Source organism: Bos grunniens, chromosome 14 (genome assembly GCF_055505025.1).
Source record: "Bos grunniens cultivar Pamir isolate PY7600 chromosome 14, Bosgru_T2T1.0, whole genome shotgun sequence".
In the NCBI taxonomy this organism is placed as follows: domain Eukaryota; kingdom Metazoa; phylum Chordata; class Mammalia; order Artiodactyla; family Bovidae; genus Bos; species Bos grunniens.
This window is the reverse complement of record NC_141178.1, coordinates 68,067,147-68,211,325: the sequence shown is the minus strand read 5'-3', so window position 1 is coordinate 68,211,325 and position 144,179 is coordinate 68,067,147. Positions and strand designations below refer to the sequence as shown.

Here is a 144,179-nt window from a genome sequence, read left to right as displayed (position 1 = left end):
GCAGTTATTAAATGTCAGTTAACACTGATATTCTTGGCTCATTTCCATGATAACTTAACCTAGATCACATTTTTTTTCCTGTTATCTTGCATTGCTTACTGAACTGAGTTGGAAACCTTATTTACAAATCCCTTGCTGCCATCAATAAGTTGAATTGCTCTTAACTTTTTAAAAATTCTCCATGCTTCTTGAATCTCTGATTTTCATCTACACATCTGAGTTTTAGAAATTACCAAACGTGTTTCCACCTCAGAACCCCTGTGCCTGTGGATTTCACTACCAGGCATTCAAATGATTCTCTTTTATTCATGCTCCCCCCGCCACAGTCAGGTGTAGCCACATAATCTACTTAAACACTGCCCTTCGAAAGAGACTTCCCAAACTGATCAATGCGTCTAAAGATGTCTCTCTCCAACTGAGATAACTCTCTAGATTCTGCTCTTCTTAATTATGCTTCATAGCACTTTTCCTTACAAAAATTATATATGTTTCCTTGTTTATTGCTTGTTCCCAGCAAGATATAAATGAAAACAAGGTCTTCTATTAGCTTGTACATTGCTACATGTCCAGCACCTAGAATCATGCCTGGCACATAGTATGCATATATACACACATACAGGCACATGCTCATAAGTGAAGGGATGATGGATGGATGGATGGATGGTGATGGATGGGTAGATGAATAAATGAAAAAAATGAATAAATAAAAAGTGAATGGTCATAGGTTTGTTCCAGTTTTAATATGCAACTTTAACCACTATAAATAGTGCTACAATGATCAGTTTTATAAAATGTCACCTCTAACACATATATAGACATTTTTTTTCTAGAGAAAACACTTAGGAATGAATTTGCTAGATCACAGGGCACATATGTTTTCAACTCTATTATATATTGTAAAATTGTTCTACGGAGTAGTCAAATCTATTTATACTTCTACTGGAAGTGTATAACAGTTCTTAAGGATTATCATTCTTGTCAATATTTTGTATTATCAAATTCAAAAATTTGCCAATCTAATCATATAAAATGATATATCATTATTATTTTTAAATATGTGCCTCTATGACTACTACTGAAGCTAAGAAAACATCCCAATAAATCCTCAGGCCTGCTGTGCAATCATTCCATCGCCACAGTGGTATCTGAGGGACTATAAGTTTTTCTTTCTCTATTCAGAGCAAAGATTTTCAATGAAATGCTTACTCCTCATTTTCAGTTGACTTTCCATTTGCAACCTCTGTCCCATGTTCAAGTTATTATGAGAAAAGCAGAACAAACACTGGTTACTTTCGTATTCTGGGTCTAGCAGTCTTGGGTTTGGGCAAGGTACTTAGGATTTCTGAAAGTGAAATTAACCAGCACTTCTGCCCTTCCTCCTTTGTAGGATTGGTATGAGAATCAACTGGGACAATTGAATTAATGTCTGAAGAGCTACATGAATTTTAGGTATTAATACACCTTTTTTGCTGACCATCATGAGGCTCTCCAGGAAAAGGCTTCCTCCTTGCAGCTAGAAGACACCCAGACAGAGTAAATGCATCCCTCTGTTAGGGCTCAGTGTGAGACTGAAGCTATACTCTTCCCCTGTGATTTTTTTTTTTTTTACTTAGAGAGTGAAGGGTTCAACTACACATAAACTATTAGGTCAGTGGAAGTCCTATTCAATAAGGAATTTACTCTTTCAATAATGAGCACTCCTTTAGCACCTTTGAGGCTGCCCCTCCCATGTTAAAAGAATGTGCACAGTATTTGGTTTCTATGTGGCAGTGCCTGCCTCCCAGGATTTACCAAGGAGCTGGAACAAAAGGCCCCCCATTAGGTCTCTAGGCTCAGTGAAGAGCCAACTTTAAGTAAGATTTTCAAGTCATGCAAGTCTGTCTTTATGTTTGGGATAATTTCTTCCCTTTTTCCTATGCATGGACACCACTTTTTTTCTATTGCGTACACACACACACCCCCCACATCAATAGTGTTAAAGTAAACTTCTCTGTGCTCCTTCATCCTGCCAGAGTTCCTGGGGATTTTCATTTTTGCAGAGATCAAAGCTTTAATCTCTAAGGATTAAGTCTTAGGAATTGCAAGTCTCACTTTGTGTATGGAGGATGTCACTGGGGCACAAGAGGACCTAGTGGAGACCCAGATTAGGAGGTCAGATATGGCAGGTGAGGATCTGACTCAGTGAAAGGCAGCCCTAGTCAATGTACAGTCTCAGAAAGGAGGAAATTAGAGACCAGGATATAGAATGTTCTGGAAGGCTGGAGTTGCTATGGCAATCAGGGATTTACGGTCACACATTTTGAAGTGGAAAGCAATTTGAATGAAGGAGGCATTTTTCATCTTCAAAGAGAGGTTTGAAGAAAAAAATAATATGTTATTTAACCCACTTTATGAAAAGAGACCACAATAACTTTGCAATGTAATGTAAGCTATGCATTTAAGGTCATTTCCTGGTGTGTTCACACTGCCTTTCTCTACCAAAAGAGCCTTGTGAAACAAAGCAAGAAAATACCTCACAGCAGTATTTCCTTTCTGAAACAATTTCTTAAAAGTGGAGTATAAAAGTACTGTGTTCACATAGCCTGCAGTGCCCATCACCACATAAACTAACCAAGTGCCCTACAGTGTACTGAGTGCTGAATACACTTTACCCCGTTTAGTCATATAACTCTGTGAAGAAAGCGTGACTATGCCCATCACACGAAGGAAAGAACTGAGGTTCAAAAAAATTAAATGACTGATCCAAGTCCTGACACCTTCAGAAAAACTAGTGTGATGTTTGATTTTATGTGCCAACTTGGCTGGGCCAGCGTCAAGATATTTCGTCAAACATTACTCTGGCTGTTTTTGTGATGGTGCTTTCGGATGACATTAACATCTTAACTGGTGGACTTTAAGGCAGGTTACCCTCCATAATGTGGGTGGGCCTCATCTACTCAGCTAAAGACTTCAGTAGAAGAAAAGACTAACCTCTTCTGGGGAACTTCCCTGGTAGCTTAGATGGTAAAGAGTCTGCCTGCAGCATGGGAGACATAAGTTCAATCCCTGGGTCAGGAAGATCCCCTGGAGAAGGAAATGGCAACCCACCCCGGTATTCTTGTCTGACAAATCCCATGGACAGAGGAGCCTCACAGGCTACAGTCCATGGGGTTGCAAAGAGTCAGAGATGACAGAAAAACTTCACTTTCACTTTCAACCTCTTCTGAGCCAGAGAGAATTCCACCAGGAGAAGGCCTTTGAACTCAAAATGCAATATTGGTTCTTCCTTGGGTCTTCAGTCTGTAGGCCCGCTCTGCAGATTTTAAGCTTAACAGCTTCCATAATTGCATGAGCTAGTTCCTTAAAATAAACCTCTCTCTCTCCATACACACACACACACCCCTTGGTAATTCTCTTTCTCTGTAAAGAATCCAGATGAACACAATTAGTCTAGGATGACAACACAGCTCTCTCTCCGTGTCTCTTTCCTCAAACCTCTGTAGCCTCCCAAGACCACTGATAGGCAGCAACTGTAATGTAGTCCTAGATTAATCACCATGGAGAAAGATAACCTCAGAATGGAGCTTATTGCACAATCAAGAAATCAGTGAATGAAGTGATGTGGAAAGCATATGGACACTGAGAGTTTAGCCTAAACCCAACATTTAGTTGCTCTGTGAGCATAAGAAAGTGACTTACCACTTCTGAGCCCTCAGTTTCTTCATTTGAAAAGTGGAGATCGTGCTTATTTCCAGAAGGCTGATGAGTATTTTGGTTATCTGTCACCAGAAAACAAACCACTCCAAAACTTTGTGGCTTAAAATGACAAAAAGAATCATTTGTTTGCTCACAGTTTTGTAATGTGGGCAGTGATTGGTGTGGATAGCTGTTTTTCTGCTCTACATTGTACATCTTGGGCTGAAAAATCCAAGATGGTGTCTTCATTCCTGCATCCGTTGGCTCGGCTGGGATGGTTGATGAGGCATCTCCATCTTTCTTCGCTTAATCTTTCCAAGTGCCTAGCTTGGTTTCCTTCACATCATGAAAGTATCTTGCATTTTGTCTAGCTTAAAGTGAAAGCAGAAGCTTGCAGGCCCTGAAACCTAGATCAAGACTTGGCATAGCATCCCTTCCGTCTTATTGCACTGGTCAGCATCTGCCACACAAATTAGCTCAGAACCAGTGCGAGGGAATGATACAAGGGCTTAAATAGCACGATACATATCTCCTTTGGAACTACAAAAGTGACGCTTTATTACAAAGGAAACCAAATAAAAGGGCTCATTACAGGGTGCAGCTCAGAAACACGCGTTAAAGAAGGCAGAATTAATTCAGAGAAAAACAATTCTTATTTACATGGTTCTCTTCCTTCTGCAAAACATGTGCATAGAGATTTGTCTGAGCCTCAGATTGCCTCTGAGGTCCAAGAAGAGAAGAATAGGAATTGTTTTTCTTTTTTTAAAGTGAGAACGCAGTAACTTGCACGATGTCATACAGTTGTGGTAAAACAGGTAAGTGGTCTGTGTCAGATTCTATGTGCTGGCAAACTGATTCACCAAAAAAAGAGTCAGTTTGTAGTATTTGACAATTTCTGTGGTGTAAATATTCCCAGCATAGCTGATTCCAAGTCAAGCTGGGGAAAGATGAGTGTGAACAGCTCTCATCAGCCCATACATGTAGCTCCAGTACAACATGAGCTGGGGGATGACAGAGGCTGATCGCCAAGAAAGTCAAGGTTCTGAAGTCGAAACATATGAGTAAATACATATTTATGAACTTTGAATGATCAGTCCTAAACCAAATAACCCTGAGACTCCTGGGGCTTCCCTGATGGTGCAGCAGTAAAGCAGGAGTTGATGGCTTGCAGCAGTGCAGGAGCCGCAAGAGACATGGGTTTGATCCCTGGGTTGGGAAGATGTCCTGGAGGAGGGCATAACAACCCACTCCAGTATTCTTGCCTGGAGAATCCCATGGACAGAGGAGCCTAGTGGCCTACAGTCCACAGATGGCACAGAGTCGGACACAACTGAAGCTACTTAGCAGGCACACACACATAGCATGTATGGAGGCAAATGAGAAGATCATGACTCATCATATGGCCTAATTGAAGCAGGATATTTCCTCATAGAAAATAAAATAATAAGCAAACAAAGAAATGATGTGAAATAAGCAATCTGTCTTTGCTACCCTCCCATCTTCTTCTGGGGTCCTCATCAAGAAGTGTGCTCCTGAAATACTTCCTTTTCCAGCTCTGGTAGCCTGCCAGAGCCCATGGGGTTCAGGTTTTTCCTCTCCTTTCCAAAATGAAATACTCATAAAAGAGTTTAATCACTGGTAATGGCTTCAACTATTAAGATTCCAGAGTATTAGGCAGACCCATGTTTATTGATGAATCTCTCCAAAATGCATTTGTAAGTCAGTTGTTTGGAACCTAGTACACATTACCCCACATAAATTACAATACATAATAAACAGTCCTTACACAAAAGTCTACTTTGCTGAGATCAATGAACCCTGACGGATTCTTCCTAAAAGGCAGAAAATGATAACTATTATGAAAATCAATAAATTGAATAGTCAACCAGATTGAATGAAATATTTTGAAATGATTTTTTAAAAATTTATACAGGTAAATTAGGTTTAATTAGGAGTGTCGCTGAATGTTTTTGGGAAGATAGGAGGTTTCTTGACACTAATAGTTTTGTGGTTAGACGATGGTTCTAGTATTACATCTCACCATTTTCAATTAGGCGTATTTTTAGCACTAACTAGGCTTCATGTATCCTAATCATTACCAGTGTTGTGTTTGGGAACATCACAAGTGAAATAAAGAATTTTGAGATAAGGAAATGAAAAGAATGAAAGAGGAGATATTATCTTGATGAACTATTTCTTAGGTATCTTCTCTGCTACACTGGTCCCACAAACTGTTACATAATCGGCTAAATTTCAGAAACTGAATACTAGATCCCTTATTTGGAAAATCATGCTGCATGTTAACATACATGTCATTTAAGAATAAAAGAGGACCTTATTTATTTATAATAAATAAGCTTAACTAATCTGTAATCTCTTAGCTTGCTAGACACAGATTCCTTTGCTTAACTAATATTTGTCAACAGTCAACAAAATTGGTCAGTTGTGGAGCAGTGTTTCTCCAGCTGCAGGTCCTGACCCAGAAGTGAATCATGAAGTCATTTGAGCAGGCTATATAGACATTAAAGAACAGAATAGAGTAAAACATTTCAGATTCCATTGCAAAGGATATATCATTTAATACAAAAACTTAAAATACATTTTATTTTAGGAATGTGTGCATATATGTATAATAGGTCACAATGAAAACTGTGTTTCCTTTAAAAATTTTTTTTTTGTTGAGACAAAGATAAATATTTTCAGTGATAAAAGGTACAATTCACAAAGAAGATAAACATCATAAACCATTAGACACCTAACAATAAAGAAATGACAGTACATAAAGCAAAAACCAGAAGAAATATAAGGGAAGTGAAAAAAATATATAATCATAGTGAGACATATTAACATTTCTCTGAGAATATGAAAAATGTGTTTCTTACAGTGATTTGTCCATTTAGCACATACGTTGGGAAACCTTTCATAATGAAATTGAATAATTAAAAGGAAGGATGTCAGTTTATTCATTATTATTTTTACTGGGATATTAGATCAATAGAACACAATATACTTATCATATATGTTGTTATAAAGCATAACAATAAAATAAACACCAAGATTCTAGCATACAGTTTAAAACTTTACTGGTATTATTGTATCTATCTACATGCAACTCTGGCTCTTTTATTTCATTCTTGGCCTCTGAGTAAGAGGTAATCACTATCTTGAAATTAGCTTTGAATACCTTTGTCTTTTTCCCCAATAATTTTTATCAAATGTGTAAATATTCTTTAATTTAATTTTGTTTATTTCGTTCATTAAAGAGTATCACACTAAATAGAGTCTTCTGAGATATATATATATTTTTAATTTTATTTTATTTTTAAACTTTACGTAATTGTATTAGTTTTGCCAAATATCAAAATGAGATATATTTTTTTAACTCGACATCTGTTTCTCCAGTTCATGTATGGTGGTCATGTAGCTATGGTGCATTTATTTACTATGATATTTTCCTTATTGCAAGCAGTTCTGAAAATATCTCCTGGTAAACATGTTAAAGAGTTTCTTGAGGGATGTCTCTGGCAGTTCAGTGGTTAAGACTCTGTGCTTCCAATGCAGGAGGCACAGGCTCAGTCCTTGGTTGAGGAACTGAGATCCTACATGCTGTGTAGTGTGCAAAAAGAATAAAAAAGAGAGTTGCTCTGAGCTATGTATCAGGAATTCCTGTATGATCTATTACTAGAATTGGAATTTTGGAATCATCAGTTCAGTTCAGTTCAGTTACTCAGTCGTGTCCGACTCTTTGTGACCTCATGAATCGCAGCATGCCAGGCCTCCCTGTCCATCACCAACTCCCGGAGTTCACTCAGAGTCACATCCATCGAGTCAGTGATGCCATCCAGCCATCTCATCCTCTGTCGTCCCCTTCTCCTCCTGCCCCCAATCCCTCCCAGCATCAGAGTCTTTTCCAATGAGTCAACTCTTCACATGAGGTGGCCAAAGTACTGGAGTTTCAGCTTTAGCATCATTCCTTCCAAAGAACACCCAGGGCTGATCTCCTTCAGAATGGACTGGTTGGATCTCCTTGCAGTCCAAGGGACTCTCAAGAGTCTTCTCCAACACCACAGTTCAAAAGCATCAATTCTTCGGCACTCAGCTTTCTTCACAGTCCAACTCTCACATCCATACATGACCACTGGAAAAACCATGGCCTTGACTAGATAGACCTTTTGTTGGCAAAGTAATGTCTCTGCTTTTCAATATGCTATCTAGGTTGGTCATAACTTTCCTTCCAAGGAGTAAGCGTCTTTTAATTTCATGGCTGCAGTCACCATCTGTAGTGATTTTGGAGCCCCCCAAAATAAAGCCTGACACTGTTTCCACTGTTTCCCCATCTATTTCCCATGAAGTGATGGGACCAGATGCCATGATCTTCGTTTTCTGAATGTAGAGTTTTAAGCCAACTTTTTCACTCTCCCCTTTCACCCTCATCAAGAGGCTTTTTAGTTCCTCTTCACTTTCTGCCATAAGGGTGGTGTCATCTGCATATCTGAGGTTATTGATATTTCTCCCAGCAATCTTGATTCCAGCTTGTGCTTCTTCCGGTCCAGCGTTTCTCATGATGTACTCTGCATGTAAGTTAAATAAGCAGGGTGACAATATAGAGCCTTGATGAACTCCTTTTCCTATTTGGAACCAGTCTGTTGTTCCATGTCCAGTTCTAACTGTTGCTTCCTGACTTGCATACAGATTTCTCAAGAGGCAGGTCAGGTGGTCTGGTATTCCCATCTCTTTCAGAATTTTCCACAGTTTATTGTGATCCACACAGTCAAAGGCTTTGGCATAGTCAATAAAGCAGAAATAGATGTTTTTCTGGAACTCTCTTGCTTTTTCGATGATCCAGCGGATGTTGCCAATTTAGAGCATTATAATTTTCAACTTTGCAAGATAATGTGAAATTATTTTTAGAAAGATTTTTTATCAGTATACACTCCCATCAATATTTAAATTGCTTCATATCATCAACATTTAATATTGTTAGACTTGTTGATTTTTGCCAATCTATTGGGTATAAATGACATTGTGTGTGCATGCTCAGTTGAGTCTCACTCTTTGCGACCACACGGACTACAGCCCACCAGGCTCATCTGTCCATGGGATTCTCCAGGCAAGAATACCAGAGTGGGTTGCCATTTTCTCCTCCAAGGAATCTTCTTGACCCAGTGATCAAACCTGTATCTCTTGCCTTGGCAGGTGGATTCTTTACTACTGCACCACCTGGGAATCTCAAAATAACTTTATTGTTAACTATTATTTTTAATGGCCATATCTATCAACACTTCAAATAGTAGAATAGGCATCTACTCACATATTTATTTTCTATGAACTTCTGTTTTCTGAGTTGCCTTTTAAAGTCTTCGTTTTTCTACTTTATTTTTCTTGTTAATTTGAGAATTCTTTCCATCATGGTTGCTAATCTTTTTGTTGAATGTATGTGATTTAATATTTTATCTTTGTCCTTTCACTTTCTTTGTAGTGTCTTTTGTTAAACAGAAATTCTTAATTTTATTATAGTTGATTTTATCTTATTTTCTTCTTACCCTGTTTTGTGTCTTTTCCAAAGACACTGACACCTATCCTGAAGACATAAAATATTCTCATATTTTTTTCTAAAAGTTTTAAAATTCAATCAGTCTTGGATAAAGTTTTGTTTACAGTGTGTGGTAGTTCTCCAATTTTAGTTTATTTGCCTAAGAATAATTTTTTCTTAGCGCAATTTTTAATTCATTCCTCCTGTTCCTGATGATTTGTGACCACATGGACTGTAGCCATGTTCCTAATGATTTGCAGTAAAACTTCAATCATACATATAACTTCCATATATGTATGGGCCTGCATATCAGTCCAGATTAGTGTCACCAGATAAGTCATGCTGTATTTTGGATATACTCATGCTCAAAATTATCTGTTGCTTGTTTTAAATTAAAATTCAACTTGGTACCCTATATTTTTATTTACTAAATATGGCAGCGCTAGTTAGGAAACTGAAAACCACATCAACATTTTCCAGCAGCTTTAAAGAGGAAGCTTTCAGACAGGGGTATACATATTTACTATGTGAGGAAATTTTTTTTTTACAGACATCAAAGGCTCTCTACCTCAGATCTACTGAAACAAAATCTCTCAAGAGATGTCCTGGTCATCATAGGTCTTTCTTTTAGGGAAACTCTTAAAGCTGAATCTCACATGTCCTTGTTAAGAACCACCATCCCAGGGGCATTTCAAGAAATCCTTCAGAATAAATTTTACTTTCCTTAATTCAAGCTAACTAGTTTTGTGTCAGAAATAAAATGACCCCGGTGTCAAAAGATTGAGGTAGGGTTTAAGTTAATGAAACAATAAGTGAAAAGTGGTCAATTCACATTCTAGTTTTGGATTCTATAGTGCAAGTTCTTAAAAGAAAAAAACAAACCATAGTGTGCTTGGATTGGCTAGAAAAGACTTTCTTGAGATACATGGTTTGAGCTGGCCCTTGAAAGACATCTAACGCTGAAGCTTTTACCTTTCTAATTAAATTAGAAAAAGAGTCGAAATCAGGCCAAAAAGATTCCCTATCACAGTAATTTTCAACTCTTAGCCTAACAAAAGGTCACAGAGGTACTAGGAGATCTAGAAAGAAAGTTTAAGATTGGCTACCTAACCCTAGAATTTTGGGGCTTAGAATTACAGATTCAAACCCAGGAATATGGATAAGGACTAGGATAAAGGTGGAAGGTGGGGTTAAATAGCATAAGGGATGAATAGATTAGTATTAATAAAATCAATTAATTTATTTGATCATTATTTTATCAGCTATTAAGAATGAATGAATACTTTTCCTGTTCTACTAGGCAGAAGACAATAGGATGCAAGGCAGATACTGCATTCCCAAAATACAAGAGATTCTTAGTCTTAGGTACCTGTGGCATCTTTTATCTTATAGCTTCAGCATGAACATTACAAGAATGGATATCTTGTTTGGAATGTCCTTGTACCCTAAAGCCATGGGTTTGGGTTTTATCTTTGTCCCAGTCATTTTGACCTCTCTATTCTTAATATTCCTTAATAATAATCGGTTGGACTTCACTGGACAAATACTTCTAAGCCCTTAAGCATAGTTTATGAAGCCATAGTACAGTCCCTCAACCTAAACTAACAAGAGTATAGCCTCTCTGTCTTCCCCAGACTGCAGCCCTTGTTATCTCTTCCCACCTTTCCTCTACCCCAGTTGTGATATTTGATTAAAATGGTAGAAGACAATTTTAGCATGACCTGTATATTGTGGTTCTTTGCATTTAAAAAAAAAAAAAGAATTTTAATTATATTTTTAAAAGCACAGAGCTTTTCAAAGAAGGACATGATATATAGGCAGAGAGAAGAGGGAGCTTAAAAATTAGGGTGCACCTGAATACATCTTTGCTACAATTATGATTAGTAAAAAGCTCCATGAATAGGAACTATGAGAGAAACATAATGAATTAATGTTTTAAGATTATTACAGGATAATAATTGCAATGTAGTTATCAAAGAGACCAAAGACTATCTCTGGAAAGGGAACATGAAATAAAAAAAAAAATGTTGCATGAAAAATCTCTATTTTCACATAAAATTGAAATGAATATTCCTCAGGGCTGGTTCCAAATTGCACTTGTTTAAACTGTAATTAGAGAGAGGGCTACACAATGTGTGGATAATACTAACAATACTGGTGAGATGATTAGCCATGGGCATCCAGCCAAAGATTGCTCTTCTGATAATTAGCTTCAGGATAGAGAGTCCAGTATTTGCCAAGACAAACAAATATATATTGACAAAGATTCCCTGATGGGCTGGCAGGTATGTGTTTGGGACGTGAAAGAAATCAGGAATTAAAGAACTAGGCTCTGAATTGGGACATCTGAATGTCATTTTAAAGTGTAATGTTCATTCTGATGGCCAGTTCTTGACATTTCCAGCATACTTGGGGCAGCCACAAAGGTCCCTGCTTGGATCTTCATGGAAGAAAGACTTCGCTATTCCATTACAAGGAATACAATTACTGGACAGACTGTAGCTGTTAGTGCCTTTAGAATCTGCCTCAGATTTCAAGTCAAAGACTGACTATTATCTTGAAAGTTCCTAGCCAAATACAGAGCATGGCAAGCACATTTGGTCCTGGCTATCTCTACTTAACACAGGATGTCTCCAATAGGCAATTGCTGCTCCAGAGCTCCTCACTGAGGTAGTAGAATTAGATTTGCAATTCAGCCTTTTGTTCTCACTGCCTTACTGTACCCTAATATTGTATTGTAATAAAAGCTCCTCACAAAACCCAAGGTAGTCTAGATTTTCTCCTGTTTTCTAGAAGTTTTATATTTTTGCATTTTACATTTAGGTTTATGATCCATTTTGAGTTAATTTTTGTGAAAGATGTAAGATCAGAGTCGAGATTTTTTTTTTTTTTTTCCATTTTGCAGTGGATGTCCAGTCATTCCGGTACTGTTTGTTAAAAGGACTATTGTTTCTCCATTGAATTGCTTTTGCTCTTTTGTCAGAGATCAATTGACTATGAGTCAGTGAGTGAAAGTCGCTCAGTCGAGTCCGATCCTATGAATAGGTCTATTTCAAGACTTTCTGTTCTTTCCGTAGATCTGTTTGTCTGTTCTTTCGTCAATACCACACAGTTTTGATTCCTGTAACTTTATGGAAAATCTGGAGTAGTGTCAGTCCTCCAGCATTATTTTTCTACTTCAGTATTGTGTCCTTGAGGGTCTTTTTCTTCACATACAAACTTTAGAATTATTTTGTCAACACCCCCAAATTAATTTGCTGTAATTTTGATTGGGATTGCATTGATTCAAGTTGGGAATAACTAAATCTTAGTGATAATGAGTCTTCCTATCCACAAACAGGATGTCTCTCTATTTATTTAAATATTCTTTGGTATTTTTCAATAGAATTTTTCAGTTTTTTTCACGTAGATCTTATACATACTTCGTCAGATTTTTACCTAGACACTTCATTTTGGGGTGCAAATGTAAATGCTGTTCCTTTAATCCCAAATTTCAATTGCTCTTTGCTAATAGTATATAGAAAAATAGCTGGCTCTTCTGAATTAACCTTGTAACCTGTAATCTTACTATAATAACTTATATGTTCCATCAGCTGTTTTGTCGGTTCTTTCAGATTTTCTACATAGATGATCATGCCATTTGCAACCAAAGACAGTTTCATTTCTTCCTTTTCAATCCATATACCTTTTACTTCCTTTCCTTTTCTAATTTCATTAGTAGGACCTTTAATACAATGTTAGGAGTAGTAAGAGGGGACATTTCTTACCTTATTTCTGATCTTACAAGGAAGACATCTAGTTTTTCACTGTTAAGTATCATGTTATCTGTAGACTTTTTGTAGATTTTTTTTTTTAAATCAAACTGAGGAAGTTCCCCTTATTCCTAGTTTTCTGAGATTTATTATTAGTAGTAATGGGTTTTAGATTTTGTCAAATGATTTTTATGCATCTATTCATATGATCACTTGGATTTTCTTCTACAGCCTGTAGATATGATGGATTACAACAGCTGATTTTCAAATGCTGAATCAGTCTTGAATACCTGAAATAAATCCCATGATGTATGATTCTTTTTATAAATGGTAAGATCTGACCATTTTGTTAGGATTTTTGCATTTGTATTCATGAAATGGGCCTTTCCCAGTGGCTCAGTGTTAAAGAATCTGCCTGCAATTCAGGAGCCACTGGTTCAGATGATCCCTTGGTCGGGAAGATCCCCTGGAGGAGGGAATGGCAATCTACTCCAATATTCTCACCCGGTGGCTTCCCAGGTGGAGCAGTGGCGAAGAATATGCCTGCCAATGCAGGAGATGCAAGACACAGGTTTGATGCCCAAGTCAGGAAGATACCCTGAAGGAGGAAATGGCAACCCACTCCAGTATTCCTGCCTGGAAAATTACATGGACAGAGGAGCCTGGTGGGCTACAGTCCATGGGTCGCAAAGAGTCGGACACGACTGAGGAAACACACACACACAGTCTTGCCTGGAGAATCCCATGGACAGAGGAGCCTGGCAAGCTATGGTCCATACGCTTGCAAAGAGTTGGACACGATTGAAACGTCTTAGCACGCATGCCTGCATTCAGGAAATATATTGTCTATAGTTTTTCTTGCTTTTTATTTCTTTATCTGACTTTAGTATTAGGATAATACAGACCTCATAGATGAGTTAGGAAATGCCCCTTTTTATTCTCCTGAAAAGAGCATTGTGAATTGGTACAATTTCTTCCTTAAAGATTTGATAGAATTTGCCAGTGAAAGTATGAACATGGTGCTTTCTGTTTTGGAATGTTATTAACTATTGATTCAATTTTTCTAATTGTTTAAAATGTTTTGTGGTCCAGAATGTGGTATGTTTTGATGAATGTCATGTTTGAGGCTGAGAGAAATATGTATTCTGCTGCTGAACCATCTCTAAAATGAAAACTATTCTAGATTGACTTTAGCAAAATCACCCTAGATTTCAAGGGGATCAAATTCATCTCCCAGTACTCAGCCAGCCAGAAGAACACCCAACAATCTATAGAGCAAGATAAGAAAATCAAAACATTAAAAATGTAAATTTACCCTTTTATAATGTTCTGTATTATGAATTTTCATAATTTATGGTTTGTTCTATTTTTTATGGAAACTTTGTTTTGAGTTTTGGTTTTGTTTTTTTAATGAACATGGTTACAATGGACACTATGTACGTGTTCATTGATGTACATGTTATACATGCTCATGTTCATCATATACATGCTCCCAGTATACATATATAATAGGAACTCTATATGTTTAGAAGTGAAATCACTTATTCTAAGAGTATGCACATATTTTACTTTTTGAGATAATATCAAATTGTTTTCCAAAGTGGTTTTGCCGATTATCCTTCCACCAAGAGTGTGTGTGTCTGTGTGTGTGTGCATGTGTGTGTGTACTTATGTTACTCCCCACTATCGTCAGCACTTGTTAGAGTAGGACATTTTTGCTTTTGCCAATTTAATGGGCCTTTTAAAAATTTTATTCTTTCACTAACCTCTTTTACATCCTATCCTTACTATCCTGTTTTGAAGTAATTTCTATATCTTTATCTTTTCTCTAAATTATTACATTTTAAGGGGAATGGGTCTTCAGTTCTGTTCAGTCGCTCAATCATGTCTGACTCTTTGTGACCCCATGGATTGCAGCACGCCAGGCCTCCCTGTCCATCACCAACTCCAGGAGCTTGCTCAAACTCATGTCCATTGAGTCAGTGATGCCATCCAACCACCTCATCCTCTGTCACCCCTTCCCCTCCTACCTTCAATCTTTCCCAGCATCAGGGTCTTTTCAAATGAGTCAGTTAAAAGGAATAGGTCTTAGGTTAGGCTTAGAAAATAATTGGTTATATTTATGGTTCCTTTTTGTTGAAATTTTACTCTTTGCCAAAAATTGTTCTAAGCTCCATGAGTATATTCATTACTTTATTTAATTATTACTATAACACACCCCTCTGAAATAGATATTGTTATTACTTTTACTATTATTATTTATATTTCATAGATTAAAAAACAATAGCTTAAAGATATAAAACATTTCCCTAAGGTCACACCAGTTCATTGGCACACAACATATGGCTTATAATCACAATGTCAGTGGCAAAACCTGATTGGAAGCCAGTGTTGATTCACTTCAAAACCTTGGCACTTTACACAAGCCTTCACTGACAGTCCAAAAATGTTTTTTTAAAAAACTAGTTGCCATTTATTAAATTCTCCAGTAATACAATTCTATTACTATATAGATTTCATTATTCTGGTAGTTGATTGGATCAAGAATTCTGACAACAACGTGCCCTCTACTCACTGAGATCCAAATGCTCAAATCACTTTTTAAAATGTGGGACATTAATAGTTTTCTACATTTGCACAAGGCTTTTTGACCATTTACAAAAAGTCCATATTCTAGATATGGTCTTATAACTACAGACACATATATTTTTATTCTCATGGTTGTAAATTCAGGCTTCTTTATTCCTCCCAAGCTCTAATATAAATAGCTCTGAAATTATATCTCCATGAGTAAGTTCCTAAAAATGAGACAGTGGAACATAAGCCAATTAAAATTCTCAGTTCAAATAACCTGTCATACAAAATCAGTGTAGATGTAGTGCACATTCATCATCTTTTTGTTTATAAAGTGTACAAACTTCTCCAATATGTTTTTGTGAAGTATGCTAGTTAGAATTCTCAAAGGGTGAAATACACTGGCTAAATGAAGGCTATTACTAGAATTCTCTTTGTTGTTTTGGAAAAGCTTATTTACATGCTGAAATTCAATATTCTACCTTCTCTTATCAGCTATTGGCATGGGATTTTAAATGTAAATTACTTTGGAATATAAATGTTTATATTTGTCAAGCTGAAAAGAATAAGTTGTTAAAACAGTATGCTAAGGTGCTTGTTCATAAATGACATCAGCTTTATTCACATGCAGCTATCAGCTTGAATTAATGCAGTTGCATTTAGGATCAGTGCAGGCAGATGAATTTTGCAACACACTTATGGTTTTGATGGAGAACAAAATAATCTTAACAAAAGGACTAGAATAAAAGTTCAGAATTTCATCTGCAGTTTTTAATAGACATAGTAAACAACACAATGTTGAAACACAATTGTATTCCCTTTCAATTTGTTTTAAAGCTGGAGCCACAAGTGTTGGCTATAACAGTCTTTTTCTCTGGTATACAAATAAGCAAAGGATGCTGTATGTTGTTTTGGGGCACAAAATTTTTCCCCAGTGATGACAATCTTCTCACTTGGATATCTCCATAAGGTCAGTACATAGTCTAGTAATAGGTTTATTCATAAAGACTGTGGGAATAGACTATCACTTCACAGTTTCATCATTACAATAATTTGGGAAGAATTTCTCCTAGCATTCAACTCTGCAAGGATTAGCTCACTATATCTTCTTGATAATTCTTCAACAATTAGATTTGAGATTACTGATCAGATAAAATACTGTTTTAGATGGCTACTTCTACATTGGCTTTATTGTTCATATATATATATATATATTAATTATATATGAACAATAAACATGCATATGTTCATACATACATTCAGTTCAGTTCAGTCACTCAGTCGTGTCTGACTCTTTGCGACCCCATGAATCCCAGCACACCAGGCCTCCCTGTCCATCACCAACTCCCGGAGTTCACTCAGACTCACGTCCATCGAGTCAGTGATGCCATCCAGCCATCTCATCCTCCGTCGTCCCCTTCTCCTCCTGCCCCCAATCCCTCCCAACATCAGAGTCTTTTCCAATGAGTCAACTCTTTGCATGAGGTGGCCAAAGTACTGGAGTTTCAGCTTTAGCATCATTCCTTCCAAAGAAATCCCAGGGCTGATCTCTTTCAGAATGGACTGGTTGGATCTCCTTGCAGTCCAAGGGACTCTCAAGAGTCTTCTCCAACACCACAGTTCAAAAGCATCAATTCTTCGGCACTCAGCTTTCTTCACAGTCCAACTCTCACATCCATACATGACCACAGGAAAAACCATAGCCTTGACTAGACGAACCTTTGTTGGCAAAGTAATGTCTCTGCTTTTGAATATGCTATCTAGGTTGGTCATAACTTTCCTTCCAAGGAGTAAGCATCTTTTAATTTCATGGCTGCAATCACCACCTGCAGTGATTTTGGAGGCCCAAAAAATAAAGTCTGACACTGTTTCCACTGTTTCCCCAGCTATTTCCCATGAAGTGATGGGACCAGATGCCATGATCTTCGTTTTCTGAATGTTGAGTTTTAAGCCAACTTTTTCACTCTCCACTTTCACTTTCATCAAGAGGCTTTTGAGTTCTTCTTCACTTTCTGCCATAAGGGTGGTGTCATCTGCATATCTGAGGTTATTGATATTTCTCCGGGCATATCCTGCATATCTGAGGTTATGTGATACTTCTTACATACATACATTAGTGTGTATATATATGAAAAGCCATGTACATACAGTTTAATATATATACACATTAATGTATGTATGAACATATACATGTTTATTGTTCATATATGAATTATATATATATATGAACAATAAAATCAATGCAGCTTCCCTGGCAGCTTAGCTGGTAAAGAATCCGCCTGCAATGCTGGAGACCTGGGTTTGATCCCTAGGTTGGGAAGATCCCCTGGAGAAGGAAATGGCTACCCACTCCAGTATTCTGGCCTGGAGAATTCCATGGACAGTATAGTCCATGGGGTCATAGAGTCGGACACGACTGAGCGACTTTCGCTTATATATAGAAATGGAAAGAAAGACTGATATTTTATTCAGTAGTTATCAGTTTACTTAGTATTAAATTAGTATGTAGTCAGTGCTAGATATTCCATTATAAAGTGTATCAAAGTCCATGAATCTCCCACAATGAATTCAGAGTTTTTGGAAAATAATGTTACAGTGTCTTCTACATTATCTGTGACAGTGATTTTCAAATTCTACCGTGAATTCTGATTGACTTGAATAACAGCCTCACTTCAGAAATTCTGACTCAGCATCTCTGAGGGAGAGGTGTGCATTTTAAAGAGCACATCTTCTGGACCACACTTTGAGACCTAATCCATGATTTTTGTTGACAAGACTATTAATGTATCCTTCCTAGTTCCCCATCTCTATCAAAATTCTTTTCGCCGCCTGGGAAAAGTGGCCACCACTCTTACAACTTAGAACCGTTTTTCTCCAAAGGTGGATAAGGGAATACCTGTACTAGGATCAAGTAAGGTCCTTACTAAAATATATATTCTGAGGTCCCTGCTGCTGCTGCTGCTAAGTCACCTCAGTCGTGTCCGACTCTGTGTGACCCCACAGATGGCAGCCCACCAGGCTCCTCTGTCTCTGGGATTCTCCAGGCAAGAACAATGGAGTGAGCTGCCATTTCCTTCTTCAATGCATGAAAGTGAAAAGCGAAAGGGAAGTCGCTCAGTCGTGTCTGACTCCGAGACCCCATACAGATCTATTAAATCAGATACATTTGGCTGCAGAGACTTAGAATCTTCATTTGAACCTCACTGTTCTTTTTTTTTTTTTTTGCCACCCACTGCTTTACTTCTAGGATCTTTCCTCACATGGAAATTTTAAAAGGATCATTTTGAGCATAGTTCTGCTTTGATCTTGTGTTTCAAGCATTGTTGCCTCAAACCAGGTTAATCCATTTCACACTTCAAGACAGCTATCCCAGGAAAATTCATCTTGAGAACTTAGATAAATTTGCTGAAATAATACCAAATTTTCCAGTTCCTATCCATGCCTATGCTCTTTATTTCCTGATTCATTTTACAATTTGATTATTTGACTTTTGGCCTCCTATTTCTCTCTGACTCTGTGAACAGTCCTCCATCTGGTGTGGAGAATGTGGAGTAGATGAGAATTTCCAAGGCAGAAAAAAAAAATATATCTTACTTTAGACATGTGGAGGCTAGAATACAATCTTATTAAATTGGGATTCTAACATCTATTGAAGTGTTAGTTGTTCTGCTGCTGCTGCTGCTGCTGCTAAGTCACTTCAGTCATGTCCGACTCTGTGCGACCCCATAGACGGCAGCCCACCAGGCTCTGCCATCCCTGGGATTCTCCAGGCAAGAACACTGGAGTGGGTTGCCATTTCCTTCTCCAATGCATGAAAGTGAAAAGTGAAAGTGAAGTCGCTCAGTCTTGTCCAACTCTTAGAGACCCCATGGACTGCAGCCTACCAGACTCCTCCGTCAATGGGATTTTCCAGGCAGGAGTACTGGAGTGGGTTGCCATTGGCTTCTTCAGTTAGTTGCTCAGTTGTATCCAATTCTTTGCCATCCCATGGACCACAGCCTTCCTGGCTCCTCTGTCCATGGGATTCTCCAGGAAAGAATACTGGAGAGGGTTGCCATTCCCTTCTCCAAGGAATTCTTCCAACCCAGAGATCAAACCCTGGTCTCCTGCATTGCAAGCAGATTTTTACCCTCTGAGCTAAAAGGGAAGGATATCTGTAGAGACCTACCAAGAAAGCAAAAAGCATTATCACTCAAATGGAAATGATATAGAGTGATTACTATATTGCCAGTATAGCTTTTTTAAAAATCACTGCAGGAAGTTGTTTCAAGCTGATAAATCAAAGACTATCAGAGTTGAAACAGAGATCAGAAGTTTTCTAGTCAAGGCATGCAAAATTGCTTTTAGGAAGCAAAATCACCTCCCTTTTGCCTCATTACCTATTGTCTCTTTGGCCTTAGATCTTAAGAAGATTTCTTATAGTGGGTATGGTAGCTTGGTGTCCACCATACTCTGGTGGACAGTCTCTCTGGTGTGTCCCTCTATATAATAGATGCCAGAAAGCCAAAACATGTATTTCCTAAATTCTTTTGGAGCTAGGTGTTTGGATGTGTTCTGTCTTCAGACCAACAGATGAATGTGTGAAAGACTTGGAAGGCAGAAGTGAAGTGGTGATACAACTGCTCCTTCCAAAATATATCTGCTAGCAACATGAACTTGGAGACTTTGGGACTGTCTGTAGACTATCCATGAGCATCATGTTCAGACATCAGCTCTGTGAGGGCATGTACTAGGTGGAGATCCTTTAGGCAAGATGAGGCTTTGGAGTTACCAGTTCTAATAGCATCATCAGTCCCTGTAAAGGTGAAGTATAGGTTCTAGAGCAGCAGTTAGAGTGTCTGCTTCTTCCAGATGACTCCTGGCTAAGAGCCAGTGATTAACACAAATGTGCCCGAGATCCTCCTCAGTTTCCTTAGTGGGCCAGTTGTCTGGTATTTTTCTGGAAATTGTTATTTTTTTCTATTAATGAATATAACATGAGTATGTAATTAAATGAAATTGAATCTGCATTGCAGGATTTAATCCTTACATCCTTAATAGTTTAAATGCATAAGCTATCCCTAAATAGCTGTTATGCATGTGATTCTCAAAGAAGGAAAGCTTATAGGTAGCTTTTCGAAAGGAATCTTCTGGGGTTTTGTCTTTCCTTTTAGTCCTTGTGCTACCTAGAGAGATCTAGGTCTAGGGAGTGATTGGAACATCTTATCTTCTCTCAACATGGTATGTTTTATATTCATTCATATTTATCTGTGGTGCCTTTGGTTTCATTGATATTTAATATTTTATGACATGAACATCTATTCACATATTCTGTTGTAGCTGAATATTTTTTCTACTAAGAATATTCTCGTGCATGTGTTCTGTTGCACATGTACACATATTCTGGGTTCTCTACTTTAGAATGGAGTTGTTGGATTGTAGAAAGAGCACATCATGATCATCTCTACTAGGAAATAGAAAGCTGTTTTCCAAAGTCATTTAACCAAATTAAATTCTCAACAGCAATGGATGAGAATTTCCATTTCTCCATCTCCTCATCAGTACTTGCTATTACCAGATATTTTTAGTTTTCCTTTTGGATAAGAGCCGCTTTACTGTTTATTTTCCAATTATTAATGTTGCACTGAGGAAAACAAAACATTCTTTCTTGCACTCAATACACATATGCTGAGTGAGAAACAGGGAAGACAGCTTTAAACAAGACAGAAAAGGATCCTGTTCTCATAGAGCTGACATTCTAGTGGAGATACACAGACAACAGCTAAACAAACAAAGAAGTTGTGATATGGGCTGTGATACAAATGAAATAAGGTGATATGATAGAGAAAGAGTGGGAGTCTGCTTTTATTGGGTGGGGAGGGAAGGCCTCTCTCAGAAAAAGATTTAATAACGTAGGTAGGAAGATGGAGCTGACATTACTCAGGGTAACTACAGGTTATGATTCAAACCAGGACAATAGGTGTAGACTGAGACTGTCCACGGCAAACAGTTTCGTATGGTTGTCCTAACTTTGATAATTTTTACTCATATCTAGTTTTCCTCCCTTCCTGGGCTCAGGGAAGACTTACTTCTCAGCTTCCCATGCAGTTTAATGGAACCAGGTGACTGGTTCCAGGCAATGAAAAATGAATCACTATGGGCTGGAGCTGTGGAGAGCTCATGCATGACCATCAGGGTTTTCTCATTCCCCAGTGCCCCCATCAACATGGCAACATGTTCCAGATGGGTGACTACAAGCTGCAAGATAGTGATGCCTTCAGCCTTCTGGGACCTTGAGTATCACACACACACACACAGAGGAAAGCCCCAGTGAAAAGCCTTTCTGGAAACATAAAATACATGAGAAATAAACATTTTGTTACTGTTGTTTTAAGACATTAAAAATTAAGAATTGTTTCTGCCACATAGCCTATCCTATTACATTCTAAGAGTAAAGAAACCTTTGAGCTTCTGTGGAAATTGTCATTAGCTACAATTCTCTGGTTTCTTAGGATTCAGTGCCTCAGTCATAAATCACTTATTAATGATTATTGAGTATTACATGGCACAATAATGGCAATCATAATGAAAGTTCACATTTTAAAACCCCTATCCTAGTTATATAGTATTTGATGGGTATTATCTCATTTTGTCTTCAAGACAACTCTATGAGGTAGTATTAGCATTACTTTAAGATTATAGACTGGGCTTCCCTGGTGGTATATAGTGGTAAAGAATCCACCTGCCAATGAAGGAGACACAGACACATTTTCAATCCCTGATCCAGGAAGATCCTTTGGGGTAGAAAATAGCAACCCAATCCAGTATTTCTTGTCTGGAAATCCTCATGGAGAGAGGCACCAGGCATGCCACAGTCGATGGGATCACAGAGTCAGACATGACTTAGCAACTGAACAAAAACAAGACTATAGATTAAGATATAATAAAAATTACAGAGGCTTAGAGAGGTGAAGAAAAGTCACTTGGACTCTATGGACTGTAGCCCACCAGACTCCTCCGTCCATGGAATTCTCCAGGCAAGAATACTGGAGTGGGTTGCCATGTGCTCTTCCAGGGGATCTTCCCACCTGAAGGATTGAATCCACATCTCCTGTGTCTCCCACATTGCAGGCAGATTCTTTACCCACTGAGTTACCTGCGAAACCCCCTATAAAGTTATAGTGAGTTTCAAATAGGGTAATTCAGTTACTTCTAAGTGTGGCTCATAGGAAACATACAGTAATATTTATGATTTTATTATAATCAATATCATGCTCACAACTACTCATATCACATCTGAAACTTTGTGTTCAGTTCTGGATAATGCATTTTAATATGGAAATGTACAAATTAGAGTACCTTTAGGATTTGGCCAGTGTTAAGATCTGAAATTGTATCATTTACTTGATGATCATGTGAAAGAGTTGAGAAGAGTTGATTTGGAGATAAAGTCTCCAGTTAGTTATCTTCTAGTATCTGAGACGCAGTCACAAGAAGAAATATTAGAGGTGTGATTTAACTCCAGAACAACAGTGATAGGAGTTTCAGGGAGAATTTTCCAGCATGCAAAGTTATTAGAAAATACAGTAGGCTGTGTTGTGAGGGTGTGAGCTTGTCCAGTGAGTGCTTGATGGCTCGAAATCGTGGTATCCTTTTGTAAAAGTGAAACTTGTATGGAGTTGGAGGTTAGGCTGAATGAATTCTACAAGTAAAACGAGTCTTCAAGAAAGAGCCTCTTCAGTGCACAAATGAAGCAGGCTCCAAGCAATTTGTATAGATAAGTAGTCATCTATTTGAAGAGAATTCCAAAGTATTACTGATTTGTATTCTTTTTATGTGCAAAAAAGAATTCAGGGCCATTTTTGACAAGTTTTCTAGGAGCAAGGATTCATGAGAGGCTGGGTCAATTCTAGCCCATGTGGGTTACAAATTACTTTATTTGTGTGATTTCTGTTTAATTTTCATTGTATCTCTCCCTAATGTGCTATAAGCTTCACTTGGGCAGGGATTGGACTTGTCTAGTTCACCTCTCCACTCGGTGTCTAGAAAATTACGTGGCTCATAGTATGCACAGAATAAATGTTTGCCAAGTGAATAAATTAATGAATGGTGGTAGAAGGAACAGAATTTGGTGACCATCCAATTGGGAGGAAGATAAGAGAAAGAAAAGCCAAGAATGACTCCCAGACTCTGAGTTCAGGTAACTGGTTACATGGTTACAGCAGTCACCTAAATAGAAAATGTGGGAGAAATAGATATTTTGGGTAGTTTGAAGATGATGAACTGAATTTTTAATGTGTCATATGTGTCCCTTGTGGGACATCCAGGAGGAGATAGTTTTATCAGGTCCTTGGCTTAGGGGCACATCTGTGTTGTGTTGCAGGTAGACCTATGATGGTAGATGCAATCTCACGAAGAAAACATAGAGATTGACATGGAAAGAAGGCTAAGGAGAGGACTCTAGGGGACCAACCATTTATGCTATTGACAGAGGGAGGTGGCTTCTTGAAAGAAATCCAGGAAAATGTAGCAGAGATATAAAGAAAGAAAGAAATCAGGAGTGAAATCAGATACACCACAGTAGGAGAGGCTTTACTGAACAAGGTTTATTAAGGGAAGCTTCCAGATATTCTGTTATTACAACATCAAACTCATTTAAGTGCCAAGAACTTAGAATTAAAATCCCTACCTTTAGAATGGGCGGAGGAGCCCGGTAGGCTGCAGTCCACGGAGTCACTAAGTCGGACACGACTGAGCGACTTCACTTTCACTTTTCACTTTCATGCATTGGAGAAGGAAATGGCAACCCACTCCAGTGTTCTTGCCTGGAGAATCCCAGGGACAGGGGAGCCTGGTGGGATGCCGTCTATGGGGTCTCACAGAGTTGGACACGACTGAAGTGACTTTTAGCAGTAGCGGTAGCACCTTTAGAATACCTAAAACCTGAGCTCATACTTTTGCTTAAATAATTTCAGTGATGAAGAGCTCACTATCATAAGGCATATTATATACGACCCTGATAAAATTTGCATACACAAAGTTAAATAAAAATTAACTTATTTTATTTCAGTGTTTATTTGAACATCTCTGTGTAAATTCTAAACAGTAGTATATTAAATGATGCCCCATCCAAGTAGAAGAAATATAGGAGATACATGCCTTATTCAAAGCAAATGTTCCACTAGGGAAAATTTCTAAACTGCAGGATTCTGACTTAATAAAGGGCTGAGATCAGACCATCAATAGTGAATTAAACCTACCCCAAGAGAATTAAAGGAATGAAAATGCATTTATATGGCAAAAGAAGCAATAGTCAGGGCTAAGGAGACAAATGCTAAATGAAATTAATGATAACTCCAAACTGGCATCTCTCCTGAATTTATTTGGCATATTTCTTGAACAAAAGAAAATAAAGAACTATCCAGATAATTGGAAAATAATAAAGATATATTTAAAAATCCGATAGCAATAATAACCCTATGTATACCTAAACATACACAACCTTGGAGTTTTGGGTCATGCAGCTGAGGAATAGGCAGCATGGATATGATTTCCAGTAGTTGAAGCGTGCTGGAAAGCTGTCCATTCAAATAAATATTTATCTCATGGACCTTTCATAATGTCTGAAATTGTATTTAAGACTGTGCTATCCTGTTCAGTAGCCCTAGCCAATGTAATCATTTAGATTTAAATTTTAAATAGTTAACTTCATAATTAAAGTAAAAATTCAGTTTCTCAATTGTATTAGCCACATGTCAATTTCTCAACATTCCCACGTAGTCAGTGGCTGTTCCACTGAACTGGGCAAATAGAGAATATTTCCATCGTAGTTGTAGAATGGTCTGTTGGAGAACTCTGGAGTTCTCTGTGTTGCGGCTTCCTAGAGATGTTCAGTTAAAATATTGATAGTGTTAAGTTATGTGAATAAAGTAACACTGGTACAGATCAGCATATGAAATAACTTTGAAGTAATAAAGATCAGGTGGTCTTCAGGGGTAAGTAAAATAAACCAGACATTTATTACATGATGAACTTGAACATCTATTACCTGATGAACATAGACTTCGGTTTATTCCTCAAAAACAGCACACAATAGAGCTGGATATCAAACTCTGGGCCACCTGACTCCAAAATCCACACTCGGTGCTGTCTTCCCAGACCTATGTGAGAAGAGTGTAGAAGAACCTTGAGTCAAAGAGACGAGTCTCATAACAAATGGCATAGTTTGGGATGCAATAAGAGAGGCTATGCTCTGTAAATTGCTGAAGTTTAAGTTTAATCAAGGAAAGAGAGATAAAATAATTAGATACACAAGTAGGTGATCAAAGGAAAGGCAGAAAAAAAGCCCAAAGATCCAAATAACTAGCCTCACAATTTTCTTTTGCCTAAGAGTTCATGAAATAATGTACCAGGCTGTTCTGGCAAGTGCTTAGGACTAAATTCAAACTCCAGCTTTACAAAAGCCATTTCTACTGGCTTTGAATCATGAACATGTATCATTCTTCCTTTTGAGTCATAGAGGTGGAACATCCGTGATGAATTGACATTATTGATCTAGTAGCAGCAAAGATAAAAACCTTGGGTACCTTAAGAGAGATTGTATGCAAAATGGGAAAAACATATAGAAGCAGTGTCTGGGTCTTGAGCAAGTTCAAAGTCCAAAGCAAGTATAAAATAACTAGGTGAGTCAAGGTGATTTCTTTTCTACCTTTTTATGAGGATATTACAAAGTTATAATTAACATGAAAGGAAAACAGTGTCATATTTACACATTTTTTCCAAGCATCGGTGTCTTTTATTGTACATTGGGGACTATTCTTTGTAAATACTTAGTATTCACCAAGAAAATACTCACTTTTCTATACAACACAATTCGTGGACAATGGGACAAAATCATTATGAGAACGACGCAGCTTATCCCTCTCCCCCCATTAAAGGAAATTTCTGGATGAGCTCATAAAGTATCTTAACTTCTCTTGCTTTCCAAGTTGCTAAGTGCTTGATAGCCTTACAATCTCATATTCTGGATTTCCAAGAATATGGAATTTCTGAGCTGGAATTCCAAGCCCAGAAAAATGGGAAGAGAAAGAACCAGGACAAAGATCTCTGGGCTGAGCAGAAGCCCAATCAGAGAAGGACTCAAATATGAGGTGTAGAATTGGCGGGATATGTGATAGAATTTGATGAAGACAAAAAGAAATATTAAGAAGTTTACATCTTGCTCACAAAATTTAGTATAACATTGACATTTTTTTAACATTAATTATATTCTTTTGACACTGACACTGTTCTAAGATGGTGAAAAGACAAGAAAAACTGTTTTTTAATCATCACTTTAGGCAGTGTCACCATAGCCTGTCACTTGCTCCCAGCCAAGAACCACTGCTTTCTTAGATGTTTCCATTTTCTCTTCATGTACCCACCAGCATTTTGCTTAAATTTCCTTTTTGCAAGGAAAAACAAAGCTATAATGGTTTGAGTATCTTAAATGGTTAGTCAAACTTACTGACTAGTTAAATGGCTTAAACATTACTTTTAAGATCATTACCTCAGCAAAATCACAAGTGACTTTGAGTTCTGTCTGAGTCACTGGTGCAATGATAAAATGCTTAGCTAAACCAATGACAGGTATATGTTGTATTAACAACCACATCATAGGGTCCTTATAAGATTTCAGTGAGCTAGAATAAGTGAAAATACAACGCAAGCTGTAAATTGCCTACACAAATGCAGGTTTTTATGTGGAAGAGAACATAATTGCAACTTTACTTTTATGAAAAAAAAAATCAGCAAATATATGTTGAATACGTAAAATCACATATTTGTCTTAAAAATAAATGATGTGTTAGCTGCTTAACTGTACACAGCTCTGTCCTTGTTGTTGAGCAAAGGTTCCTTCCAACTTACTCTTCCATACTAATCACAGACTTGCATAAAATAATTACTACATGAGAATAGTGGGTGTTGTGGAAATAATGTGCGCTTTAACTCCCTGCAGATGTTCACTCAGCCATGTATCCATTCATTTAACAATTTTTTTATTGAAACTCCAGAGCCTCTTTCATTGAACAAATGTTTTTGAGATCCCAGCTATGTTAAAAAAAAATGTAGCATGAAGACAGTATTGAGCTCAGATATGAAAAATAGGAATAATTAGAGGAATAAGAGGAGAATTTTTGTCCATGCAGAGAGAACACCATGTGCAGCAGGATCAAGGATGAACAAAAGTGAATGTGACTATCCCAAACAGAAGAGATGGGACTGTGGGCCTAAACCGGAGAGAAAGACAGAAGCACATCCATTCACTGTCTTGCAGACCACACCAACGATTAGGAACTCATTGAAACAGGGATGGCCTAGTCAGATTGACCAGATAGAGTGGACAGAAGTCCATCGGTTCAATGGCAGATCAGGTAGTCCCAGGAAGAGAAGAATGTAACCGGTTATAAAAAGGTAACAGTGAGAGTGATAGACATTGTTCCAATAAAATGTTCCTGGATATGAGCTGCATATTGATTCTCCACACCTAAGCAGAGTATCAAGGCAGCAGTCACTTTACATCTCCAAAGCTCAGCTTCCTCATTTGAAAACTGGAATTATTAACCTAAGGATTGGGGGGAATTAAGTAAATGAATGTACATAAAAACACATTGTCAGATCCAAAGTGGAAGATAACTTCAATCATGGAGCTCATTAGCCCTGTTTACTTTAGAATTTTCAAACTAGAATTGAAAGCAAATTGATAAAGATTGTCTGTGTTCTGTGAGGAATATAGCTGCTATGAATAGAAGCCAATGACCTTACAATGGCTTTGATGGCCCCTTAGGATCTGGTTCCTGTTGTTTGTCTTTCCTTATATTTTACAACTCATTCTTTTACTTCAGGTACCCCTTGAACAACACACCAAGCATCTCTTGAATATACAAGGCATCTCTCATCGCACAGTCTTTTCTATGTCAAGCGTAAAGTGCTAAAGTGCTTTTAGCACAAGCAACCCCAGCCAATTCCTTTACACATGGCTCAATTTTTTTTTCATGGCATTCATCATGTTTTATGCATACTTTACAATTTATATATGTCTTATGTTTATTGCCTGTTTCCCCTTGAAGAATGTAAGCTCCATGAGAGAAGGGAAATTTGAGTGTGTATTCACTAATGTATTAAGTGAAATAGTAGCTGACCCATAAAAGATATTCAATGGATTTTTTTTTTAAATAATCTGAGAGGAATACAAAGACCATATATCCTGGAGCTAATATGTGACAGATCCCATTTTCCTGCTTCTCAACAACATCCATCAAATTTGTAGATAGCCAAAAATATTACACCGAGATTTTATAAAGGAAGGAAGAACAGATATGAATGAGCAAAGAAAATTTTAATTCTCAATGTGTCTATGGAGAAAATAAGGTGAAAGTTAACACTAATCAAATCTCATTCAGATGTCAGTGGGTAATTTAATAAACTATGAAAGAAAAAGTCCAGAAACTCATGAAATAATTGGTAATGGATACTGCAGGACTATGAAGAGAAAATTATGCTCCGTGAATCTGAAAAATTATGTTCCATTAATTATACTCCTTAGAAGGACTTGTTAAGTGTGCTTATAAACAGGTTCAAAAATTGGTTGAGAAAGTTTTGGCATATTTTAACTGCACCGTCTTAATGTAACTTCTTTTCTCATAGTATGTGCATCTCAGATCATAGCTCCCATTCTATCCCCACATTGTCACCCCATCATTATCCACCTTAACTTTTCTTCACAGCACTTATTAAATCTTGAAACATATTATTTTATACCTGTTTACTCATTGTTTGTGTCTCCTTCAGGGCAGGATAAGCTTTATCAAGTCAAGAGCTTTGTCTTTCTTAATCTCTGTTATAGCCCTAGTACCTCAAAGGGGACTGGCATACAACAGACACTTGATGAATATAAGATAAAAAGTTTTTTTTAAATTTTTTGTGTGTGTGTGTGTGTGCGAGAGGAGGAAGAAAAGGAAGACCAGCAGGGCAGAGCCTCTCTATTGCAGAGCCTCTAATGCAGGAAATTAAGGTCTTTCATCATTTCATTCAACAACTCACTGATGTGTACACAAAAGTCGAAGATAATGAGATGTGGCTTCAGGATACAGGATGTCTATAATTTAGTGGGGAAGAAAGGCAAAGTTCTTAACAATCGGTCTAGACAGGCCAAACAAATGCTGAAGATTGAGCTATAGAACTGAGCCGAAGTAGGGCCAGTGCCTAGAGCAGAAGTGGCCAGGGAAGACTGCGTGGGGAAGGCGAAGGACTGAGGATCAGTCTTTCTTCCTTCCATTAACTTCTGCTGCCTCTCCCTCAGTTGTTCCCTATTCACTTGCTCTTCCATGAAAACATCTTTGCTCTCTGTCATTCTCAAAGCACTGGCCTTGGTGTGCCAACTAAGTTCAATTCTCCTTTATTAAAGTACATATACTGCCCACCTTACAAATCTAACATTCACTTCACATTGACCTTCCTCAGGAAGCCCACCTTAATGAATTCCTCCTTACTTTAACTGTATTTCTACAGTTAAAAGCTGTTCACTATACCTGGTACGTATAGGCTCTGTACATTGAATTGGCTAGGGAGACAGACATACAATTAATTATAACACAAGAAGCATTAAGCTTTATAACAAAAGCACTATGGGAACAAAGGAGTAGGAATGACCTGTTTTCCAAAGAAGCAACACTGAGGCTAAGATCTGAAGGATTAACAGGATTTCACCTGCCAAGAAGGGCGGTAAGGACAGAGAAAACAATAAGGAACTCAGATATGAAAATGTATTACGAAGCATGAGTCATTCAGAGAAGCTGATCTGTAGCATATGGAGTGCTGGGAGATTGGATTAGAGATATATTTTGCAGGTTGATTGGGAAAATCTTTGGATGTCTCACCAAGGAGTTTAAACTTTATACTATGTACCCATGGGAGCTATGTTTAAGAGAGAAGTGTGGTATAATCAATTCTGGTTTTGGACAAATAACTCTGCAGGAGAAAAGCAGGGTAGGGAGAGATTAGAAGCACATTCATCACCCTAGGGATGGTAACTTTTACAACATTTTTAAATGATTGTCCAAAATGCTGTGATGTAAAAATCAAAAAGCTATTTTAAGGAGTGGAATTTTAGATGACTGTAATCTTTAGGTTGGTTTTCTTATCTCTTTTAAGACCAGTATTATTTTACTTTTGCTATTGTTTTGAGGGATTGTTTTCAACACTTTTAAGTTTGTTAAAATGTTTGCCAGTTATGTCTAACATTGAATCTTATGCTTGCTGGGCTGTACATTCCTGGAATTATTACAGTAATAAGGATGCAATAATATAGAAGAAGGAAGGAAAGAACACAATACTATTTCAAAGTTTCCTATGCACCAAATGTTTTAAAAATACTTTTATTTTTTATGAAGACCCTGTGAAGAAGGCATTATTATTTCTATCTTACAGAAATTGAAACAAAGAGTTTAAGGAAATTGTCCAATATCTCACAGCTACAAAATGACAGGGATGGGATTCTAGATCACGCTTTGGCTCCCAAACCCATTTATTTCCATGTTACCATTTTCCATTAAATAAACATGAATCAAGAGTTTACTATGAAAAAAAAAAAAAGAGTTTACTATGTTTCCTTCGTGAGTACTGGACTTTAGGAACATACCGTAAGTTGGTTTTTCTTTATTTTCAACATCCCACCTCATCATGCTCTTCAAAAAAATGAAAAATGTTTTCTACTCTTGTCAGCCATACTCTGTGTTTGAGGAAGCTAAGCTTTACAGGTTGTATCACCCACATTCCTTTACTCTCTGGTTACCAATGGGGTCCTGCCACTGGGGGCCATAGGCAACAGTCTGACAACAGGAAAATTCATTTCCCACACCTATCCCTCTCTGTTTTGTAGTGGTTTTTCCATCTCTGACCTCCTCTTGCCTCTTCTACCCTAGAGGATGTATCAGCTCCCTAGCATTGTCAGCCCTAAGGTGCTTCTCTATTCCTTCCCTTTACCCTTGCTCATAACTCAATAAAATCATCATTAAACTTCTCCATCAACCCTTTGATGTTGCTATTGCTTCCATTCTGGGGCCCTAACTGATTCCATAATTTCACAGTAGACCATAAGCTGCATGAAAACAGGGACAGTGATTGTCTTGTTTATTGATTTATTTTCAAGGGTAAGTAGTTCTTAAAAGGACTGTGGTTGTATACAGCCTGACAACCTAATAAAATTAGATCCTATTGTTTAAATTTACATGCTGAAATATCAACTATTTGCCTACCTTGCTCCCATCCCCAGGGTTTTTCCAATATATTTTATCCAGCTGTGTTTTTGCCCAGATTTGTTCTTGCAACACCTTCTTTTCAAAGAACACTTAATATTCCAACATATAGAAAAATTCTACTTCCTTGGAATAGTTGGAAGATGAAACATTATGATTAAGTAAATGTAAAGAGCATGGTTGGGGCTAGTCCAATTTCTGTCATATTATCCCAGGTTCAAGTGGGGTGTGTCCTTCAAGCTTCCTGAGCCTCTACGTTTGTATAGCTGGAATAGTATAATACTAATATGTCTATTTCTGCTTTATTGACTATGCCAAAGCCTTCGACTCTGTGGATCACAATAAACTGTGGAAAATTCTGAAAGAGATGGGAATACCAGACCATCTGACCTGCCTCTTCAGAAACCTATATGCAGGTCAGGTAGCAACAGTTAGAACTGGACATGGAACAACAGACTGGTTCCAAATAAGAAAAGGAGTATGTCAAGGCTGTATATTGAACCCTGCTTATTTAACTTCTATGCAGAGTACATCATGAGAAACGCTGGGCTGGCAGAAGCACAAGCTGGAATCAAGATTGCTGGGAGAAATATCAATAACCTCAGATATGCAGATGACACCACCCTTATGGCAGAAAGTGAAGAGGAACTAAAGAGCCTCTTGAAGAAAGTGAAAGAGGAGAGTGAAAAAACTGGCTTAAAGCTCAACATTCAGAAAATGAAGATCATGGCATCTGGTGTCATCACTTCATGGGAAATGTATGGGGAAACAGTGGAAACAGTGTCAGACTTTATTTTTTGGGGCTCCAAAATCACTGCAGATGATGATTGCAGCCATGAAATTAAAAGACGCTTACTCCTTGGAAGGAAAGTTATGACCAACCTAGATGGCATATTCAAAAGCAGAGACATTACTTTGCCAACAAAGGTCCATCTAGTCAAGGCTATGGTTTTTCCTGTGGTCATGTATGGATGTGAGAGTTGGACTATGAAGAAAGCTGAGCACCGAAGAATTGATGCTTTTGAACTGTGGTGTTGGAGAAGACTCTTGAGAGTCCCTTGGACTGCAAGGAAATCCAACCAGTCCATCCTAAAGGAGATCAGTCCTGGGTGTTCATTGGAAGGACTGATGCTAAAGCTGAAACTCCAGTACTTTGGCCACCTCATATGAATAATTGACTCATTGGAAAAGATCCCGATGCTGGGAGGGATTGAGAGCAGGAGGAGAAGGGGACGATAGAGGATGAGATGGCTGGATGGCATCACCAACTTGATGGACATGAGTTTGAGTGAACTCTGGGAGTTGGTGATGGACAGGGAGGCCTGGCGTGCTGTGATTCATGGGGTCGCAAAGAGTCCGACACAACTGAACGACTGAACTGGAACTGGAAATGAAATATGTCATCATTTCCATTGACTCTTGTGAAAATGGGAAGGTTCTTCTTCTCTTACAAGGACTTCAGGTAATTTTCCCATGAGCCTCAGGATTGCAAATAGACCAAGTTTCTTTGAGCCAATATACATCCCACACCAGCTGTGTGTTCTCAAGTATTTGTCAGTCAACTCTCCAAGACAAGAAGTCCCAGCCATATGTTCTGAGCTGTTAGGTCTTGATTGAGCAATGCAGACAGATGGGCCCACTGGAAAGATGCCGAGATGTTGGCAGAACCAGCTCCTAAACTTGGGTGCTTTCTTTGAGAAATGAGAATTTTCTGGATGGTAGTAACAGTGATGGCAGTAGGGATAGTGTTGAGGGGAACCAGTCTTGTTAAAAGTTGGCTCTCACCCATGTAAAACTGTGCAAAAGGCTGCATCTTACAACACAGTCTTGAAACTTGAACCTTCATGGAAAGGAGTTGTGAGCATTTGAGATTATAAGCATTTGTGGCAGTAGAAGGAAGCTCTGCCAAGTCTAGTTTATTCATTTTTAAAATATTTTAAAGTAGGACTTGTTTATAAAAATATATCTATAGGGAAGCTCAATATAATGTAGTCTCTTTATTTTGACTCTGTTTATTGTTGTTATTGTTGTTTAGTCACTAAGATTTGTCTGACTCTTTTGTGACTGTATGGACTGTAGCTGGCCAGGCTCCTCTGTCCATGGGGTTTCCCAGGCAAGAATACTGGAGTGGGTTGCCATTTCCTTCTCCGAGGGATCTTCCCAACCCAGGGATCTAACCTGTGTCTCCTGCATTGCAGGAAGATTCTTTACTACTGAGCCACCCTGTAAACTTATATGTATATATATATATATATATATATATATATATATATAATAGTATAATTATAATTTTACAATTGGCTAATCATCAAACAAGAAAGTGTGGAAATACTTGGTGATCAGTTAATAATAATAATAAAAGATAATATTTGTGAATCATTTTCAATATGTCTAGTAATGTTCTAAGCTATGAGTCCCTAAACTACAGTTGCAAGCCAAATCCAGCTTTGCACCTGTTTTTGTAAAGAAAATTTTATTGTAACACAGCCACAAACATTTGTTTACCTATTGCCTGTGACTGCTTTCCCAACAATAAGAGTGGGGTTGAGTAACTGTGACAGAGTCAGTGTCCTGCAAAACCAAGAATAGTTACTATCTGGCCCTTTACAGAGAAAATTTGCTGACCTCTAAGTGCCATCTAAGCACCTCGCATATTTTATCTTCTTACGCCTTTCCTCACCTTAAGAAGTACAGTAGCACCCCGCACACCCCGCCTGCCTTAGCTGTATTTTCACTTGCCATGGTTCCACATACCTAAGATCAACCATGGTCCAAAAATATTAAATAAAAAATTTCATAAATAATTTGTAAGTTTCAAATCGCATGCCTTCCTGAGTAATGCGATGAAATCTCAAGCTGTCTCACTGTCCCACCTGGGATGTGAATTATCTCTTAGTCCAGCATATCCACACTGCATTCACTACCTGCCTGTTTGTCACTTAGCAGCTGTTTTGGTTATCAGACCAACTGTCTCAGCATCACAGTGCTTATGTTCAGGTAACCCTTATTTTGCTTAATAATGGCTTCCAAATGCAAGAGTAGTCATGCTGGCAATTTGGATATTCCATGACTGTGCCATATTTATAAATTAGTCTTTATCATAGGTATGTATAGGAAAAACATGGTGTATATATAGGATTTGGTACTATCTGAAGTTTCAGGCATATCCTGGGGATCTTGGAACATAACCACATGCATGGGGCGCTGCTAATGTATGTAGTATATTTATCCTCATCTTAGAGATGAGAAAACTGAGAAATGGGGAAGTTAATTGGCCTAAAATCTCACAAGAGATTCAGTCTCTGAGAGTCTGAATCTAGCACCCATGTGGTCTTGCCCTTTTTTCAGGCTTGTTTTGACTATTATAACCCACAGAGCCTAGGAATTAGTGAAGAATTGGAAATGATTCTCTATTCTGTTCTAGTAACACCCAGACTGCCAGCTCCTGAGAGCATCAAGAGCCTTTAGCTATAACTGGCATGACCCAAATTGAATCTTCTCTGAGTCCCTCCTCCCTTCAACTCATCCTTCCTCCTCAGCTATGCCCCTGACTCCTAAATTCCTTTCTCCATCTTCCCGTACTCCTAGGTGCTCTGCCACATTACTTATTCTTCTGGTCTCACAAATCTTCCCGTTTCATTAGGTTTTTTTTCCCACTTGACTATAGCTGAGAGGGTTTGAGTTATATGTAGGTAGAGAAGAAATATGAAGAGAATTCCTTTGCAGAGTCAAACATCCATAAGGCAAAAGAACACTTACAGGATTTCCTCCCCATGATATTTGGTATTAATATTATTAAGCTAAAAGAGTTTTCATTTCTCTTCTCTAGTTTGAATTGTAGTACAAAAGGCTTCCTTCCTTTTTTCTAATTTACTGTATGTGGGGCTTCCCAGGTGGCGCTAGTGGTAAAGAATCTGCCTACCAATGCAAGAGATGCAAGAGATGCGGGTTAGATCCTTGGGTCGGGAAGATCACCTGGAGTACAAAATCCAGGTAATGGCGTTGTATGGAGTAGTAATGGAGTAGGCAACCCAGTCCAGTATTCTTGCCTGGAAAATTCCATGGGCAGAGGAGCCTGGCAGGCTAATGTCCATGAGGCCCCAGTGAGTCAGTCATGATGGAGCGAATGAGCACATACACACTGGCTAACCAAAGAAGTGGGGTGGTTTTGGAAAACAGGTAGGTGAGACTAGAGAAACTTCTTATCTTGTGATAACATGAAATAAATGTGGAACTTTAAATTTGCAGGTTGGGGAGCAGGAATTGAGCCTGACATACTCAGACTCCCCTCTCATGACTGAAGCAATTGTCCAGAATGTTGGTACCAAAGAATATAGTTTTAAAAGCAACCACTGGGAATTCTTATGATAGAACGTACATAAAGCTACTAGTTTTGGTGACGTTGTTCAAGATTTTACAGTTACTAAAATGAGGATGATGGTAATAATAATGATTATCCTTGGAAGTCCCATGTCATGAAAGTTCCCATTACAGTTCCTCAGGGATGTGTTCTCTAGGAACAGGGGTTTCTAAAGGAGGTAAAAGCAATTGTTGCAATAAACTCTTAACTGGTTACCACAGAGGCTTTTCTCTGTGGATCTCCATGGGACACTGCAGAGGGAGTGATTGTTCTAACAGGTGACATGATCAAGACAGCTCCACCAGCCCCCATCTCATTAGTACCAGGGCAGAAAAGAATGGTTCTTCTGTTGCATGAACTGCAAAGCCCTTTTAATAATGCACATCATTTTCTCAACACTCATGTGAATTAAATATTTTAATGACGCTGATGAAACTGGAACACTTGACATTGACATTAAACACACACACACACACAATTAAACAAGGATCACTAAAGGCAGGGGGGAAATGGAGAAATTACTGAAAGATCTATGTTCTAAGGAGTTTTCTACTTTACTTCTCAGCCTTTTGGCTAAAATCAAGTGTAGTATCTGTTCTAAGTAGTTTTCTGCTCCATGGAGTATCCAAAGCTTGCCCATTCAAAGTTACCTATACCCTCTTTATTCTCAAAAGCATTTTAAGTTAAAAACTTTATTAAAATCCATTTCTATAAAAATCCATATATATTATAATAGAAAGCAGTACTGGAAGAATATATGTCCTGAATGTCAAAAAGATTGGCTAGTGTAGTGGGGAGTAGGGTATCACAGTTCAGTATTCTCTGTTTGCAAATGGATAGTATTTGTATGGCGAGAAGAAAACGGTCTTTGAAAAAGCTATGCCCTGGTTGAAAAAGGAAAAGAAGGGCTATATTGTTGATTTCCATTCGTTTTGTCCTGGTTTGCTTGAAATGTGTGATTATCCTTGAAAGTCTGAGTTTCTCTTCTGCATAGGGTAGTAGGGCCAATTCTAAGGTGTTCTGAGTATTAAAAAATGGCAGGCATTAAACTATCTCCCTCTACTTCCTCCATAGTATTTTTCGTATATTTTAGGTACTTTTGTCCCTTCAGGAGGAACAATGACTTGGCCATCTTACCAAATGTGCCTTTATTGCAGAAAAGCTTATATAATACCCTACACTTTATACATAAGGATATCCCCAGTGTTGGAGGAACATGGTTCTGTGTGAAATTATTCTTCATTATTGGGTGGGAACTCATGTTGTTTGGACTATCATTTCTCATATTTGGCTAAAATTTGCTTCTTTGTTCTTTTTACCTTCTTGATCCTTGTCCTGCCATTCACTACATGGAAAAACACTGGGTGTGCCCTCTTTTTTACTCCTTGTTTTATATTAACCAGCTGTAGACTCGAATATATGGATGAAGCTCACAGAGACTGGGAGAAGGCGATGCACCCCACTCCAGTACTCTTGCCTGGAAACTCCCATGGACGGAGGAGCCTAGTGGGCTGTGGTCCATGGGGTCGCTAACAGTCGGACATGACTGAGCAACTTCACTTTCACTTTTCACTTTCATGCATTGGAGAAGGAAATGGCAACCCACTCCAGTGTTCTTGCCTGGAGAATCCCAGGGACAGAGGAGCCTGGTGGGAGGCCGTCTATGGGGTCACACAGAGTCGGACACAACTGAAGCGACAGCAACAGCAGCAGCAGTACAAAGACTATGGGTTTTAACCCTAGCAATTCTAGCTTGACTATCACCTGAGCTAAAGGACTGTCCTTCCTCTGCCACCTTTGTCTAGCATGCCGTGATTGAGAATATTATATTAGAGAATTCAGAAAATTCTAACACAAAAACAAAAGAGAAATGTCATTTTCTTCAAATCCTATCACTGTCAATGAAAAAGATTCTCAAGGCTTTATATCTTGAATTCCTTTTGATATAATGTCATCACTTACCCCCATCCATACTTTATCTTTTTTCATGCATTTATTCATTCAATAAATATTTATCAGCCACATATGCCAGGTGCAAGACAGAGTGCTAGGTGCCTTGGGGTATGAAACAATAAATCAGACATGGGAGTCTAACACCTACATTAAAAAATCAAAAAATCAAACATCCACTTACTTGGTATATAGGGAACCAGTATCTAGACAATTGATTTTTGTTCTTGCTATTTGATTTGTTGTTTGTTGACTCCACCTAGCTCCTTGATGCTATGTAGACAGCTAGTAAAGGTATAATTCCTGGAAGCATTTTCTCTAGGACAGAACTCAAAGGGGATGGATGACACACTACTTATTTAAAGACACTTAAGAAGAAGATCTCTCTTGCTCCTGAAAGGTTTCTGGCTATTGTTCAGTAAGAATTAGTGATTCTTCCTCAGAACTGGTTTTAATTTTAATTTGTCCCTGATCTAAAATGAGCTTAGAGAATACAGGGGAAATAGTTTTTATAGAAGCTTCCAAGCCCAGTAAAAAAAAAAAAATATATATATATATATATAAGCACAGTCAGATGGGAAGAGGAGAGAAGAAAGGGGGGAAAGAAGATGAATGTTATTTTTTATATTAATTTTACAAGAAGTATCCCATGTTTTATCGCTCACATACCACAATGATAGATGGTCTTTAAAATCCATTGGTGGTGGGATTGATACTGGACTGATCATGAAAGATCCTCATGGAAACAACACATCTCTTTTTAAATTTTAGGAAATAGCCTCTATAATATCTAGTGGCAAACACTTTGAGGTCAATGTACCATATATAATATGAGATTTACCTCTAATCCACTTTAAATAGAGAAGATCACCTTTGAAGCATGGGCGAGGTGCTGAAGGAGAATTCTCATCATTGCCTTCTAAGAGCCACTTACTTTGCTTTCTTTTAAAGTTATGAGCCAGTTACATTTGCTCTTCTCTTTAACAAAAGATTGCATCCCCGGTCCTGGCTATATCTACACTTTATCCATTCCCACATAGACAATGCCAATCCCCCCAATTAAAGTCCTGGAATGGAATGGAAGAGTCAATAAAGAAAACATTGTATCTACTGCAAGAAAATCCACAATATTCATGAAATTTAGGTGAATTTATTCTTATGTATATAGAATAGTCATTCTTTTTAGATGTCTGATGGCATTAGCACACACATGGTGCTAAGATTAGGACTGGGCATTAGAGGAAAGAGGAGGGATGAAGTACAGTAGAGAGTTTTCCTTGTTTGGCCTCCAACCTCCTTTTCCTTAAGGACGTATGCCAGGTTCCAAGGGAAGAAGAGACTAAGAAGCAAAAATAAGTGTTTTCATAAGACACTACAGACCCCAAGGTGGGACTTCTTTGTACTGTATGCCTGTGGTCACCAGAAACTGATTTGAGAGAAACCTCTTCAGCACTTCTTGAATTTGTGGGTAGGTGATATACACAGGAGTAGAAAACTGAGCCTCTGAATTCACCCAGACTTGGGTCTGAATTAAAGCTCCTGGTTGTCACTTAATGGCTGTGTCATGAGTATATGTTACTCCTCCTCCATCTTTTCCTCATAAGAAGTGGGCTCATAGTCACAGGTCATAGATGGTTGTGAGGATTATATCTGTGGGGTAGAATGTTTTTCTTTCTTTTATTCTTATCTTCATATATGTGATGACAAAAATGATTTCACCTCAAGTGTTAGCTCTTTTTTTTTTTTAACAACTAGTTCTTCTGAAACTTTTAGCTTAGAACCAAAATGCAAACTGATGTGAAGGAAATTGGGTGATTTATAGTACACTGAGTCCCAGCATTATGAATGAATTTTATTCCAAAGGTTCATTTCTATGTAAGTCATCTACCACATTACAGGCACTGAACAGATGCTAATTGCTGGGTGCCTTCCAGTTCTAAATGGCATCTGGCATTTTAGCAGCTCCTCACACAGCTTTGTCCATTCTCCTGCTGCCCATGAAGACAGTGAGTAAAGCAAAGGCTTCAGATCAGATCAGATCAGTCACTCAGTCGTGTCTGACTCTTTGCGACCCCATGAATTGCAGCACGCCAGGCCTCCCTGTCCATCACCAACTCCCGGAGTTCACCCAGACTCATGTCCATCGAGTCAGTGATGCCATCCAGCCATCTCATCCTCTGTCATCCCCTTCTCCTCCTGCCCCACCTCTACTGAAATTAAAACTTGGTTTTTATAAGGATTCTTAATAATTTTGCACCTAGTGGAATATATTGCAAAAAAACTGGAAAAAAAAATGACCAACCCTTATACCTATTCTTTAGCAAATAGTTGTATTCATGTTCAAAGTATTGTTTCAAAGAAACTGGAAGAAAATTCTTCCATATCAGACTGTCCTCCTCATGAAGACACTTGGATCTCCATCAAATTAAAACCAGACAATTAATTCACAGGTACTGATTTTTTCCTTCAAATAATCATTTCTTCTCCTCCATCTATGTCTTCTATCAGTGAAGAATACAATAAGGCAGAAAATGTCAGTATTTGAGGGAGAGAACTTGTGAGCTATGATCCTCAATGGTAAGCAGTGAAAGCAAATACAAAAAAAAGATATATGTAGAAGCATTGCATTTTTGGAGATTAGACAGAATGTGTCATATATGCTATAGAGATAGAAAGGTTTCCAGCTCAATAAAATAGATTCCTTTTACCTGGGTATTTTATAGAAACTAGGGAAGGGGTTGTGAGCCTTGTCCTTCACTCCATTGAAGACTGCAAATGGGAGTCCAGCCTTAGACAAATAAGTAGCAGAGTTAAGAGAAATTCTCACATTATTGGCAAACACCAAGTCTGGAGACACCTTACTTCATCGAAAGCTGATTCAAGTGAATTAAGAAAATATTGTGCATATACAAACTACAGAAAAAGAAAAGAAACTATAAGAAGTACAAACATATGCTTTTTAAAATGACATATTGTAATTGAAAAGAAAATCTGAAAACTAAATAGTCAATAAAATACACTGAGAAAGAGAAAAAAGGAAAAAGTCACACAGGAAAAGTAGGCTGAAATAAAAGAATAGCAAAATGGGATGAAAATGAAGTTAGGTAAGCTATAAAAAAAGCAAAAATACCAAAATTATAGTAGCAGAATTACAGACCATATTGAAGGCAGATGGTGGCAGAAAAGATGAGAATGTGGAAAATCAAATTAAAATGGTGGAGGAAAACCTGAGAAAACAAAGACATGAAAATAGAGAGGGCAAGATGGCCACACAAGACTAGGAAAGAGAGAATCACCTGGATAATTGCTATACCTGAAAAGGAAATTGAAAAACACAACTAAATCAATGATGGCATATATAAAAGAAGAGACCGTCTCTGAGCCAATGACCTGAGGATGCAAATGGAAAGAGTTCAGTGTATGCTAAGCAAAATCAGAGAGTCATATGTGTAGACACATCCTGGCAGAAACATGAATTTCAAGTTTAAAGAAAAACATTCTACAAACATCTAGACAGACAGAAAAGTTTCTTCCCATAAGAACAGAGAGAGAACAGCTTCTTTTTAACAACACAATATTTCTCTTGTAATGGGACACTGATCTATAAAATATAAGCCATATGCTACCAAGAAAATTTGATCATGATTAAAAGTCCAGGTTCTAGAGAGTTAGTGAAATTAAATGCTGTACAAAAGGGGATTCATGAGTCAAATGCTTATTTCACCCTAAAGCGATATATATTCCTAAAGGAAATATGTATGTATTCCTGTTTTGATATTATGACACATGCAAATAATTTTAGAATACACCCTAGGGCCCCTCGTGCTGCTAAGCTGTACCATACTTAACTTTAATTAAAATCTCATTTTTCTTCCTCCCTCATCTGTGTTTCAAAAATGACTTTGTTATATCTTTTTATTGAGCCCAAATAATCTTGACCATCTTGCATAAACAGAAAGCAAAGGTCTCTCTTAAGAGTTCCCTAGGGACTCTTTCACTGAGTTTCAGTAAATGGTCTCAATAAATTTGGAGACCATGAATGTCTCCAAAATGTTTATTGTCTTACCTTATGTTCATGACCCTTAAAGAGAGTGTGTTGAATCCTGTCTACTTACTCTTCACAGTTCCTACTTTCCCCCAAATCAGGTGACTTTTTTTGGCTCATCACCAAACTATACTGGCTCAGTTTATGGTTGGCTTTCTCCATCTCCTAGTTTATTGGTGGGCAACACTTCAACTAAACTCCATTAACAGCCTCAATGAATAGCTTGCACTATACCAGGGTTAATGAGAGAGTCACTGTCTCTTTAGAGTCCTGGTTTTCAGTGTGGTTTCATCCAACTAGACTGTTTTCTTTGGGAGAGAATATGGTGTTCAGATTCCTTGCCCCGTATGACGTTGTGAGCTGAAGATGGCCTTCCCTTGGATTAATGCACTGCAGTAGGAGGAAAAAAATAATTAGCTGCACAGCATATGTCCTTAATGGTTTGACAAAGGGCCACAAGGGGCATCGTGAAGAAGATGAGTGTGGAAAGGATTCCTTTTTATTAAGCTTAGCAGGGGAAGAGGTTTAAGATACTCATTTCCATAGATAAACAAACAAGCCGAAGGAAAGGAACATCTGCTGGGAAGGGCTCCTCCAACATGTAGCAGATGTGTTTCAATAACAAAGCATATCCTGGAAGCATTTTAGGATTTAATTATTTAGCTATTTTATTGAACTGTGGAGCAAGAGGGTGGGCATGGATTGAGGAAGCATATTGTAAATTTACAGAGCCTGGAAATTCAATTCCAAATGTAGTTTAAGCCTCCACATGCTGAAGTTTCTTTCAGAACATATGCTAACTGCTTTTTGATACACAGACTCCAACTGCAGTCACCCATTCTACATGCATGGTGGCAATCACTCTGAATTCTCCTCTCTTCTTCATCACCCCCCATACTCTCATCTCTCCCCTGCATTTTTGCAACAACTTCCCATCTCCTTTCACTGCCTTCGGTTTTACCCTGTTCAAAACTATTGCCCACTCTTTCTAAAATGCAAATCTGATTATTGGATCTGTAAAACAAAAAGGGAGCGATGTGACATGCGAGCTTAGCAAGGATTAATCCAAAGCAAAAGAAAATTGATCAGGAGCAGGAGGAAGGAGGAGAATAAAATAACAGCAGTGGAAACTGTCTGCAAAGTACCAAAAGGTTCAGACAGAACAGTTCTGAATCCTGTACAATATGCACAGCCAGACTCCAGCTCTCCTGGGCAACACCTTCTCCTGGGAATGATACAGGTCTTATAGGGGAAGGTCAGTAAAGAAGATGCCAGTCTGCATACAGTTTTTTGAAAGGCTAGACAAGGGAAGGAAAAGCAGTCTTATCACAACTGCCCAACAGAGGTGAGAGCAACCTCATCCACCTGAATTCCCTCCTGCGGTCTTCCTTGCCCATAGTATAGAAGTCCAAGAATTTCAGTGTGATATACCAGAACCCTGTTTTCTCTCTAGACTCTTCTTCCAAACTCTTACTGTGTACTTTGCACTCTGGCAAGTATTTGCATTTCTCCAAATATCTATCCTCTCTATGATTTTACCTGTCTTCTCTCTTCTTAAGATTCCACATAATTTCTTGACTAGATAGTAAATTCCTACCAATCCTCTAAAAGTTCATGTGGATCTGTTTTCCTCTATGAAGCCTTTCCTGCTCACCTTCACACTAACTCTTTGTCAGGGATTGCCCTCACAATCAACTTTCATGAAGGCTGGCACTCCAGTCTATGTTTAGCAGTTGTCAGTTCATATGGAGTTCTCCAGGCAAGAATACTTGGAGTGGCTTGCCATGCCCTACTCCAGGGAATCTTCCTGACCCAGGGATTGAACCCAGCTCTCCTGCACTGCAGGCAGATTCTTTCCCATCTAAGCCACCAAAGAAGCCCACAAAAATGGAATATAAAGTTTTGAGGTATAATGTGCTAGTTTGTGTGCATTGAATGAATGAGTGGCCTGGTCAGGATTGCAAAGTCCAGTGTAAACTGAATTACATGTATGCGGTAGGATGGGGAGGTGAGGCAATGCAGAGACCTACCTTCCCCTCTAACTTAGAGAACAAGTGTGACCCAGAAACAATGTTGGCTGGGGACAAGGACAGTGGCACAAAGCAACTACTGCTTTTATTTTATTTTTGCAGTCAATACTTTAGTTATTATGCTTTTAATCATAAGTATCAGAAAATCCATCTTATCTAAATTAAGCAAAAATATCCAGAGTTACTCTAGTTTTAAAGAGCCCTTAATCATGGACTCATGGTAAAAGATTAGAATTCAGTTTCTCTCATCTCTTGTTTGTGTTTTCTTTCATGTTGGCTTTATGCCTAACCTCCCTGCAGAAGCCCAAGGCAATTCCAGGTACACAGAAACCTACTATTGGCCAGTCCAGGAGAGGAGACAGCCCTCTTCTCATCTGGAAGTGCCACATTAGGTTTATTGCTCTGACAACACCAGGATCCCCCTACCCATAGGTAAAGCAAGACACCATTGCCATATACATATATTACCAGGACTGATGCTTTTGAACTGTGGTGTTGGAGAAGACTCTTGAGAGTCCCTTGGACTGCAAGGAGACCCAACCAGTCCATTCTAAAGGAGATCAGCCCTGGGATTTCTTCAGAAGGAATGATGCTAAAGCTGAAACTCCAGTACTTTGGCCGCCTCATGTGAAGAGTTGACTCATTGGAAAAGACTCTGATACTGAGAGGGATTGGGGACAGGGGGAGAAGGGGATGACAGAGGATGAGATGGCTGGATGGCATCACCGACGCGATGGATGTAAGTTTGAGTGAACTCCGGGAGTTGATGATGGACAGGGAGGCCTGGCGTGCTGCGATTCATGGGGTCTCGAAGAGTCGGACATGATTGAGCGACTGAACTGACTAAGATTTTTATTTTACATAAGTTCACAGAAAGAACTCTGGACTGCTTTAATAAAACATGTCATTAGTTTTATCTTTTCTTCTAAGAAATCTCTTCACTTCTCACGTCTTCTGTCTCCTCATCTTTAGAACCTAGAAATCTTCAGCATCCCTTCCTACTCTACAGTTCTCTGGAATGACATTATGATTCTAGGGCAAAGGCAAGTCTAATCCCAAGTGAACTGAGAGACAGGTAACTCTTGAGATAGACTGAATCACACTCTTATGTTTTTGGCTCATTGTGGTTTTATATTTTATATTTTCAGAGCCCTAAGAACAAAATTAAAATAACAGCAACTGTGTATCAGAGCTTATCATGTGCCAGCCTCAGTACTGAGCTCTTCGTATGTTATTTCATTTGTCCTCACTCAACTCAATGAGAAAAGCATCATTACCCCCATTTTATAGACAAGGAAGCTTTCACTTATCAGTCACTCAGCTAACAATGAATGCTTACTACATGCCGGATCTTATTCTAGGTACTGAGAAAATAGGGATGAACAAGTCAGTTTAGGTCAGCCCTCACAGAATTTATATTCTCTGAAACTGAAGTTATTAGGAGTTTGCCCAGCTCTGGTTTATTCACCACTCAAGTCCAGCTTCTAGAGTGATGTAGAAGTCTGTGGAATGCTGCTAGCTCTTCATGCTCTACTTCTGTGAGTGTGCAGAACAGTATATGTACGGGGCTTGTGGTCAGTGCTGGCCAGAAGCCAGGAAGACCTGGACATGGGGTAAGGAAAATCGAGGACACATTGGAACCTGCCAGCACCTTCCATTTGTCCTGCAGCCCCTCTAACCAATGAAGACCTAAGGACAGTAAGTACTGCTTCACTCGCATCTATCAAATCTCATGCAAAATGTTCTGATGGCTCCATAAAGGAAGGGAATCCTGAGAGATCCAGCTCCAGCCTATCCAAACTGACAGCACAAAAGCACCACAGAGGGCATGGGGAGGTTTGGAAGGTGGTGAGTTAAGAGAGACAGACAATGAGTGGTTTTTAAAAGTTAAAATTAAAATGTCAGATGCCAACATGACGATTACATGGGGGATGCTGTGCTACAGAGTCACTGGTGGCTACTTTACCTGGGGGTCAGGAAACTTTTCAGAGTTGGTAAGTGGAAAAGCAGAGATGCCAACCCAAGCAATGTGGCTTTGGAACCAATTAATTTATCTTCTAGACAAATTCTATACAGACTTGAATGATAATAATAATTTCCTGGGGCTAGAGGTGGAGGAGGGTAGAAGATATGTCTTAAATTTTCAGAATCCTCTCCAGAACAACAAGATCAAAGTCTCAAGGTCCTGGAACTTGTGGCTTTAACAAGTACCTGGAGTGGCATTTAGCAGACCAGTTTAGAGAACACCGCAACAGTGAGTCCCAAGAGAGTAATAAATTCCTGAAATTGGACTGCTCACATCATCCTGAAAAGAAGACTGAGTTATCCCTGGCTGAGTTTGAACCACCAACCTTTCAGTTAGAAACCAAATGTGCTCATCAGGTGTACCACAGAGACAGCTGTGCAGCTCAGCTACATGTTCAGCCCTAACAGATGGTCTCCTCTGTGTCCCATTCTGTCTGGAATAACACACAAGGACTCAGTAATATATACACACACACCATCAACTTTTCTGATTCATCATAAAAACTGTGCTTGTGTGTGTATATGTGTTCAAAAAGAAGAACCTGCAAAGCTTTTCAACTCCTCAAAGATACTTTAAAAAGCACTGTGGTTAGACATCTCAGCAACTCCTTCATACACTGGGGAGAGACATGTGAAAGAAAACGTGCTTCATTTATATAGAAAGGCTCCCAGGCTTTAGAAACACAGCCTGAAAGGCGAAACTTCACCAACAGCAATAGCTATTTGTCAACGTTAATGGAAACGTTCACTTCCCCCAGTGCTGAGAACTTCCAGGGGGATTAATTGTTTAATATTCACAAAGGACTTTGAAGATAAAAAGACCCACATAAAGGCTGAAAATGAACACTCACTTTGTTTGCTTTTCTCATCCTGTAGTTGAATCTGCAAAGCCACCGTGTCTTTGAAGACGCTCCAAGATTATAATCATGAAGATCACCCTTGGAGTTGAGAGAGTGAGTTCAGTTCAGTTCAGTTTAGTCGCTCAGTCGTGTCCGACTCTTTGCGACCCCATGAATTGCAGCACGCCAGGCCTCCCTGTCCATCACCAACTCCCAGAGTTCACTCAGACTCATGTCCATCGAGTCAGTGATGCCATCCAGCCATCTCACCTTCTGTCGTCCCCTTCTCCTCCTGCCCCAATCCCTCCCAGCATCAGAGTCTTTTCCAATGAGTCAACTCTTCACATGAGGTGGCCAAAGTACTGGAGTTTCAGCTTTAGCATCATTCCTTCCAAAGAAATCCCAGGGCTGATCTCCTTCAGAATGGACTGGTTGGATCTCCTTGCAGTCCAAGGGACTCTCAAGAGTCTTCCCCAACACCACGGTTCAAAAGCATTAGTTCTTCGGCACTCAGCTTTCTTCACAGTCCAACTCTCACGGGAGGACTAATTTAGCCCAAGCTATAATTCCAGTAACTGTAAGAGCAAGGACTTCGGTATCAAACACAGTCCTGACGCTTTACCACCTGCCAGCACTAATCTTGGGTAAATTACTTATGCTCTCTGAGATTCTATTCCCTCAGCTGAATATTAACTAATTATACATACCTGGCTATTGTCAAGTTTTGGATCTTCCCTGGTGGCTCAGACAGTAAAGCATCTGCCTACAATGCGGGAGACCTGCGTTCAATCCCTGGGTCAGGAAGATCTCCTGGAGAAGAAAATGGCAACCCACTCCAGTATTCTTTCCTGGAAAATCCCATGGATGGAGGAACCTGGTTAGGCTACAGTCCATGGGATCGCAAAGAGTCGGACACGACTGAGCGACTTCACTCACTCACATACCTGGCTATTGTCAAGTTAGAGATATTTTAAAGGACTGGCACATTGCTGGTACTTGTACAGTTAGAACTGTTGCTGCCATTTCTAATATTTGAAGAATATTAATAAATGAGATTCCTAAGGCTTAATGCTACAAAAGCAAACATTGATCCTAATTAAATAAAAATTACAAAAGAGTAGGAATAAGCCAGGCTGACAGACAAGAAATCTTGTGAATCATTTGTAAGTGTGTGTGTGTGTGTGTGTGTCTAAGAGAGGACTATGCTATTATTTACTCAAGATTATATAGCTTTAAATGGTCCTTTCTTTCATAATGTTTTCTTTTTCTTCTAATATCCCAACTACTTTCTTTAATAAGTCTCTGCTGTCGACTCCCATTCACACACTCACTCCCATCTTTAATGTTTATTTCAGTGTTTGTCAAAGTTGAGAACCTAAGAACTTCTGTGAAGCATCTGAGCAACTCAGCCTTGAAGAGATTGAGTATAGTAACTCTGAGCTATAAAATGCTGCAGGAAGAGACACTTAGGCCCAAATCCATCCCCATTTCATTTAGATGTTGGGGATTATCTTGCCACTTTTTCCAAGTCAGGAGCACTCCAGGAAATGAGGTGGGAGTTGGCAAGAAAGGATAGGAGAAATATACTGTCTTCTCTGCTTTCAGTTCTACCTGATTTAACCCATGGCAGGGATTCACTAAGCACCACTGTCCAGCTTCTATTTGCTGTCCCTTCAACTTTGAGGCTCCTTCTTTAATAATCTCAGTGAAGTAATGACCCTGGCCTGGGATTCCTCTCCCAAGGCTGATCACAACAACTCTGAACACAATAGCTATTATCACATGAATATAAAACTATACTACTATGGAGAGAAAAAAGAAAATCAAGGATCCCCAATAGGTCCACTTTCTAAAATTTGGAAAACATTGTTCTGCAGTGTACTGGTTTACAGAATAAGGTGCCCTGCTTCTCTGATATGTACAAATTAAATAACTTCAAATCCTAAAAGTTATAGTGTCAGTATGTGATGCCTGAAAGCTTGAAGCAGTCAGTGCTGTGGTTCTTCATAAATCAGAAAAGAGTTAAGGAAAAGAAGAGAACCAAGTGTTTCTCTCTGATTTCCATCATAGATTGATTGCCATGATATAGAAAGGAGTGATATTAGACGGAGGCTTACTAAGGTAGCATACAATATCTTTAGGAAAATATCCTTTAAGTCAGGTTTAGAAAAATTTATAAAACCACATAATTGACTTGGTTGGGAACAATATTAATATTATTATTAAATATCATTAAGGAACAATATAATATTAAATATCATTTAGGAACAATATTAATAATAAATAGTTGGCAAAAGAACTACCTAAAAGAGTTGGTGACCCAGAAGAAAAGAATGTAAATCAGAATGCAGAAGACCTGCGTTTGAGTACTACCATTAACATTAATTAGTTCTGTGATATCGGGAAATTCTATTAAACTTTGCTGGCTTTGTTTTTTGCTTGTTTGCCTGCATTTTTAGTCACTTGAGAATTGAGACAGTGAAAGAATTTTAACTTGACCACTTACTAAATTTTGACAAGAATTTCTCTGCACACGAATATCTCCCTTTAAGAACAAGACCCATTGTCACTATTTCTCTTCTCAGTGTCCTTAGCTGGGGATTTCAAGGTACCCTGGATCATCAGCACACATTGGTAAGAGTGGATGTCAGGCAGAGTACCAGGGATGTAGATTTGGCTCAAAAGTCCAGAACACTGCAATAAACTCTGTCTCAGTTTGGTAAGAATTGATACCCATTAATATCCAAACAAGGGGTACATAAGTACATAACTTTCCTGAGAAGCCTGGATAAAGCTTACCTGTCTCCTGAGAATCCTGTATGCAGATCAAGAAGCAACAGTTAGAACTGGACATGAAAAAACAGACTGTTTCAAAATTGGGAAAGGAGTACGTCAAGGCTGTATACTATTACCCTCCTTATTTAACCTCTATGCAGAGTACATCATGCAAAATGCTGGGCTGGATGAATCACACAAGCTGGGAATCAAGATTTCTGGGAGAAATATCAACAACCTTGGATATGCAGATGATACCACTCTAATGGCAGAAAGTGAAGAGGACCTAAAGAGCCTCCTGGTGAGTGTGATAGAGGGGAATGAAAAGGCTGGCTTAAAACTCAACATTCAGAACTAAGATCATAAAAACAACAACAGCAAAAACTAAGATCATGATATCTGGTCCCATTATTTCATGGCAAATAGAAGGTGAAAAAGTGGAAGACTTTATTTACTTGGGCTCCAGAATCACTATGGACAGTGACTGCACTGATGATATTAAAAGATGCTTGCTCCTTGGAAGGAAAGCTACAACCAACTTAGACAGCATATTAAAAAGTACTTTGCTGACAAAGGCCCATGTAGTCAAAGCTATGATTTTTCCAGTAGTCATGTACAGATGTGAGAGTTGGACCCTAAAGAAGGCTGAGCACTGAAGAATTGATGCTTTTGAACTGTGCTGCTGGAGAAGACTCTTGAGAGTCCCTTGGACTGCAAGGAGATCAGTCAATCCTAAAGGAAATCAATCCTGAATATTCATTGGAAGGACTGATGCTGAAACTGTAGCTCCAATACTTTGGCCACCTCATGTGAACAACCAACTCATTGGAAAAGTTCCTGATGCTGGGAAAGATTGAGGGCAGGAGGAGAAGTGGGTGACAGAGGATGGTAGTTGTATAGCATCACCAACTCAATGAGTTGGGTATGAGTTTGAGCAAACTTAAGGAGATAGTGAAGAACAGGGAAGTCTGGTTCACTGAGGCATGGGGTCACAATGAGCCAAACACAACTTAACTACTGAATAACAAAAGCAAAGTACATAAGTATCTAGGAATACTTAATCCAGAAGTAATTAATGCATTACATAGAGAGTGCTGAGGTAACAGTAAAACAACTGAGCATCCAGTAATAACTCAATATGAATACTAATCACAGGCAACATGTATAAAGTGTGAGTCATCTGGCTAGAAAAAGTAGAAATCAGTCTCAGTGGCTTCAGAGGAGGGTTGTACTAGGAATGTAGAGGTGAAAAGAGGAAGACTAAGACAGAAATCCAGAAAAACAGGGCAAAATGGTGGCAGAGAGGGGAAAATGGTTAAGAAAGTTGACATCTCGCAGGAATTTAGTCAACACTTTGACACAGTGTTGACTAAGTCTTGAACCTTCTCTCTGATGAACCAATGTCTAAGCTGAAAATACCATGATAAATGAACCACCAGATTTTTGCTTCCAACCAAGATGGAGTGACATCCATCAGATTTACCCCTCTACCTAAAACAAATACAAAATTAGGCTAAAATAGGTAAAACAATGATTTCAAAACAGTGGAGATGGGAAATGAAGGGCTGAATCTCTAGAGTTTGGGAGACAAATGATCCAGTGAACACTACAATTGCCCTAGTAAGAGAATTTTCAGGCTGTGGTTACAAGGAGTAACCCTTGAGTTGAAGAAATGGAGTCTGGGAAGACCAAGGTGATTATATTGTCAAGTATTGGAAAAGAGAAAGCTGCAAAGAGAAAGCTTCACACACTTGAAGAGAATCTCCATTGAATATCCAGTGGAATACTGACCAGTGAATGCCTGTGGGGCTAAATACCGGAGGCCAGAGAAAGCTCCATCTAAAAGGATTAGAGAGAATAGCACTCCTGCAGTTATGAATATCCTGCGTATAAAGAAGAACCAATAAGCCAGCCAAAGAAGAGGAGAGATGTATTGAGATTGACCACTTAGAAGTAGAGCTTAGGGTACAGTGTGGAGAACTGATTAAAAGGAAAGAAATCCAAATCAAAATAAATGTACAAAAATGACAGGGATCATTAACTTTTTTAAAATATAGAAATATAGACACTTACTATGCTCTAGACACTGTGTTAGGTTAACTCCATGCATAATCTTATTTAATCCAATCACTAACTGAGGTCAGAGAAGACACATAAATTGCCCAGGTCACATAGCTAATAAGTAGATGAAATGGGATTCAAGTCCAAGTATGTGGTTCCAAAATCTGGTCGCTAAGCCGTACTGCTTCCTTTCCTGGAATTGGCTAATTCAGCCTTAAGACTACAAATCAAAGTCCTACATCTGTCCTGGAAGCAGAATATTGAGAGCACCATCCTTTACTTGACACCTGACGGTACATAAAAACATTAATATGACAATAATAACAACTGGTGTTTGTTTATTATTTAGTTTGCATCAAGTCTATGTGCTATACCTACATCCATTCATTTAGTGCTCCTAACAAGCAAGAAAGAAGTCTATTTATTTTTGCTTCTGAAGAGTCTGGCCGCCAGAGCAAGTATATTACCCACCCAGGCGTTTCACAGTTCACTGCCCTTGCATCAGCCAGACCCCCGGACTTCACCGCAGAAAAGACATCAGCACCATGCCAAAGATTAATGTGTAAGAAAAGGCAGCATTAAAGAAGAAGAATATCACAGCTAATAAACTAGCTTCTCTTAAACTATTTTAAGATCTTTATTTATGTAAAAATGCTGAGACCAGAGTGGTTGCTTAATATTATGGGACAGTTGGAGCCTTAACCAGGATAATGTGAACTTTGATTATTTTTTTTCTAATAACCACAGAATTTAAATATCATGCACCAGGATTGTTTTGCTGTTTTCTTAGTAAGCCCAATGTTTAGCAAAATATACAAAACTTATTCAGTGCTTCTCCCCAGGAATAAGCCTCTGGGTGTTCTTTGAATTCATGACTTCCTAGCATATCATTTTTTGTCCAAAGCCATACACTCGCCTCTCTTTTTTGCTGCTTAGAGTCAAAAACAGTAATGAGTAGGGCAAGTCAACTGTTATGAAACTACTATTTTCCAGTTAAAAGAAGCAACTGTGAACACTAAATTTTTCCATTAACTCAAAAAATAAGAGTTTCCAGGCAGTGCACCCAATGAGGGGCTGTTTTGACTGAAGAAATGATAGTTGCCTATTACAACTTTCATCTGATACTCTGTGTGTGTGTGTGTGTGTGTGTGTGTGTGTGTGTGTAAGTACACACACGCATGGTGAATAACACAGAAGCAGGAATGTAGAAGGACATATATGGACCATTACAGCATATTCTTATCATAAGATCATAAAACATGGTACTTACTTTTTTCAATCACCCAGGATATTATGTGAGCATGACTTCCATGTTCAAACTGAAGTCTGTGGAGCATAATGAAGATAGATAGGGCTCTGAGGTCAGACAGTTCTGTAGTAAAGTGGGGAGAAGAGGAATGGTTGACGTACAGAAGTCTCAAGTAAAAACTTCAAGTAGATGAGTAGATGCTTAGGATGATAGGTTTGGCAGAAAATAGTGGATATTGGTTAAAAAGATTCAGAGTTCAAGGACTAGATTTTCCTCTTAGGAATGATGAGGGAAGAGAAGGCAGACTGTAATTCCACTCCATTCAATTCAATATGTAATTCTTGCAACCATGAATGCTCCATCCCAGTGCTTGGCACTGGGAATACAAAGGTAAATGAGATCTTTTCCCTGTCTTTGTGAAGCTCATGTTCTGCAGGAAGAGAGATTAGAGAGAAACAGAGGAATATTTATGAACAATTAACTCCAATTCATTTTGAAAAGTGTTGCCAAAGAGAGATAAACAAGATGCATAAAATAGGAAACTCCAGCTTCTATGGAAGTTACGAAAGACTTTGGAGTGAGTATATTGGTTAGCAATGTGCTAGGTGCTATAATTAATTAATCCCAGCTGTATGATAGCTCAAAATAACTTTATTTGGGCTTGTGTAACAGTGGGTTAGTGGGTGGATGGGTCAGTAAATCAAGTCTCCACCATGGAGTATTTCAAAAAGCCAGATTGACAGAGGTTCTGCCATCTTCAATGCAAATCTCCCCAGATCATCATGCATTTCTCCTTGTCAGTAGGCAAAAGGGGAAAAAACACGGATACACCAATTCAAGAGGTGTTTTTAAGTCATGTCCAGGAATGGAAATATGACTATGTCTAGGTTCCATGACTAGATGTAAGACACAGGGCTACCCTACAACATAGGAGGTTGAGAAATGTAAAATAGCTGTGTAGACCATGAAGAAGAGGAGAACATGATTTTTTTGTGAACAGCTAGCAGTATCTGTCCCAGGCAGTAATATCCAAGCTGAATTTTGTAGGACAACAAAGAGTTCACTAGTCAGAAGGCCTGAGGGTGCACTCTGACTATACATAGAAACAGTCCAGGCAAAACTGAACATTCTACTCATCCTTTCTTTTCTATGACCTACCAGTCACCCTTCCCTGTCACCTCTGAAAAGTTTGTTTCACAATTGTCCCCAAATACATCGGAGAGAAAAGTAAAGAATCAATCATGTGCTCCTAGTGTTACATGCATTTATAGCAGGGACTGAGTGACTGAACTGAACTGAACTGAAATAATTGTGAGGCTATAGTCTTTCAATGCTATACTGTCTATTAAGGGCAATCAATCTTCTCTGAGGCTAGGCTAGAGAGTCAGAAAAATTTGAAAACATTTATGCCATCTTCCACGCGGAGACAAAATAATTTCACTGAGTGATTCAGTAAAGGGACATCCAGGAAAATAAAAGTTATGCCAAATAAATTAGAGAAACATAAATATAGGGAATTAGTAACAAAGATGCCAGAAGAAGGGATGTACCCGGTGGCTCAGGCAGTAAAGAACCTGCCAGCAATGCAGGAGACCCAAGGTCTATCCCTGCGCCAGGAAAATTCCCTGGAGAAGGGAATGGCAACCCACTCCAGTATTCTTGCCTGGGAAATCCTGTGGACAGAGGAGCCTGGCAGGTTACAGTCTAAGGGGTTTCAAAGAGTTGGACACCACTGAGCAACTAACACTTTAATGCTAGAAGAAATGAAAACATGGGAAAGGTTTAAAAAAAATGAAATTAAAAACTCTAGGAACCAAACCTTATCTTGAGGGTGGATGTACAATAGGTCAGGGTTGGATAACCAGATCAGGACAAAACATCAGAAGCTAGAATCTAGAATCACAGTGATTCTGGTCAACAGGGCCTAAGCCCAGGGAGGGAGGGATTGTGTTCTGGGAGGGAAGGTGCTGGAGCACAGAGAAAACATCCCTTCTAGAGGCTCTGCCCATGGCAAAGAGAGAGATAGACAAGCTCCCCAGCCCCCTCTTCTCTGTCTTTTTTTTTTTTTTTAATGTATTTTTTTCACTGTCTTTTCAGTCTGTCTCCAGGGATTCCTACCGGCTCCTCTAAAGCCTCTATTGTTTTCAGATATCTGCTCTCTCCTGATTCTGAAAGAGCAGGAAGTGGATCTGAGAGCAAGTAAGCAAATGATTGTTCACCTGACCTAATTGTATTCAAAACAGCTAGTTCTTCCACTTGAGGCAAGACTGAAGGGTAATTTTTATTCCCTGCACTTGAGGGTCACAAGAGCCCTGTCTTGTTTCCTTTTTGCTGTTGTTCTTTTCCTGAAGTGGTAGAATCTTTCACCAGCTCGGTTAATAGGAAAATCGAACATGGGATTTTTCCTTTAGAGTCTCTGCAGTTAGGTTAAGAAAAGGATACAAATTTAAACTTTGGAAATGAAAGAGCTATTTGATTTCCTCATCCTATATGTGAAGAATCTAGTTCACAAAATTAAAAATGTAAGTGATTAGATTGGTTTATATTTCCATAATCCTCTATGATAAAGGATTGAATAGTTCTAGACTTCTCAAAATATTTCACATTTTGCTGTCAGTCACTATCCCTTTGAAAAGTAGTAAGTCCAGAGAAATTATTCCCTTTGCATAGGACAAGAAAAAGTTCAGGAGTGAGTAAGTGCCTTGCACTTTGCCACTTGGTTGGAGTATAACTTCTTTCTCTCGGTTTTTCATATGAAAAACAGATCTCTTATTAGTTGTACTGCCTATATCACCAGTATGTTTACATCTTGAAAAGAGTTGAGTACACTACAAATCCTTTGTGATACAGAATTATAGGTTTTACTGCTTTTACAGAAAGCAGTCATCACTCGTTACATTCAAAGATAATAGAATTAGGATTACAAGTATCTAAGAGAGATGCTCCTGTTCAGGCTGTTTCAAACTCTGCAAAATATTGAAATAAAAATACATATTTTAGTGTAAATTTTGATGTGTCTGCCATAACTTGGGCTTCCCAGGTGGTGCTAGTAGTAAAGAACCTGCCTGCCACAGCAAGAGACATAAGAGACATGGGTTTGATCCCTGGGTCGGGCAGATCCCCAGGAGGAGGACATGGCAACCCACTCCAGTATTCTTGCCTGGAGAATTCCATGAATAGAGGAGCCTGGTGGGCACCGTCCATAGGGTTGCAAAGAGCTGGACCTGACACGCACACCATAACCTTATGGGGAGACACAATAAATAAAATAGATGAAAGCAAAGCTATTCTTGGTGGAGTGGTTGTGTGGGATAGAGTCATCATGACTTGTCTCCAGCCCCCTTATCTTTATAGGCAGCTTTCAAGGCAACTCTTCAAAAACTTTGGAGTACAACTTAGTGCATCTTGAATACCATAGGATAAAAAGACATTTTAGATATTATAGTTTCATCCATTGCTAAAATTTTGATTAAAATTTTTGATATTGCATTTTTGGGAATGAATAAATTCTCAGGTTCACATAAGTGTTCAACTGGCATTGGCCCTTAATAATAAAGAAACTATTTATGAACTCTAGTCCATTGATCGGGCTTCTCTTGTAGCTCAGTTGGTAAAGAATCTGCCTGCAGTGCAGGAGACCTGGATTTGATCCCTGGGATGGGAAGATCCCCTGGAGAAGGAAATGACAACCCACTTTAGTATCCTTGCCTGGAAAATCTCATGGACAGAGGAGCCTGGTGGGCTGCAGTCCATGGGGTCGCAAAGAGTCAGGCACGACTGAGCAACTAACGCTTACACTTTTACTTACAGCCCATTGATCAATGTCTACCTTGATGCCAAAATCACAGTTTTTGATGCAACTACAAATGTAAATGTTCACTTACTTTTATTTGGGGATTTTCTATTGTTTTTATATACATCTAAAACTGATTTCTGTATGTTGACCTTGTATCCTACACTTTGCTGAATTAATTTATTACAGCTAATAGAGTTTTGTGGGTTTTAAAGGATTTTATGGGAATAAATATAATTTTACCTCTTTCTTTCCAATTTGATTGCCTGTTCTTTTTGTCTTGCCTAGTTTCTCTAGCTAGAACCTTCATGTAGTGCTAAATAGGCATCACAAAGGCAGCCATACTTGTCTCGTTCCTGATTTTAAAGGGAAGGAAAGCTTTCAGTCTTTAACCATTGAGTACAGTGTTCCTTGTGGGTTTTTAATATAAACACCCTTTGTCATGTCGAGTGAGTTACATTCTATTTTTAGTTTGTTCTACGTTTTCATTATGAAAAGCTGCTGTATTTTGTCAAAAGCTTTTTCTTCATCATTAGAGAGAATTGTTTTTTTTCTTTCTTCTATTAATATGATGTATTATATTGAATTATTTCTTATTGCAACTCTTACATTTCTGAAATAAACCCCACTTAGTTATGTATAATTCTCATAATTTGGGACTCGATTTGTTTTGCTAGTATTTTGTTGAGGCTTTTAAGATCTTTCCCTTTTTAAAAGCCGTTTATCTATCTGGCTGTGCCAGGTCTTAGCTGAAGTTTGCAGGACCTTTGATCTTCACTGAGGCACATCTGATCTATAATTGCAGCAGGGGAACTCTTAGTTGCAGCATGTGGGATCTACTTCCCTGACCAGGGATGGAACCCAGGGCCCCTATATTGGAAGCATGGAGTCTTAGCCACTGGACCACCAATGGTCTAGTCCAGATATTTCCTTTTTAAATGGAATAAAGTTATAATTATATTGTGATGCAACACAATATAATTTTTGTGTTATTTTGCAACAAATATAATATTTGTAGAGTGACTTTGTATCAGCTAGAAAATCCTAATCTTAATTTTCAGGTAGGAAATTTGTTTCTATCTGAACTTTAAGGTCATTACCTCTATATTGCTTTGAAATATACTATAATTTAGATTATCTAGTCATCCACACTGAAATTTCTCCAAAATTAATCTGAGATCTATAGACTGCCTTGCCCAAATACAGATGATTTCAGAGAAAATGTACTATTTGCCTTTGATATCAAAATTACAGCCTTTCCAATGTAAATATCCTAGGGATTGTCAATTAAGAAATTTGAGATTTTTTGAAAGTCATCTTCATGAATTGTAGTGTTATAGACTTAGGTTCTAGAATCAGACAGGCCTAGATTTAAAATAAAACTCAATACTTGAGACTTCTTATATAAGTTATTTAACATCTCTATATACCTATTTCCTCATTACTATTCATATTACAACAATGGTATGTACTTAATAGTATTCCCACAAGCATTAAATGAGAAAATGCAAGTAAGTCATTTAGAATCATGATTGGTACACACTGAAGATTCAGTTAATGATGGCTTTTATGATAATTATCTTATTGGATTCCAGACAATCAACGTCTCTATTCTCACTTAGGTTTAAATCTGTTTAGAGAGAATTGGTTAGTTACTCAATTACATATGTTTATAAATTTCCTGTACATATTTCTAAGCAAATATTAAATAATAGAAGAAAAGGAGAAGTGAGCATGGGCAAAACAATGATATAGTAAATGCTTCCACTTTTCCCAGAAATATGTGATGTGACACTACAAAGTCAAAGTAGCTCAAAGTGTTCTTGACTGGAATTAAGAGGCATGAGGTTGTAGAGGGATAAGGGCACAGCCAAGCCAAGCAAAATGAGTGGGCTACCTTAACATTTCCATGAAAAATTTATTGTACATTAAGTTAATGTGTTAATTTTCATATTAATGTACCATTCTATAAGAGGTAATTTAAAGAGCTATTTAGGATCTGTGATAAATATTATTCTGTTAAAAATAATTATAAACCTTTCTTATGATATCTTCTCTCTGGGAGAATTTTACTTTCTATTTCACTGACATCAGGTTTGTCCATGTGTTTGACTTCAGCCAATGAAATGTGAATGGATGTGATATGAGACTTAGCAAAAATTTAAGAGCCAAGAGTAGTTGTAACATTTCTCTTCTTTCCTCTGTTGTAAGATTTGTACTGTCTCAAATACAGGCTGTTCCTTGAATTCAGGTCTGAAAATGGTCACAATATGGAACAGAACTTCAAACAACTTGCAGTAGACACGTTTCCTATAAAGAAATTAGCCTTTGTTATTATAAGTCATACAGACTTTGGGGTTAATTATTGCTATAATTTTGTCTAAGGGAAAAAATGTTCTTCCAAAACAGTTTAAGTGTTGTTCATGGTAAAAGGATATTTTAATAATGCAAATGCATAATTTTATAGGATTATTAAAAATGTGTATGCACTTTTATGTGCTATAAGAGGGAGGAGCTCAAGATGGTGGAGTGGGACTTATTCCAGGGACACAAAGATGGTTCAATATCCTCAAATCAACCAATGTATTATACTGCATTAACAAAAGGAAGGATAAAAATCACATGATTATCTCAATAGATGCAGAAAAAGCATTTCACAAAATTCAAAATCCATTCATGATAAAAACTCCCCAACAAAGTTGGTATAGAGAAAACATATCTCAACATAATGAAAGTCATTTATGGCAAATTCACAGCTAACACCACATTCAGTGGTGAAAAGGTAAAACCTCTCCTCTAACTTTAAGAATAAGACAAGGATGACCACTCTCACCACTTCTATTTAACAGAGTTTTGGAAGTCCGAGTCATGCAATCAGTTAAAAAAGAAATATAAAAGGCATTCAAATTGGAAGGGAAGAAGTAAACTGTTCACTATTTGCAGATGGCATGATACTTTATATACAAAACCCTAAAAGTCTCCCCCAGAAACTATTAGAATTAATAAATGAATTTAGTAAAGTTGCTGGGTAAAACATAAATATACAGAAATCTCTTGCTTTTCTGTACACTGGTAATGAACTATCAGATAAAGCAATAAACTGCATGAAAAATCATATCAGAAACAAAAAATACCTAGGAGTAAACTTAATCAAGGAGATGAAAGAACTAAATTTTGAAAAGTATAAAACAATGATGAATGAAATTGAAGATGGTACAAAGAAATGGAAAGATATTTTGTGTTTATAGATTGGAAGACTTAATATTGCTAAAGTGACCATATTATTCAAAGCTATCTACAGATTTATTTCAATCTCTATCAAATTACCCATGGCATTTTTCACAGATTTAGAACAAATTATGCTAAAATTCATATGAAACCATGAAAGACCCAAAATAGCCAGAGCATTTTTGAGAAAAAAAAGAACAAACCTGGAAGCATCATTCTCCCTGACTTCAGTCTATACTACAAACCTATAGTAATCAAAACAGCCTGATACTGGCACAAAACCAGATATATAAATCAGTGGAATATAATTGAGACCCTAGAAATAAACCCACACACTTAGGTTAGTTAATTTATAACAAAGGAGGAAAAAAGATACAAAGGAGAAAAAAAAGTCTCTTCAATCAGTGGTGCTGGGAAAACTAGACAGGTAGGTACATATAAAAGAATGAAATATAACATTTTCATTGTACAGAAATAAACTCAAGATTATTAAAGACCTAAATGTAAGACCTGATGCCATAAAAATCCTAGAAGAGAACACAGGCAAAACACTCTGACATAAATCCTAGCAATGTTTTTTTGGATCTGTCTCCTAAAGCAAAAGAAACAAAATACTTAACTATACTTAAAACTCTTGCACAGTAAAGAAAACCATGGACAAAACAAGAAGACTGAATGGGAGAAAATATTAGCAAATGATATGACTGATAAGAAGTTAATATCCAAAATACACAAACAGTTCATACAACTCAATATCAAAAAAAAAAAAAAAGAAAGAAAGAAAGAAAGAAAACCCAGATGAGCAGATATTTTTCCAAGGAAGATATACAGATGGTGAAGAGGCGCATGAAAAGATGCTCAACATCACTAACCATCAGAGAAATGCAAATCAAGCCCACAGTGAGATATCACTTCACACCTGTGCAAATGGCTATCATCAAAAAGTCTGTAAATAACAAATGGCTAGACTGTGCTTAGTGAAATAAGTCAGAAAAAGATACTGTATGTTATCACTTATATGTAGAATCTAAAAAATATATAAATGAATTTAACAAAACAGAAACAGACTCACAACTATAGAGAACGGGTGGTAGGAAGAAATATTTAGTTATGACTCTATCAGAACCACTATCTATGAGGTTATTTTTATCATGATATAAATTGTAACAAATTCTTTCTGGAATTTATATTCAGACTGGACTTACAGATGATCCAAATTCAGAGTAGACTTACAGATGATCCAAATAGAAAATCATGTGAGAAATCAGCCTGAAAGTACTAAAGGGAGGATGGATCAGAGGGGATGGGGAAGGAGAAAGACAAAGTAAAGAGAACCAGAGCGAGAAAGAGAAATAGAGAAAGAATGGGGACAAGGGGAGGTTTTAGGCATCTATTAGAAAAAGCAGAAGAAAAATTCCTGGAGAATCAATTCATTCTGCCCTTCTTAGAGCAAAAGACCAGAAATAGCATTCATCTATGGAAATAAAGGTCAAAGAGTGCATATAATCTGTACCAGTCAAGCAGCTAGAGGGAAACGGGGTTCTAATTCCCACATTCGATCCAGCGGAAGGGAGTACTTTTCTCCTCTGAAACTGCTTTAACTCCATGTTTGTTGAAGCCGCACCTGCCTTTGTCTGAGTTCTGGAGAGCCCCTCTCCCTCTGAGTTTGTTTACTGTCTCCTCCTCTGCCACCCACATGGCATTTTCCTTTACTTACAGGAGTCCTAAAGACCCGAAACAGCAGCAAGCAGATTAAAAATTAATAAAAGTCTCAGAGGGAGAGTACCAAGAGGCGGCTGGCTCTGTGATCGGCAATTTTTTGAGGTTCTTTAAATATCCAATTATTTTCAGGACCCCTACAGAACAGAAACTACAGGACATGGGAAATAGATTTTCAGGCCAGAGGGAATATATTTTTAAGCGAAAATTCTTTTAACTTGGAGAAGAGAAGAATTATGTTTTATAGTATTGCTCTTCATTGCCAACACCTCTCCCCCAAGTCTCTACCTATTTTTTTTCTCTCTTTTATAGTTTCTGGTGATGCACCCAGCAGGAGTGAGGAGAATTTATCTTCAGGATAAACTTCATTATTCTACAGTGTCTCTTCATTTGCCCAGGAGGTAAGGATGCTGTGTAGGGAAGAAAAAAAAAAAAAAGGCAAAATCAAACAAACAAAAAAAGGCAGTAAATGAATTAAAATCAGGCCTGAGAATATTTGATGATATATTACATCCCAGCTCAAACAGGAAGAAAATTTAAATCTGACATGTCAAGGAATTGAGCACACGTTTTTAGATTACTATGTTTCTTTGGATGAAAAACACTTTCTTAAAGAGCCTAATGAATGTACCAAGCCATAAAATGACCTCTAAATACTGTAAAAACAAATCTATAGGAAATATTTCTCTACCACTTTCATTTTGAATTTCCTAAAACCTATATTGTGGTTAGTAAAATATTTATGCATTGCACTCCAGAAACATATTATTTATGATGTGCAATCAGGAAAGATTGCATCTGATGACCACATTTTCATTTAGCCTTGGGAAGGAACAAATTGTCGTTGAATTACAAACACGGAAACCAATCAGGCAGGGTGCAAATAATTTGTTCAGCCTGAGACAGGGTTGTCAGGAAGCAGTGCTGTAATGTGATTCAGAGGAGAATCTGTGTTATCATTACCTTCCAACAGGTTGTCAGAAATCAGCAGACTGAAAGGGAGTTTTCAGCAAAGGCAGGAAAGATAAATCCAGGATAAAAAAAGATAATAATTTTTTTTTTAAGAAATGTAGCATTAATGGAATGCTGAATTATTAGCATTGCAGAAAGAAACAAATGTAAATTTTGGTACCTAGCAGAGTCAATTGACTATGACTTTTTTATACTGTGTGTGTTATTTTTCAATCAAATCTAATGTTCCTTTCCACCAGTAACTGTTAGCTTTAAAAAAGCAGAAACCTCAGGAGATCTGAATTATGTGTTCAGAATTGTCTATTAGGTCTTACTGTAAATCACTTAGCTGTATGAAACAAGACCTTTGTACGCCATTCTCCTGTCATAAGAAAAAATTATTATGTATACATTCTTGGATGCTACTATTGTAAATTGGATGGTGAAATTGCTTAGGGGAGCAAAACTAGAGAATAAGGAAACTTAACTACAAAATAATATCCCACTTAACATTATTGACCATGTATGGAGAACTTGAGTACGGAAAAAATTACTTGGAATTCTGATTGGTTATGACTTACATGACTCATGCTTCCTCTTTCTCTTGCTTTGGCTTTTGTTTTGTTGCTTTTGTTAATTGTATTCTTTTTTTTGGTTCACCACAGTATCCTTCTCACCAGACAAAAACAAACCACATTTATTAGTTGAAAAGTGATTACCCATAGGCGATAATATGTCAGTCTATTGCTCAAAAAGGCTTCCTTGATAGCTCTGTTGGTAAAGAATCCACCTGCAATGCAGGAGAACCAGGCTCAGTTCCAAGGTTGGAAAGATCTGCTGGAAAAGGGATAAGTTACCCACTCCAGTATTCTTGGGCTTCCCTTATGGCTCAGCTGGTAAAGAATCTGCCTGCAATGGGGGAGACCTGGGTTTGATCCCTCGGTTGGGAAGATCCCTAGAGAAGGGAAAGGCTACCCACTCCAGTATTCTGGCCTGGAGAATTCCATGGGCTGTATTGTCCATGGGGCTGCAAAGAGTCAGACACGACTGAGCCACTTTCACTTTTACTTCCATTGCTCAAAAAATGTCAGTGGCTCCCTGTTGCCTATAATACCAAAAAAATGTTTTCAGTGTAGCATCCAAGGACCTTCATAGTCTGTCCCCAAACTGCATGATAGAAAATATAAATAGTCTTGGAAGTCTGAATGTCAAGTCCTCACTACTGGGCAATTGGATCAGATTTGGCAATATACTTTGTCTGCATCTAGCGACCGGCAGAGTTTCTGTGAAGGATATGGCACAATCTACTCAGGTGTTTTCTGACTGTGACATTAGCACCAAAGCGATGGCCTGAACTTCAGCTTCTGTCATTCTTATGATTGATCCTTCTTCTCTTTGTGTGTTTCCAGTTATCAGGGAAGTCTGATTTTCTTTTCTCAGTGTTCCAAGCTTCTAGCTGCTTCCCAGTATACAACAAAAATTTCTGGACTCTTATTGCTAAATCTTGCCTCATTCTGTTCTAAGTTCACAAACTGTTTTTTCTTCTTGTATCATGTCTTTTCCAATATGCTAGAGTTAGACTAGTAATTTAAATCAGGAAGAAAGGCCACACTCATGGCATAGGGCCATTCCCAAATTGAGACCTAACTTCCATATTTAGACTTTGATACTGGCATTTTGAAATCAGTACGTGTCTAAGGTATGCCACTGAGGACTGTAAAAGTTTTTACCATAAAAAGCTTTTAGAAGAGTAAGTGTTCAATGGTGTTTAATAAGTGCTTTCTATTATCATTGATGTTGACTTATGAGCTCTAGACTCAGGCAGCACTTTTTCAAGGATAACCTTAAGATGATGGACAGAGAAGGAAAAGTCCAAAGCATCAATAATTACAATACCTGGAGAAGAAAAATCCTTGTTTGGGATAACTCACCTGACATCCTTACAAATATCGACTCTTTGAAAAACAGGGTCAGTGGAGACTGAGGAATGAATGCGTTTTCCTCCGTCCAGAAATATTTCATGTCACTTGTCTCCAGAGAACCAGAATACTAAGAGAGAGAGATTAGACAAAACATCAGAAACTTGTGACTTAAGACTCTAGGGGAGAAAACATTTCAGAATATCCAGAAATTAATGATGAAAGAACAGTACTGTGAATCTCCTCTGGGATGAAGAGGAAGCCTTCAGAAGATACTTCATGTGTTTCCCTTTATAAGAAAAAGGTAGAAGGGGAAAGAAGGTAACACTTTGATCAGCTGGAAAAAAAATAGTTTAGCAGTCATATCTTGCAAACACACCTAGCCTCTTCAATATAAGTGCATTACTAAGTGTCCATCAATGCTGATAAATTTAAATAAGACTAACCATGGTGATAAAAGGAGAGATGTGTAAGTATGGGGAAGTGTGTATTACCTATATTTAAGCAGCTTACCCAATATCTATAGATATTTCAACATAGAAAAATAATATTTTCAGGCTTCTTAGACATATTGATTGGTTATTTATTTTTTTAATTTTATTTTTTAAGGCATGAAAGTATAGTAACACATTTACAGGAGACTTGGAAAATACAGAACAAGATCACATATAGTTCCACTATATATTATTATTTTTTAAGTAGATAAATTAAGACTTTTTAATTGGAGTTTCAATATCAAACTCTCAAATATTAGTAGAATGAAAATACAGAGAAGTAGAAGGATATAGTAGACATGAAAATCACTGTGAACCAATTCAGCATAATCAAGATTTATATAATTTTCACACAGCAGTAGGATACAAATTCTATTCAAGTTTCCATAGACTGTAAACTAGGAGACACTGGAACATATCCAGAGACATAAAACAAAGGGCAAAAATATCATGGTCTAAAACTGTTGAAATCTTAGAATATAGAATCTGTTGATTGGTTATTTCAATCAAATTGTTATTGTCACAGGTTTTTCCCTAAAGAATTGCCTGAAATTCTATTTCCTTTCTTTCCGTATCTTTCTTTCTGTTCCCTCTGTCATTTTGTCATGCATTTAAGCAAACTCAAAGCATTTATCCTTATTTAAGGCAGCATTCTACATGTGTGAGGCATGCAGTTCTTCACCTGAGATACCACTTTAAGCAAGAGTCATGGCTGCCAAAGTTACAGGTAATTCAGTTCTTCAAGAACTGATTCATAATGATACTGGAAGGTCTCTTTAATCCCAGACTTTATGAAAACAACTAAAAGATTTCTTGGAAATGGCTGAAACCTTACACACTTATCCACTTTATACCAAATGTTTCCTATGTGCCCTGGAAGACAGTTAAACTCCAGCAATGTAGGAAGATGATAATGCATCTTTCCTGGCTTCTAAAGGGTCGCAGTTTGGTTGCACAGTTAGTGAAGTAAAGCTGAGACGTGAACCTAGGATTTCTGAGGATAAATTTAGGGCTGTTTATAATGAAAATAATTTCAATGAAATATTTGTCTTAGGGAAATTTGGGGGAACCACCAGAACATCCATTCTGAACTCATATCAACATCAGGTCATCATCAGAGGGTTTGGAATGATTCTTCTTAACCAGATAGCACAGATGGCATGCTTTGATAGATGAAAGAATTCAGGCAGCCTATGTAACCCAACTACTTCGTGGCTAGTGCTACACAGAGTCACATTAAAAAAAAAAAATTAGTCCAGCAACTAAGAATAATTCAAAAGCCATATTTAGTGAAGTATGTCTCAAAAAAGGCAGTAGAAGCAGAAGTTTTAAAGGGGTAAATACTTTGAAGGGATAAATTCTTTGAAGCTAACAAATCTTTAAAAATCCCCTTCTCCCACACCACTTCCTTTCAGTTTCTCTTTCACTCCATAATTGTCATAGATCTCTTGTTTCCCCCATGACACACACCTCAAAAACTTCCATGCTCCTCAGGCTTGCCTGTCTGGCTCAAGTCTTTTATCTCTTTCTTTTTTTTTTTTCTTTTCTTTTGTGTTATCCTTTGTCTTTCGTCCTGATTCGTACATAAGTAAAGGAGAAGCCAGAATTGACCTAACAAATAATACATTATTTGTTAATATGTCTCTGAAGAGGGAGAGAGAAGATGGCAAATGCTTATACTTTAATGTCATTCCTTTTATCCCCTTCACACTCAGACTTTAAAAAATGGAGTTAATATTGCATCCCACACCTTCAGAAAGGTGCTAAAAGGCCCTACTTTTTAACTCACATAACAAATTGCTGTTTTGAGTCACCTAGAACATAGCTGTTAAGCTTGGATGTACAATAGATTCACTGGGAGCTTACTAACATCTTCAGTAGCAGCTGGTTTTCACAGAAAATATGAGCAAATAAGATCTCCCAGTATGGACTTCAGTAGTGTACTGGGAGGTGAATGGCATATGAGAGAAAATTTTACTCACTTCCCTGTCTCTTAGGGACCCTTGAGCCACAAGTTAAATCTATTCTAAAGGGAAGGTGGATGGTGGACTTTTGTGATTAAAGCTTAAGAACAACCTGGACAGAATATAGATTGTTTTAATAATCATAATGCTTAAAGTGGCTGCTAACCAGTGGGGAAGGAAGATTCAACAGAACAGTTAACAGTAACTATGAGCAGAAGACATTGCATGTGTTTATACCTTGCAGAATTGAAGTTGCTCTGTCAGCAGGCAAAATATTCTTCCCGTATACCATGGTGTTTACTCTGTGTGTGTGTGTGTGTGTGTGAACATTTGACAAGATAAAACCTCTCCTACTTCTCTTCTTGAAAAGAAAAAGGCTATTTTCTTCTTTTCTTTCAGCTGAATTTTACAAGAACTTTTCAAGTTTCAAAACAAGATGTCAATTTTTGAGTGGAAATGCTGTAAATTCATCGATTATTAGGAAATTGGACATCTTTACGGTGACCACTTTCCAACCAGAAACACGTTAGTGCTCTCCTTTTATCAGACCCTCATTATATCTCTACACAATTGCTTTTTAGATACATTCTTCACATTTGAGAATTCATTTATTCATTCATTAAATAATGATTGAACATTTTCCACATGCTAAGCACTGTTTTAGAAACCGAAGATATGAAATTGAAGAGACTCGACATGATCCTTGCCCTGATGGAGCTTAAATCCTACTGAAAGGAGACAGAACATAAAAGGAAAGCAAAGAGAGAGTTGTTTTTGATGGTCATGCCTAGGACTTTTATATATCTTTGTACTGAAAATGTATATGTGTATTTTGAATTATTTCCTTAGGATAGAATTTCAGAGGTTAAATTCTTATATCTAAGATTATGAAAATGGATAAAGTTTAAACATACAGGAATTCTTTATAGAAGTAACCAGTTGTGACTGGATGGCACTACAGGTCACATTTCTTCAAGCCTCAAAGAGCCTGCAGGATTTTCAGGGCAGAAAATCGGAGAAGATGTAGAAGAAAGGAAGCCACATTTGAAGAAAGGTGTTGGTAATGACTGGAGGTGAGGGAATTTGATCAGAGATGGCACCCCACTCCAGTACTCTTGCCTGGAAAAATCCCATGGATGGAGGAGCCTGGTAGGCTGCAGTCCATGGGGTCGCACAGAGTCGGACACAACTGAAGTGACTTAGCAGTAGCAGTAGACTTAATGATGACATATCGTCCAAGTTACGGAATCCTGAGATGGTCCTGCTCTGCCCTTCACATACCACACCCCTAAGAAATTCAACAATGTACCATACGATTCCCTACTCAGAAGAGGTTCAGAAATATTCTCTTGCTGCCATAGCACCTGGAGGGGAACCCTGTGGCCACAGAAACTCAACTTCAAAGGAAACCCTCAGGGGGCCTGTAGAGACAAAAACAAATTGAGAGGAAGAAGCTTCTGAAACACTGAGCAAAAGGATAACACTGTGCCATTTGTTTAGTAGTAATTAAGATTTGTCCACGCTGTCCTGCACATTCAAGACCTCGGAGATTAAAGTAATGTTAATGGACGTGGTCACACAACCTGGATCTCTGTCAGGATCACTGACTTAGCCTCTGACAACAGCTAAATCACTCCTTGGAAATCAATAAATATTTCCATTCCGATGCTTATAAAAATGCTCCTGATATTTACTATGTTCTGATGTATTCACTTAATGCTACAGTAAGTATTTGACAGATCATTAGAACTTCCTTAGAAATATGGGGAGTGCCTGGAGTTGGCCACCACAACAAAGCCTGCTTTACCTATAATGCAATTCAGGTTTCCTGGGAAATCGACTCTGAAGCATTGATTTGTGTGCAGGAAATTCACTGGGTGGTGCTGTTAGGGTGAATACCTGTGGCCAAGTGAAGGCAAACAGACAAGTTGAAAGAGAAGTAGTTAGACCTTTAGCTGATTTCATAAGGAGGCAGTTGAGGGGTTCTGGAGCTGGGTGGCCCTACAGAATTGTCCCATCCTGAAGCAAGGAGGGTAGTCCTTTACACCTTTGCATTGACCTGTTGTTGAATGTCCACTGAGCTTGGATAAGTGGGCTCTCTTCAGCTGGTGGCAGTGCTCAGAGAGGGGTGAAAGGAGAGTTGTCAGCAGTCAACATTCCTGGCATCTGGGGGTTAATTTATTTTGGTCCTGAAGGGAAGGAGGTGGTGACATATTGCAGCATCCACTGCATATCTTAAAAAAGAGAAAGCTGCAAGTTTTCATTGCTTTACTCTTCCTTGGGTTTCACTCATGTCTATGAAGTTGACAATACTTGTTCTGTCTTCTGCAGCCTCTGCTCCCAGGACTAGCCCTGAACCTATAGAATTTAAGATTCTACTCTTTAATTAAAACAAAGAACTATCAAAGTCCATTGTAGATGTTGATGTGATGTGATTTATGCCCAAGACTTTTTCAGTCTCATTTTCTGGCACCCATGATTACTATTACTATTGTGGATGTTTGACCCCAAATGTTTTCCCCTGGGTTTTATAAATGCTGTCTCTGGTCCAAAATAATATAGTATAGAGAAAAGGTATAAGAACCTGACCAGGGCTTCAATCCCATCTTTGTCACTTATTAGCTCTGTAACATTGGCAATTCATTCACCCAATCATGGTTTTTTCAACTGTAAAATGCCATAATAACAATGATTTTAATAGTTAGCCCAGGATTTTATTTTATTTATTTATTTTTTTTAATTTCTCCCCCCCCGGGGGGCGCAGCGCCTCGGCGGAGCGGCGGCGGCGCTGCTGTTTCCTGCGCTCTCGCTCACTCCGGCTCGCCCCGGCCCCAGCCCAGGATTTTATAAGATGACATCTGTGACCCAGATGAAAGCTTTCTAACCCTTGAGAAGTAATGATAAAAATGAAAAAGAATCATTATAACAGGATCCAGTATTTCCAAATGCTTTCTGCATACTTTACGCAGTACCAAGAGCTTAGTATTGGCTGCCTATTTAATCTTCAAACAAAACCCATAGGATGTGGTTATTTTATGGCTAATACCAAATCATTTAACAAGTGGATAAAAAAGTATTTGAGAAGTGATAAGTTACAAATCAATCAGAATGAATACAATTGAAACAGTTATCAGGATAGGCTGTTATATTTTTATATACCCACTTTACAGATAGGGATATTGAGACATAGAAACTTTAGTTGGCCTAAGAACACATGGCCTGTAGGTGGCAGAGATGGGTTTACATAGACTGACTTCCCAAACTATAAAGTTAAAGGTTGTTTTTCGTTGTTGTTGTTTGTTTGATACTATCTCCAAATCGCAAGTTCTAGCTAGAGTTGCTTTAAACCTTTAATTTTATTACCCCAGGAAGCCTTAAGCCTTCCTGATCTCTCAATATAGCTCTGATCCAACAGATACATCCATCAAAGTTATTTTCTTTCTAAAAACAGCCAGACCTTTCACCAAATATAACTGCCAAGGTTTATTGGACTGAAGGCTAATGTTGTGAGTCACTCTGAGCCAAAGTGATTTTTGTAATTATATGAGATAATACTAACTATTAAGAGTGATTTTGCTAAAAGCAAGCTAAAAATTTAGTTTATTTTTAAAATAGTTCAATTAGGAGTGACATTTGAATCCAGATTTGGGAAGAAAGTGACTCTGAGGGTCTGCAAAAGAGTGAGGGTGACTTGAGCGACAAAGAAACCTTCAGTAATAAAATGACATGAGATACCATAACCTTGTCAGTTGCATCGCACACAGGCTCTCTGACAATGGTGGAACCAGAAATTAACACAGACGGCTGTTCCCTGAGGCAAAATAGATTGATTCAGTTTCAGAAAGCAAAACAGAGCATCATGATGGAGGCACTGGGTAAACAGAAAAGATGCACTTTTTTTTATTATTTTAACTGAAAGAAACATAAAAACTGGAATTCCTAGAGAAGCAGTCCCTGGAAACCACAGATGGCATCTCTACAGCCACTCTAAGATACTTGTGCCAATTATTCTGAAGTAGAATTGTGGGGGGGGCGGTGTAGTGTGTGGGATTTATATGGTGTACGGTATGTATGTACCTATGTGTATAGAAGTATGTAGTTTGGTGGTAGTGGTGATGGAAGATGTGAAAGTAAGTTAAATAAGTAAGTTAAACTTACTTGAACACATTCATATATACAAATACATATCATAAAGTCACACATGAAAGACTGAATCCTTGAATCCATACATGTTCATGACTCCTTCTGTGGCAAATTCCACTATATATGTAAACTTTCACCTTCACTTCCCTCTGTGTCTAAATCCAAGCACTACCTGCATTTTCTTTGACTGCTTTGACCTTGGCCACTTGTGCCTCTGACCTCCCTCGCTCAACACTTTATCTCCTGCTCATGCCTTTTCTGTCTCCTGAGAAACCTGAGTGCAAACCATAGGAATCCCACTGATGCTATCGATGCAGGCTGACTTCCATGATGCAGAGTTAAGACATACAGAGAGAGGATTGGGGGATAGTGTAAACAAAAAATATTCAGCAGATCTACCACGTGCCAGATCTGTGATATGTACTAAAAACACACAGATGTGTGAGGCATCCTTGTCTTCAGGGAGCTTACAGTCTAGTGAGAGAGAATTGTATCATCCCGTGGAATGTGTAATGAGAGCTGTAAGAAGTAGTTGTCATGGAAACACAGAGGCGCCCACCAGGCAGAATAGAGGTTAGGCATTGGCAATAATGAGTGGCCAAATGCAGTAAAAGGCTAGATCTGAGCCTTAGAGGAGCTCATCAAGCAAAGGGAGCTGGTGCAGCAGAGATGAAAGTGCAGTTTGCCCCGCTGAGAGAATGCTATAAGCCAAGGCCTCAAACAATCTGTTTGGTGTTTTATCAATAAAGTCACAAACCATGGGTCTTAGTCTTAAAGTGGTGAGATCTGACAAACATGAAATCCATGACATCAAAGCCAATTTTAAAATAATGTAAGTTATCTGCTTATATTTCTTGAACACCATGGGGAAGCCTCATGCTGGAACTCGATAGTTTCCAGAATATTTCACAATATGTATTTTTTTCTCTCACCTTTAAGACTCTCACCACAGGTGTTCCAAAACCCGTCCTAAACAAAAAAATTAAAGAAAGGAAAAATCATCCCATCTGTATTAAGTAGGATACTTTCCATTACAGATGGCCCAAACCAACTCCTTCTCCTTCAAATGAAGGGGAATTAATTAGCTCCTATTCCCTGGTGGCTCAGCTGGTTAAAGAATCTGCCCACAATGCAGGAAACCTGAGTTCGATCCCTGGGTTGGGAAGAGCCCCTGGAGAAGGGAATGGCTACCCACTCCAGTATTCCGACCTGGAGAATTCCATGGACTGAATAGTCCACGGGATTGCAAAGAGTCAGACTCGACTGAGCAATGTTCGCTTTCGTAGCTGACATACCGGGACCCAGATGAATTAAACAGGTTGAATGCTATCCTCCTGACCCTCTCTGTGCTGGTTCCATTCCCAGGTGGCCTCTCACCTTAGAATGGTGAGATGGAGTGGTGGTTCTAGGCTTCAGCCCCCCAGTTTGGATCCAAAAGACAGAGACCATTTTCCTTAAGCTGTTCAGAGAGCTGGGATTTCTCAACCATCTGACTCATGTCATGTGTTTATCTCTGAATCACTGTAGGTAAGCAGATAAGCTTACTTCCCAAGTAAGGATTTCAACCCTACCTGAACTACATAAAATGGGAACCAGGGATGATTCACCTGCAAAAAAGTTTGGACATATTTTTCTGAAGAAGTGGGAGGTATACTATCAATTTCACCACAATAGTCAAACTCTACAGCCAGTTGTTATTTATTTTCTCCTCACTTAATTCCCAACTAACTATTATTAAATCTAAGATTTGGCTTGGAAAACCTGACACGTCTGGTGGGAGGGATGCAGATGTGGACTAGTCCTGTGACAGCTTTGATCTTATCAAATACACTATTTCATTCCATTATTGCAGCCACACTCTGATCATAGCACTGTTTCCCAAGTTTTGTAGATGAGGCAAATAATTTTAAGAAATAAAGCAAGAGGCCTAATGTCTATGCCCAAACCACTAACGCTGAAGAAGCTGAAATTGAAGAAGACCTATGAAGAAGACCTACAAGACCTTCTGGAACTAACACCCAAAAGAGATATCCTTTTCATCATAGAAGACTGGAATGCAAAAGTCAGAAGTCAAGAAATACCTGGAGTAACAGGCAAATTTGGCCTTGGAGTACAGAATGAAGCAGGGCAAAGGCTAATAGAGTTTTGGCAAGAGAATGCACTGGTCATAGCAAACACCCTCTTCCAACAACATAAGAAAAGACTACACATGAACATCACCAGATGGTCAATAACAAAATCAGATCAATTATAGTCTTTGCAGCCAAAGATGGAAAAGCTCTATATAGTCAGCAAAAACAAGACTGGGAGCTGACTGTGGCTCAGATCATGAACTCCTTATTGCCAGATTAAGACTTAAATTGAAGAAAGTAAGAAAAACCACTAGACTATTCAGGTATGATCTAAATCAAATCCCTTATGATTATACAGTGGAAGTGAGAAATAGATTCAAGGGATAAAATCTGATAGACAGAGTGCCTGAAGAACTATGGATGGAGGTTCGTGACATTGTACAGAAGGCAGTGATCAAGACCATCCCCAAGCAAAAGAAATGCAAAAAGGCAAAATGTTTGTCTGAGGAGGCTTTACAAATAGTTGAGAAAAGAAGCTAAAGACAAAGGAGAAAAGGAAAGATATACCCATCTGAATGCAGGGTTCCAAAGAATAGTAAGGAGAGACAAGAAAGCCTTCCTCAGGGATCAGTGCAAAGAATAGAGGAAAACAGTAGAATGTGAAAGACCAGAGATATCATCAAGAAAATTAGAGATACCAAGGGAATATTTCAGGCGAAGATGGGCACAATAAAAGGACAGAAATTGCATGGACCTAACAGGAGAAGGCAATGGCACCCCACTCCAGTACTCTTTCCTGGAAAATCCCATGGATGGAGGAGCCTGGAAGGCTGCAGTCCCTGGGGTCGCTGAGGGTCAGACATGACTGAGCGACTTCACTTTCACTTTTCACTTTAATGCATTGGAGAAGGCAATGGCAACCCACTCCAGTGTTCTTGCCTGGAGAATCCCAGGGATGGGGGGACCTAGTGGGCTGCGGTCTATGGGGTCGCACAGAGTCCGACACAACTGAAGTGATTTAGCAGCAGCAGCAGCAACAGAAGCAGAAGATATTAAGAAGAAGTGGCAAGAATACACAGAAGAACTATACAAAAATGATCTTAATGACCTAGATAACCACGATGGTGTGATCACTCACCTAGAGCCAGACATCCTGGAATGCAAAGTCAAATGGGCTTTATGAAGTATCACTATGAACAAAGCTAGTGGAGGTGATGGAATTCCAATTGAGCTACTATAAATCCTAAAAGATTTGAAGTTAAAGTGCTGTTAAAGTGCTGCACTCGATATGCCAGCAAATCTGGAAAACTCAGCAGTGGCCACGGGACTGGAAAAGGTCAGTTTTCATTCCAGTCGCAAAGAAGGGCAATGCCAAAGAATGTTCAAACTACTGCATGATTGCACTCATCTCATACACTAGCATATTAATGCTCAAAATTCTCCAAGCCAGGCTTCAACAATACGTGAACCATGAACTTCCAAATGTTCAAGCTAGATTTAGAAAAGGCAGAGGAACCAGAGATCAAATTGCCAACATCTGTTGGATCATTGAAAAAGCAAGAGAGTTCCAGAAAAACATCTACTTCTGCTTTATTGATTATGCCAAAGCCTTTGATCGTGTGGATCACAACAAACTGTGGAAAATTCTTTAAGAGATGGGAATACCAGATCACCTGACCTGCCTCCTAAAAAATCTGTATGCAGGTCAAGAAGCAAGAGTTAGAACTAGACATATAACTATAGACTGGTTCCAAATTGGGAAAGGAGTACATTAAGGTTGTATAATGCCACCCTGCTTATTTAACTTATGTGCTGAGTACATCATGTGAAATGCCAGGCTGAATGAAGCACAAGCTATAGTCATGATTTCCAGGAGAAATATCAATAACCTCAGATATGCAGATGACACCACCCTTATGGCAGAAAGTGAAGAGGAACTCAAGAGCCTCTTGATGAAAGTGAAAGAGAAGAGTGAAAAAGTTGGCTTAAAACTCAACATTCAGAAAACTAAGATCATGACATCTGGTCCCATCACTTCATGCAAATAGATGGAGAATTAGTGTAAACAGTGAGAGACTTTATTTTCTTGGGCTCCAAAATCACCACAAATGGTGACTGCAGCCATGAAATAATAAGACACTTGCTCCTTGGAAGAAAAGCTATGACCAGCCTAGACAGCATATTAAAAAGCAGAGATAATATTTTGCCGACAAATGTCTGTCTAGCCAAAGCTCTGGTTTTTCCAGTCGTCATGTATGGATATCAGAGTTGGACTGTGAATAAAGCTGAGCACTGAAGAATTGAATTGAGCTTTTGAATTGTCGTGTTGGAGTGGACTCTTGAGAGTCCCTTGACTGCAAGAAGTTCAAACCAGTCAGTCCTGAAGGAAATCAGTCCTTAATATTCAATGGAAGGACTGATGCTGAAGCTGAAGCTCCAATACTTTGGCAACCCAATGTGAAGACCTGACTCATTGGAAAAGACCCTGATGCTGGGCAAGAATGAAGGCGGGAGGAGAAGGGTATGGCAGAGGATGAGATGGTTGGATAGCATCACCAGCTGGATAGACATGAGTTTGAGCAAGCTCCAGGAGTTGGTGATGGACACAGAAGCCTGGCATGCTGCAGTCCATGGGGTCACAAAAAGTCAGATATGACTGAGTGACTGAACTGAACTGAAATGTCTATGAGGTTACACAGAAGGAACTCCAAGGGTAGATTTCTATTTTCAGAAGCAATGCTTTTTCTACCATGTCAAGCTGATAGAAGATTTCCTTTCTCTTTCTACCTTCTCTTTGTCTCTACCTGCCTTCGTTTACAGTAAGCTAAGACCTAAATTTTTTGTCCTGTTCTTCAAATACAACAATCAAGTCTTGGCTCCATGCTAAATTTACATTTCTTGTTTTCGGAATAAAGGAACACCAACGAATAAAAGATAACATCATTTTAAAACACCACCTAGAAATACTACTAATAACTAACATTAAGTAGTATTCAATTTGGGCTTCCCTGGTGGCTCTGTGATAAAGAATCTGCCTGCCAATGCAGGAGATATGGATTTGATCCCTGGGTTGGAATGATCCCTTAGAGAAGGAAATGGCAACCCACGCCAGAATTCTTGCCTTAGGAAATTCTATGGATAGAGGAGCCTGGGGGGCTACAGTCCAGGGGGTCACAAAAGAGTCAGACACAACTTAGTGACTAAACAACAAATATTCAGTTTATCTCTACATACAGATATAGCAATGAGAATAAAGACTATTATTATTTTATATTCTTCATGCTTTTAAATACCGCCTTTATGGATTATTTTGCATACTATTTAAAATAAATTATTATTCTCACTTTTCTTTTAATTTAGCAAAAGGGAAGGAAACTGCTTTGACACTTAAAGATATTTCTCAGCTTCAGACAAAGTTCTATTTATTACCATATATATGTGAAAGTCAGTTGTGTCCAGCTCTTTGCGATCCATGTACTATAGCCTGCCAGACTCCTCTGTCCATCAGATTCTCCAGGCCAGAATACTGGAATGCTGGAGTGGGTAGCCTTTCCCTTCTCCAGGGGAATCTTCCCAACCCAGGGATCGAACCCAGGTCTCCTGTATTGCAGTTAGATTCTTTACCGTTTGAGGCTTACAAGTCTTTAAATGCCTTTTGGTTGACAAGATTTTATCAGTTGGTTTTACTCAGGAAGGCTCATGTTTGAGAATATTTGCCTTTGCTTTGCATTTGATGTATTATTTGGCTGTGTTTAATTTTCTTTTAGAATTGTATAGACTTAGCTCCATTGTCCTCTGACACTAATTGGTGACACAGAGAACTTTGGGGGTAAGTCTGATTTTCCTCCTTATTTGCAACTTTGTCATTATGCCTGGATGCCTAACAGGTCTATCTTGTGTAAGTCGTTATTTCTGGGAACAGGCAGTCTTATTTTGTTCTGAATATTCAGTTCCTCCTTTCTTTGAAGTTCTCTGTTTTACAAATTATCCTATGATTTAATGCCACCTAGTCTGAGTCTCTAAGAATTTCTCTCCTTTCATAAACAATCACCCTGATATCACATAGCTTTCTTTTGTCACAAATGTCAATTATCTAATACTTATCTGTTTCTTTTCATTTCTAATTTATCTATCAGTTCCATATTGATATTGTTTTATTGTCCATCTTTTTAATATAATTATCTTATTTAGGCATTTTCAATAAAATATTAAATATGTAAATATGTAGAATACATATTGAATATATATATTTGAAGACATATTCTTGTCTGGCATATTTTTATCAGACTGAATTCATCTGTCTTTTTCATGTCATGTTCATTCCTTGGGTGCATATTTGAACATGTGTTTAGCTTTTGTTTTAAAAGTCATGTCATATTGAGGATCAGTTTTCTCAAATCTGCCATGATCATCCTGGCTTTCCATTGAACTCCTAAGTTATTGGGAATCTATTTGTCTTCTTGTAGAAATATTCTGCAGTTAGATCATTCTAGTGGAAGGGAGGGGGCAATCTCTGTGAGGCTTTAGTTCCATATTTGTTGGAGTGTTGCTTTGTTTTCTGATATATTTTTAAATATATTTTAAAATTCCCTATATCATTCATATCCCATCAGTTCAGTTCAGTCACTCAGTCGTGTTTGACTCTTTGTGACCCCATGAATCGCAGCACGCCAGGCCTCCCTGTCCATCACCAACTCCCGGAGTTCACCCAGACTCACGTCCATCGAGTCAGTGATGCCATCCAGCCATCTCATCCTCTGTCGTCCCCTTCTCCTCCTGCCCCAATCCCTCCCAGCATCAGAGTCTTTTCCAATGAGTCAACTCTTCGCATGAGGTGGCCAAAGTATTGGAGTTTCAGCTTTAGCATCATTCCTTCCAAAGAACACCCAGGGCTGATCTCCTTCAGAATGGACTGGTTGGATCTCCTTGCAGTCCAAGGGTCTCTCAAGAGTCTTCTCCAACACCACAGTTCAAAGGCATCAATTCTTCGGTGCTCAGCCTTCTTCACAGTCCAACTCTCACATCCATACATGACCACAGGAAAAACCATAGCCTTGACTAGACGAACCTTTGTTGTCAAAGTAATGTCTAGGAACTATATATCTCATTTCCATGTATGGATATTCTGAAGTTTTGACCATTATCTCTGTTCCTAACGGATCTCTTATAAAAAACATATGTATATATACATAAACATATATCTACATATTTCTAATCCTACAGATTTGAAATGTATTTCCTTGGTGTGCCTATTAATAATTTCAGATTGAGGAGTATTGATGAGACATCTCAGAATTTTACTGACTTTTCCCATGTTCCCGTACCATACTTTTAAGCCCCAGGATTTAGAGCAGGAGCTGTCAAAAATACTTGGTGCCCTCTTTGGCAGTCACTTCTACTCTTTGTGAGCCTAATAATATATTTAGTTTTTAAGCTTACTTGCTGATGGTGGATTTTTTTTTTTTTTTTTTTTGCTGACACTTTTTATTTTGTTGCTGGTGGTTGTGTTAGGTAATTAGAACTAAAATGTGTGACCCAGATTTACTCTGCCATCTAACCTACAGGTTTTCAGAGCTAAATTTCATGCTTACTTGTAGTAATCATCTCAGTTCTGGTTCGTGGCAAAACTATGTCCCAGCTTCATCTATGCCATGTTGAATCATCACAGTCCTCATCACAATTCTCATTACCATCAAATTCCATATGTGTTTAAATCAAACTTGCCTCAAATAACTGTAGGAACATGGAACTGTAGAAGGTAAGAGGGAGAACAGATATTGTCTAGTTAGGTTCTTCCAGTTTGCAGTTGAAGAAGATGGACCCAGACAAATTAAGTGGAAGTGACAGTCACACAGCTGACTATTTTCCAAGGAAGTTGTAGATTATGAATGAGACCATATCAGTATAACAGAAAGAGGACAGCTTTGGATGCAGATAAACTTATGTTTGCATCTCACCTCTGCCACATACAAGTATGTGAACTGAAGTTATTTCATCTCCATTTATCTCATTCTTCTCATCTGTGAAAACCTTAGAGAGTTTTGAGAAAGATTTAAGGGAGTGATGATATAAAGTGTTTAGCGCTGTGTCTTATATAGTAAGCTCTTAATAAATGGTGATAAGCATTATTATTGAGCGAGTTTGTAGAGCTAATTACTGGCTGTACTAACAAAACATTACTGTGAAAGAAACAATCTCATAATTCAGTGGTTAAAATGACAGTAATTCCTCATTTGCCCTGAGTGTGTGGATTAGGTAGAAGGTGAGTGATCTAGACTGGGCTCAGTCAGTTCTCCTACCCTTGGCTGGGCTGCTCTACCTGTGTGTGGCCTACTGGGGTTTAGTTGATCTTGGCTGGCCTCAGCTAGCCTGTTCTTTTCTTGGATGGGTTCACTCACATGCATTTCGTTTTCTGGAGGCTGGATGATTATGACTAGGCCCAGCTCAGGGTGGTTCTGTTTTATGTGTCTCTCATTGTCTCCTGAGACCAAGGAGCTAGTCCAGGCACAAAGTTCTCATGGCTACAGCAGAGAAATAAGAGAGTAAGCAAAACTATGTGAGCTTCTTAGGGCCCAGGCTCAAAACCAGAACTCCTACGTAATGCTTTTGGCCAAAGTCAGTTTCACAGGTTAAGCCAAAGTCAAGACACTAGAGTATGAAACAGGATGAGACAAAGAATTGTTATACAAAACACAATCCATTGTTAAGACCAAATGAGGTCTAGAATGCTGCAGAGAGACAGACATAAAGCTTCAACTATGGAATCAAACTGACCAAGATTTAAGGCCTACATTACCTGGTTTACAAATGATCTCTGTGACTTTGGTCAAGTTATTTAATTCTTATTAAAATCATTTTCTTAATCTGGAAAATGGATAAAATCACTTGCCATGCAATATTGTGAGCTCAGAAAGAATTTATTGTATTATTTGGCACATAATATTTAATAGTTGCTATTGGTACTATTACTTCCTACTTTCAGTCTTGGGTTCTTCCCTTTATACAATATCAGGATATGTTATTATTTTAAAACTTAAAAAATACTTCTCTGTCCATGTTAACAAATGCTTATTTATTTTCATCTTAAGAGGAAAAATAGTTGCTAATGCTTCTTGTTGATGTTTTCCTCTACTAAATGCAAACAAGTAAATACTGACCCTAATGAAAGCATGTTTAATGGAAAATTCAGTTTGATTTATTTGCTAATTAGCACCAATTACACTTTGAAGGGACAGGTAAATGATGCTTTCATACAAATATTTGAATGTGATACAGCCCATCAGGTTTATAGAAAAGAGTTAGTGCCAGAAAGTCAGAAGTGGATGAAATGTGTCCTGTTTAAGAGAATTCACTGGGAACAGGAGGTAGCATGCGTGCTTGCATAATGTGGAGGTCAAGAGAACACTGTACAGGGGCAAACAGAAAGAGGAGATAAATGGTTGGAAAATACCATTAATCAGAAGAGAAAGTTGGCGTTCTGCATTATGAATCTATTAGCAGTTTAGCTAAGTCATCTCCAGGATTCTGTAATTAAGTGGGATTTACCCAGCACTTTGCTTTTGGAAGGCTTCCCTGGTAGCTCAGCTGGCAAAGAATTTGCCTGCTCTGGTTCAATTCCTGGGTCAGGAAGATCCCCTGGAAAAGGAATAGACTGCCCACTCCAGTATTCTTGGGCTTCCCTGGTGGCTCAGCTGGTAAAAAAAAAAAAAATCTGTCTGTAATGTGGGAGACCTGGGTTCAATCCCTGGGTTGGGAAGGTCCCCTGGAGAAGGGAAAGGCTACCCACTCCAGTATTCTGGCCTAGAGAATCCATGGATTCTACAGTCCATGAGGTCACAGAGAGTAGGATGCTACTTTCACTTCCAGACAAAACTAATGAAAACCTCTTTCTTGAAGAAGGAAATGGCAACCCACTCCAGTATTCTTGGCTGGAAAAACCCATGGACAGAGGAGCATGATAGGCTACAGTCCATGGGGTCACAAAGAGTCAGACACGACTGAGTGACTTCACTTCACTTTTGCTTTTAGAAGGAATTCAATGCAATTCAGTAAATGTTTCCTGAGTGTGTTCCCTATACCCACCACTGGAGATAAAAAGGAGGAGCCAGAGAGAATCTCTGTTCTCAAGTAACACATAATCTAGTGGAGGCATCAATCACATATACAAAGTAATAATAACCAAGAGCTGTGGATGCACAGAAAAAATATAAATGAATCTGAGTGCATTTAAATTGAGTGCTGATTAATGAAGATGATTTGACAGATTTGGAAAGGAGGGTAAAATTATAATTAATCAAATTAATATCAAACCAGTCCATCCTAAAGGAAATCAGTCCTGAATATTCACTGGAATATTCATTCATCCAGCTGAAGCTGAAACTCCAATACTTTGGCCACCTAACACGAACAACTGACTCATTGGAAAAGACCCTGATGCTGGGAAAGATTGAAAGCAGGAGGGGAAGGGGATGACAGAAGATGAGAAGGTTGGATGGCATCACTGACTTGATAGACATTAGTTTGAACTTACTCCGAGAGTTGGTGATGGACAGGGAAGCCTGGTGTGCTGCAGTCCATGGGGTCACAAAGAGTTGAACACAACTGAGCAACTGAATTGAACTGAACTGAACTGAAATTAATATGAGATTTCTGGCTCTTCCAAGGGATGAGAGGAGAGACAGGTTATAGAACATCCACAGCAGAAAGATGCATAGTTCAGGTTGTATTAAAACACTTTGCTTGGCATGTACTGAAACTGTTAAGCATTGCACTCAGAGACTTTGTCCTTATCTCTCTCGCACTTCTAGTGAGGCTGGTACAATGCAGGCTCTTGGGCACCAAAGAAACTGATGTTCTCTGATTTTTTGAGGCAGTGAACTCACCCATGATGAGCTGTGTTCTAAAAGGATAACTGATAACTGAATCGGGACTGAGAACTAGCCCCCTGATAATACGGTACTTGCTCTCACTGAGCTTGCATTCCAATGAGTGTAGCAGACACTAACTAAACAAACAGAAAAGATAAAAGCAGATGGCAATAAATGCACTGAAAGAAAAAGGGGCACTGGGGAGAACTCGGAAAGGGCTGTTCAAAGTGCTGAGATAAAAGGAATGTGAAAATCAAGGAGAAAGACATTCTGGGCAGAAGGGAGAGTAGATATAAGAATATAAGAATTCTGAGGTAAGAAATTGGCATGTTGAAGAACCGGAATGAAAACCAGTGAATATAATGGTTCAACTTGTGGAATGAGATGAAATTGAAGAGGTGGCAGGAGAAAGGTCAAGTGAGCTTTGTAGGTCATGGGGGCAAGTTTGGGTTTTATCATCAGAGGAAGCCATTGAACTATTTTGAGAATGGTTATAAAATATTCTGTTTTTAGAGTTTAAAGACAAATTTAGCTGCTGTGTAGCAAATAGTGGGACAGGCTATCTGTTGTCAACTGAGTGCCACCACCATGTCCTTCTAGGGCTCCTGATTCTGTTTCTCAGCATCACCTCCCATGTTTGATCCTGGGCTACATTTTGCCAAGGAATGCAAAATATGTGATATCTGTAAAGTGGAGGTGAATTAGAAGCTTTGTTCTCTCGAGGTGAAGGCAGCAGATGAATGTGCACATGTGGGCATCACAGAACTCCCAGCCAAGTCCTGAAAACTACCCATTTCATGGCTATTGATTAAGACTCTTGGGGAGCTTCTCAGACTTTCCCAGAATGATGATGACAACTTTCAGACAAGCTTAGAAAACCCACCAGATTTTGTCCTGCAGGCTGAGGTCTTCAGTGCTGTCTTCTCTGACCTTCAGTTTCCATTGCTCTGGCGTCTGCCCCCACTCCACAGCTCTTTCAACAACCCCATAAGCCCCTATACTATGTTACACTCTTTGTTTCTGGAATGGATAGCTTCTGTTTACCAACTGAGGGAAAAAAAATATATTGGAAAGTATTAGAGCTATGAGAGGGCACAATTAGCACACTACAGAGTACTGGAGAAAAATGATGGACTTGAGACATATATGGTAGAAGCACAGAAAACATTACATATGGATTGTTTGGGACAAAGAAGTAAAGAAGGAATGGAGGACGTCTTCTATATTATCAGCTTGATTAGGGTGCCACTTAATGAGATGAGGAAGTTTAGAATTGAATAGATTATACAGACATATATCTTTAAAAAACCTTGAAGAGGGAAATAGCTGGCCAGGACCAAGAACTTTCTAGAATGGCATTATGGCTCTAGGATCATTAAGGATGTAGGGAACTTTGGGGGCAAAGAGTCAGTCGGGGGAAGATGTATTTTTACTTTTTTATGTTCACTAAAGGAAAAGAATTGATAAGTTGGCTTGAGGAATCTCAGGAGCAAGTCCCTTGTAGCAGGAAGAGTATTTTTTTCTCGAGTTGAAGAGAACTAAGTTCAACCTTGACTAAAACTTGTTAGCTATGTGTAGCTTTGAGGGAGTTGTCTAACCTGTTTGAGCCTGCTTTATCTGTATATTCACCTGGCCAGGTGGCATAGTGGTAAAGAACCGCCTGCCAATGCAAGAGATGCAGGTTCAATCCCTGGGTCAAGAAGATTCCCTAGAGTAGGAAATGACGGCCCACTTCAGTATTCTTGCCTGGAAAATTCCATGGACAGAGAAGCCTTGGTAGGCTACAGTTCATGGGGTTGCAAAGAGTCAGACATGAGTAGCACTATATTTATATTAGAGATAATTTCAATGTCTACTATAAAATATCAAATTAAATTATGGATATCAAGTACCTGGTGATAAATAATATCCTTTATACCTGAATGCATATTTGTTGAGAAACTACTGAATACTAGACACTGTGCTGAGCAATTTGGATATAAATTCTCCTAAAAAGTTAAGGGTGCTACTAATCAGATTATGAAAAGCCCTGGCCCACACCGGAGTCTTAGGGAAAGTTTCCTGTGAAGTGATGTTTGAGCGAGACTCTGGAAGTTGAATAGGAATCACCTTGATATACACAATGGAAGTTTTTATCAGGTGGAGGATGGAAAAAAGATGAAGAACATTTCCAGTCACAAGTACAACATTGTAGAAAGCACTAAAACAGGATACAGAAAAGTACATTTGCTACTCAGAAGAGACAAGTGTGGCTGCGGCTAAAAACCTGTGGGCAAAGAGGATAGAAAGACTTCCAGGATTTTTCCTCCTAATCCAGGCCAGCTCTCAAGAATGAGATAAAGACAACGATTAACAGCAGACATTTCATTCAGCCAAAATCACAATCATTATTTGATGAGCACTTACCATTTGTCAAGCACTGCATTAAGCACCTAACTCTTGTTTCGAGAACTATTATGTCTCAGACACTGGCATATGATGATGAAAAAGACAAGCAGTTGCTCTATCTTAACTCAAATTTTACTTATTTAATTATCATAGTAATCAACTGAAGTTAGAGATGAAGCTTAGATAGATCAACAACTTGCCAAGCTCATACAGCTAAGAAATATAGTTATTTTTCCATCTATTTGCTTGCTCTGCACATATTTATTATGCACCTACTCTGTGCTGGGCACTGTTCTAGGTTTTTTGGACATCAGTTCAGTTCAGTTGCTCAGTCATGTCCAACTCTTTGCGACCCCAGGGACTGCAGCACACCAGGCCTCCATGTCCATCACCAACTCCCAGAGTTTACTCAAACTCATGTCCATTGAGTCAGTGATACCATCCAACCATCTCATCCTCTGTCATCCCCTTCTCCTCCTGCCTTCAATCTTTCCCAGCATCAGTGTCTTTTCAAAGGCTGGAAGCAAAGAAGATGTCTCAAAGAATACACATCCTAGTAGGTTCAGTTCAGTTCAATCGCTCAGTCGTGTCCGACTCTTTGCGACCCCATAAATCACAGCACGCAATTCATCACCAACTCCTGGAGTTCACTCAGACTCACGTCCATCAAGTCGGTGATGCCATCCAGCCATCTCATCCTCTGTCATCCCCTTTTCCTCCTGCCCCCAATCCCTCCCAGCATCAGAGTCTTTTCCAATGAGTCAACTCTTTGCATGACGTGGCCAAAGTACTGGAGTTTCAGCTTTAGCATCATTCCTTCCAAAGAACACCCAGGGCTGATCTCCTTTAGAATCGACTGGTTGGATCTCCTTGCAGTCCAAGGGACTCTCAAGAGTCTTTTCCAACACTACAGTTCAAAAGCATCAATTCTTCGGCGCTCAGCTTTCTTCACAGTCCAACTGTCGCATCCATACATGACCACTGGAAAAACCATAGCCTTGACTAGACAGACCTTTGTTGGCAAAGTAATGTCTGTGCTTTTCAATATGCTGTCTAGGTTGCTCATAACTTTCTTTCCAAGGAGTAAGCATCTTTTAATTTCATGGCTGCACTCACCATCTGCAGTGATTTTGGAGCCCACAAAAATAAAGTCTGACACTGTTTCCCCATCTATTTGCCATGAAGTGATGGGACCAGATGCCATGATCTTCATTTTCTGAATGTTGAGCTTTAAGCCAAATTTTTCACTCTCCACTTTCACTTTCATCAAGAGCCTTTTTAGTTCCTAGTAGGTTAGTCCAACAATAAACAGTAGACATAATATGTGAATTACATCATGGGTTAGAAAATGATACACTGTTTAAACAAGGAATGTTCAAACATAAGAGCAGAGTAAGAGAAACTGAAAATTCCAGCATCTCAATGTTGATAGAATATTGTGGTGGGATTCTTTGAAGAGATGGCATTTGAGAACTTGGTGAAGGTGTGGGGAAGTTAGACTTGTGTCAGTCTGATGCCTTAGTTTGTTCAGGCCACCATAACTAAATATCATAGTGTGGGTTGTTTAAACAACAGAAATTTCTTTCTCAGTTTTGGAGGCTGGGAAGTCCAAGATCAAGGTATCAGCTGATTCAGTTTCTGTGGAAGACTGTCTTCCTGGTTTGCATATGGCTGCCTGCTCATTGTACCCTCTCATAGCAGACAGAGAAAGAGAGGTTCTTCCTCTTCTTATAAGGCCATGCTGCTGCTGCTGCTGCTGCTAAGTCGCTTCAGTCGTGTCCGACTCTGTGCGATCCCATAGACGGCAGCCCACTAGGCTCCTCTGTCCCTGGGATTCTCCAGGCAAGAATACTGGAGTGGGTTGCCATTTCCTTCTCCAATGCATGAAAGTGAAAAGTGTTCTATCTCATTAGAGTCCTGCCTTTTCAACTTCATTTCATGTTAAATACCTCCTAAAGACCCTGTCTCCTAATACAGTCAAACTAAGGGTTAGGGTTTGGTTTCTTTTTTTTTTTTTTTAAGGGCTCTAACATAGGATTTTGGAGGGAATATCCTTCAGTCTGTAGCATCTGGGGAAGTGCCTTCAAGCAGAGGGAACAGCCATGGCAAAGGCGCAAAGGTAAGAGTCAGCCTGGTGAGTTAAGAGCCTGATGTGGCTGCAGGTAATGGAGGTGTGGGAGAACATGAAGTCAGAGAGGCAAAGGGGACTAGTGTATGAGGAACTAGCTGGCTGGGGGCTCTGAATTTTATTTGAGTAAAGCAGGGGCCAGTGCAGAGCTCTGAGCAGAGGAGTGACCCGATTTGGCTCATTTCAATGGTATCACTGTGACTGCAAAGGGAGTTGCCCCTAGAAGTGGGGACCAATTTGATACTACTGTTCATTACCTGAACAAGAGATGGTGCAGGCTCAGCCTAGGTGGTGACAGTAGAAAGAGTACAAAGCAAACATATTCTGGTTGTAACTTTTATGTAAACAGTACTTCCTGGAAGAAAATAAATTTGGGATGTGAAAAAAAAAAAGTCAAAGATAACATCAAGCTTTTTGACTTTCGTAACATAAACTTTGGTTTGTCATCAATTAAGATGGAGAAGGCAGAGGTGGAGATAGTTTGGGTTCAAGATAAGGTATCGTCCTCCCAGTAGAGCCCTTGTTTTCTCCAGGTCCATGCATGCAACTGTAATACTTGGGGGTGATGAGCAGAGGTTGGGTTACTAGTAAGGATGTTGCTTCTGCTCAGATTTACTGGAACAAAGGGTTTCCTGGATGAAAACTAGTCTGAAAAACCATTTACAAAGGTCAGCCACTCTATTTTACCAGAGAGAAGACTTAAGCCATGCATGCTTAACAGCTTAGCCCTGGTTATACCTCAAGGTTTGGGTAGGAGAGAACACAGAAAATCCACAGAAACAGAATATCTAGAAAAAGAGAAAGGAAGTCTCTGCCCAGTCTTGATGTTAGGCATTTTGAATAGGCAATCTCGCCAATACTGCCAACCAGATATACATAATGATAAGGAAAGGAATACCATCTACTGAGTTCCAGGTACCAATACTATATCATTTAATTCTACAGCAACCCAACATCACAGATAATAAAAATCAAGGTTGCACAAAATTAAATAAGTGGACCCTCAAATGTGATTTATGGACATAACTGGGAAGCACAGGGTCGGGGCTAGATCCCCAGCCTCGTTCCCAACCTCACATTCTCTGCACTACGCTAGAGTGAATGTAGCACCGTTATTTTATTTTAAGCACTCAAATACAGCCATGTCCATGCTGAAATACTGATCTGGAAATACAGACTGAAGACCTATGATGGGTACATTATTCACTGATAGATGATGTGAAGAACAAAGAATTGAGTAAGAATTCATGACATAAACTGCAAGTGCATCCCCAGCTGCTGAGTCTTTGTCAAACAACACTTCATCCACTGGACAGCTTGACGTCTACTAGGTGATGGCTGTGGCATGGGGGACCTCACAAGAAGGGAGGAGAAAAGAATGCGGGGTATAAATAATATGCACGAATTACTGGGAGCTCAATAGCTCATGAAGAATGAGCCTTTGTGATATATGGTGCCCCTCATCTGGGACCATAGGGCAGTCATAAATGCCAGAGTGACAAATGACTATAAAATCTCCAAGCCAAGCTGTCAAGAAGCCAACCTCCTGAGCTTCAGCAAGTGGTAGGTCAGGTAGCAGAATGACAGAGGGCAGCCCACGGCCCACTCTGTGAACCCATCACTGCCTCCTTCATCACACCTCACACTCCAGCATCCCCAGAGTAACTACTTTTTCACAGATGCCCATCATTTCTTTCTTTTTTTATGCTGTTCCCTTGCCCAGAATACTCTCTCCTGCTTGTCACTATGACCAGAGCTTTTTTGTGTGTTCACAGCCTGTCCCAGCATCACTTGCCCCATCTGGATTAGTTGTCCTCATCTTTCTTTTCCTGATTTTCTATGCCTATTTTCTCACTGTACTTACAGTACCCTAGTAAGTATGATTATGGTTCTCTTTGTATGCTTATCTCCTCTGTTAGACACTGAACTCCCAGATGTCAGGGAACCTATTTTTTTCCTTTTAAATCCTAGTGCGCAGCATACAGCCTATACACTAGTGGTTCATAAACCTTAGTGTCCATTTGAATCACTCAGAGGGCTTCCTGGGCCTCATTCTCAAAGATTCTGATTCAGCTGAGTCTGCGGTAAGGCCTGAAAACGTGCGTTTCTGACAAGTTCTCAGGTTTTGCTAATGATGCTGGTCTGAAGACAAATTTTGAGAACTATTATTGTATACCATAGTTAGTTTTTGCTAAATACATTTATGTTCTATTACATAAGTGATTATAAGCATCCACTAAGGAGTCACCCAGGACATGGGTTTAAATCATAGTTCTCCAAGCTAGAAGTCCTTAGAAAAGTGACTTAAGCTCTCTGAACCTCAGTTTCTTTATCTAAAAGTAAGCTCAATTAGATAATGCTAACATACTTACCCTGATGCTCCATAGCTCCTGCTGATACTGAGCTGAAGATAGAAGCACCAGGATGAAGGGAAATAAAAGAGAAGGAACAATGCAACAGTCCAGTAATCCCTGAATGAGGACCAGCCTCACACACAGAGCCCAGCCGTGAGTTTAATTAAATACTCCACACATTTACTTACTGAAGTATCCTATTTCCTGAACATAAACAGATAAGAGAGCAGTGGTGCATGGCAGCCTCTAGAGTGCTGGGAAGAATCTGTTTTGAATTTTTTTTACATCAATCAAATGATTCATATACACCTCCTCTTCAGTAGATGGCTTTCAGAATTGAGTCTGGTGGGTTTTCCACCAGGGCTCATCGCTAAAACCTTCTCATTAATAGATAATCAGCTTCTGCTGATCTGCTCCTAGGCTGCCTTCCAGAGCAGCTGTTCCCTCCTGTGTTGTGATTTAAGCTATGTTAACAGTGATGAAAACAGATTTGTGTTGCTTCTCTTCTCATTAACCTTATTACAGAGTTTTACTCCCAAGACACATACTTTCTATAAATATATCAAATTTTATAAAAGGATTAAAACTTTTTAACCTGCATTGGCTTGAAATTTCTCAACATCTGAGTGAAGGGTAAGTGATTTGGTAAATCTTCAAATTATGGGTTTGATTGGAGGTGATGGATGGTCTGTGGTCCAGCCTCTGTGCCTCCAATTTAGCTGACCCTCACATCTCTACTGCATTTCCTGGGGCTGCCCTCACTCTTCCCACACCACTGGCCTGCCTCACAGGGCTTATTACATTACGGCCAATTAGATCACCAGCCTTCCCTAGGGTGACCAACTCTCCCATTTGCTTGGAACTAGGAGCACTGTGAAAGCAGAGCTTTCCATTTTAAAACCAGAAAAGTTCAGGAAAAACCAGGATGAACTGGTCACTCTGCTGTCGATCCTGCAATTTACAAGTAGCCAAGCCTGCGGAGTCCTGAGGTCACGACTGTTTCCAAGTCACTTTTGCCGTCTCTGCAACATTTATCTCTGGCAATTTTGAGTTTGCAAATAGCTTTTAATCCTTAACGCTTACCCCATCTCTGCTTCCCATACCCATGGCACTACCAGGCAAACATATAATTAATTAATCACAAAAGTTGGGTGAAGATAATGATAAACAGTTGTAAATCCAGCCTGGGGCAATCAGCTGTCAGTAGGTTCAGAAAGATATGGACTAGTGTGGAGGTTGTAATAAATTTCCCCAAACACATTTCTAAATACCTGATTTTTCTTTCCTCTGCCTTGTCCTCTATTTTTTAGTGGGAAATAATGTATATGCCTCAGCATCATTTTTACCCTTGTTAGATTGTTTCAATGCCTACAGCTATTTGTACTTCAATGATTCCATCGCAGCTAGACTCTGTTTACATATTTCAATTTTGAGGTGAGTCAGCCTCCGGCAGGTTTCTTCTCTTACCTGATTTCCCAGCCCGACTTTCTGCTTCCATTTCTGGGGCTACCCGGAGTTTGACTCAGCGGTGGGCAAGAAAGCGCGCAGGTACAGAAACACGAAGGAGGAAAAACTCTCTGTACTTTGTAACAGCTTGAAGGTATTTTACTGAAATCTGAAATGTGCTCAGGTTAACAAATTTGAAAACATCATTCGAATTCCTACCCTCTTCAACTCCCAGGTATCGTCTCACTGGACTGCACCCTTTGAAGCAAACTGATTCCAGGCACATGTATCAGGGAGCAGCATGTGTGAAAATGGTTGTCGCTTTGGCCAGCACATGGAAAGCAGATGTTTTCCAAGAGATTTGATGGCATCCCAGGCTCATCACAATCTGTCCACAATCTGTCTTTCCAGACGTATCACCCCCCACCCCCGTACATGCTCAGCCACACGAAATGATCCTCCAAAACCCATTATGCCTTTTCATGCCTCCACTCATCTCTGCACTTGCTATTTTCATAACCCAGAATATCGTCTGGACTCCTGTTTCTCCTTCCTCGCCTGCTAAATCCTTACTGACTTTTTAGGATTTAGTCAAATGAAATCTTTAAAGCCTTTCTAAACTCCAGCAAACAGTTGTTTATTCACGGCTCTTTACTCTCTTAGCATGTGAAACATGCCTCCGTGTATCAGACCCCAACAGGACCGTAGGGTCTAGAACCTGTGTCAATTCGAGTATGTCTGGGAGCTGCTAGAGACATAGTATGGTAATAAAATGGAGTGTTAGCAAGAGGAGCCTGCTGTTCTGTTGGAAAGGGGAAGCATGGCTACTTTGAGACTAGTAGCTTACTCAATACCTAAGACTCCTCAAAAGTTGATAATTGTTTTTCCTCTTTAACCTTATTGTCAACTGTAGTAGCTTATATTTTTGTTGCTCCAGTACCCTTTTCCATGATTCTTCTTCCAATAACTGCTGCCAAGCGCTTCAGTCGTGTCCGACCCTGTGTGACCCCATAGACGGCAGCACACCAGGCTCCCCCGTCCCTGGGATTCTCCAGGCAAGAACACTGGAGTGGGTTGCCATTCCCTTCTCCAATGCATGAAAGTGAAAAAATAAAGTGAAGTCGCTCAGTCGTGTCCGACGCCTAGTGACCCCATGGATTGTAGCCCACTAGGCCCCTCCGTCCATGGGCTTTTCCAGGTAAGAGTACTGGAGTGGGGTGCCATCACCTTCTCCGCTTCCAATAACAGGCAAACCTTATTCCTGACTACAGTGGGAAATTTTTTATGATTCTCCCTGCAAAAAGTGATTGGCCCAAGGGATGGGCATATGACCCCCTCAGCCAATCAGAAGCCTTCCCTGGGACAGATATCTACACAATGGGAAGAATCACTAAGGAATCTAGTTCAGAGTGTGAAAAAAAAAGAAGGCCCACTAATGCTGCAGGAGTTGAGTACTGTTGCCATGGTAACAGTAAAGGGCAAGGCAAGCTGGGCAAGGAGGATCAAGTTCCTTGTCTCCAAACTTCTGCCTTTCCATCACTAGTGCCCCCTACTGTCAGAATCTTAAAGGAAGTCAGCTGGCAAAGGGAACACTGAGTTTGTAGTTTCAACTCAGCATCACAGAATAGACTCTGGAAAGGTGGTTCAGAGCTGAGATACAATCATTTGTACAGGCATTTGCCACTGGCCTGTATGATTTCTCAGATGGTTGTGGAAGTGTGTGGGTCCTCTAGGGCCCTCTGGACATACAGATACAAAAGAAATGGTCAGTAAAATGATCTGGGAACCAGCAAGTCATGAAAGACTGTGTAAAAAGACTAGAAATATGAAACCATCCCCATAGTCTATTCTCAATTCCTCTCCACCTTTCTTTTTTTTTAATAAACTTATTGTTGGGAGCAAATTATGGAGTAGCAGTATAGCAATTAGGATTATTTTGGCAGTATTTCTTGCTATCCTATTTATTTCCCATACTTGAGAAACAACTTATTCATCTGTTATAGGCCTTTCTCATATGGCATTGTGTTTTTATGTCAATTTCCCCCACCAAACTATGAACACTTTTATGGAGATCCTCTTATTCATCTTTGTACTAGTTAAATGCCCAGGATTCACTGAACATTCACTCATTTGTATTCATTTAGCAAACATTTATTTAGCATATTTTGTATGCCATATCCTGAACTAGAAGTCAAGCATATAATAAATCTTAGTTGCTACCCTCAAGATGCTCACAGTCTAACAGAGGAAAAGGATGATAAAGAGGCAATAATAATGCAGACTGTATACATGCCCTGGGCATAATGAGAACACAATACTGGGGCTCCTAATCCAGGCTGAGGCAGGGAGACCAGATAGAAGATTGTTGAATTAATCCACTTTAGAGATTAGAAGGGTTTCCACCAAAACTGGCCAGTAGGAATGAAGATTACTAGAAAGAACTAAGACCTCTTAGATGTCAAATTTGATAGCATGTGAGTCAGCTGGAAGCTTACAAACACCACCACCCCCTTCCCCAATGATCAAGCATTTTTTAAAACCAATTACAAAAGGGATGGAACCTAAATGGCAGTATTTTTTAAAATATTCAGGTGATTTCAATGTGCAGTTGTCTTTGTTGTTCAGTCACCAAGTTATGTCTGAGTCTTTGCGACCCCACAGACAGAAGCTTGATGACTAATGGTATATATAGTAAGGAAGTGGGGGATGTAAAGAGCGATTTTCTAGCTTCTGGTCTAGGCAACCACATGAGTGGTAGATGCTGAAAAAGTTGCCCTAGAATTATTGTGTATTGCTTTGTCTTTCAAAGGGTGCCCTGTAAATGTGGCATGTAAATAACAACTACTCAATAATTTTTTTTTTTTTTTGGATAAACAAGTACCTGGTATGTAATGTCTTCTCAGAGGAGAAGATTAAGAAGCAGAGTTTTGAATAGTATAGTTTCTACCAACAAGTACAGCTTCCACCAGCAGGTGCTTAATAAATGTTTGAAAGGAATCAGCACTGATGACTGTAAACAAATAATCTCCAGTGTGCAGGTAGTGGACTTAAGTAATAGGCTCATATACATGTGAAAATTCACACACATCCTTATCAGTAGTGCAATTTTTAACCAAAACTAGTGCTTAGAAAATATGGTATTTAAAATTGTTGATTTGTAATAATCATTGAAAAATAGATTACATTAGACTCTTGTAAGAATCTCATGGTGTTAATTACTACTTTTGTTGTTACTGTTCAATTGCTAAGTTGTGTCCGACTCTTTGCGACCCCATGGACTGCAGCATGCCAGGCTTCTCTGTCTTCCACTGTCTCTCAGAGTTTGCTCAAACTCATGTCCATTGAGTCAGTGATGCTGTCTAACCATCTCAACCTCTGCCACCCCCTTCTCCTATTGCCTTCAATCTTTCCCAGCATCAGGGTCTTTTCCAATGAATCGGTTCTTCCCATCAGGTGACCACTTTGGTTGGAGCTTCAACATTAGTCCTTCCAGTGAATATTCAGGGTTGATTTCCTTTAGGATTGACTGGCTTGATCTCCACATAGTCCAGGGGACTCTCAAGCGTCTTCTCCAGCACCATAATTTGAAGGCATCAGTTCCTCGGCACTCAGTCTTCTTTATGGTCCAACTCTCACATCCATACATGACTATTGGAAAAATCATAACTTTGACCATATGGACCTTTGTTCGTAAAGTGATGTCTCTGCTTTTTAATATGCTGTCTAGGTTTGTCATAGGTTCCTTCCAAGGAGCAAGCATCTTTTAATTTCATTTCTGCAGTCACTGTCCTCAGTGATTTTGGAGCTCAAGAAATACTGCTACTTACCAAATACTTCCAGATCCCCCTCTTCTCAGGCATAGAATGGAATTAGGCTTTCTGGTCCCCTTATGTTTTCAAAGGTGACATGACTAGTTCTGTCCAATGACTTGAAAGTGGAAGTGATCTGGACCACAGCAGTCAATGGCCAAGCATTTAATTAGTTTAATTAATTATAAGACTCTGGAGCTCTTTTACCACTTTGGCACAGTTGCCAACAAGATCAAAGGCAACAGTATCTACATCAGCCTGTTTTCCTAGGTAGCTATGCTGTGTCTGACCTGTGAGGGCCATGAGCTAAGACTAAACTTTGCTGCTTTAACTACTAGGTTTGTGAGTTGTTTGTTACTGCAGCATAAGACAGCTTTCCTAATTGATAAACACTTTAACCTAGGAAGATTTCTCCTTCTAAATTCCTGGTGCTTATTGTCTGTATTTATTCAAGTGTAGGTACTATATCGCCCTTTTTAATTCTTCTTTTATTTTGTACACCAATTTTGCTCTTCAGACACATATGACTCTTGTCTCCAATTAAAATATAAGCTCCTTCAGGGCAAGAACTGACATTGAATAAGATGTTTAAATTCTCTGAGACATAATTTCTAAATCTGTTAAATGGGAATATTAAAAACTTCCCAACATATTTTCAGGAAAATTAAGATACACACACATAAAATATCAACCACAGAGCCTAAGTGAAAATAGAAAATCATAAATTACAGTTTTCTTTTCTTCTATTCATCTTTATGACCCCCATAAAATTTAGCACATTCCTATCTGAAAAGGTATAGTCATGCACTGAATACCTACTATGTGCCAACCCTAACTGGATGCTATTTTAACTCTTATTCAGTTCAGTTCAGTCGTTCAGTCATGTCTGACTCTTTGTGACCCCATGAATCGCAGCACACCAGGCCTCCCTATCCATCACCAACTCCCAGAGTTCACTCAAACTCATGTCCGTCGAGTCAGTGATGCCATACAGCCATCTCATCCTCTGTTGTCCCCTTCTCCTCCTGCCCCCAATCCCTCCCAACATCAGAGTCTTTTCCAATGAGTCAACTCCTCACATGAGGTGGCCAAAGTATTGGAATTTCAGGTTTAGCATCAGTCCCTCCAGTGAACACCCAGGACTGATCTCCTTTAGAATGGACCGGTTGAATCTCCTTGCAGTCCAAGGGACTCTCAAGAGTCTTCTCCAACGCCACAGTTCAAAACATCAATTCTTCAGTGCTCAGCTTTCTTCACAGTCCAACTCTCAGATCCATACATGACCACTGGAAAAACCATAGCCTTAACTAGACGGACCTTTTATGTATTATTTTTCCACTTTATAGATGAGAATATTGAGACTCAGAGATTAAGCAACAGAGTACTTTTCCTGCTCAAATGGTAAGAAACAATATTCAAATCTAGCCTAATTCCAAAGTTTGTCCTTACTCTCCCCTAAAGCACACTGCTTCCTTTGTTGATTTAATTATGCACTTATGAATTAATTATGAATTTTATAGGAACAAATATAGTTTGAAGCAATAAGAAAAGTGATATCTTTATGTACATATTTATCTACCTATCTTTATAATAGTCCTCATTTCTGTGAAGCTATTAAATGAAAGATATACTATCAATTAATACAGTTTTTGAAAAGAAAATACTAACATTGAAAGTAAATATAGATTTTGTTTCACCTTGGTTTTAGAAATTCAAGATGAAATGGAAAAAGGAGATGGGTTAAAATTTATGAAATACCTTGATAAAAATAGAGACAATGACAGCCACAATACCATGAGGGCATTTTACTTGTATATTAATAACAAATCCCCAAAACAATCCTGAGAAAAAGTATCATTGTCTTCATTTAGAACTGAGAAAACAGAATAACTGACTGACTTTCCCAAGTCCCACAACTAGTGAGAGGCAACCCCACCTGACTTGTCAACGATGCCTTGTCTTGATGTGTTGGGCAGAGTTGGTGCCTATTTGCAGAGAGTGGTTTGAGATTTCAAAGCTGCTAGCCAGTCTCTTAAAAACACCTTCTCATTTCCTTGGATCCTCTAATTGAATGTACTGACTGCACAACTTGATAGTGAAAGGTCCCTCAGTTCAGTTCAGTTCAGTCACTCAGTCGTGTCCGATTCTTTGTGACCCACGGACTGCCGCACATCAGGCTTCCCTGTCCATCACCAACTAACTCCTGGAGCTTGCTCAAACTCATGTCCATCGAGTCAGTGATGCCATCCAACCATCTCATCCTCTGTCATCCCCTTCTCCTCTGGCCTTCTGTCTTGCCCAGCATCAGGGTCTTTTCCAATGAGTCAGTTTTTCACATCAGGTGGCCAAAGGATTGGAGCTTCAGCTTCAGCATCAGTCCTTCCAATGAATATTCAGGACTGATTTCCTTTAGGATGGACTGGTTGGCTCTCCTTGCAGTCCAAGGGACTCTCAAGAGTCTTCTCCAACACCACAGTTCAAAAGCATCAATTCTTCAGCACTCAGCCAACTATAGCCCAACTTTCACATCCATACATGACTACTGGGAAAACCATAGCTTTGACTAGATGGGCCTTTGTCACCAAAGTAACATCTCTGCTTTTTAATATGCTGTTTAGGTTTGTCAGCAAGTTTCCTAGGGACATGTTAGTGCAGAGCAAGGGAGGAGCACACATTCCTGCCTAACCCTTCCTCCCCATGCCTCCCACTGCTCTGCCAAAAAAAGGGTTATCACTGTGTGTGTCTAAAACCTTGTAAGATAAGATAGGTCACTCAGGGAGAGCCAGAGAGGGCAGTTTCCTTAGCTTCACAGATAAGAAACTCTGAGCTACATGAGGAAGAAAATTAAAGCTGCAGAGTGTTTGGCACCAGAAAACCAGAAGATCAAATTTCCAGGATGCTAAGAAGTTGATGCTGTCGAAGGGCTTGTGCTAATAAAATGGTCCAACACAGAACAGGGATCTTTGTAAGCTGGGAAGTGTGCCATTTGCCCCGTTACTACCAAGACCTCCTAATGCTGTCATCTGTGCTGTGAACACCTGGGCCCCTCTGAACAGGGGACAGCTCCGGGCTGACACCAGACAGATTTTCCTGCAAATGAGTTTTTAAAGCAAAGGTATTCCATTCCACTCTGCTCAGCCATTTTGTCTTCCTAGAAATTGACTAGTAAGGCTTATGTCAGCCCAGCCCTGAGCTCAGTTACTGACTAGGTATGTGGGTCTGTTTTCAGCTAGCTACACAGAATAAAACTGACTTTCAAATGTTTGTCAGCTATTGTAACATGGGATGCATTGCTGCCTGAGATTTATCCAGAGCTCTGAGGGATACAGCCTCAGAGCTTTATCTGACAAAGGATACAACCAAGAATAGCCTGATGGATATTCCATCCCCACCATTCCACTAAACAAGCTGAAATATACCCCCAGATTAGCTCAATCAATTTAAGCACAACCTGACTGTACCCAATCAGTTCCTGCGGGCACTGTTCTCACTGCCTTGCCCTTTTACAGAATGGTGTCTTGAAGGGAGAGCATTAAACTGGATTGAGGGTTACTGCAAGAAACTGCTCGTGGTACTCATCGCTGAGTCTACTGAGAGGTGTTGTTGAACACATCAATCTTTACATCACATATTGTACTCTTCTTGAGGATCGTGGGGAGAAAGACCCGTCTGCTCTCAGCAATAAGAATAGAACTAATCCATTTGTAGCTGATCAGTCCTGTGAACTATGTAAAAGGCAGTGTTTTAACATTTTCCTTTTAGTTGCCAATTCTTATAAAATAATTTTTGGAGCGTGAGTATTTATAATATGCACATTAAGTTTCATCATTGCTATTCTTAGATCTCCTGCCTTGTTTCTCTTTATTAGTTTACTCCTAATTTTAGCCTATTCCATCTTGCTCTATATTATACAAGTTACCTTAAATCCCTTCTGGAAAAAAAAAAAAATTGCAGTTCTAAATAGACTCATTATATGTTGACAGTAGTGCTCTAACAAGATCCATTCCTTCATCTTTAAAGTATTGTTTTTACAAAATTTATTTTATTGGAATGAAAATGGTTCTGGACAGGACTAAGTAAAGTAACATATCAAACTGTCATCAATCTCTTACATCTCATTTTCTATTATTTGAATAAAGAAATAGACATCTGGTTAAGCCTCATATTTGCTGTTGACACAAAATGGATGAGGATGAGAAAATAGAAACTATGGTTTTATTAAAAAAAACAGAATAATAATTTTCTAAGTTCCTCATAGATCAGAATGATGGGATGACTTCAAAAAAGCTGAAAGTTAGCTGAATCCTATGTCACGTCCTTCATTTTACTAGTTATATATGTCATGTCCTTCAAGTAACTAACTAGTTGCACAAATAGAGGAGAAAGCTTCAATTAACTAGAGCTGGAATGGAAAAAAAGATCCAAGGAATTTGATTAATTATTAGTTTACTATTTAAGTCAAGATGTGTCACCACTGACTGTGTGTGCTCTGTGCTCAGTCACTTCAGTCATGTCTGACTCTTTGCAATGCTGTGGACTGTAGCCTGCCAGGCTCCTCTGCCCATGGGATTCTCCGGGCAAGAATACTGGAGTGGGTTGCCATGCACTCCTCCTGGGGATCTTCCTGACCCAGGGATCGAACCCATGTCTCTTATGTCTCCTACATTGGCAGGTGAGTTCTTTACCACTAGTGCCACCTGGGAAGCCTCATCACCACTTGCTGCTGCTGCTGCTAAGTCACTTCAGTTGTGTCCGACTCTGTGCGACCCCATAGACAGCAGCCCACCAGGCTCCCCCATCCCTGGGATTCTCCAGGCAAGAACACTGGAGTGGGTTGCCATTTCCTTCTCCAATGCATGAAAGTGAAAAGTGAAAGTGAAGTCGCTCAGTCGTGCCCGACTCTTAGCGACCCCATGGACTGCAGCCTACCAGGCTCCTCTGTCCATGGGATTTTCCAGGCAAGAGTACTGGAGTGGGTTGCCATCACCACTTATTATAAGGCTATAAAGTGGTAAGCAGGAGTCACAGAAGACTCATACCTAGTTCATGGTAAGGTTATTACCTCAGAGCTTATTTGGCCCAGGTTAATCTCTCTCTGGGGCTTCTCTGGTGTCTCAGTGGTAAAGAATCCACCTGCAATGCAGGATATGCAGATTTGGGTTGGAGAAAGAAATGGAACACACTCCAGTATTTCTGCTTAGGAAATCTCATGAACAGAGGAGCCTGGCAGGCTACAGGCCAGGGCGTTTCAAGGGGTCAGACACGACTTAGTGACTAACCAAGAACAACAATATTTCTGAAATAGGGAAGTAGTTCAGGATAATACTTCTCTGTTTAATCAAGCTAAGTTTTTAAAGAAGTATAAGGTTCACAGCAATATTGAGAAGATAGTTTATAATCCAACTCTTACATCCATACATGACTACTGGAAAAACCACAGCTTTGACTAGATGGACCTTTGTTGACAAAGTAATGTCTCTGCTTTTTAATATGCTGTCTAGGTTGGTCATAGCTTTTCTTCCAAGGAATAAGCATCTTTTAATTTCATGGCTGCAGTCACCATCTTCAGTGATTTTGGAGCCCCCCAAAAATAGTCTGTTACTGTTTGTATTGGGTTTATTCCACTGGGTATATTCTATGGGTTTGAATAAATGTGTAATGACATGTATCAAACATTATAGTATCATACAAAGTATTTTTACTCTTAAAAATACTGCATTCCTCCACCAACCTTAATCCTGGCAACCTCTGATCATTTTACTATCGTTTTGCCTTTTCTAGAATCACACAGTTGGAATTATATAGTATGTAGCCCAAACTAGACAGCATATTAAAAAGCAGAGACATTACTTTGCCAACAAAGGTGTGTCTAGTCAAGGCTATGGTTTTTCCAGTAGTCATATATGGATGTGAGAGTTGGACTATAAAGAAAGCTGAGTGCCAAAGAATTTATGCTTTTGAATTGTGATATTGGAGAAGATTCTTGAGAGTCCCTTGGACAGCAAGGAGATCCAACCAGTCCATCCTAAAGGAAATCAGTCCTGAATATTCATTGGAAGGACTGATGCTGAAGCTGAAACTCCAATACTTTGGCCACCTGATGTGAAGAGCTGACTCATTTGAAAAGACCCTGATGCTGGGAAAGATTGAAGGCGGGAGGAGAAGGGGACAAGAGAGGATGAGACGGTTGGATGGTAATGGGATGATGGTTGGATGGCATCACCGACTCAATGGACATGAGTTTGAGTAAACTTCAGGAGTTGGTGATGGACAGGGAGGCCTGGCATGCTTCAGTCCATGGGGTCACAAAGAATCAGACATGACTGAGTGACTGAACTGAACTGAGCCTTTTCAGATTGACTTCTTTCACATAGTAATATGCATTCAAGTTTCCTCCATATCTTTTCACGATTTGATAGTTCATGTTTCTTCAGTACTGAATAATATACCATTGTCTTCATGTACCACCGTTTATTTATCTGTTCACCTAAAGAAAGACATCTTGGTTATTTCCAGTTTGGAGTTGGTAAACAAGGCTGCCAAACACATTTGTGTGCAAGTTTTTGTGTCTACCTAAGTTTTCAACTCCTTTGAGTAAGCACCAGGTAACACTATTCCTGCATCATATAAGAGCATGCTTAGTTTTGTAAGGAACAGACAACTTGTCTTCCAAAGTAGCTGTGTCATTTTGCATTCCCAACAGCAATGACAGATAATTCCTGTTGCTTCACATCCCCATCAGCATTTGGTGTTTCATTGTTTTGGATTTTGGCCATCCGGGTAGTTATGTAGTGGATATGTTATTGCTGTATTAATTTCCATTTCCCTAATGACATATGATGTGGAACATCTTTTTATGTGTATATTTGCCATCTGAGTGTCTTTTTGGTGAGATGTCTTTTAAGGTTTTGGACCCATCTTGAATTAGGCAGTTGTGTCTTTTTTAATTGTTGAATTTTAAGAGTTGTATGTACATATTGGGCAATAGTCCATTATCAGAAGGGTCTTTAGCAAGTATTTCTCTTAGTCTGTGTTTTGTTTCTTCTCATTCTCTTAATATTGTCTTTTATAGAGTAGAAATTTTGAATTAAAATTCCAACTTATCAATATTTCTTTCATAGATCCTGTGTTTGGTATTATATAATAAAAAGTGTTGGAGAAGACTCTTGAGAGTCCCTTGGACTGCAAGGAGATCCAACCAGTCCATTCTAAAGGATATCAGTCCTGGGTGTTCTTTGGAAGGACTGATGCTAAAGCTGAAACTCCAGTACTTTGGCCACTTCATGTGAAGAGTTGACTCATTGGAAAAGACTCTGATGCTGGGAGGGATTGGGGGCAGGAGGAGAAGGGGACGACAGAGGATGAGATGGCTGGATGGCATCACTGACTCGATGGACATGAGTTTGAGTGAACTCCGGGAGTTGGTGATGGACAGGGAGGCCTGGCGTGCTGCAATTCATGGGGTTGCAGAGTCAGATACAACTGAGCGACTGAACTGAACTGAATAAAAAGTGATTGCCTTATTCAAAGTCATCTAGGTTTTCTCATATGTTATCTTCTAGTTTTACAGTTTTGCAGTTTACATTTAGGTCTGTACTTCATTTTGAGTTCATTTTTGAGAAGGATGCAAGTTTTTGTGTCCAGATTTTTTTTTTTTTTTTGTATATGGACAGTTGCTCCAGCACTGTTTGTTGAAACAACTGTTCTTTTAACCCATTGTATTGCCTTTGTTTCTTTGCCAAAGATCTGTTGACTAGATTTATGTGGGTCTATTTCTGGGCTCTCTATTCTGTTCTCTATCCTTTCATCAGTAACACACTGTCTTGATTATATAAGTTTAAGTGAAGTCGCTCAGTCGTGTCCAACTCTTTGCAACCCCATGAACTGTAGCCTACCAGGCTCCTCTGTCCTTGGGATTTTCCAGGCAATAGTACTAGAGTGGACTGCCATTTCCTTCTCTAGGGGATCTTCCCGACCCAGGGATCGAACCCGGGTCTCCCGCATTGTAGACAGACGCTTTACCATCTGAGCCACCAGGAAAGTCCTTGATTATTAAAGCTTTATAATTCTTTAAGCTGAGTATTGTCAGTCCTCCAGTTTTTCCTCCTCAATGTTGCTTTGGCTATTTTGGGTCTTTTGCTAATCTATTTAAACTTTGGAATATGTTTGGCAATATCCACAAAATAACTTGCTGGAATTTCAACTGAGTTTGTGTTGAATCTAATAGATTAAGTTGGGAAGAACTGACAACTAGACAATATTTTCTCCTTATGGATGATAATGAAGTATCTACTTGTTTAGCTCTTCATTTTATTCGTCATAATTTTGTAGTTTTACTCATATATACCTTGTATTAATACATATTTTGTGAGATAAGGATAATAAGTTACTTAGAATGCTGAAAACCATATCTTTTGGGAAATTACTGAAAGCATCATGTTGGGAGATAGGCTATGGCATTGGAGTTCAAACATGGCTAGCCACTTGAATTAAATTGCTTCTACTAGCTGATTCTTTGTTTCTAGTGAGAATTTAGCAAATCGCTTTTCTTCCTGGGGGGAAAGAGCAACACGTGGATGATATGGAGATCCATATGGGATCATAAAATAAAGCAGAAGACAATTTTTAGAGACTGTTCAAAGCCAAAAAGTACAGAAAAGTCTAAATTGTATCAGAAAGATAGTGGGGAATAGAATCTGCATAAAATCGAATACATAATATATAATTGACCCTTGAACAATGTGGGAGTTAGGGACACCAACCCCTGCACAGCTGAAAATCAGCATATAATTTTACAGTTGGCCTTCTGTGTCTGCCATGCCGCAGATCATGTTATACTTTGGTGTACATTTGTTGAAAATAATTTTCTTGTAAGTGGACATGCACAGTTCAAACCCATGCTGTTCAAGAGTCAACTATATACACCAAGTTAGATAATTATGTTTTAAAAAACAAATTATGATGTCAGTATATTAGATATATATTACAAATCTTTTTCTACTTGAACAAAAACTTAGACTATCAAATTCATAAGGGTCAAAACAGAGAAACTTGAAGAATTAACCAGTATTGTTTTCATTGTTGTTTTTCAGTCTCTAAGTCGTGCCTGACTCTTAGAGACCCTGTGGACTACAGCATGCCAGGCTCCTCTGTCCTCCACTATCCCCTGGAGTTTGCTCAAATTTATGTCCATTGAGTCAGTGATACTATCAAATCATCTCATCCTTTGCTGGCCCCTTCTCCTCTTTCCTTCAACCTTTTCCAGCATCAGGATCTTTTCTCATGAGTCGGCTTTTCACATTAGATAGCCAAAGTATTGGAGCTTCATTGTAGACATAGAGAAAAAAAAAAAAGATGAGTTAAAATCCACACACTGTCACTTACTAGTTGTGTGAACTTAAGCAAAATTAACTCCATTCAACTTCATGTTTTCAAATGCAAAATAGGAAATAAAAAAGTACTTCGTGCTAGCTCACGGTATGGACACATGAATTAAAATGAGATCACATTTTACAAAGCATGTTTCAAACTGTAATATGCTAGAAAACTTTTTATCATGACTGTTATGACTAAATAAATTTCATAATGTTCAAGGGTACTGAATAATGATGGACCTCAGTCTCAAGTGGACTTGGCTACTCCTGTCTAATGCTCCCAGGGAAGAGCCCTTAACTTCATGAAGCATACATATTAATGATAGTGAGTCTGACAAAAAGAGAGGGATATAAATGCTGAGATTTTTTTTTTATTCCCCTGGCAGTTAATAGAATAGTTACACATAAAGAGAATTCTGTATTTATTTTGGATAAGCCAATGGCTGACTCTTGTGGGAAGAGAAAAGTTCAGCTTCCTTGCCTTGAGGCTGGAGAAACCTCAGTGTGTAAAGTATGCTACAGAGAACTCTGCAGGATCAGGCCGAGGCTGGTACTTTGCCAGGAATTACACTTTTTCTGGGATCCATCTTCCTCTATCCCTTACCAGTTTCTCCTGAGAACATTTCCTTAATATATAACTTATGCATGAGTCCATATCTCAGGTTCTGCTTCTAGAGAATGCAGCCTAAGGACAGATGACTGCATACCTCCCAGATGGTAAGTAAGAATATCTGACTCAGCTTGGGAGAGGAAGAGGCTAACCAGACAGACTCCTGAGTTCTGGCAGAGCAGGCCATGTTATCCTTAGCAGGTGGATAGTTCATCATCTGTTAAAATTTCCATGTGATCTTTAAGGGAAATCCTCTGCTGGACCAAAGACAAAGAGCAGCATTGTCAGTCCAGAGGGCACTGTCGGGGAGCAACAGATGCCCAAAGAGCTGAAAGCTTCTGCAAGCACGTACCAGTCTAACTCCCCAGCTCAGAATACATTGTACTAGAGCTTTGCTATTCCCAAGTCTTTTTAGAGATAAAAGATTCCATGTTGCTGTTGTGGTTTAGACACTAAGTCATGTCCGACTCTTTTGCAACCCCATGAAATATAGCCCACCAGGCTCCTCTCTCCATAGAGTTTCCCATAGGCAAGAACACTGGAGTGGGTCACCATTTCCTTCTCCAGGGGAGTCTTCTTAACTCAGGGATCAAACCCACATCTCCTGCATTGCAGGCGGGTTCTTTACCACTGAGCCACCTGGGAAGATCCTAAGATTCGATAGCCTGCTTGCCTTAAAACATTTCGCCTGAAACCTATCCCATAACACCACCCAAATCTTCTCTTGAATTTAAATTTAGGTGCAGGCTGGTGAGAAAGATGGGACAAGTTTGTTGAGTTTCTATCATACACCAGAAATTTTCTACACATTGCCGTTTAATCCTCTTCATAATCTTCTTATCTCCCACTATCCCCAGAGTAAAGATGACAAAATTGAATCACAGATCTGTTAGGTAAATAATCCAAAGGCACATGGCCTACAAGCAGAAGATCTGGAGTTTGAAATCGGGTGTGTTTGGATGCAAAGCTTGTACTCAGTCCCCTACATCAATCAGCCTACTTCCAACAACCTGCGGACCTGAAGCTAACAAAGAAACATCAACTTCTTTTAAATTCTAAACTCTTGTATACTATTTTATTGAGAAGGCAAGGGTATAATCCAACTAATAGTGACCTAAATAATATTGACAAGTATTACAACATAAGAAATTTGGAGGTCAGCAGATTCAAGGCTGGTTCAACAACCTGACAATCTCATTAGAAGTCGAGAATCTCCATCTATCTGCTTTTGCATTCTGAGCTCATTGATAAGTCTCTCCTCATGATTGCAGGTCTATATTATGACTTCTAAGGTCAAGAGGAGATGAAAGGGAGCAAAAAAAAGGAAGGATATCTTTGTGGATGTCACCCTTGTATTTCATAAAAATAAATTATTCTTGTTAATTCTCTCAAGCTATTGCCTTCTGTTACATGTCCACGTCTCACTTCAAAAGCAACTGGAAAAGCAAGTATCTAACAGAAGGAAATGAGACACTGTGAAAAGTATGATTTGTTTCTAGCAATAATGCTTTATTTCATAAACATGGCTTTTAAATCAGAGTTTTAAAAATGGAGAAAGGAGTATATGACAGTTGGTAGGAAAAAGCCGTGTTTATTATACGGTGAGAAATAGATCTGAAAACTCAGCTTCCTGTCCCCTTTCTTCCAATTCAGGTAAGCTCCTGAAATCCCTGGAGACACAGGGAGTCATTCCCACTCCTAAGCTATGTGCTGAGAGTATGTCAGAGGGCAAGAGTTTGGAGGAAGGCCTGAAACAATAGCATCTGACATCTACTTGATTCATTTCTTGACAACACTGGGGATGAGAATGAAGAAGAGTGGCAAGAGATAGAGAGAATTTTTTTTGTTTTCATCCTGTCGCAGCTACTGACCCCAATCAAGCATGGCCCCAGTGGACAAAGTTCAGCCCCACTAAACTCAGAACACCGAGCGAGTGCAATATTTTTAGTAAGAGCAATGGCCAACTACAACGACCAATCGATTTTTTTAAAATGACAACCCTAGTCCCTAGAAACTCATCTCTTTCTGCTGCCATCTGGTATCACCTACCATGAACTTGACCGTGGCACAGATGAAGAGAAGGGAGTCTTTCATTTTCAGGGTCCTACATGTTAGAAAGAAGGAAAATAGAGAGAGAGACTGAAAGTTTGGCAAAACCATTTCTGGAAAATGGACAAATGTGGAGAGGTAATTCACAGAATTTGAAACTAATATTTTGAACAATGATAAAGGTCCAGGACATTTTAAATGTAAGTGGGCAGGCCTTGACACACTACCAGAAATGGAAACTTCTACATGATAATATTCTGATTAAATGGCAGGAGCATATCCTGAAGCATAAAAATGACTCACTTTTCATCTCTTTTTTCTTACTTTTTTTTTAAGAGTATAATTCCTTTATAACAATGTGAATCAGCTATACTTCTGGCTGATTCTTGTTTATATATATCCTCTCCCTCTTGACATTTTTCACCTTATGGACCTTAAATTTTATATAGATTTCATAGATTACAGTAATAGTACTAAATATGTGTTAAGCAAATCTGTTTGATGGGTTTTGCTTTATACCTTTTAGCTATGTTACTTCTTTTAATACTTACAAAAACAAAATATATTACTTCTTTTAATACTTACTTCTTTAATACATCTCCATCTCCAGTGGAGATGACACTCCATAATTATAATTTCCATAGTGCATATAAGGAAACTGAGGCATAGGCTTAGCTCAGAAAATTAGTAACTGACAGAGGCAGAATATGAACTCAACAGAGACTGTGTTCTTATCCACTAAGCTAGATTTTTCTAGAAATGAGGTCACCTTAGTATAGTCATCTAGCTAAAGGTTAGCAGGTACACCCTCCCTTGCATACACACACACACAAACAAAATGGCTTGTGGTCAAAACCATTTGGTAAATGCTAGTTTAGGCAATGTTAAGCACTTTCCAAAATTATTGACTCAATGGTTTTTTATGTTCTAGAGAATATTTGGAGATTGATATTCAATGTAATCCATTTAAGAGACAACTTGTAGAGCCAAGCCTGGCACTCTGGGATGACATAGAGATTGAGGGAAGGTGGAGGGGAGCATGGGAGGGAGGCTCAAGAGGGAGAAAATATATATATATATATATACTCTCAGTTATGACTGATTCATATTGTAGTATGGCAGAAACAAATGCAACTTTGTGGAGGAATTATCCTCCAAAATAAATTAATAAGAATAGAACAGCAATCCCACTGCTGGGCATACACACTGAGGAAACCAGAAGGGAAAGAGACACGTGCACCCCAATGTTCATCGCAGCACTGTTTATAATAGCCAGGACATGGAAGCAACCTAGATGTCCATCAGCAGATGAATGGATAAGAAAGCTGTGGTACATATACACAATGGAGTATTACTCAGCTATTAAAAAGAATACATTTGAATCAGTTCTAATGAGGTGGATGAAACTGGAGCCTATTATACAGAGTGAAGTAAACCAGAAGGAAAAACACCAATACAATATAATAACACATATATATGGAATTTAGAAAGATGGTAACAATAACCCTGTGTACGAGACAGCAAAAGAGGCACTGATGTATAGAACAGTCTTATGGACTCTATGGGAGAGGGAGAGGGTGGGAAGATTTGGGAGAATGGCATTGAAACATGTAAAATATCATGTATGAAACGAGATGCCAGTCCAGGTTCGATGCACGATACTGGATGCTTGGGGCTAGTGCACTGGGACGACCCAGAAGGATGGTATGGGGAGGGAGGAGGGAGGAAGGTTCAGGAGGGGGAACACATGTATACCTGTGGTGGATTCATTTTGATATTTGGCAAAACTAATACAATTATGTAAAGTTTAAAAATAAAATTAAATTTAAAAAAAAAAGATAAGAATGTTGAAAAAAAAAAAAAAGAATAGAACAACAACAAAGATAAAGGCAATCTGTAATGCACAGACAGGGATAAATTCCTCAAGGCAGCGGTTATAAGTCCTCATTATTTCATCAGTCCACTCTAGTCTTGATACCATTTCAAGAAGATAGAAAGCAAAATAATAGTAAATAATAACATTATGATCTGAGTTTAAATGTTTTCAATGTGCTGGACATTAATTTAAATGGCTTCCATATGATTTATTTATTCTGCATAACAACGTGATGATGTAAGGACTATTTCCTATTCATTATTCCCACTTTGCAAATGAAGAAACCAAGAAATAAAGATCTTAAATAACTTGGCCAAGGTCTCATGTAATAACTGGCACCAATATTTTAATTCAGTCAGATTTACTTAGTTGAAATGAAAAGTCAGATTTTTAAAACTGACATAGTTACATGGAGAGTTTTAATTTAAATCCTTTAGAGAATGAAAGGATTAATTGGGAATGATTAAAGCTACCAAGATTTTAACATTCTGTATTTTATAAATGAGCTAATATTAAATAAAAACACATAGTAGACAAATTATTAGTGCTATGGGAAGTTGCTCTGGTGTTGACTTTTAGTTCGACCATATTAATAACAAGATGAATTATTCAGCCAGGTGTAGCTACAAGGAAACCTTCCTGTCTTTGTCTTTTCTGGGTGACAAGTTTCATTTTATAATCATTATTGTCTCTCATGTTTTATATTAATATGTTTGGATCCAACTACACAGAATTGAATTAATTGTTAAGTTCATGGAGTGTCATCACCATTGTCCGTGCCAGGGCTCACTTTAACTTTATTTTATTTTACTGTTATTTTGACTTATCTGCCAACTCTAAGCCCACCCGCATAACAGTCACTATAGTGTATAGTGTATTTTTGTTTGATTATTTGTTTGGTTTTAGAAAAGCATGTATCTTTGGCTAACATTGCTTTTGCCTGGCAATGGGCCCACCTTTCTTTTGAGCACCATGGCTCTCAGGTCTGTGCCAGACCCCCTTTACAGAAGCTCAGTGTCTGACTTCTGAGAACTTTCTACTCTGGGCCCCTCTGACTTTTGTTGAAAAATGAAATGTTTTATTTATTTTTCTTTGTTTTGTTTTCTTTTGTTTGTGTTGGAGGTGGGTTGAGTTAAACGAGAAAATGGCTCTCCCATTTTGTGGGGTAACCAACTATATATGTACAGATAACATTACTGAATAGTTGTCTGCTTTCACTCACAGTTTATATGTTTAACAGTTTTATCTCATATTTTATAGATTACATTCTGCTGCTTTCTTTAGGAAACAAACCTTACTTATAGCTTATTGAATCAACCATGTTCTCTTCCACCCTAATCCTCTGAATTACTGCCTCTGCCACCTGGAACACATCTCTCCCAACCCTCTTCACTCCTCATTCACTTATTAATGTTGCTTGTAAATCACTTTGACCTGTAGAATGAATGACTTTATAGAAGGCATGAATGAATGAATGGCAAGCATTGTTGAAAGAGAGTGTGTCTCATTTGACCAGATGATCTCTGCAGAGGCAACTGGTAAACGACCTTGCCTGCCTTGTATTTTGCCCCCTAATCTAGCTCAGTGAGGCCAGTAGAACTACTTTACAGTGACGTCCGTGAGCTGTTGACCAAAGTATGTATCTTCATGGGTGTGCCTGCAAAACCCACCAGGTTACCAAAAGACAGTTTCAAGTCCAGAATGGATTTTTTTTCAAGCTTAGTGCAGAATTACAGTTATGAACAAGAGTACAATCAAGGGTAATCATACACTTTAGATTTAGAAAGATGCTGTGACTACTTGTACTTGGTATCTGATATCTGGAAATAACACACTGTTCATAACACCTAATTGGATAGCAGTTTGCTATTTAATGGTGCAGTGCATCCTGCTGTTAATCCTCTCTTCTTCAGTCCATGTTCTAATGAAATTAGCACTCAATCAGTTTGCTGGCTCCCTGAATCTATTGCGAATCAAACAGTGGTCTTCACATTAAGGTTTTCCACAAGGTAATGAGGAAGTTTTCCCTGAATATTTGAAATATAAGTGAAATGACTGGAACACATCAGCATTCACTGGAAATGGGACCTTTGAGAATTTGAGCAGTTCATGGTCCTTGTGCTCTCTGCCTAAACATGGTGATTGCCTTCCTGAGAATGGGGCCCTCTGCCCATCTGCAAGGCCAGGAGCAGCTCAAACTCAGGCCGAGGACCTTGCACAAACTCTATACCCCACAGGAAGTTACTGCTGGTGTTTGTTTGTTTGAAACAGAGCCTGGGGAACCCCAGGCTTAAGGGATTTGTCAAAAACACTGGAGATCTTGGTGGAAAGCAACTAAAGGAAGTTCATAGCTCTATGATACAGGCAGAATGGCAGAGCAGTGTGAAGTTTAATAGAGAGAACCAGGAAGAGTCCTCCTGGGATCACAGTCAATCATGAGTTCCAAAAGGCTGTGTGCATGAACTAGGCTGCTATAACACAGAAGCAATCTGAACAGGATGTGAGATGGACTTCAAAGCATTCCTCAAACCATACACAAATCCATCAACAGGGTAGAAACCTCACTGGCATAAACTCTGACGCAAAGAATCCCACTGACAGAACATTGAACAAAAAGCTTCTCTGACCCAGGGGAGACTCCTAGAAGCAAGACTTCAAACTGAAATCACAATCTTCCCTGAACGTCTTGAAGATTATGTGCATACCCAAGGCTGCATCTTCTTGGGAACAATCAGAGAAGGAACCTCCAATTTCCTAGTTCTTGGTTGAATACGCAGCAAAATCCATAAATGCCCTGAATTTTGATAGCTACCTTCAAGCTACACGTGAATCCTGCGGTAAAGGGCAAAGATATAACTGGTAAACAGATCTTAAGCACAGTCTTTGAGCAAGGAGTAGCTTATGCTGACCAGAGATGAATCCCAAGTAGCCAAGCTAAAAGATAACATCAAGGGGAAAAAATATATAAATATAGATATTAGAGGCAGCAAAGTGCAGGGGGAATAAACATGGCAAAATTAGTTCAGCCAAGTTCTTAAACAAATAATCAAATAAAAGAACAAACCAAGGAATGATGGTTAATATCCAGAGTTGTTACAATATATTATCTAAAACATAGTTTTCAACCAAAAATTACGAGGCATGCAAAAAAGAAGAAAAAGAAAGAAAATGACCTATATAGATGAAAAAAAAATCAGACAATAGAAACTGCCTTTGAAGGGACCAGTGAGAAATACTTTACACCCTTTAAGATGACTATAATCAGAAAAGCAGAAAATAGTAAGAGTTGGCAAGGATATAGAGAAAGAGAAACCCTGTATATGTTGCTGGTGGAATGTAAAATGAATCATTTGCTGTGACAAATAGTTCAGTGCTTCCTAAACAATTTTAACATAGAATTACCATATAACCCAGGAGTCCCACTCCAAGGTATACAGCCCAAAGAATTGTAAACAAGTATTCAAGCAGATACTTGTACACAGGGGCTCATAAAAGCACTATTCACAATAGCAAAATGGTAGAAATAATGCAAATGTCCATCAGTAGATGAATGGGTAGACAAAATGTACTATGTCCGTGAAATAGAATATTACTCAGTCATAAAAAGAACTGAAGTATTAATATTTGCTATGTATGGATAAACCTCAGACATGTGCTAACTGAAAAAAAGACAAGCACAATGTCCAATACTTCATTAATCCCTTTCTGTGTGTGTGTGTGTGTTTTTTCTATCTCTAGAGCTTTGATTTGGTCTTTATTTATATCTACCAAGTGTAAAGTAGTTTAGAAAATCAGTGAAAATCCAGAGAAGCAGGCTCTAGGCTGAACTTCCAAAAAATTTTTCTAGTCTTTAGAATCACAATGCCTCTGCTCTGGTTGTGAGAATGGTAATTAACAATGTGGAAAACTGCTAAATTAGAAAATTGCTCACTCCAGAACCAGGTTGCATATGTCATGTTCAGGATAGCTGCCACCTCAAGGTGTGCGTTGCCCCAGTCATGGTCCACGCCAGAAAAAAATGGATACCTAAGCTTATCCACTTCTTATATAGTTCCAAATCTAGACTGAATGCAAACACTACATATTCAGTTCAGTTCAGTCACTTAGTCATATCCGACTCTTTGCAACTCCATGGACTGCAGCATGCCAGGCTTCCCTGTCCATCACCAACTCCCGGAGCTTGCTCAAACTCATGTCCATAAAGTCGGTGATGCCATCCAGCCATCTCACCTTCTGTTATCCCCTTCTCCTCCTGCCTTCAATCTTTCCCAGCATCAGGATCTTTTCCAATAAGTCAGTTCTTCGCATCAGGTGGCCAAAATATTGGAGCTTCAGTTTCAGCATCAGTCTTTCCAATGAATATTCAGGACTGATTTCCTTTAGGATGGACTGAGCAGTTTATATATCTTCCACAGTTTCACTGTGTAGATAAGAGATGGAAATTAGCCAGATTATAAACTTTTGATTAGGCTACATATAATTAATCAGGTCCTTTTATTTTTTGCTCATTTGAGTCAATCAATATTTTATTGGGCTTAAACCAATTTCATTTGTTTGTTTATTTTTTGTCACACATCCAAGTCCTAGTTGATAAACTTTAAGGTTTCTTCCAACCCTATTTTTCTATGACTCATTTTACTTTACTCAAGAAACTTACCAGCAATGATTTTGGTGCGAAGGAAATGCAGTATTAAATGAGAATTATGGAGATCAAAGTTGTCAATAACCTGGAGCCTATCTCTCCCTTCCCTTTTATCCTACCACCATCCCTTATTCTTATTTTGGTTTACCATCCCTAGAGGGGACAGGAGTCCTCTGAAACAGCCAGAGCATATTCAGTTTGCCAAATTTTGAAAAGATTTTAGCTCTTTCAGTGCCCTGATAAGAGGACTAGGGATAATCGAATGGGTCCAAGGGTGTAGACAGAAGATAGTTGAGTTGAACTTCTCGTCCTTAAGTGGAAGGATAGAACTTATGGTTTGGGGATAGAGGACAGTACCCAGTGGGAAAGTTGCACTAGGTAGAATTGAAACAATGTAGTATAAAGGCACTTTTATTAAGTACTGGGAATACAAAGACAAGCAATACAGGGTCATCAAAACACGCTAGCAACTAATTCCCCAGCTAGGGAGAAAACAGCAACATTTTGGAAAGCATATTGAACAAACACTTTTCAAACTTCACATTTCCAATGGGGATAAATCTTTCTTCAGGGAGTAAAAAGTCATGATTTTGGTTAGATTTCTTCTGTTCTGTACTCTCCAAGCATGCTGCATTTTCCCTTGATAGCATTTTATTATAGCTGTGCATAATTATTTGTCTAATTACTTGGTTAATATCCATGTCCCATGATAGATATCAAGTTCTATAGAGCCAAAGGTGATATCTAGCTTGCTAATTTCTATATTCCCAGAACGATTAGGTTGGTGCAAAAGTAATTGCAGCTTTGCATTGTTGAAATTTGCTGTTTGATATTGGAATACATTCTTAAATAAATGTGGTTATGTTATACATCATTTTAATGTGCAGTTCTCACAGTTGATTGTAATGATTCCTATTTTGATTAATAAAGATGTGTTTGAGCCTAGTTATAATGATTTAAATTTCACAGTCTGAAACCACAGTTAAGTTTGCACCAACCTAATATATCCTAGAGCCTAGAAAATAGGAAGCCAGGTAATAAATATCTTTTCAATCTAGTTAAATGGAACTAGTGTCCTGATTTCAAAATCAGGGCAAAAGTAGGAAGCAATTACCTTTCAAATTTTCTTCCCCCTCTGTATCTGCTAAGCAAAATCTTACCCAAATACTAAATTCAAGATTAAACAAAATAGCGTCCCCCAAATAATCAAAAGCTTAATGTTAAATATTTAGAAGTACTATACTTGCTTGTCACACCAGTATTCCCTAGCTCCCATTTATGTGTATTTATTATGTGTTTGATACCCAGCTTTCAGCTTTGAATATATGATTCAATTTAATCTTCATCACTATCTTCTAAGAGTATCTTCTATGATATGTACCACTATTATACAGATAGAGAAACTATGGCCCAGAGAATTTAAAAACTTATTAGAAATTGATAGAGCTAAGATATGAACCCTGCTCTTTTTCTTCCAAAGTTGGAGTCAGTCCCAGGTTGACTGGGCATAGCTTCTTCCAAAATGAACTAAGCCCCAAATTCTTTTCTCAGTGATTCGACTACAGAGAAGCTGATATAAATACTATTTCCGGCCTTAACAGTGTTCAAATGTGATTTCTAGCTGTACAGTAGTTATCCCCAAATCCCAATGAAACCAGGCAGTTTGGACAAACCAAGAGGTTTATTCCAATAGGATTTTATGTGACATAGGAAAACCCAACAATTCTCTGTGGAAGACAAGACAGATGGTACATGCTCTGGATATGGGTCCCACATCTCCATTTCTGGAAGAGATGTATTATTTTAACTCTAAACCTTTCAAAGCTCCTGGATAAAGTCATAGCAAGAGCTCTTAGGTTTGTTTTGTTTGCGGAGTGGAATGGTAACCTGCACTTTTAAAACTATGGTTTTTCAGAATATTCCTATCCCTTTGTTATATAGCACACTAAGAACTGAACATTTTTATTTTTAATTTTCCAATGGCAATGACAGTCTAGACAACCTAGATGAAATGTGCTTTTGAATTACTGGGTAGTTCCACAGGAGGTAGAGACACAGTATGTTTTGATGCAGACATGCTCTTTAAAAGCAAGATGCTGCAATCCCATTTTCTAAATGCCTGGTGAGAAAACAGAATAGAATTGTAACTTTTAGGGCATGATAATTAAAAGTGAGGGCCGTAGTCAAAGAACTTTATTTTTCAGCATAAGCTTTGCTGTGATTTCTAACTTCTGAGGCTCATGGGGTTGGATTCCCAGAGCTCTGTCAATAATGTGGCTCACTAGCAAATTTGATGTGTTTTCTCAGCTGTATCAGAGCATGTTAGCATAACATTTGCACACAGCTCCCAAAGGATCAGAAGGAGTCTAGAGGTTTATATTAGCATTTTGAAGATTGCTATTATTTTAAAGTTTTGTAAGAAAGTAGAGAACTTTCAGAACCATTTGAAGCTTGAATAAGATTTTACCCAGCTATTTCATCCAGCATATAGCTGCAGAAAGGTATTCCTCTACAGGGGAGTCACAGAGTGTTGAAAGGAAGAACAGTTTCAGTTTCATCTAATCTGGTCTGAGTTTTATAGTCTTATGCATGGAGAAAGACCATCTATGACACTCACTAACAAGTATTCTGTTTAAAAAATCTACTGTTGTGGTTAAGGAATCTTGACTTCCGAGACCCATTTGTCCTGTATGAAAGCTAGCAGTGCATATTAGTAAACGATATGCTTCCCTGGTGGCTCAGATGGTAAAGCGTCTGCCTGCAGTGTAGGAGACCCGGGTTCGATCCCTGGGTTGGAAAGAACCCCTGGAGAAGGAAATGGCAACCCAATCCAGTAGTCTTGCCTGGAAAATTCCATGGTAGGCTACAGTCCATGGGATCGCAAAGAGTCGGACACGACTGAGCGACTTCACTTTCACTTCACATACAACACCTGCATATGCAGCTCACCACTTCTGTTTTGCAGCAGGCATCCAACTTCCTAGACCCAGGATATCTAAGTATGTCATCCTGGGAGAAGTCAAAGTCTATGCGACAATCCTACCAAAATCATTTAGAGCTCTTGTGGGTTCAAATGAACAAAAATCCCAACTCAGACTGATGTAAGCAACAGAAAGCATTTAACAGTTCATGTAGCTGAAAGATGCAGGGATAAAGTACGGGTAAGAAAAGCCAGTATCCTTTTTTGTTTGGGGCTCAGTTAGATTTTCTATGGTATTTGAATTTTGACCATAACTTTTCTTGAGAAATCTCTCTTTGCTCGACCTCTGTGAGTTCATTGTTCTTATTCTTTCTTACACCTCTTTGACTACTCATTCATGGACCCACCCCCTTTTCTTCTAACTACCCAAATAGTGGTCTCTCCAGGCCTGGGACCGTGTTCGAATCCTAATTTGTTTTACCTTAATGGCCTCATCTGAAAACACATGCTCAACTACTCTCTTTGCAGTAACAACTCTTAAATCTACATTTTCAAGCCTGAACTCCCTCTAAATCTTCTCACTGTGCATCCACTTTCCTCCTCAGTATCTTTATTTAACTGCTCTACAAGAATTGCCACTCAGTGTAATCCATCTGACCCACTCTTCCACTTTAAGATACAGATGAAACCACATTTCTTTCATATTTTCAACTAATTGTTCAAATTTTCACATGCTTCTGTTAACAAATAGTTACACATTGTCAGAAAAACAAACCAAAAAAAAAACACCTCAAACATTTACCAGCCCAAAAAAACCAGTCCTTTCTCTCAAACTCCAGATGGAAAAGAATAGTTACAAAGCCGCCCTACCCTACTACTAACACCATTGTTTCATTTGCTACGTGGATCACTTTTAAGCACTGGTCTTACCCATTCTTTTGGACACTTGTTCACCACAACTTTATGCCTTGACAAGTTTAAATATGAGCCAATTCGCAAACTTAAAGTTTGCAGCTATTTGACAAATAGTCACATACTAGAAATTGTTTCTCAAGTAGATTGGCTACACCCAAACCAGCCCTTCCCCATGAATTCAGACGATTTTGTTAATAATGAGTCAGGCACCAGACCAGTCTCCTTTCCCTCCTATCAAGTCCCCTTTGGGACCCTGAAGTTTTCCCCTCAGTGTTTTGTTTGTTTTGGTTTGGTTTTGGTCAGTGCCTTATCAGTCTTAGACAATGGGTTTTTTTCAAAACTGGAATCTCAGAAAGCAGAGGTTGGGAATATCTGACTCTTGCCATTTTGGTGTTCTGCTTAGAGTATCAAAGGGCACAGGTACACCTAACCCCCAATGTAATGGATGACTACTCTCCTTACATGTGCACAGCTAAGAAGGGATACTCAGTATCCCTTTCTGTAGCAGAAAAAAGATGACTTTCTACTCTACCTACATGAACATGCTGACAGTCTCGCACCAAACAACCAAGTTCATGCTTCAGTCGGTACCTGGATATATCAACACGCCCAATTAAAATTAGAATCTTTTACCACAAAATGTGTTCCTTTTACTGTACTTATCATCTTGGAGACTATTTACATCTGCAATCCCAGACTCAAATGTTAGAAATCTTCTAGACTTCTCTCTCATACCATCCACATCCAATTCTACTTCATCCTCTTCAGACTCTTCCTTCTAGTATCAATGCCTTAGTCATTAATTCTTGAAGGGATCATGAAGTAGCTGGCCTTTCTGTTTTCCTCTTGCATTATCCACACTGCTTCTTAAATGATTGTCTTCAATTATAAAATGATCATATTTCCAGAATTAATATTGATCTGTTGCTCCCTGTAATTCTCAAGATAAAGAATATACTCATGGCTTCTAAGGCTTCCATGTTCTATGACTTGGACCATGCCCAGCTTTGGAGCCTCCTCTCCAGCTGCTCCTCCATATAGTCTGTAAACTCTCCAACCTTCATATGATTCACCAGCTATGCCACAGTGTCCCCTAACCCTGTGTCTACACACATGCTTGTCTTGACACCAACAACATCCAGTTTTTCCTTTTCAACTAAATTAACCCCCTTTTCCTTCTGCAAAATGTAGGTCAAGTAATTCAAAATTTAGGAAACATTTTTGGCCTTTCTGTCTGGTTTTTATGCCCTTTTCTGAGTAATAGAACTATTTATCACATCACAACATGAAGGCTACCCTACTTGTCCATTTTCTCCTCTAGACTACAATTTCTTTAAGATGAACACCATGTCTTATTTCTCTTGACAGTCACATCAAAGAGTACACTGCCTGTCACCTAATGGGTGTTTCATAACTTTGACTTGAAAGACTGAGTAGCATGGGTAAAGTGTCCAGCACATTATCAGTGCTCAGCAAATGTTAGTTCTTGCCTTAGTAGTCTGTAAAATTAATTCTCATTTACACTATAGGAGCCATAGTAAAGTGAACTTTGTAGTTATTCAGATTCACTGATCTGAATTATCGTTTTCTTCTTCTTCTTATTATTATTAGTTATACTTTCTGATAAAATGTACCAAATATTTGCCAAGCACTCTCTTCTTTTTGTGCTGTCCAGGTACAGTTTCTGTCAGTAGTTTGCCAATAAGAGAGAGAATACAAATATGAAACTTGGTGCTTAAGCTTCTTATAGAGGTAACTTCTATCATTTGCCATTAAAACAAGGTCTGACATAGTTTAAGAAAATCCATTCAAGACATGGAACTGGGGATTTGGAAAGCAAGACACCATGGCACCAACCAACACAATAAATCAGTCTGGCCTTTCATTGAGTTTTATTAATTCCCTGTCTCCCCCGACCTACTTATAGCAATTCCAGTGTGCCTTATATGGGAATATGATGATGTTTGGAGTCATTTTCTATAACAAAGAAAAGGATCCTGAAGGCAAAACCAACAGACAGAAGAGGCAATTCCCAGATTAAACAAATCGACCTTTCTTTATCTCTCAACTGAGTTAAATTATCACCATCACCATCATCAATGCCAAAATGTACAATACGTAAGGTTTTTGTAGGTAAAAAGAGAGTAGGACAAAAATGTTGAAACAGTGGATTTAGGTCACCCAAGGTCAACTTCCTTTGGGTGAAAATAAAGGGTGTTAGACAGACTACCTCATTAGTGCTGACCAGGAAATTCCAGAGTGGTCTAAAATTTCCCTCCTGAGAAAGGCTGAAACTGCACTTAACTTAGGCTGTAAGTCTCAGTAAGGCTTAGCACAAAGGACTCCGTTTGGGGCCTATTGTTTCTTTTTAACACTAGCAACCTCTGAAGATGTGTCATTTTTTTCTATTGTTCAGATCTGGATTCATGGAGAGACTGAATAACTTGTCCAAGATCACTCTAGCTTTTCAGGTTTTAAGTGGGCTTTCAGTGAGTCTAATAAGAATCATTTAAGAAAAATGCAAAAAGAGTCTTGGATGTCAGCACTGAAAGTCCCTATTTAGAACTCTGTAGTGAGTTTCTAGCGAATAAGATCTGAGTATTAGTTCTCTAGGAATATTAAATAGCTGGTATCTAGTAGAGATCCACACAGTCAAAGGCTTTGGCATAGTCAATAAAGCAGAAATAGATGTTTTCTGGAACTCTCTTGCTTTTTTGATGATCCATTGGATGTTCGCAATTTGATCTCTGGTTCCTCTGCCTTTTCTAAAACCAGCTTGAACATCTGGAAGTTTACAGTTCACGTATTGCTGAAGCCTGGCTTGGAGAATTTTAAGCATTACTTTACTAGCGTGTGAGGGAATACTATTCTGTAACACATACTGGGTTGTGAGGAAGTAAAAAACCAGCCCTGATAGCTGATCTAATCACTATCAGTTAGAGCTGGTGCTCCTATACTGAATATTAACAACATCACAGAATTATCAACATCAACAATGACGCTGGGCTCACACAGTTCCACAGAATGTTTGATCTCTGGTGTTGGCAAGCACAATAAACATAACTTTGTTTATCTATAGATGTGTTCCTTGTTCTTTAGACTGATGAGCAGCCAGTTACTTATCCACATCTATTTTTCATCTCACTTTCTTCTGGCTCCAGAGCTATGAATTTCTTTGATATGTATTCTCTGTGTGGTTTTGATATTGTAATTTATAATAATAAATACATATTTGGTCTTTGTCTCCATCCCCATTTCTAGCAGATAGCTTCTAAAATACTTGGGATTTCCTAAGTGATAACAGAAACAAATGTATCTTTTGTTATAATAATGAGGAAACTTTTGGGAAGCCCCTACATTGCCTAAGGATGGGGGGACCAGTTACCAGGGAGCCAGCCTTATGATTGGAGGGTTGGGATTTTCAGCTCCACCACTCAGCTTCCTGGGAGGGGAGACAGAATGGAGTTTGAATCAGCTGGAGGAGGAAATGGCAACCCACTCCAGTGTTGTGGCCTGGAGAATCCCATGGACAGGGGAGCTTGACAGACTACAGTCTACGGGGTCACACAGAGTCGGACACGACTGAGCGATTAAAGAAACAGTGGTTTAATAATAATGCCTATGTAATAAAGCCTCCATAAAAACCCAGCCCAAAAGATGCGATTCAGAGAGCATCCAGGTTGGTGAACATGTGGAGATGAGGGAAGTGTGGTACACCTGGCCAGGGCGTGGAGGCTCCTCACCACTTCCAGGATACCTTGCTCTATGTATCTCTTCCACTTGGCTGTTCTGAGTTACACCTTTTTATAACAAATCAGTGTTCTAGTAAGTAAAGTGTTTCTCTGAGTTCTGTGAGCTGCTCTAGCAAATTAGTCGAACCCAAGAAGGAGATGGTGGGAACTGTATAATCAGTTGGTCAGAAGTACAGGAAACAACCTGGATTTGTGACTGGCATCTGCAGTTGGTGGGCCAGGGTGCAGTCCTAGAAGACCAAACCCTTAATCTATGGAAACTAATATTATTTCCAGGTACATAGTTTCAAAATTGAGTTGAATTTTAGGACAGCCAGCTGATGTCAAAGTATTTCTTGTTGAATGTGTAGAGAATATTCCCCCAATACATGCACTGAAAATCGATCTCAGAACACCAAAAAGAGTGGTCATGACATAAGAAAAACAATATATTCTCTTTCAATATATATTTATCCTCAATATATTCTGAGGATAGAGGATCTTTATGGCAGGGGTTAGCAAATATGTTTCTGTAAAATATGTGAGAGTAAATAGTTGGGGGTATGTAGGGCTATATGGGCTTCCCCAGTGGCTCAGAGGTTAAAGCGTCTGCCTGGAATGCGAGAGACCCGGGTTCGATCCCTGGGTCGGGAAGATCCCCTGGAGAAGGAAATGGCAACCCACTCCAGTACTCTTGCCTGGAGAATCCCATGGAGGGAGGAGCCTGGTAGGCTACAGTCCATGGGGTCGCAAAGAGTCGGACACGACTGAGTGGCTTCACTCACTCACTCACTCAGGGCTCTATGGTCTCTGTTGTAGCTTCTCAGTTCTGCCCTTGTAGTGTGAAAGCAGTAACAGAAAGTGAAATTGTTAGTCTCCCAGCCGTGTCTGACTCTTTGCGACCCATGGACCATAACCCACCAGGCTCCTCTGTCCATGGGACTCTCCAGATAAGAATACTGGAGTGGGTTGCCATGCCCTCCTCCAAGGGAAGACCCCAGGGATTAAACCCAGATCTCCTGCATTGCAGGCAGATTTTTTACTGTCTGAGCCACCAGGGAAGCCGGAAAGCAGTAACAGACAACATGGAAATAGGAAGCCAGCAAGATTTGGCCAACAGGCCTTATTTTGCAATCTGTGGTTTAGGCCAACAATGGAAATTCTATTCACACTTTAACTACTGGCACAGAAGGGGGCTTGAGGCCCATTTAAAGCAAGAATATGTAAAAGCACTTCGGCTGTGGGGAGACTCTGAGAAACACTCTTTTTAAAAGACTCATCAAAGAAATAACCCCTGCTGGATGTTTGTGAGTGAGGTTGTGGTGCCTGGAATTCTCGACTCATCTCAGGAACACAGGAGAGCTAGCCCTGGAGCTGAAAGGAAGAAAGACTCTGGTCCACTGACTTGCTTAATTAACTAATTCTGGAGGTTTTCTACTGAGATTTCTTTGAATCCTTTTATTTGTTTTAACAGTTTTGAATTGCTTAGCTGATACTATCTCTGTCTTGCTGATGTGGGAAATGAGGATTAGGCACTTATTCCAGGTGAGACCTGGGATGGCATTATACTCATTTCCTCTTTTAGCTCACTGTCCTCACCTTCATGCAGAAGATATCAGTTAGATCTCCATCTTTCTCTTTGCTGCTTTCCTCTCTTCTTCCCTTTCTTTCTCCCTCCCTCCCTTTCTCCCTTCTTTCTTTTCTTCTTTCCTTCCCTCCCTTCATGAAAATATTGCACAGTTGTGAAAAGCAGAGCTCTGGGGTCTGACTGACTCGTGGCCCCAGCAATGACTAGCTCTGTGAACTTAGGCAAGTGAATTAGCTGTGCTGAGACTGTGGACTATAGGATAATACAATCTACCTCATGTGATAATGGAAATTAAATCTAAAATAAAACAAATGAATAAATATAACAAAACAGAAACAGACTTACAGATACAGAGAACAAACTATAGTGATTATTGGTGGGGAAATAAAAGAGGGGGAAGGCAAAATAGGAGTAGGGGGCTAAGAGACACAAACTACAATGTATAAAATAAATAAGCTCCAATGATACATGCTACAGCACAGGGAATGTAACCAGTATTTTATAACTACTTTAAATGGAGTATAACCTATAAAAAATACAGAACCACTATGTTGTACAGTGGAACCTAATATAATATTATAAATCAACAATACTTCAATTTTAAAATAATAATAAAAAAGCTTCACTTCTATGACTTACTGATTTGCTGCCCTGCCTCTTACATCTCTCAGCCGGTTATGGTATTCTCCGTCTTGTACCGAAACTCATTCCTTAAAATGTTGCCTTGATTACTAAATTCTTTTCAGTCTTCAAGACACTGTGAATCTTTGTTTTGACATAAAAAATTAACATTTGTCTTCAAAGTGCTTCACTAGTTTGCTAACACCATTTTACTTCTTTTTAAAATACATCTCCAGGTGACCCCTCTCCCAAAAAAACAGCTGCAACCTAAAATCTTGGGGTCCCAATACTTTTAGTATCTAAAAGTGGACTATGTCCAGCTACACACTTGCTATATCCCCAGTTTTCTCATCTATACAATGCTTACATCACACCATTTAGAGGAGAAAAAAGAGAAGTGAGTTTTATGAAAGCACGTGATAAGACTCCAATGGTATAGCAGATGATTCACTTTATTTTTGAATAGTGGTGATATGATAAAGAGCCAAATGTATTCCAAAGAGTTTCCTAAGTTCTACACACTGATGTTTTTAATATTTTAATTTTTTGTCTATAGTCTCATTTGGTGGAGAAGGCCGTGGCACCCCACTCCAGTACTCTTGCCTGGAAAATCCCATGGACGGAGGAGCCTGGTAGGCTGCAGTCCATGGGGTCGCTAAGAGTCGGACACAACTGAGTGACTTCACTTTCAATTTTCACTTTCATGCATTGGAGAAGGAAATGGCAACCCACTCCAGTGTTCTTGCCTGGAGAATCCCAGGGACGGGGGAGCCTGGTGGGCTGCCGTCTATGGGGTTGCACAGAGTCGGACACGACTGAAGCAATAGCAGCAGCAGCAGTCTCATTTGGTGAACACATACTAAATACCTGACTATAGATTATCACTGTGGAGTACAAAGATAAAAAACCAGACATAGCCCTTGCCTTTTAGAAAAGTGTGGTGTTTGCTCCTTGGATGGTAATGCTATACATTACATAATTGTACAAATTTTCTAACAGAAAGTTTGTCAGAGTATATTCAGATAAATTTATGAAGCAGGGAAAAAGCAGCATTCACAGGGTTAGCAGGGTTAAAATCAAAGACACTGAAATCAACAGACATCAGATTCAGTCCCAGTTTCCACTTAACTACGATGCCACCTGGGACTTGTTGCGTAACCTTGCCAAACCTCAATATCCACATTTACAATGTAAGAATTTTAATACTATCTATCTGGAGGGACTGTTGTCGGAATCAACCATATAAGACATGTAAAGCCTTTAAATGAGTACTGTCTTGTAAACGTTCAATACCTGGCAAAAACTATTGTCCTCACTAAAGCGTCAAGACCTATGTTACTATTTGAAATGAGGCTTTGCCTACATCCAAGATGACAATTTTCAGGGCCCATCATTACTTTTTTTCAACCTTCAAATAACTTAGGTGTAACTGCTAATAAGAGGGAGAGAATCACATGCATCTATTGTCATTCACTTGCAGAATTATCCAAATTAAAAATAACATCAGATTTAAATAGTTCAGAAACATTCATACCTGTTCCCACAAATACAAATTGGAAAGAGCCAATTAAGATTACTTTCTCCTATGCCCTAGCAAGCATTCTACTCAAGAGGATTTTGCATTTCTCAGGGGATCAGGAAAAGAGAAAGAAAGTAGGGGGGTGGGGAATCCTTTCTGCTCTCAGGCAGAAATTCAAAGAGGAAAAAAAAAAAAAAAAACTCTTCTTATGTTGATCTCCTTCTCTGGATTTTCCTGATTTTATAAAATGGACTTAAAGGTCCCCTCTAGTTCTCTAGTTTGATTTTTCATTTTCCAAGACAGGGTAAATTGCATAAGCAAGGTCTGATACAAACTTCAAGCTATGCATACAGGAGACTTAAAAACTGCAAATAATAGGCCTTCTCAGCATCATTACTTGCCACTGCTTTCCTTAGCCCATCCTGTGCACCCTTCTGCCTGCGATCCACACAACTCCACACTTTTACTGCTTTTCCCTCTAGCCTGAAATGCCTTTCCCTCCTTACCCCTTCAGCTGTTTTGGTCCAAATCAAGTTTCACATCCCCTGCTAAGCTGGTCCTACCTCTTCCCCAAGGCAGAATCAATCACTCCTGGTGCTTTGATTCTACTGTGGCTTATTCATGCTGTTTCAACAATTTTCACATTGTTTTCTAATTAGTTGCTTGCATTTCTATTCCTTTGTTCTTCCAAACCCTCAACGTTTTGGGTTTTCCCCCCACCCCCCTCAGTCAAAATAACTGTTGTCTCACACTGGCCTGGGGACCTCTATGAGGTTATAATTATTTGGTCCCAGTTCTCTTTGAGAAAAAGACCATTTATACAGCAATGGTTATCAACCAGGGCAATTTTGCCCCACCTCCCGACCCCCCCGAACCCCCACCTCCCCACCCCCCACGCCCACCCCGGCCCCCACCTCTGGGAACATTTGATAGTATATGCAGACATTTTTAATTGTCACACTGGGGTGGTGCTACTGACATCTAGTGGGTAGGGGTGGGGAATGTTCCTAAATACCCTAGAATGTACTGTACAGCCCTGACAACAAAGAATTAATTAGAGGAAAACGATAGAATGGGAAAGCCTAGAGATCTCTTCAAGAAAATTGAAGATATCAAGGGAACCTTTCATGCAAGGCTGGACACAATAAAGGACAGAAACTATAAGGACTTAACAGAAGCAGAAGAGATTAAGAAGAGGTGGCAAGAATACACGAAAGAACTATGCAGAAAAAGATCTTAAGGACCCAGATAGAGATGATGGTGTGGTCACTCACCTAGAGCCAGATATCCTAGAGTGTATAGTAAAGTAAGCTTTAGGAAGCATTACTATGAACAAAACTAGTGGAGGTGATGGAATTCCAGCTGAGCTATTTCAAATCCTTAAAATGATGCTGTTAAAGTGCTGCACTCACTATATCAGCAATTTGGAAAACTTCAGCAGTGGCCACAGGACCAGAAAAGGTCAATTTTCATCCCAATCCCAAAGAGGGGCAATGCCAAAAATGTTCAAAGTACTATACAGTTGTGCTCATTTCTCATACCAGCAAGTTTATGCTCCAAATCCTTCAAGCTAGGCTTCAGCAGTTTGTGAACTAAGAACTTCCAGATGTACAAGCTGAGTTTTGAAGAGACAGAAGAGCTAGAAATCACATTGCTAACATTTGTTGGATCATGGAGAAAACAAAGGAGTTGCAGAAAAACATCTATTTCTGCTTCATTGACTACACTAAAGCCTTTGACTGTGTGGATCACAACAAACTGTAGAAAATTCTTAAAATGCTGGGAATATGAGACCACCTTACCTGTCTCCTGAGAAACCTATATGTGAGTCAGGAAGCAACAGTTAGAACCAGATATGGAACAATGGACTGGTTCAAAATTGGGAAAGGAGTATGTCAAGGTTGCATATTGTCACCCTGCTTATTTAACTTATATGCAGAGTACATCATGCAAAATATCCAGCTGGATGAATCACAAGCTAGAATCAAGATTGCCAAGAGAAATATCAACAATCTCAGATATGCAGATGATACCACTCTAATGGCAGAAAGTAAAGAGGAACTAAAGAGCCTCTTGATGAAAGTGAAAGAGGAGAGTTAAAAGCTGACTTGAAATTTGGCATTCAAAAAATTAAGATCATGACATCTGGCCTCATCTCTTCATGGAAAATAGAAGGGGAAAATGTGGAAGCAGTAACAGATTTTATTTTCTTGGGCTCCAAAATCACTGCCAACGGCAACTGCAACCATGAAATTAAAAGACGCTCCTTGAAAGGAAAGTTATGACAAACCTAGACAGCATATTAAAAAGGAGAGATCACTTTGCCAACAAAGATCTGTCTCATCAAAGCTATGGTTTTTCCAGTAGTCATATATGGATGTGAGAGTTGGACTACAAAGAAGGTTGAGTGGTGAAGAATTGACGCTTTCGAACTGTGGTGTTGGAGGAGACTCTTGAGAGTCCCTTGGACTGAAAGGAGAGCCAACCAGTCAATCCTAAAGGAAATCAGTCCTGAATACTCATTGGATGGAGTGATGCTGAAGCTGAAACTCCAATATTTTGGCCACCTGATGTGAAGAGCTGACTCACTGGAAAAGATCTTGATGCCAGAAAGATTGCAGGCTGGAGGACAAGGGGACAACAGAGGACAAGATGGTTGGGTGGCATCACCAACTCAATGAACATGAGTTTGAGCAGGCTCCAGGAGATGGTGAAGGACAGGCGTGCTGCAGTCCATGGGGTTGCAGAGACTGGCCAGCAACAAGTTCCTCATTATACTAGCCACATTAGTCACTACTGCAATGGACAGAAAAAAATGCAGAACATTTCCATCTCACAGTGTCCTATTCAATAGTGCTGCTTGTATATTTTCATAGCACTATTTATCTTTCTCAGCATTTATCACAGGAGTCAATTTATGTTTATTTCTGCTATTTTTGAAGATAATAAAATGTTCTCCCCAATCAGACTCCATGTTCCATAATGGCAAGAACTGCAATGTTTTTCCTTTGTTACTCTTGGAAGATAATGGATCCTTAATATTTACTCATTGAACGAAAGATGAATGAATGGTTAAGAGTCAAACTTTATTGGAATACAATTCATATACTAAACAGGTCACCTATTTTATATGTGAATTGCAAATGTGCAATTCAATGGCTTTTAGTATAGCCACAGAGTTGTATGATCATCATGCAATCTAACCTTAAAACAATTTTGTCCCCCTTAAAGGAAACCCTGAACTGAATTAGCAGTTACCCCTGACTCCTCCCATCTTCACCCTGCCTGAAGCAACTACCAATTTACTTTCCATATCTTTAAATTTTTCTATTCTTACCACTACATGTAATAATATATGTAGTATTTTGTGACTAATTTCTTTTATTTAGCACAATATTTTAAGAATTATCTATGTTGTGGCATGTGTCAGAGCCTCATCCTTTTTTATTGCTGAATAATATTTCTTGTATAGATACACCATATTATTTATTTATTTATTTATCAGTTGGTGGACATATGGGTTGTTCTGCTCCAAAGCTATTGTGAATAATACTGTTATAAACATCCTTGTACATGTTTTTGTTTGTACGTATTTTCCCATTTATTCTACGAGTAGAATTTCTGGATCATATGATAACCCTATGCTTAACATTTTAAGAAAATAGCAAACTATTTCCCCAAAGGAGATGTACCACTTTACATTCTCATCAGCAATCTTTTTGGGTTCCAATTTCTTCACATCCTTGCTAACACTTGCTATTATATGTCACATTGATTATAGCAGTCTTAGTGGGAATTGAGTGGTGACTCACTGTGGTTGTGATTTCTATTCCCCTAAGGACTGATGAACTGTGGAAAATTCTGAAAGAGATGGGAATACCAGACCACCTGACCTGCCTCTTGAGAAACCTATATGCAGATCAGGAAGCAACAGTTAGAAATGGACATGGAACAACAGACTGGTTCCAAATAGGAAAAGGAGTACGTCAAGGCTGTATACTGTCACCCTGTTTATTAAACTTCTATGCAGAGTACATCATGAGAAATGCTGGGTTGGAAGAAGCACAAGCTGGAATCAAGATTGCCAGGAGAAATATCAATAACCTCAGATATAATAATAATCAATAACCTCAGAAATATCAATAACCTCAGATGACACCACCCTTATGGCAGAAAGTGAAGAGGAACTAAAAAGCCTCTTGATGAAAGTGAAAAGTAGAGAGTGAAAAAGTTGGCTTAAAGCTCAACATTCAGAAAACGAAGATCATGGCATCTGGTCCCATCACTTCATGGGAAATAGATGGCGAAACAGTGGAAACAGTGTCAGACTTTATTTTTCTGGGCTCCAAAATCACTGCAGATGGTGACTGCAGCCATGAAATTAAAAGACGCTTACTCCTTGGAAGGAAAGTTATGACCAACCTAGATAACATATTGAAAAACAGAGACATTACTTTGCCAACAAAGGTCTGTCTAGTCATGGCTATGGTTTTTCCAGTGATCATGTATGGATGTGAGAGTTGGACTGTGAAGAAAGCTGAGTACTGAAGAATTGATGCTTTTGAACTGTGGTGTTGGAGAAGACTCTTGAGAGTCCCTTGGACTGCAAGGAGATCCAACCAGTCCATTCTAAAGGAGATCAGCCCTGGGATTTCTTTGGAAGGAATGATGCTAAAGCTGAAACTCCAGTACTTTGGTCACCTCATGCGAAGAGTTGACTCATTGGAAAAGACTCTGATGCTGGGAGGGATTGGGGGCAGGAGGAGAAGGGGACAACAGAGGATGAGATGGCTGGATGGCATCACTGACTCGATGGACATGAGTTTGAGTGAACTCCAGGAGTTGGTGATGGACAGGGAGGCCTGGCGTGCTGCGATTCGTGGGGTCACAAAGAGTCAGACACGACTGGGTGACTGAACTGAACTGAACTGAACTGAATGTTTATTAGCCATTTGTATATTTACTTTGGAGAAATGTCTATTCAAATTATTTGCCTGTATTTTATTTGTGTTGTCTTTTTGTTTAGTTCTTTATATATTCATGATACAAGTCTGTTGTCAGATATATGATTTGCAATATTTTTCTCATTCTTTGTGTTGTTTTTTTTTTTCACATTCTTGATGGTGTACTTTGATACTCAAAAGTTTTAACTTAATGCAGTCCAATTTATCTACTTTTTCTTTCATTGGTTGTGCTTTCAGTATTGTATCTAAAAAAGCCATTGCCTAACCCAAGATCATGAAGGTTTACTTCAGTTGTTTTCTAAGAGTTTATAGCTTTAACTCTTACATATAGTTTCATGGTCTACCTTGAGTTGATTTTTGTATATTATGTGAAATAGGAGTCCACCTTGATTCTTTTGGGTATAACTATCCAGTTGTCAGCATCATTTGTTAGTCAGACCATTTTTCCCACATGAATTATCTTTGCACTCTAGTCAAAAATTAATTGACCATTAATTGAAGAGTTTGTCATTTGACTCTCAATTTTATTACCTGGATCTGTTTATCTTTCTGTATTCCAGTATCAAATTATCTTGATTACTGTAGCTTTTTAGTAATTTTTGAGATGGGAAATGTGAGTTCTCCCACTTTGTTCTTTTTTAAGATTGTTTTGGCTATGGTGGGTCTCTTGCATTTCCATATAAATGTTATTAATTTTTGCAAAAAAAAAAAAAGTCAGCTGCAATGATGGTATGGATTGTATGAATTTGTAGGTTAATTTGAAGAGTATTGCCATCTTAAAAATATTAAATATTCTGGCCTATGGATATGGGATAATTTTTCATTGTCTAAATCTTTTTTTTTCAGTTATGTCAGAATTTTATGTATAAAACTTTATGTTTCTTTAATAAATTTTAGTCCTAAATATTTTATTGTTTTTCTTCATTATAATCCTAAATATTTTATTCTTTTTGATGCTATGGGATTGTTTTCTAATTTTATCTTTATCAAAGATGTATAAAAAACATCTCCTTTTTGGTAGCGAATACAGCACAATATGTTTGTGGCTAGGACTTCTCTATCTGGGTTACAGTTTCACATTTTGATATGTTTATGAAGCCATTAAAATTCTCTGGACATAAGTATTTCTTTCATCAGTCAAATGGGGACTACTATTCCTGTTTCACTTAAGCCTGAGCATTTTTGGTGAAGGCAGAATTTGAAAATATACCTGAAAGGGTTTTTGTGTAAAAACTGGCTGTCACTAGAAGAAGACCAGGAATTATAGGAAAGATGGGTAGATGACACCTTCAGTGTAACTTCACCCAGATTCTAGCACTCTGCATGGCCCACATACCCCTACCCTATCAAGGCCCACTCAGCAGATCAGGGCTTCCAGCATGTGTATTAACTTGAATCTGAAATCCATTTTATAGTTTTGAGCACTGAGCAAATGTATAGCAATTTTTTTCAACTAGACTATATTTTTTAAGTTCATAACATCTCTAGTTCACAGGATTGATGCTTTATTTGAAACCAGGGGTTCAGCAGCATGAGCAAAGATGAACAGGGACAAAAGATATATTTGGACTCATTGCTTGAGCTTTTTTTTTTTCATTCCAAAGCTCTCTCCTGCAGTGGGAACTAAGTTTAACATACCATCCCTAACACTAGAAGCAATTTGCTGCCTTCTGGCTAAAAGAAATCTCCCCTCATGCCTGGGATTTGGACTTTCTCAGACCTATGCTTAGTTGAGTTTCAGTTTTATTAACAGTAATAGCTTTGAGAGAGTGACAGAATTTACTTCACAGTATTATTCTGAGGCTTATTTTAGATGAATATATAGAAAACTACTTACGTATATTTGGTACTCACTATGAATTGTCTCAATTACCTAACTCATCTCTTACAAGAAAACCCATTTGTGAGGACTCTGTATGATGCCTTGTCAGTCCTTCATGCCTCAAGGATAAATAGACACCATACTCATGTCAATTAGCCTTGCCTTTAATATCAAGAGTGTTATTGAGATCAAGGATGAGGATAAAATTTCACTGATAAATGGGAGCTGAGAAGGAGGACAAACTACTTGACCTAGAATAAGAGGTAGACACCTGGGGCAAGAGAAGACAAAGTGAAAAATTAAAAAAAAAAAAAAAGAAGAAGAATCATGCCTAGGAACCAAGTCAAAGAACAGAGAATAGAGATGAGGAAAATTAGGATAGATTTAGTTCATACATAACGACTTTTGTTTACAATCTTTTGTGTCAGGATTTGCCTTCTGACAACTCTTTAAAAGACTCTGCATTATCTAGATCAACCAGAAAGGAGGGTGGGGGTGGGAAGAAAAGTATTTTAAGCCAAAACTTCATTCTATTACATTTTCTAAAGCAAGACCTATTCTGAGAAGCATAATTAAGTGTTTGCTACGAATATTTTGGGAGCCTCTATGGGGCAGGCAAGTTGTCAGACTTCTAAAGACAATGCATCATTCTTAAATGGTGACCTTCGAGAAAATTAATTGTCACTGCTTTTCGTCCTTTAGTGAAGATATTCCAAGCCTTAAGGTTTTGTGACGTTATTGGCAGCATCTACCTGAATTTTTAGACCATTAAATCTTAGTTGAAGAATGTCAATGTGAAATGAGATTTATGCCAGCTTGTCTAACAGACGTGACAAGCAATTCAAATATTATCCCAATCTGAATACTCTTAAATTCACCAAGGTGAAAATTATTAGGCTTGAGATGAGGATTACCAAGGCTAAGTCTTCCCCAACTCCCATTCTTCCTTTCTGTGTTTTCCATGATTTAATAATCATTCTGCTGGGAAAGAACATTTGAAACTCTAGGTAATGGCATACATAATGCAAAAACAAGGGGAGAAACACCAAATGTGCCCTATCAGTCACTGTAATCTCTCACAGTGCTCTTTTCTTGTCCTGTTGTTCCCTTCAAAGAAACACTAACAATTCCTTAGAAAATAAATTCATGAAACAGCTTCTGTGTGCAAGGCACTTTGTTCAGTGTTATTGGGAACATAAGGTAAAAGCAGGTATGATTCCTACCCTCAATAGAGTGTAAATAACAGTTTAAGATAACAATGGAAAGCATTTGTCAGGCAATATAGGAGTTATTACAAATGAAAGCACAACAATGAATACCATAAAAAGTCTAAGAACTGAGTGACTCTAACAATCCATGGTTGTTTGGGAGGGTTCTCTGAAAAGAAGGTGAACTTTTTCTTAGTAAACAAAGACAAGACTTATTTCCTTTGTGACTATTATGATTTTTTATTTAACAGGCTTAGGCTAAAAAGAATTTATTATACAAATTATTGTTAATTGGGACTTTTGTTTTTTGTTACTTTTTTACTTTAAACGGCTTGCCCCATTGTTAAGCTAGTGTGTAATCTTGGAAAAATCATCAAACCTCAACTTGTTTATTTACAGAAAGACAACAATAATACCAACTTTTTAAGTTTGTTGTGAGACTACTTTAAATGAAATAATATCTGTAAAGCTCTTTGCACAGTGATTGACACAGTGTAAATGCTCAGCTGCCTCTAGGTTGACTATTGGCCTGGTTTTTCCACTTACGGTCTTAATCACCAAGTTTTTCTTGAAAGGATCAAAAAATGTGAATAATTTTAATCAACTATTCCTTTTATTGTTTTTTAACATTTAAAAAAATTGAAGTGTAGTTAATTTACAATATTGTATTAGCTTCAGATATACATCTAAGTGATTCATATATATATATATATAGAGAGAGAGAGAGAGGATTATATATACACACACACATTCTTTTCCAGATTCTTTTCCATTACAGGTTATTACAAGATACTGAGGATAGTTCCCTGTGTCATGCAGTAGATCCTTGTTGTTTATCTGTTTTACATACAGTAGTATCTGTTAACTCCAAACTCCTGATTTATCTCCCCCCACCCCCTGCTATTCCCTTTGGTAACAACAAGTTTGTTCTCTATGTCTGTGAGTCTATTTCTGTTTTGTAAATAAGTTCATTGATGTCATATTTTTCAGGTTCCACATGTAAGTGATATCATATGTTATTTGTCTCTCTCTGTCTGACTTATTCATTTAATATGATAATCTCTAGGTCCAGTCATGTTACTACAAACGACATTATTTCATTTTTTTTTTTTTTTTTTTTGATGAGTAGTATTCTATTGTGGCGGAGAAGGCAATGGCACCCCACTCCAGTACTCTTGCCTGGAAAATCCCATGGATGGAGGAGCCTGAAAGGCTGCAGTCCATGGGGTCGCTGAGGGTTGGACACGACTGAGCGACTTCACTTTCACTTTTCACTTTCATGCATTGGAGAAGGAAATGGCAACCCACTCCAGTGTTCTTGCCTGGAGAATCCCAGGGACGGGGAAGCCTGGTGGGCTGCCATCTATGGGGTCACACAGAGTCGGACACGACTGAAGTGACTTAGCATAGCATAGCATAGCATTCTATTGTGGGCTTCCCTGGTGGCTCAGTGGTAAAGAATCCACCTGCCAATGTAGGAGACGTAAGTTCGATCTCTGGGTGGGAAAGATCCCCTGGAGAAAGAAATGGCAATCCACTCCAGTATTCTTGCCTGGGAAATCCTATGGACAGAGGAGCCTGGCAGTCTACAGTCCCCGGGGGTCACAAAAAGTCAGATAGGACTTAATGACTGAGCTCGCATGCAGCATTCTATTGTATATATACACCCTACCTTCTTTATCCATTCATCTGCCAGTGAACACTAAGGTTGCTTCCCTGTCTTGGCTGTTGTAAATATCAACTATCCATTCAGCTAAACAAGGATAACTACGGTCAATGTAACTATTGTTACCCTAAATGTTTGGGTATGATTGTGTGAGTCAGAGTGATGAGTGACACTTCGATGTGGAGACATTCAATTTCTGATACTTGAACCTCCAGCCTACCCCTTTAAGCTGAAGTGATCGTGAAAGTGTGGCTTGATATGGAGAGTCATTGCTGAACCATACCATGAAAAGCTGCTTACCTGGAGAGAAAAACTGTAATAGACATTGCACAATTAAAAAATAAATCTTCACTGTTTTAATTAAGTCACTGAGATTACCATGCTGCTGCTAAGTCGCTTCAGTCGTGTCCGACTCTGTGCGACCCCATAAACAGCAGCCCACTAGGCTCCTCTGTCCCTGGGATTCTCCAGGCAAGAAGACTGGAGTGGGTTGCCATTTCCTTCTCCAATGCATGAAAGTGAAAAGGGAAAGTGAAGTTGCTCAGTCGTGTCCGACTCTTAGCGACCCCATGGACTGAAGCCTACCAGGCTCCTCCGCCATAATAAACCTCAAAAAATGTTACTGGGAGCTTCACATTGGTAATGTTTTCAGATGAGATTAAAAGATTAATGTAGTATTGTTTAGGGACTTCATGCTCAAGCAAAATAAAAATGAAACTTCTGGGTCCTATCTGGAAATGCTAATACAGTTCTCTCCCACACTTGAAAATACCTGAGTAGGATCTCAAATAGTGAACACTGATCATCTGAATTCTGTAATGAAATGCAAGCTCCCTCTCTGACTTCAAATTCTGAAGTCAGATTTTGGGATTGTGACACCCTATTCTTGCCAACAAAGCCATCTGGCTTGGTAAAATTAATTCTTAGATAAGAAACTCATAGAATTTCCAAGATAAACTTCTTGGAAGCTTTTGGCAACTAGGAAGTATCCTTGGCTAGAATTCAGAGATCTGAGAACTGCTTTAACAAACAGTGTAACTTTCAAAGTCAATGCCATGAATTAGCTTCATAGCTTGGTCAAATCACTTTTCACTTCTCTAGGCTTTAATTTTCTTGCCATAAGATAAAAGTGTTTGATTAGTGATATCTAAGTTCTATTTTAACAGCTTATTAATGTGCAACCTGTAGTTTCAAATGAGAAAATAAAATATAGACTTTTACCCCATAAGATAGAACTTGTTATTCCAGAGAAGTAAAGCCCATGATGAAATCTGAAGATTTTTTTTTTAATGTAGACACCAAACAATCACAAAAAAGCAATGTGAATTACCATTATTGCCTAACCAGTAAAAGTGTGAAAAAAGATCCCTTAGATTATAGTCATCTTGAAAGGAAATTCTACTCCTTCCTAATCTTTGTGCATCCATGTAAAATGATGTCTTATTTGTATAGTAGGTGTTCAAAAATTATTTTATGGAGATGATCAATGAGTTAATAAGTTTTTGGCTTATTAAATGGGATGCATGGATATTGAAGATATTTCTTTGCTATTTTTTTGTCTTATGTATGTGTAATTTACTGTATGAAATGCTCTTTGTGAGAAAAAGAGAAACATTGTGTAAGCTTTAAAATGCTTGAATAAGTGGTATGCAAAGGAGAAAAGTGCTGGGCAAGATTGAAGGTAAAAGGAAAAGGGGGCAACAGAGGATGAGATGGTTGGATGGCATCACTGACTCCATGGCCATGAATCTGAGCAAACTTCAGGAGATAGCAGAGGACAGGGGAGCCTGGTGTGCTTCAGTCCATGGGGTCACACAGCGTTGGACACAACTTAACAACTGAACAACAACAAAAGCAGAAGGAAGTGGGAGTCAAACGTCATTAGTTGCTGAGCTGGTGTGTCGTCCTTAACTAGTGGTGTGAATTTGGGAAAACTACCCGCTGACCCTCAACTTTCTCATCTAGAAATTTGCCATGTCTCCTAAGTAAGAGTTGCTATGAAAATAAAATGGGATGATATATGAAGAGCTTTTGAAAAATGAAAATACATGTTATTACGATTGGTAATCACCCAATGAGGAACAGCTTCTGTTTCTGAGAGTAAAGTTCTCAGAGGCAAGAACCATTTGTGGAAACTGGAAATCCTCCATGAGTTCTTGTGGTATCTTGAATCTGCTTTTTATTAGGAGTCCTAGGGTTTCTGTTCCTTCTTTAGGAAAATTGCCTTTCAGAACAGTCCTGTTCTCAGGGCAGACATTGGTGTTATTTTCTATTAATAGCATTTTTTTTCCCCTATCTTGAAATTCTTTGGTCAGATTTCCCTTCCCTTCTGAAACTCTAAATGTCAGTGTGTCCCCAGATCCAACCTATGGGATATATATATACACACACACACACACATATGTATGTATATCTTCACACTCTATGTGCTATCATCCAGATCTATTACTTCCAAATTTAGGTTCTTTTACCTTGCCCTGAAATCTAGACTCTTATTTCCACCTATTTTATCAACTTTTCCAGTTATGTATCCAATAGACCTCTGAAACTCAACAACAAACTCTCAACCCATATGTCACTCCCATATTTTTTCTCACCTTTGCAAACAGCATCAAGCACCCAATAACTAAGGTCTGAAAGTCTAGAATCATCTTTGATTTTTATTTTTCTCCCACATTCTACATTTAATCCAGCCACTTAAATTTTGTCTAATTGCTCATCTCCTCTATTATCTCTTTCCTTGACTACTTCAGGAGCCACTTAACTGGTTTATGCTCTTACTCTACCACCAGAATATTTTTCACTCAATGGACAGATTAACCTTTTAAATAAGTGAGCCAGATCAAAGTATGGTGTTCTTTCGCATCCTTCAAATAATTTTCTATCAGACTAAGGACAAAATCTAAAATCCTTGAAGTAATCTTAAGCTCCTTCACCACGGCCACCTGTTCACTGCCCTCCACCCTCAAGGGTCTCCTGTTTCACCTGGTCATTGTTTGAACACATCAAGTCTTCTCTCATTTGGGGACTTTACACATTCTATTCCTTCTGTCTGGGATGCTACTTCTCCGACATCACAGTTCACATCCTCAGTCTTTTCAGGAGCTTCTCAAAAATCATCACTTTGGAGAATCCTTCCCTGCTAGCATCTTTGAAATGCCTCTCCTTGTTATCTTTATCTCCTTAGCCTGCTCTTTTTTTATCTCCACTGCAGCATCACTATTGATTTTTCTATTTTTTCAGATTTTTTTTCTGAAGTATTTATAATACATAGATTTTCTTTTGTATTAGTATAAAGAAATAAAGATAAGCTTTAAGCAGTCAACATAATTTAGAGATCCAGGCTACCTACTCTGAAGCTCATTTGCAAAAGAGACAGAATTAGCAGGAAGAATAAGACACACAGGCCTGTAATTACCTCTTACTGAATTAGAAAAACTGAGGCAAGGAATAGAAACTTATAATTTCAGAAATGGAAGAAACCCTAGTTAATATGTATTGGGGCAGGCAACCTTACATTTCACAGAGTAAAAGTCTCAGGGGTAGAAGAGAGGAAGTCTTACAAGTGTTATTCAGTAAGTGCAAAACTGTGTTTTGGGAGGGAGGTGTTACTTGCTGCTCCATCACATTTTTTTGGCTACACAGTTGAGCATTCATCACAACCAATGGTTTGAACAGCAATGGAAGGTCACTGCCGTCTGGAAAGAAGAGAAAAGAAAGATGTCAACATCAGAATAATTTTCAGCTCGAATTGAATTATGCTTTATGGCTAATTCTCAAAATCAATGTTTACAATATCTCAAAATACCAAATTCTGAGATTGCTGCTGCTTCACAGTTTTGATTAAACTCTATAAAATGAATGACATCATTCTAGAAATGTCAAAAAGTAAAAACAAATCTAGACTTGATTTTATTCATAATTTCCTTTCTCTATGAAATCCTTGCTTAGTTTAATTTGAAATGGCAACAGCAGCAATAAAGGTCATTGATCATGTCAGGTTTTCCAAGTGATATTTTGAGTTTGAATTATATTTCTCTAATCTGAGAGATGGCCACTGCATCTGCTAAATACTACAGAAAGCAATGTTATTAAAAATTAACAATGTTTTTAATTTAACTGGTATTGCCATCAACACTCATATTTCTTATTCTAGTTCCATTAGGCCTTTTGTGCATATGCCATGTTTATCCTGCTCTGCTATTATTTATACATTTAATTTGTGATTAGGTTACTTCATGTATTTCAATTGCATTATAATGCAATGTGATCATACAAAATTCTAGTCAATATAATTCCTCAGTCAGGATTCCATTTCTTTCATTAGCACTTGTAGTAAAGGGTCTGATTCCATTTCAATGTTTGACTGTTTGATGACTTTCAAAATCTATTTCTCCTTGTTTTCCTTCTGCCGTACATTCAGTCAAACTGATAAGAAAGCCCTGTTCTCCCTCCTTTTGGCGTAAATGGAAAATTCATACCACCGAAGTGCTGTCCTCTGCAGGGAAAACTTCTGCCCCTAACTACTCCTCAAGTCAAGTATCATAAACACTCAAGTCAGCCCCCTTTCCATATTATGTCAAGCCATTTGGGGGTGAACTTGGGGAATCTGCCCTGCTCTGCCCAGAAAGTCTCATTATGTGAGTCACAACCTTTTTCCTACCCACAAGGAGCATATGTGGTATCACCATTTTCAATATTAAAACCAAATTTTGGATCAGGGTCCTTCCTCATTACACAGAGTGTCTACGACACTTTGGCATTCTATAGGTTACTTACTAATTATGTAGGGAACCTACATAAGGTGTGGTGGAAAAGATCTCAATTGGTTTATCATTATATTAAAGAAACAACGCTGTGCACTTGTTAGATTTAAACGAGGTACAAAAAAATTTTAATTTTATTTGCAATTTCAAGCAAAGAAATAAGGTAGATCAGGTGAGCTAAGTTTTCCTTTTCCTGAATAAAAGGAGAGCTGAAAAAAAAAAAAAAGGAGAGCTGAGATGATTAATAGCAATAAGAATGTTAGCACAGTTGTTTAAAGCTTAAATGAGCAAATTCTAGTAAACACACACACATTCCATAGAATAAGAAATGGTGCTTATTAAATAAGATTATATTTCTGGTAGACTAAAATAAACCTTATACTTAAGATTTAGTGGATGTCCTTGAGAAGAACTTTGTGCTGAGTATCTTCAGGTAGAATATGGCCATCTCAGGAAGATGCTTGTTCCTTCCAAGTAAATAAAACAAAAGACTAATTTTCTCCACTTTTTAAAGTACTTGACATCATCATTTCCCAAGATTTTATGACACCATTTAAACCTATAATTTATATTCCCAAAATAATTTATATAAAATTACAAGGTTTGGTTGTTTTTTTACTGATTTTTAAAAAATTCTATATCAGGATTGAATGGACAATAACTGTTGGACATAACACATTATTGTATATCTGTGCAAGACTTTTTTTTCCCCTTTATAATATGTTACTGTTTCTTTCCATATCAGGTTTGACAGATAAAATATAGGATGCTCAATTAAATTTAAATTTCAGATAAAAAATTTTTAGTACACATATTTAGTGTAACTGTGTCTCATGGAATATTTGGGGCTAAAACAAAATAATCTACTATTGCTGCCTTCCTATGTATGCCCCCTCAGTCTTTTATTCTAGGTATGATAATTCTAGTATCTGATCTCTTTTGATACAACTATTTTGTTTCCAATTTCTACTGCCTTCCCTCACTTTATGTAGAAAATGTTAGTGATGTGCTCAGATTCCCTCCAATCTATTTGAACCTAAAGGCTTTCTTCAGAGGACTTCCTTTGAACTACTAGAGCCATTGTATTGAGTGTGCTCACAGAACTAGAAGTTCCTAGGATTTAATCCCCCCAACTTCCCCCTACATATCCTTAGCTAATTATAGATAGGTGCAGGACTTTGAAAACCTAGTTTTCTTGTCCTTGGGTCAGGATAAATTATGTATTAAAATTATTTTATGATAATAACTGGATATTATAATATTAATATATTAAAATAAGCTATATTTATATTAACTTATAAAATAATAATATATAATAACTAAATAGTTACATTAGAACTCCTCTGTGAGATCAGACTGAAGCTACCTTCATAGGACTTTGCTTCAGATTACACCTTTGTTTGACTTCCTCCTCTTTCCTCTTTTATTTTCTCCACTCTTTACTGGCTTCATCTATCAGTACTTCCTTAATTTCCTATACAAGAATCTTTATTTGGGGGTAGGCTTCTAGAAAACTCACTGACTTGGCATGGCCCTAAAGGCTTGTCTTCTGTTCTTTCAAGATGGACCAATACCCCAAATTCTGAGTTCCAAATACTGGCTTAGATCCTCATAAAGCATGGGTTTGCAAGTTACTTACTCTCTATAGTTTCAGACCTTTTTATTATTTCTGGCCCTTGAGGATTTCCCATTCTATCTTGCGTACTCAGAAATATATTTAAAATAAATTTGCTGTGAATTATCTAGAATCTGTGTATTTTAAGGTAGCTAAGCTACTTAACTGGACTGCCAGAGTGCTGCAAGTATAACACTTTTTGCCCTTTATTTCTAAATGTTATGTTGAATGCTTAGCTTATGTTTTTGATCTTTTGATTTTTCTTGTCTATGGATTTAAAAAATGCGTATATCTCACACATTTTGTTATGCACTGTTTCATTGTCATTTAATTCTAAGTATTTTGTCATTTACTGCTTATCTTTTTTAATACAGAAGTTTTCCATAGATGCTTTATTGGTTTAAAGACATGAGTGACTACCGGGCATATACCCTGAGAAAACCACAAACGATGCAAGTACCCCAGTATTCATTGCAACACTGTTTATGACACCCAGGACACAGAAGCAACCTATTTGTCCAACAACAGATGAATGGATAAACAAGTCGTGGTACGTATATACAATGGAATATTGTTCAGCCATTAAAAGGAACAAATTTGAGTCAGTTGAATTGAGGTGAATGGACCCAGAGCCTTTTATACAAAGTAAGTCAGAAAGAGAAAAACAAATATCACATATTAATGCATATACACGGAATCTAGAAAAATGATACTGGTGAACTTATTTGCAGGGCAGGAATAGAAATGTAGACATAGGGAATGGACTTGTGGACACAGTGGGGGAGAGAAAGGTGGGACAAGTTGAGAGAATAACACTGACGTTATATACACTATCACGTGTAAAGCATAGATAATGAGAAGCTGCTGCAACGCAGGCAGCCCAGCCAGTGCTCTGTGACAACCTAGAGGGGTGGGATGGTGTGGGGATGGGGGGAGCTCAAGCGAGATATACTGCAGTCTGACTCATGTTGTTGTAAAGCAGAAAACAACACAACACTGTAAAGCAATTATTCTCCAGTTAAAGAAAAAAGACATAAGTGATTTAAAATTCAGTCATTTTGGACATTAATTTCTAAGTTTATATGTTTTATGTATATATAAGAGAAACTGTAAGGTACAATGTTAATTGTTTAGACTAGTTTAAAGATACATGTGTGGTCTAGTAAGTGATATTTTTGTGACTGTCCCAAATGTTACAGAAAATTCTCTGGATTATCCTCATTCATCAACTCAGAAAAATCTATGAACTTCTTTGTTTTTGTCTGCTCCTTTTTATCAGTTTCTAAGAGTGATATGTTAAAATCTCTAATAAGATTAATCCCTACCTTATTTGTCACTTGTTGCTTCACTACATTCTGAACTTACGTATAGTTGTATGTCTATATTTGCTGATTATTCTATCTTCTAGATTGATTACTGTTTTTTCACAGTAAGCAGCACTCCTCTTTGTCACTGATTATGCTTCTGCATAAAATATTATCTTGTACTCTACTAAAATTGCTAGTCTATATTCTTCTGGTTTACATTTGCCTCACATTTTTTACATTAACTTCATTTTTCAGTCTTGTTTATCCATTAAGAATGTCTCTTACAGAAATCAGTGATGAAAATGAATCTATTATATATTTGTTGTTACTGTTTTTATTACAACATAAAACAATCTAAATATTATTTTTGACCAATGAGTTTAACCAATTTTAACTTATTAAAATTTAATTTATATTAAGTATATAGTATATAATAAATATGTGTGTATATAAGTATTATGATTTAATTTTGACCCTTATTTTATGCTTTCTAATTACTAACTTCTTTTTGTGTATAGTTTTACTTTTTTCTACCTTGAATTAGAGAGATTGAACTCTGATTTAGCAACATCTATGAGAAGCCTGGTAGGCTGCAGTCCATGGCGTCCCACAGAGTCGGACACGACTGAAGCAACTTTGCAGTAGCAGCAGCATGCTTAAATTTGAGCTTCCCAGGTGGCACCAGAGGTAAAGAACCTGCCTGACAATTTAGGAGACATAAGAGGTGGATTGGATCCCTGAGTGGGGAAGATCACCTGGAGAGGGACATGGGAACACACTCCAGTATTCTTGCCTAAAGAGTCCCATGGACAGAGGAGCCTGGCAGGCTACAGTCCATGGGGTCGCACAGAATTGGACACGACTGAAGCAACTTAACACACGCACACAATTTTCCCTCACTATGCTCAAAGTTTAGCAATATATATATTTCTCGCTGAGCAGCTTTGATCTCCCACCATCACTTTTAAATTTCGGAGTTTTAAAAATATTTTTATAAGTAATTTGGGCTATAACATATCTTATAAAAAATATGGGGTTATTTATATTTCTTATACTTTATTATTAACTCCGAGATTTATGCTTTATCTTGCTAGGGTGTAACCTTCAATGGCTCCTTCAAAGAGACTGAATGGGATAAAATTTCTCAGAAACTTTGTATACATAGGAGTATTATCATTTCATCCTCATTTTTAGATGATTACTTAGTCGCATGTAAAATTCAAAGTCCGAGATTTTTCTCACGATACTCTGAAGATGTTACACAACTAACTATTGCTGATGTTGAAAGTCAGGTATCATTCAGGAAATTAATTTCTCTTGGCTTTAAAATGCTGCATTTGTAAAAGGACAAAGCTGTAGTAGATCATGTGTAAAGAGTTTTGTATTAGATGGACATACTCCTGGCTGAAGGGGGAAGAATGTTAAGAATGGGTTGATAAAACACAGAGAAATTTATTTGTTTCACATAAAAAGAAGTCATAGCACAGGATATTCAGAATTAGCTCAGCAAACCCACAAAAGAGTCTATCAAACTCTTATGTCTTGGTAAAGGCAAATCTAGTTTCCCCATGTTTAAAATGAAGGGATTGCTCTAGACAGCTACTAAGATCTCTTCTAGCCACAGTATTCTGTTCTACGAGCAGTAATATCACATAATATAATCAGAGGGGTTCACAATAGTAATTCTGAGTTTTCAAGAAATTAATATACCAAGCTGGCTCCTGGGTGACTCAGTGGTAAAGAATCCGCCTGCCAGTGCAGAAGATGCAGAAGATGCGGGTTCAATCCCTGGGTCCGGAAGCTCCCCTGGAGAAGGAAACAGCAATCCACTCCAGTTTTCTGGCCTGGGAAATTCCATGGATAGAGAAGTCTTCCAGGCTGCAGTCAGAGACCTGGTCATGCCTGAGAGACTGAGTAAAGGCATGCCCATGATGTATCGCGCAGTTCGCTAGAGGTATTTAATGTAACTGAGATTTGTTTGCCTTACAAAGGTCGACAGAGCACTCAGTCATGTATACCTGAGGGAGAAAATCTTACAGAAATCCCTCTTTTCACTTTCTTCATTTGAAATAAAATTGTTAATATCCCTAGCTATAATCCAGTTCTTAGATACTGGCCTCCATTACTAAATGCAGGCGATGTGTGCATGCTAAGTCACTTCAGTCATGTCCAACTCTTCGTGACCCTATGGATTGTAGGCCACTAGGCTCTGTCCATGGCATTCTCCAGGCATGAATACTGGGTTGGGTTGCCATGCCCTTCTCCAGGGGATCTTCCCAACCCAGGGATCAAACCCACATCTCTTACATCTCCTGCATTCGCAGGCTGTTTCTACACCACTAGCATTGCATGGGAAGCCCAATTCACATGATACTGACCCATAAATGACTACAAGCCACCTTCTGGCTGCGGCAAAGCCCTGGGCACCAAAGACCTAAAGACAATCAATTTAATGGGGCTGCTGGGAAAATTTGAGGCAATTTCTGTGTCAAATTATGACTTAGAATCTCTTTTAACTAGTGATATCTAAGTTAAACAAAAACACGGCATAAACAATTTCTAAAAAGTA

At 38.6% G+C, this 144,179-nt stretch overlaps 2 long non-coding RNA genes and 1 pseudogene across 8 annotated transcripts; 2 read left to right on the top strand and 1 right to left on the bottom strand.

Annotated features, from left to right (window-relative positions):
* Nucleotides 1-36,721: 36,721 nt before the first annotated feature.
* Nucleotides 36,722-36,829, top strand: LOC147359616 (U2 spliceosomal RNA; annotated as a pseudogene).
* Nucleotides 36,830-62,186: 25,357 nt separating this feature from the next.
* On the bottom strand, nucleotides 62,187-90,768 carry LOC147359615 (uncharacterized). Of its 5 annotated transcripts, none has more exons than XR_015140970.1 (4): nucleotides 90,630-90,768; nucleotides 64,765-64,882; nucleotides 63,415-63,623; nucleotides 62,187-62,292 (listed from the first exon to the last, which is right to left on the bottom strand). It is a non-coding gene; the product is annotated as an uncharacterized LOC147359615 (long non-coding RNA). The 5 variants fall into 5 exon arrangements; XR_015140969.1 differs by lacking the exon at nucleotides 90,630-90,768 and adding an exon at nucleotides 89,351-89,526; XR_015140971.1 differs by lacking the exon at nucleotides 90,630-90,768 and adding an exon at nucleotides 89,181-89,325 and having other exon boundaries at nucleotides 63,415-63,667.
* Nucleotides 89,597-91,155, top strand: LOC147359614 (uncharacterized). Of its 3 annotated transcripts, none has more exons than XR_015140975.1 (3): nucleotides 89,597-90,151; nucleotides 90,473-90,710; nucleotides 90,844-91,155. It is a non-coding gene; the product is annotated as an uncharacterized LOC147359614 (long non-coding RNA). The 3 variants fall into 3 exon arrangements; XR_015140974.1 differs by having other exon boundaries at nucleotides 90,473-90,762; XR_015140973.1 differs by having other exon boundaries at nucleotides 89,814-90,151; nucleotides 90,473-90,596; nucleotides 90,844-91,137.
* The last annotated feature ends 53,024 nt before the right edge of the window (nucleotides 91,156-144,179 follow it).